We start from the raw sequence: 113,038 nt of genomic DNA on the forward strand, positions 1-113,038 counted from the left end.
GTCTACAGAAAATGCTTTTCATGTTGTGATTTATTTTAAAATACAAAATGGGATGTTTAAGCTGTCAATATTCCTCAAGCAAAAAAAACACAATGTGTGGGAGAAGTTTGGCAAAACAGGTTCTAGTGAGAATATGAAACATGAAATTGATGTCTATTTTTTAAAATAAAGAAACTGCAGGGAGGTTACTGTGTCTGGTATACTATATGTGTTTAGGCATAGCCAGACTAGTGTAGCCTTTAAAATGAATGGAGAGGCAGTATTGTTTTAGTACAAGGCTGTTATGCCTACATTGTTCCTTGTACTGAGGCATAATACCTGTATATAGCACCTTTACATGGTCTAAATATTATGATCTTTCTGTGTTTGAAAGTGAGCTTATGTTTCCTGAAAGGGGAGTTGCAGAAAAACATGGATGCAGAAGTGGGCCATAAGCTTCAGAATATTTCCTGCTGGGGAGGAGATGACTATTTCCATTTCCGAGATACCTCTAAGGTAAGGTCTGTAAGGTAAATATTTGAACTACTTAGCTCAAGTTACAAAGTAATCCAACAGGAAGGTGCCCTTGGATCTCTTTTATTTGCCAGTACAGTGTACTGCCAGATGACATTTATTTTTTACATGTTTTTTATATATTTTAAGGTTTTTGCTGGTAACCTCCTGGTCTGGAGCCCAGCTCTGCAAGTGCATTGGACCCACATGATTGAATGGACAGTGTTATCACTAAGTGTCAATGTCAGCAGGATCCATTGACTTCAATGAGAACACAAATAAAGACTGACGGGTGCCAAAAAACACTATTGGGGTTTATAACATAGCAAGAAGTAATCCAAATTATTGCAATCACTATCATATATCTTCCTACTCAATAATTGCAATATAGGCAAAGTAAAAAGAGGTTCATATTACATAATATTCTATGTGTATTCCATTGGTAAATACCATTATTTTAGTGACCTGACAAAACTTGCCCTAACAATGCAAAGCAGTGCATAATCCCAAAGTCAGCACATCTAATTGTTATTTCTGAAAAGTTAAGGGGAGTGAAGCACATCGATATCACCATTTACTTTTGCCAGTCTTATGTTAATAGACCATTGGGTTTAGCTTGTGAGAAACTTAGCTCATGCACAATAAGATTCATATTTAAATTAAGACAACACTATATATTCCATTCGAGCAGTTCAGTTTTACAGCCTACCAAATCACATAAAAACCATCCAAAAAAACACACCAAAAAAAAATAATTTAATTAACAATAGTACGGCCTTACAGTATATTTGAGTGCACAGGCTAAGCTCAGATACAGGCCTGTGACAACCACAAAAGCATGATACAGAGAGAGTGTCATGCATTGTTTGATGTTATGATAGGAAAATTGCAACAATCATAACAAAACTTGCACCCAAAATCAGTAACCTATACCCTGCCTTAAATAAACTGAATACATATTGGAAAACAAAGGACTTCATGCTTGAGAAAGAGCAGTATTTGTGTGACTTCCTTCTCTGCCCAGGGCAACCCTATCCCAACATGTTTGCAAATCAAATAGTTATTTGAGATGTGTTCATTTATGGAACTCTTTACTGTAATGTCAGTTGATATGAGCGTAGATAATCCTAAACCAAATTTTGTTGTTGTGTTGTTTTATTTGACATCCCCTGACTTTCTACTACAGCTAGAGGTCAGGTTCACGAAAAAAGTATTCTGCACTGACACACCTTAAACACACTGAGACATACACACATGGACAGACATCAGTCAAATAACAGGACATTCAGTCTGACTGGTTTAGTGAGTGTAGTACTTGATGCCACACCTCCAGCTGGGAAGCAAGTCACCCACCCATTCGCCCACACACACACACACACACACACACACACACACATATACACACGTGTGTGCGCGCAAAGAGAGCTCACGCACTAACAGGGTCTATGTCGGTGCTTGGATTTCAGAGTTCATCCAAATAATATATACTATTATATTGTTAATTTGATGGTTGCAGTTATATTATCATCATTATCATGTCTCTATTAATATTTTACATAGCCTAAGAACATAATAAAGGTAAAAAAATAAAAAAAGTTTTACCCTGAAATGCAAAAGTTTTACCCAGACACCCATACTCTGTCAAACCGTCAAACCTTGTTTTCTTGGCCTTGGATACTGTATCACATTTGCAATATAGCGACTGTAGTAACACTTTTCTTTTTCTGTGTTTTTTAATTAGTTTTTTTAAACTGCTACTCCTGATTATTCTTTCATCTCAACCGAATGTTTTAAAAAAAAATACTTTACATGCTATATGCATTATTGTTATCCGTGTTCATTCCTGAGGTCTAAGGTAGCCTAATGGGCGGGGCCTTGTGCTGTGGCTCCTCCTGTCCTCTGCTGGCTGATAGGTTGCTTATACAGCTTTGGTGTGAAAACCTAAAAGTTAATGTTCCAGACCTTACTTTCAGTGTAGCTGGTAAACGAGGGGAAGCTCTGAGTGAACATAGGTCTATCTGTAAACGAGACATAGTCTACACCTGGAGCGTCGGGACGCACATACGTGTGCACACACACACACACACACACACACACACACAGCTGCGGTTCACCTGTCTTCCAAGGATTGTTTTCTTATCGGTAGCCGCTGACAGGTGATCTGTCACCATGTTCAAGAAAAAGAGCAAGTCCACCCCTATAACACAGCCAAAACCAACGTAAGTAGAGTTCATTTTCTTGTATTTATGGCGTTTTCTTGATAGCCTACGTTGTGTTTTGAATCCTACGGAATGGCGCTGGTGTTGACATATTCTTGCCTTCAGTGTGTACTTATAATGTCAATCGCCATTCAGAGTCGTCACTGTAAAGTGACCTTGCTTCGCGCTTAAGTCACATAGCCTACCTATAGTTTGGAACCTGTCGGACGTGTAGATGACTGTCAACGCAGTCCTTTAGTCTTTCTTTAATTCTGGATAAAAATATCAGTAGTAGCAAGTAGCATGCTGTAGCCTAAATAGTGTAAATTAGATAGACCTATCCTAAAATTTGAGAATTTGTTGCAATGGGATTTACTTTATTATAATTTAATAGTTTATAATTGTTGTGGTTTAATAGGCTACAAAAAAAACTGTTATATGTGAAATCATTTTATTTAGTTTTTCCTCTGGACGGAATGGTCTTTAATTTGCACATGCAACACGAGAAAGAGGCGTAGGCTACTCACTCGGGGACACGCTTCATACAAATGACTCAATGTTTATTTTTGTATTATTTTGTTGTTCTTTTTGTTAAGTGAAACTGTAATTTCTGTTGATGACTAAACATGAATGTGTGTACGGATAGAACGTTGTAAATTAGGTTGTACAATGTGTGCTTTAACTAAGTTAGGGTGTGGTTGATAGGCAGTGCAGTAAAGTGCTACAGTAACTGGTTTGATAAGTATTCTGTTCAATGATAGACAATGCACAAGGAATTTGCTTGCAGCCTCTCCCATAGTATTGCTTCACCAAGCCTACTCCTGATCTGTTTTAGTCCTGTTCCCAACCCGAATGTTAAAGTGCATGTATTAATGCTGCAGTTTGGTTGATCACTTTCCTTGCCCTGTTGCAATTTCATTGAATCAAAGCCCGCCCTCTTTAAAACTCTCTAAAGAAGCATTGCCTTTAAAAGTCAGAGCCTAATGCTCCCTGTCACTCACCAGGTATTAGGGGGTTCAGGGGCCTCAATAATAACACTCTTTGGTGTTGAGCACCATAAGATTCTCTAATCTGTTGTTCAAATCACAATCCTTCAGTGTAAGGTGTGGTCTTGCAACTGTCACATATGCCGTCAAGAGAAAAGGAATGCCCTTTCTACCTACATTGAAACTTTACTGTGTGTGCTCTTTGTACTGTGATATGCAATGGAATTCCAATCATTTAAAGGCACTCAGTTGAAGTAGTCAGTATCAAACAATTTATTTTTATTCATTCATGTAACTATTATTGGTTTCTACTCATCAGGTGTTAGTGAGGATGCCTAAGTGAAGATGAGTCTTGAGGATAGGTTTCTCTTTTTCCTGATAAGCACAAACTGACAGTGTTGGAATCCTAATAATGCAGCTCCGCCCTTCATAATCTCTTCTTCATGCTGCTCTCTTTATTCAGGTTTTGGTTTTGCATGTAAAAAAAGAGGGGAGTGTTCAAACTTAGCTGGTATCTGGCATGTTGTCAGTGTGAGCCAGCCTAATGAAAGCTTCAAGTTGAAGCATTTGCCTGCCTTTGTAAACAAAAATATGCATAAGGTGAAATACTGGCTTAGGTTATAGTTACCTTTTATTTCTTTGATTTAGAGTCATACTGATAAGGACTCTTTGAGACTGAGGCCTGATTTTCAAACTGGTTTAAGAGGGTTGAATTTAGCTACTTCTTTCAGCAGAGAGATACTACTTTGTTGTCATATTCACCTAGTCTTGCAATCTTTAGAGACATTGTTTTCTGCATTGTATGTTCTGTTCACTGACAGCATTAGCACTCCACACCCTCTATGACATAGTGCTGAAGTTTTCTGGTTTCAAATTGACTCTCTCCCTATGGAGACATCAGAGTTGTGTTTCTCAAACTTTTGCTCCAGTTGCCAGGTTTTTCCGAGAATCAACATGACCACACACTGATGTAGGGCCAGTGAGCCTCCCTGAAAAAAACTATTGACTACATATTTGTAACAAGAAATACATGACAGCTGGTACATTTAATGTCGCAATATTTTCAGACACTTTAATAATATTAAAAAGGAGCTTTCTAGAAAGTGTCTCTATTTCCATAATACTGCAAATGACAGTTTCTAGTGTATGGTTAATTTCTCATTTAAACGGTCAGTGGGACAGATACAACTCAAAAGACCAAGAAAGAGTTAGTTTTATTGAAATTCAAAAAACCATCTCTGCCTTAGAAAAAAAAATCCTTAACATGTTCTGCAAACACAACTGATTGTATCTGTATAAAACAGGCAAGGAAACAGTATTGGCAACTGGGATTTGTGTTGCTTATAACAACCAGCTCATAATTTATTTGTCGTACATTGAGTCTTATGAAGGCATAATATAAGTGACCAAGAAAATGTGCAGCCTGCAGTATAATGGAATGCTTTGCTATCACAAGGACCTGTGGTGTTGATACACTGTGAAAACAAAAAAGAGATATGTACGTGTTTGGTATCATGAGCCTATGTTCTAACCTGACAGAGGCCCTCAGGATGTTTTTCATAAAGATGGGCCTCAGTCGAAAAAAAAGATTCAAGCTGCTCCTTCCAAACTCTACAGTATATACAAGTTCAAACTTGTTCTGAATGGTTTCATATCGAAATCAGCAGGAGTGTAAGAGTAAAAGTAGTAGCCCATGTGTGTTTAATACATGTTATGTAACCTGTGCTGTATGGGTGTGGTTGTGTGTGTGTTAAGAGGTGGATGGTGGATTTGAATTGACCTGACATGACCTGACTGTTTTTGCTCTGTGTCTATCGCCGACACAGCCCCACCCACAACAAAGACCATGATGAAGTACAGAAGTTCTGAGCGGGACATATTACTGTGTAGAATTAATCTTGTTAATGCTTTTTGTTTCCAAATGGCCTTAAACATATGATTTGAATATCTTATTTGCAATGTATTGTTCCTCATTAGCAGACAGAAAGGAATATGGCATACATCTTAAAAGCTCATTTACAGTTGCCCATGCATATACAGTGTACTTCATCAGTCAGACTGTAGTGCCAGATTTCTATTGTGGTTGGCGGCTTAAGGTTATTTGACAGACGGTTGGTTGCAATGGTCCATGGTTACATGGTACACTCCCTGTTCTGAGTTAAAACCATCCTTAGCGTGAGCACCTGCACATGCACTTTTGCACACATTTCAGTGAGTAGTTACAGCAAGGCCAGAAGTATGGCAGAGCTTTTTTCTTACTTTCACTCAAAAAGTAAGTCTATTGGTTACTAAGGTGGGACAGACTGACAACTTTTTGATTTCACAGACTGTATCCAGATTCAGCTCTCTGTGTTTTCTCACAGGGCACCATACTCAGAGCTTGGCGCTCTGGTTGAAAGGCTGCAGAAGAATGCTGATAAAGTGGAGAACTACATCTCGGATGTTGAACAGAACCTTAACAAGGTACGGGCATAAAACTGTCTTCTAAGAGGTCTCTAAGATCCATTTTATCATTATACAGTTATGCTGATCTATTGCAGTCTCCAAAGAACAAACATATGCTATTTAAATGAAAAGTGATCTCTGAATGACAAATGAAATTAAAATATGAATGATATAAATAAATGAAAAATGACCATCTAAGCTTGTACCTAATTTATAGATAATAATATCATATTCAGAAAATAAGGAAGTTAAATTGCAAATATGTAATAAATTATAGTAAGTATGAATATAGATTTTGATATTCTCATTTGTTTGGTTAGAAGATAATACAGAGAAATACAGTTGGCTTGTTTCTCATCAAATAATGAGGTCGAGGACCTTGTTCAGTGCATCCATTAAACCCTCTTCCCTTAACCCTGATCCAACAACAACACAGTTAGACAGTTGTGTGGAGGCAATCAGTCCTAGATGTTACATCTCAAAAGCTCTAAGTCATAAAATGCTACTACACCATTGTCACTTTTCAAAATCTTGTGCTGAATGAAACATTTTCTTTCTGCTTTAAAGCTCCTGTGAGAAGTTTTATCTGGTTATAAAAGTGACTGAAATTAATACTGATGCCTAGACATTACCTATAGAAGCAAAAAAAAAAGAAGAGATTTATGTAGACAAAAAGGAGGGGGGATTGCAACTTCAGTCAAGAAAAAAGAATCCTAACTGTGTGGGTGTATCGGGCTGCTGTTTTTGATGATTTCTTTAATTTACATAACATTTTTGTTCTGAAGGATGTGAGTAAGATCAATGAGGGAAAGCAGCCGCTGTATCAGGATGACACCAACAAGAGAATCCTCAGTTGTCTGGAGCTGCTCAACAGCCTGGACGAAGAGGCCGTCAAGGCGAAGAGTCTCAAACATCCGCAGTCTGAGATGATAGAAAAAGAGTGAGTATAAATTATATAATACTTTATTGTTTTATGTGATAGAATACAAACAACCAAAGTATAAAATCAAGCAAGTCATGTTTGAAAGAATCAGCAAGCAACACATGACACAAGTTAGCCATTATTTTATTAGTTTTCAAATGTAGATCTTAATGACCATAACACATAACATTTTGCATCATTACCTGAAAATTACACTATATGATCATACGCTGTTCTTTTTTGTTTGAGTTTGCAGAACATAAGAATATTACTTTCACAGGAAGGTGATTTTTATAGCCATATCATTTACATTTTCATTGGAATTCTCGGTCAAAATATTTGTTTTGCTCTTATCCCTGAGTGGAGTAGGTGAAAATAGAAATAAATACCACTGAGATTGAAAAAAAAACATGTAAACCTCAGAATTTACCTTAATTTGGGATAAAAACAGTTTTTATGTTGAAAGAGAATGTGATAGCTCAGGGTGATAGATATGACATGACTCTGTTTTACTGATTCAAACAACACTTTATAATACATAATGCGGAGCTATTACTGAACAAGTTATCCTCCATCCTCCACTTTCACTTTGCCTTTATTGATGAAAGGCATTTTTTTAAGGCTAAGGTTGTTTTGTAGGTGTGAGGGCAAGAATGCCGCCTCAGTTTTAAGATCACAAGTTTTCTCACAAATAGAAGCCAAACACCATTTTTGTACATACAAAACATACCTAATTCTGTCATGTATGTGTGTGTGTGTTTATTTAGCATGAGGCAGCTGCGTGAGAGAGTGATGAAGCTTAAGGAGGATCATTCCCACATCTACCACCTGAGCCGCACTGAGGGGAAACCCAGCATCAACTGGGGGAACATGATGGATGAGAAGCTGGTAAGAAGTATAACTTTTATCATCACATATAATGCCACTTTGGGAGTTCAAATAAAAGTGTATTCTCTGACATGAAGATAACACACAACAGTCTTTGATTCTGGAAAAAAGGTAGAAGATTACTAAGTGAAGAAAAGTCTAAACTGAAAGTAAACACTCTGATGCAATATAAAAATCCTGGTCTTCCACAGTAGATCAGACTACTGTAGATCAGATCTTAAAACAATGGGCTATTCATAAGACGACATTAAACAAATGTGCAGCTGATGTCAGAAATGTATGAGGAAATGAGTACAGGTTAAGTGTAACACTGTAACCTGCTATTTTGTTGTCCTTTTATTTTTCCAAAGACATTTTTTGAGTATGTTATCAAGGCTGGATGTTATATTATTATATTATAATATATTAGAAGTTTTTATTTCAGCTTGTTTTGCTTCCCCCAAGTGGCTTAAACAAATTAATGCAGTTTAAATGAAATTAAAGCTCAATTAGAATATTTAAGTTTCAAGAAAACTGGTTCAATCAGAAGGAAAATTACTTTTTTTGGCAAATCTGATCCATAGGTACTACACCCACGTGTGACAAGTCAAAAATACTTAATCAGAAAATTTAAAAAAATCATATCTGCTTTCAAAAATAAGAAAATGATGTTGAAAGAGTTCAATATTGCCCATCATCCAACAGATCATTGGAATTTGACTCATTGACAGTTAAATACTGTCTTAACTGGAGACTCATTGCTTTTATGTAATGACAAATAATTGCCTTTCTAACTGATAACCATATTGCAGGAATGTAGATAAAGTTGATTGTAAAAAATAAGCAGACCAAGTTTAGACAAAACTGTCAGAATGGAGTGTTGTAAAGCTAATTATTTTTGTCTCCCTACCCAGGAAAACCTGAACAACAAAGGCTTTGGACAAGACCTGCCAAGTGTAGAGAATGAAGTAGAGGAACACAACATCTTCCACAGCGAGGTGGAGGCTCTGGCTCCTCACATTTCAGCCAGTGGAGACAAGGTACACAAAAAATGTGTTATTAATAATTTACATTGGTATCTAATTAGGACAAGTTCTCGAATTGTAAAATACCCACCAGACCATTTTCTGGTTGGTCTTGTTTGTAATTTTTTTCTGTTCTTGTTTCTTTTACAGGAATACGTTAGTGGCCTCCAGATGAAGTACAACAAACTGCTGGTAATAAAACTGTTACATCCACCAATGAAACGACCCTTTGCATCCATTTAGTGCATGCAGCCTGTTACTATTATTATTAAAGTATAAACTGTTAAGAAAAAGTGAACACAGGAAGTCAACATGTAGATGTCATTAGATTTTATCAGGAATGGTTGATTGTTTTACAACATAAATAGGTTATATTATCTTCAACTGAAACGTGGTTGTTGCTTATTTGTAATTACTTTTAGAAATAAGAACTTTTTTATCAAATGTTTACATGAAAATAAATGCAGCTTATTTGCGCAGCTTGCTTTCAGAGAGTCAGTCATGAATTTATTGCTTCGATTATCTCCCTGTTTTAAGTTTTTGCTGTCCACCTGTAGGCCAGTTCAAGCGCTCGTCAGCGCAACCTGCTGAGCTTGCGGGACTATATGCAACGCTGCACCAATGAGCTGTACTGGATGGACCAGCAGGCTGAAGAGAGGATCAACTATGACTGGAGTGACAACAACCTGGACTACCCTGCGCGCCAGAGGCAGTATGAGGTAGCTGAGGGCCAGAAAAACTAGCTGCACATATAAAATGAGCATCAGTGCATACAAGGATCGAATCTCCCAAAAACATGAAATATGATCCAAAAACATCTGTCTTTCTCCAAAAGAACTTCATCAGTAAATGTTTGGAGTCGAAGGAGGCCACTATCACCAAGCTGAATGATGATGGGGAGAAGCTGGTTGCTTCTGATCATCCGGGGAAGAATGTAATTGAGGTACAGACACATACTTAATTTTTCTTGGACAAATCATGAACAATTACCTTTTCTTCAATGCTTTACTGATTCAACTTTAATGACACAAAACTACTGTTTTAATCAGTCATGGCTGGTGTTATATCTTGAGCTGAACTAAATATCATCATTTTATAAATAACTAAGGGTAAGGATGTCTCATCAAGATGTTTCTTATATACCTGTACTAATAGTGTAGACTCTTCATTCATGCAGATCTGCCTTGTGTTGTAGTTAAAGTGTTGAGTGAGTTGGATGCCCCCTGGTCTGCTAGCTCAATAAAGGATACATTCTTTACTGTTGTGGTCTGTTGTCTGTAGACATACACTGTCTTAATATTTGGAACTGCCTGCATAACAGAAAACTTTATATCTAGACTCAGTGGAATTTCTTTTAATTAGACTATTTGCTCCACTTAACCAGTGTGTGTCTGTGTTGTTTATTAGTACACATACTTTTCATTATGTTTTCAGAATTGTAAAGCACTTTGGTTAACTTGTTTAAATTATCTTTTGTTAAATTCACCTCATTTTTTTTCTAATCAAATGTCCACATCAATTCTTGTTTATCAGGCACACATGGAGGCAGTTCATGCTGACTGGAAGGAGTACCTGAACTTGCTCATTTGTGAAGAAAACCACCTCAAGCACATGGATGAGTACCACAAGGTTAGTCTGAGAAGGATCAGCAACCACAGATATTTCACTGGATATCACACACACATACATTACCTTTAAACAAGTTAAGCTCATAAGTGTGTGTGTACAGTACCACAAGGAGGCACGTGACACCCAGGACCTACTGAAGCGGATGGAAACAGATCTCAACCAGAAGTACAATCCAGAGTTCAAAGATATCTACCAGATGGAGGGTCTTATCAGGGACTTGGATGTGAGCATTTCTTTATCTGAACCAGGACATACGTATCTCCCACTGATGACACTTGTAAACATGTTTCATTCTGTATGAATGCCTGTGTGCATGTATAGGACCAGGCCAAAGCCATGGACCACTTTGATGAACGAGTCCAAGCTCTTCAGAAGCGCAGCCTGCAGGTCTTGCCCTTGAAGTATCGCCGGGAAACCCCGCAGAAGTTGCTGCCTGTTGAAGCTCTATGCGAGTTTGATACAGAGGAGGTATGTAGTAAATGTTATGTAGGCATAAAGCCTAAGCTGCAGCATTAAACACCATTCGAATACTACACAACACCATTACTGTATATGCTTTACCAATATCAGCTCAAAACAAATCAGCCAAAATTAAAATGTCAAATTGGTGTTTGAATAAAATGTGAGAGTTATTTTAAGATACAGTGACTGTACTATCTTCTTACCTACTACTGATGTAAGTCTTAAAATAAAAGCTATATTTCCGTATTTACTAATGATTCTATTTAAATGAACTAAGTTTGTGGTCAATCAGGAGATTACAGTTTGTAATTTTTGGACAATTGCAGGGACAGATAGCGCGTGGGGAGAGGTACACTCTGCTCCGGAACAATGGGACCAAATGGGATGTGAAAGACGCTGCTGGGCGTAAACTTACCGCCCCTGCCGTCTGCTTTATGATCCCCCCCACAGACCCAGAGGCAGTTGCCACCTCTGACAAGTGAGTGTGTTGAACATGGACATGCCGATATATCTGTACATAAATTAATTTACTTGGTGACAAACTTAATTGCATATATTCCAGTGTAGCTGTAACAGTTGTTTATATTTTGTGTGCAGCCTGGCCAGTCAGCAAAAAGCTAGCAAGCAAAAGATGGCGGGCAGTAAGGGAGCTCTGCTGAAACGCTTCGATGAGCTGAAGAAGGAGAGTGGGGCTGGGACAGCAACAGGTACAGGAAACATGAAATCAAGCTGTAGTTCACCTGTGGATATATATTAGCTAGGATTTGATACAGTTTATATACTACATTCTATACAATACATAATGGACTGGTAGATTGGTTATAAACAGCTAAATCATATAAAAACAGCCTCATATGTAGTAAAGCCCCAGATTGCCTGTGTGCTAGTAGGTTGTGATATTTTCATCATTTTTTAATTTTCCTTGATACTATAGGAATATGTTCAACTAAAGCACATTGTTGAAACATTATTTCTAAACTATTTGTGTCAAAATGTAGTTTCATTTGAATCGATGGACTTTATTCACTCTTAAGATATGGTTTAAGGTTTTGAGGAAGTTACGAATAGAGAAACAGGCTGGGGTCTTGAATTGGGTTGCATATGATCCAGAATTTGAACCTGCTAGATTGGACGGGGGCTTTAAACAGTGGGTTAGGAGAGGTATCACGTCCTTTTGTTCCCTTACCTCAAACAGAAAATTTCAGACACATTTGGACTGGAAAAGCAGGACTTCCATAGATACCTGCAAGTCAGAGACTATTATAATAAAAAATTACAGGTCAAAGAGGAGAAGGAATACAATTTGATTTCTATATTTCACGATGCATACCAAAAAAAAAGACAATAAAAAGTTGGTCTCAAGAATATACAGAAGTATACAAGCCTCTAAAAATCATTCTATGTTATCCATTAAACAAAAATGGGAGAAGGAGTCAGAAATACAAATATCAGAAGAGATCTGGATGGAAATATGTGAGACACAAGCGACCACTGCAAACTCAAGATCACTGAGAGAGTTTGGCTGGAAGAATGTAGTGAGATTTTTTATAACTCCTAAGATAACAGCAATGCAAACAGGCACACAGAGCCGAGGCTTCTGTTGGAGACAATGCGGAACCTCTATGGCTAATCACTTTCATGTTTTTTGGGCCTGTCCGAAAATCCAGTCATTCTGGAGAGAGGGGGCTACCGAGATCAATAAAATCATTGGGGTGGATTTAGATTTCTCTTTTGTAACTTTATATCTCGGTAAAATACCGGAAACAGTCCTACAGAAGGATAAATACTTATTGAAAATACTCTTGGCAAGTAGTAGGAAAGCTCTAACTAGGAAATGGTTGCAACCAGACCCCCCAACACTGGACTAGTGGCGCAAGATCATTCAAGAAATTTACTGTATGGAGAGACTTACTTTTGTTTTAAGACTTCAGTTGGAGAAATGCATTGAACGCTGAGAAAAATGGATTGTGCATGCTCCTTGAATAGTATGACATTATACCATGATGTGTGTGTAAAAGAATACTTTGATTTTTGCAAGTAAAAAAAAAAAAAAAAAAAAATGAAGTTTTATGACCTCTATTAATTCCTCAGATTTTTTTTCTTATTTAACTATCAAAGATTTGCATATTTGTCAGATCTGAAACACAACTTGTGTTTGCTGGATGTCAGAGCTGCCAATGAAGACTATAGATGAAGTAAAATAATCAAACTCATCATATACTTTGTGCTCGGTTTTTACCACAGACAAGCAAGAGCAGCAGTGCCGCCAGCTGATGGCCGGTCTGGATAATGTCATCAATAATCTAGACAAACAGGAGAAGGCCATTTATACCCGAGTGCGCCCGCCACTTGAGCAGAATAGGCCTCTGCAGGACAGCGCTGACCGCCTGCAGGATATTGGGGTAAGGCCAACCACTTCATTTGGTTGTTGTATTTTTCTCTCGACCTGTGAATCTGTTAGCACAAAAAAACTAATACAGGGTGTATTTATTAATTTCAAAACTCACTTGTTTCTCTTCAGGAAATTGCTTCTGCTGTGAGGAAGATTGAACCAGAGAAGTCCTCTAAAGTACAGGAAGCAAAGAACTTCTTGGTTTCCAACCCAAATTCTGCCAGTGCACCTCAACTCCACGGCAAGGTGGATGAAACCAACAAGAAGTACACCAAGATTGAGGAACTTCTTCAGTGCTCTCAGGACAAGTAAGGGAGTTCTAATGTACATATGGATTTTTCATAATCAGAGGTAGATGTGATTGTTGTGACTGCTGTATTTAAGTGTATGTTATATATTCTCTTCTATCTGCTTTAATTTGGTTCAAATCAGGTGTGTTGAGTGACATGCATTTCTAATCACCTACTAATTGCACTTTATAGACTAAAGAATTCCAACCAGTTGGAGACTTCCCTACAAAATGGAAAGACTTTACTGTCCACCTTTGAGAACAAGCTAGCCAGGGAGGAGGTTGCTCCAGCAGACATCTCATCGCTTGAGAAAACTCAAAGGGAACTTGCTGTAAGATGGCTCTCTTATTCTTTGGCACGCATCACAATACTATCCTTCTCTGAAAAAGTAGTGGATCATCAGACGTACATCTTGCATCAACAACAACATTCAAGAATCATTGTAATTACTTATTGTAACAAACTACCTTTGTCTAGCATGCTTATGCATAAAGCATTCTAGTGAAAGTAGGGGGGTCCCTAACAAGGTTATCCAGAAGTATCCCTTATGTATCAAAATAAAAGGATGGTGACTTTAATGCTAAATATTCAGATTAAGATCAGAGGGATTTTTGTTCACATAGGGTTAGGGTTAGGGTTAATTTTAGCAATTGGATGCATGGAATCAGTTCTAGAAAGGGAGAAAATGTTGTATGGTCTTGTTGTGTCATTGAAATGTCTGTATCATACTTTCATGAAGAACACATTACTGCATATGAACTTGATCCTTCTTGCTCCTCTCGTAGGATATTGGTTCAGACCTGAGGTCCAAAAGGTCAGCTATTGCTGAGACGGAGCAGAACCTGCGTTTAGCTAAAGGCAGCTGCGACAACATGACCACCAAATTTCATGAGCACTGCCCTGACATTGAGAGGCAAGAAGCTGATGTCCAGAAGCTCAATAAACGCTTCAACAACCTCAACAGGCAGATTGACACGAGGTAAGAGGGTCAGGGCGTGTTCATTTTTAAAAAGTGGGTAGCGTACAGCCGAACTCCAGTTCAGATTGTGGCCTCTAGCCACTACATGTCAAATAATCTCCATATGAAACTTAATATATTATCAAAAAGAAAGGTTACTCATCCAACAGAAAAGAGGTTGTTTTGTATAATTGTAATAATAACATTTAAAAAAATGTTATAATATGTTGAAATACAATGCAGCATTTTCACGGGTAGTTATCTGTGACATCCTTCTCAACATATTTTCAATTGACCAAATGATGATGTAATGCTTTCTATGGTGATGATACTACTATGTATCTAAGTGCATAAAATAGATATTGAGTTGATGGTGGCTTCTAATTGTTTCTGAAAACACTGTTTGGAGCTAAAAAGTTACCAGGAGAGTTACGGTTGCGGGCCCCCACCACAACATCTTGTGAGGACAGTTTGTGTATAGAGTTATGAACATATACAACATAATTTGTAAAAATTCACACAAAGCTTCATTATGATTGCTTTTACCATGTGTTGCAGGTCTCAAAGCTTGCAGAGAGCCAAGATGTCATATAAAAACTACCGCAATGATTATGATAATCTGAACAGCTGGTTGTCTCGTGTCCCAAATTACGATCCCCGTGAAACTGATGACACTATACAAGTGGAAACCAAGCTGAAGAATCAGAGGGTGAGACTCATGAACAATGGAATAGTTGTTGTGGAAATGAATATTTTTTCAGAGGCGCTGCAGGACAGGTTAATAAAACACAAATCTAATTCCTACAGAACCTGCTTTCTGATATTGCAAGAAAGGAGTCTGACTTGAACAATGTCTCCAAAAATGCCCAGCTTTACCAACAAGCTGTCAAAGTAAGATATTCTTCACAAGTTTTACCTCATCTTAATTTGCAGAAAGTCAATATGATGAAGGTTTAAATGCGGGTTCTTCTTTGTAGGACTACGAGAATGAAACTGAGAAGTTTAGATCCATCCTTGACATCGAGGATGGACTTGTGCCTCAGACATACAAGAGGAGCAGACTGGAATCACCTGCACTGACAGTCAAAGGAGAGGTGAGACACAACTGTCAAATTTCATACACTATCAATTAGGTCAACAATGTTTACCTTCTGTATGTGTATATGTGAGTAGGGAAATAAGCATGTTGTGGTCTTTGTCCTCCATGAGTTCCAACAGAAGGCTTCATCATTGATTTATTTATGATTAATCAGTGAACCAGTAATAAAACTTGACCTGTTATTCAAATTTGTACAGGAAGCTGCCATTGAGGCTAAGTTTACTGAGGTGAATGCTGTGAACAGGCTAAGGCTGCAGAATCTGGAGTTCACCCAAAGTCTTCTCAACCAGGTGAATTATTTTTACAGGAAGATGATAATAATGATGATAATAATAATAATGATAATAATAATAGTAATAATAATAATGACATTAAAAACAAACACGATTATTTTACTCTCTAGCAACCCGAGACCCCTATGATTCAGTCAACAAATGTCCGATCAGTCAGTTCGTCTGCACCAGGAGAAGAACCTTGGAGAATCAAGAAGCAGTTGGACGACGAAGTCCAAAGGAGAGAGCAGCTTGAGAAAGAAATTGAGATTATCCAGACTGATATCTATGTCCTTGAGGGGCAGAAGCCTCAGGACACTATTGTCAAAAAGGAGCTGATTAAAAAGGTTCCAGACCCGCAACTGGATGAGGAAGTCCATAAGGTACAACAGAAACTCTCAGAGGAGCGCCGCACTACTCATGTCCTGGAAAATGACCTTGAGGTTCTCAAGTTGAAGTTACGTGGACTTGAGACTGAGGCCAAAGAAGGGGCACAGCAATACACAGTGAAGGAGGTCCTGCGTATAGAGAGAGACCGAGGTCAAGAGGAGGAAATGCGCAAGCTTCGGGAGGAGCTGGATGAGCTAAGAAGGCAGAAGTTGAATAGAGACAATGAGATCATTCAGATACAGAAGCAAGTGACACTCCTAGCTGAAGAGAAGAACAAGGAACAGGAGGTGATTACTGAAGAGGAGGTGATCAAAGTCCAAAATGACCCACAGCTTGAAACCGAGTACCGGGTACTCCTCGACAGGAAGCAGAAGGAAATGGATGGCAGGAAGCAGCTGGAGGATGAACTGCAATTTCTTCAGGAAAAGCTCAAAAGGATGGAGAAGGAGAAAGCAATGGCAGAGGAGAAGATTTCCATCAAGGAGGTGCTGAAGGTAGAGAAAGATGTCGCCTTTGAAAGGGAGGTAGAAAATCTCAGGAGGCAGTATGAAGATGAGAGGACCAAACGGAGATCATCACAGCGAGAAAAGGTTGATCTCCAGAGAAAAATTACCAGCCTAGAGGAAGAAAAGTCAAAGGTCGTTATCCAGGAGAAGGTGAGGGAAATAGTTCGCCCTGACCCCAAGGCTGAGAATGAGGTTGCAAATCTCCGACTTGAACTTGTAGAGCACCAGCGGCGCTATAGAGATGCAGAGCTCCAGCTTAGATCACTGCAGGATGAACTCACTATGTTGAGAAACAGAGGACCTCAAGTGGAGGTTAAAGAGATCATTAAAGAAGTTATCAAATACAAGACAGATCCACAGACTGAGAGAGAACTGGAAAGACTGCGCAACGAGATCGTAGATAAAACTCACCAGATTGAGAAATCTGAGATGGAAACTCGCCAACTTCGTGATGAAATTCAAAGATGGATGGACACTAAACCCCAAGTGCAGACTAAAGAGGTGGTCAATGAAGTGTTGCAGTACAGAGAAGACCCTAAGACCAAGGAAGAAATTGAAACTCTCAAAAGGAAACTGGCTGATGAACAGAAAAAACACCTTGATCTGGAGAGAGACCGTTCAGCCCAAGAAGAGAAAATCAGACTCAGGAAAATGGATCTGTCTCAGGTCCGTGAGAAGATTGTTCAGCAAGAGGTGGTCAAGATGGAAGAAGATCCAATCCTCAGGTCAGAGTGTGACACTTTCGTACAAAACATCGGAAGCGAGCAGAGGCAAAAGGAGAGTCTGAAAACAGAGCTCTACCAACTGCAAAGACAAAAGGCTGACTTGGATATGCAACTAGAAGAACTGGAGCGTGAGCGGAGGGCAAGGCGCGATGCAGAACTCGAGATCCAGAGGCTTCGGGTAAGACTTAATGAGCTTGAAATCCATGACAAAGAAAACCGTGAGAAGGTCACTGTCAAACAGAAGGTAGTCCTACAGCAGGATCCTCAACAGGAGAAGGAACACTCCATCCTCAAACTGCAGCTTGATGAAGAGAAGCACAAACGCATTCTGCTCGAGAAAGAGTTAAATGCTCTCGTTCAGCAGCAGATCACCCTGGAGAAGATGGATGTGAAAGAAAGAGTTGTCCGCACTGAGAAAGTCCAAGTTGAGAAGGATCCAGAGGCTGAAATTGAGATTGAAAACCTGAGGAGAACTCTGGAGGAGGAGAAAAGAAGAAAGCGAGACCTGGACCAGGAGTTGTCCACACTCACTTCAAAGCTTTCTGATATGGAGTTCTCCAACACCAAGTCTTCAAAAGAACTGGATTACATTCGTGATGAGAGTAGCAGGCTGCAGCAAGAAAACCAAAGGCTACAGAATGAGATCCGCAAGCTTCGTTCTGAGATTGAGATCACCAGCAAAGAGACTCGTCTCATCACTGAGTCTGCTCCAAGGGAGGATGGGAAGAACCTTGAATTAAGGCTTGATTCTCTACAGAGGGAACTAGGAGAGCTGAGAAGCATCACCACCCAGAAGGATGATGAAATCGAGAAGCTTCAAAAGAACCTGTCAGCTGTGAGAATGAAGCGGGAACAGAGGGAGAGTCACCTCCGTAGGTCTATTGTCATCATTGACCCGGATTCAGGCAAAGAGATGCGTCCAGAGGAGGCCTACAAACTAGGGCTGATCGACTGGAAGATGTTTGTCAACCTGCAGAGCCAAGAGTGTGACTGGGAGGAGATCTCAGTCAAGGGCCCCAGGGGAGAATCCTCTGTTCTTCATGATCGAAAATCAGGGAAAAAGTTCTCCATTGAGGATGCGCTGCGTCTTGGCCACATCACAAATCGTCAGCTTCAGCAGTACACTAACAAAGAAATCTCTATCCAGGAATTTGGTGTTATGGTGTCGGGACAAAAAAAATGAATACAAATATGCTAAAGAACGTACATTGTTCAGTTTAATACTACAATATTTTGTCTGTCTCACTGTTTTTACTGTACCTCCATTCTGACTTTATTACTATGGTGACTCGGTACTTTAACCATGATTCATAAATGCACTATATATTTATTAGCTTATGTATCCTCAAATTATTTTAACTGGCATGATTAAGTGAGATGACATTACTATCTTTCAGCCAACTACATAGCATTTTACGTGGGGGGGGGAAGTTTTCTCAGATCACCTTTTATTTCTTACACTGGTTACTTTGTAAGAGAACATCTCTTTGGTAATATATGTATGATGTTGCCATTCAAATTGGCAAGGGAACTAAATTATGATTTTGCAATTTTGTGGGGGGTTTTCTCAGGTTAACTTGATGTGTGCTATGTACCTTTCAATAAAAGTTGATTAAACAGGGGGAAAAAATGTCATTGGTATAATTTTGTGGTCGTATTTTCTTATATGTAGTTTTTCATATGAGATAAAGCTTTGAATATCCAACTTGAAACTGATTATAACAGCATTACGACTGATTAACAACATCAACAAAAAGAAGAGGAAGAAGAAGGATATTACTAATATTTAATTAACCATCTCATTTTGTAATTTGTAATTTATTTCAAGGATAGCCCCTTGAGATGCATTATCTCATTTTCAAGGGGTCCTCACAAGACATAAATACAATCATCAGTAATATAAAATCATAATGAAAGGTAAATCCAAACACAGAGACACCCACACCACAAATACACACACACAATCATTCACACTTAATGCTCCCCCAAGCCTTGCCACCCACCAACCAGCCAATATTACACAATCAGAAAAAAACTTAATAACTGCAATAACATACATGTAAAGGTAGAGGTAGAACTGTGTACACTTATGCACACATATATACACAATATAAATGCATATACATATATACATACAGATACACAACTATACAGTTCATACCCACATAGTGTACGCAACTTAAGGCATAAGGTACAGTACATACATAGATATTTTCCTAGTGGTAGTTTACTGTAATCACATTTTTTCTTACAAACTGCCTTCCTTTATCAAAGTTGGCCAAAAACATTTTACAATCAGTCAGAAATGGGATCTCAAAATACTCAAAAAAGATACCAAATTAAATCTTAAAGGGGGCTTATGTCTCATCAGAAGCTATGATGTGACACAAGTTTGTAATAATGTATATGGTATCTGTATCTGGACCAAGATGAAATGTCCTTAGAGTTCCTGTAAAACCAATAATGACTCAATATGCAACGCAAACAATAACAAATAACAAAAAGACTGATTACTTCAAAAAGTGTATTTTTAATTACTATGTAATGTATTTAACTAGGCCTACTGCCAAAGGGTCATTAACATAAAGAGTGATTTACAGCTTGCAGACCAGAAGTGCCTTTAAACACATTTTGATGCATACTAATTGGAACATGTGTCAGTTATCAGACAGCAGGGGAAATTCGTGATACAAATGTAAAATGTAAAGCTTTAAGAAATAGTACAAGTGCAGTCTTGATCTCATTATGTATTCTTTGTCAGCCCTGGCCCCTGGGATTGACCAGCGACAGTCCAGTATGGATAATGTATGGTTGGATAGATGGACGGATAAAATAATACTGAGTGGAAAAACGACTTAATTTCTACAAGTAATTGTATTGAAGTAATATGAGAACAACTGAGGTCTGGCCATTTGTCAGGGGCCCAGCGGGACCTTTTGTAAGAGGCATATTCAACTAAACTCTGTTTGATTTCGAACTCAAATGCTAAACTTTTAACAAATCAAAGCTTAAATTGAATAGGGCTACCATTTGCAAAATATTTATGACTTAAACTTAACTTTTTTCTTAATTTTTTTACACTCTTAAAAAAAAAAAATATAGGCCATGGGTTGAAGCCTAAGATGCCTTGTAGCATACATCGCCCAGAACAGAATCTATTTGGTTTAACATTTACCTTTTAAGGCTCTTTGTAGTGTCTGTATAGCCTATATTGTAAATTTCATGTGTTGAAAGAGTACATTTAAACATGGTTGATATTCAGAATAAACTGAGAAGCGGAAGTTGGGGAGGAAGGGTTTGTCCTCACATGTGATTAGTGGGTGTGAGCTGTCTTTTGCTATCATTCAGTGCGACGTTTATTAATGTTGTAAGATGGCGACGGTGCATCTGAGGATCGGAGACCTAGTGTGGTGAGAAAACCTTTAAACATTGTTAAACAACTCTATAATTTATTAATTATCCTGCATTATATCAAGCAGTGTTGTTTACGTTTGTTAAACATGAATGTTTCACGCTGGCGTTATTCAGACTTTCTGAATGTAAGTCACCTAAACAAACTGCTAGCTAAGCTGACTCAGCTAGCAGTCGTCGTTAGCTGCCAGCTAGCGGACAAGCTAAAGACAACATTTAGAATCGAAGATAAATACACAGGTCTGTAATTTGTTCAGTCCAAATTTCTCATACGTATTTATTAATGAAGGTCCAATATGCACGCCCAACTTTACAATGTTTTAGAAATGTTGAGGTGGCGTGTGATGAGCTTTGCTAGCAACGTCGTTGAAGTCGATATCTAACTTGCGTTGGTACGTTAGCTTTGCCTGTGGCTTCCGTGTTATCTTGTGTAGCTATTTTCCTTTATCTTAGGTAGTTTATTATTATATATTATCGTCATACGATTTTTTGTTGCACATATGTACAAGTGCGTTGCGTTTGAGTTTAATAATCCACACATTAAAAATGACCTTAACGTTTTCCTTCAGCAATCGAAGCAGCGATCATGTTTTTTATTGCGACATCGTTGAGTATCCCCATCCGGCTCGAAAGCTTTGAACTACCTTTAATTTCAAATCACATCCGCCGAGTTACATTTAATTCAATGTATAACTTTTGAACAAGTATGAGGTATAGTAGTTTTGCCCCAGACGCTGTTGCATATCCCATACACGTCCTGTTATGTATGAAGAGGACGTATTTATACAGATCATGAGAACACAATAGTGAAACTGTGAAAACTGTTACAACTCTGATAAAAGACACGTAAGAGTAGTTAGTCAAGACATCTGTGAGTTTCAGTTGAAACAAAGCATCATATAGGGTTAGTTACCTCAGAACAGTAATCGTGTTATGCATTGTGAAAAGTGGCGCACTCAGGTTTGAGATTACTTGTAATGAGTAGGACTGGTGTCTATTACTTGCATTTTGGTATCTATTTTGCTAAAGAACAAGTAAACAAGATTTATAATTGCACCCAAACCTATTTAATATACAGCCCTTGCATTTGACATTAAAGCGTTGGCTTCATGGTATGTGTTGCTTTGTTCTGGCAAGACAGACACACATTTGGTAAATACATTGCCTATCTTTTTCAGGGGGAAGCTTGGCCGTTACCCACCATGGCCAGGAAAAGTAAGTACTATCAACAGCTTTAAAGCAGAATAATATTCCCAACATTTGTTTGAAAACAATTTGTTGCTAATGTTTGACTGTTTTTTTGTATCCAGGTAGTGAGCCCCCCCAAGGATCTGAAAAAACCAAGAGGCAAAAAATGCCATTTTGTGAAATTCTTTGGAACTGAAGACCAGTAAGTCTGGAAAGAGAGGTACCTGCCTTGACCAACCTTGATCCGACTTTTCCATCAAATGTGTAAGATCTGTGTTTCTGTGTGCCTGCCTAGTGCCTGGATCAAAGTAGAACAGCTGAAGCCCTACCACGCCCACAAAGAGGAAATGATCAAGATAAATAAAGGAAAACGTTTCCAGCAGGCAGTTGATGCAGTTGAAGACTTTCTAAAGAAAGCAAAGGGGAAAGAGCAGGTGAGGGAGTTCTTTTAAAACATCATTAAATTCATTTAGCACCATGTTAATGAACAAAACTGATGTTACCAAGATAGTATATGGTTTTACAAGCAGTCGGGAGTTCTACAGAGTGATACATCACGCAGAATTCTGTAGGGGATTTCTATAATTTATATCTGTTTGGTCTTTGTTTTTAAGCCAGTAGAAGTATCTTTCTGTACTTCTCAGGGCTTTAGTGTATAGTGATCTTATATGTAACAAAAACTGAATGATCACTAAGGGGATGCCAAATTAAAAGCCACATGTTCAAATAATTGTTTCTTTCTAGAGGAAACTGGCATTTTTTTTTCACATAATATACAACCATGTGATAGAACATGAGTAGTTTATAGAATAGAAGAAAGGAATATAAACTCCTGCCACTTGTCTGTTACCTAAAAATAATAGACTACTCTCACAATATTGCCCAAGTCAATTTCCTCACACATGACCTTTATTACACCATAGACCTTTATAAATGAGGAAATCAAGTACTTATTTGATTGATGTAGGGATTGCTCAATTTGGCAGATTTCTCTTAGAGGTTTTATTAAGTGACAAATGTCCACTGTTGTTCAACAACTCAATGTGAATATTTAAATTTGACTCCTCAAAAATTAAGATTTTGTGTTGTGTTTTTTTTAAGAATTAAAAATAATGGAAGCACAGCTTGGAATGGTGTGCACTGATGAATTATAGATATTTAATTAACACCACACCACAACCAAAACAAATAGCTGTGGGACATGCTGGTTTCCATCAAAGCCCCTGGTCAGATCAAATTAACGATTTATTAAGTGAGTCTTTCCTCACTAATAAGTAGTGAAATACTCCCAGATGTCACATTCAGTTTCTGCAAATGTTTATTCAGGTGGACACATGGTTTCTCTTGAGACCAGCTGCTAGCCAGAGAGAGTGTATGTGACATTTGGTAAATCAGTTGTCCCTGTCACTCAGTAAACAGCTTAGACCGTATCATTATACGTCAAGCTTACATTCACTTTGCTGAGAACTTTCTATACATGCAAAAATAGCATAATTAAGTGATCATGTGTGGGTTTTTTTTACAGAACTCGGATGGCAAAGGAGAATCAAAAGGAAAGAAAACACCAAGCAAGCCACTGAAAATACTTGAGGAGGAGGATGAGGATCTCAGTGCCCTCAAGGACCCATCTGAAAAGGTATTAGGACACTGAAAAGTTTAAAACATATTTGTTGAAGTATCAGTTAAGAATTATTTGAAATATGCAATTCACATGATGGTAAATAATGAAAAAATGGGGACCCGAAAAGTAAAGCAAAAGACACATTGCTATGATACTGTAAAAGGTCTGCAGCATGTTGCTGTTACTATACATATATTCTTTCCTAAATAACGGTGCAAAGTCCTTACTTAACCATAATGGTGACAATTCTTAGTTGGATAATAACATTGGGTTACTGTTTGCAGGTTTGAAGTAAGTTTAACTAAGTCACTAGCTCTGCTAGTCACATAGTGAAATCCATTGCTCTTATTATTTTGTACTGTAATGTACATTATACTTATCCTGAAAATTAAATGCTCCTCCTGAACTTTAGAGTCATCTTACCTTTAGATTGCACAAACTTCAAGAAATGTAACATAAGGAGTAGTCATGATTTTTGCAAACACTAGCAAAGTTCTGGGCAGGCTCACCTAAAAACAGAGAAGTTACCCCACCATCACAGTGAGGCAGAATAACCATGCAATAATCCCAACAGTAGTCACCCGCTCAGGTGAAAATATTTCTCAGTTGCAAGATTTGGACATCTTGTAGATGATGTTGACAATTAGATAGCTAGTTTACAGGCAAACAAGGAAAGAAAAATACTTGGGTTTCACCTTTCAGGTATGGAAGCGATTAGTGATCAAAATTCAAATGCATCAACAGAAATGCTGTTTAATTTTCAGAATATGAGTGTATTATTTGACTCAAAAATAAAATGATGATTAATTTATCTAATTTGAATTTTAGTTTTCAACTTCAAAAATGCACATTCTTTGACTAAATTAAAATGAAGAAAATGACATTTGCTTTATCATTTTCAAAAATGCCCCGCTAAATCTGTATCATAATTCAAATGATAAAGCTAATTTTAAAATCAAAATGCAGTAACAGAAACACGTTTTAATTTTCAGAATATAGGTGCATTATTTGACCTATATTTAAAACCCCGCCACCCATCGTACTGCGCGTTCTGCTCGCTCGCCTCATAGACTGTAAATATTACGTTCACCTGGGAGCTGGAGTCTGACGTCACTTTCCTGCGCCGTCCACTTTGCCATTTCGTTTTCGAGTTGGTTTGAATTATGATCATTTTTTAGCACGGCAAGTTTGAATTATGTCATACAATATGCATACATAGAAAGTAAAAGTATAATGCAAACTGGATGACTGAATATTCATTTTAAATATAGGTCAAATAATGCACCTATATTCTGAAAATTAAAATGTGTTTCTGTTACTGTATTTTCATTTTAAAATGAGCTTTTTCATTTTCTTCCTACAAGTTTGTGCCTCAACCAAGGAATTCAATTATGTATGACATAATCCAAGTTGAGAAAGCAATAATAACAGAAAGAAAGCCTTACTTTTCAAAAAGGCATTTGTTAAATTCAGAATAGGAAATTCATTTTGACAAAGACACACAGGTTCAAAGTAGCAATGGTCCTCCACACAGTCACATTTGCATGTGACACTAAAAAATCCCACTACAGGAGACATTGACCAAAATCAAAAGGGTGAAGAGGTTTATATGTGTCTCTCTCCTCCTTAAGGACTTAACTGACTCTGATCCAGAGCCTTCCACTATTGAGAGGCTTGGGGCTGGACCTGGCTCAGGATTCAAATGGGAAAGCAGTGTAGGTGAACCCCCCTCCCACCAAGCCTGTCTTGCCTTGCTGTTTGTACTTCTACCTGACCTTGACCTTTGCCTTAAAACTCCCAACAACTGAAAACCTTTCCCTTCTGAACTTTTTGTGCTCACTCTTGATTGCCGAAACTGTTAATGTGGCCTGCTCTGTCAGTGTGGTCCCCAACTCTGTATATGAAGGCTCCAAAGGAGGCTTAGGTTTGGGTCAGTCGTCCCAGCTTCCCAGCATCCTTCTGTGAGTGTCTTATAGTAATAAAAGCTAACCTGCTGTGCTGGATCAGGGTTGCTGACCACTCGGAATGTATTCCTTCTTTATCAGTATGATCAATTGGTAGATGAGTGGGTGTGTAAAGAAACGGTGCAACCCCTAATAAACGTTCAGTCATGAAATGTTGGTCTTTACGTCAGTGGAAACGTTTTCACAAATATTAAAATTAATTGTGAAATCAATTGTTTATTCACTATACAGTATACCGGTTTTGAATGAATGGAACTGCATACAAATATTGCAAACCAGAGTGCAAAAGAGATAAATGTACAAAATAAAATGGAGTGTAAACTGTGCATCTCCCTAATTTCTAACCTATTGTAAGTAGTTATTATATTAATACAACAAATTAAAATGGTAAAAATCAATGCAGAATTATCAATCAGGCTTTACTCATTGTGTTATATAAAGTACCTGAGTTTCCACTAACTTGAAGAGAATCAGAAAGTGACTTGTTTCTGGGTTAAGTTGCTCATATTAATAGGCCATCCTCAGCTGTGACACTTATGTTTTTTTCTTTTAAATTGCAAAGTTTGTTTTTTCCTGCTCTTAATTCGTGTAAGTCTTAATAAGGAGCTTAAAGGATTTAAAAAAAAAAATTCACTGAATAGTTTGTGCTTAATTTGAAAACGTACATGGCTTAAATATTTCTCACTTTCTGCTTTGTGTATTTGAGTTGGGGAAAAAATCTAGTAAAACTTGAATAATTTAGGATATTACATTATATTTTAACTGGGCTTATCCTTGATTTTCTATATGGAACATAATAGGACCCTGGTGTGTCGGCATTGTGCTGTGTTGACACTTTATTCTCCACCAGGACAGTACATATTCAATGAGAAGTCTGTCACACTGAACTTTTCTCCTGTTACAGCCCGTGAAGGACGACCCACATTTCCATCACTTCCTACTAAGCCAGTCTGACAAGGTAAGAGGAAACATACGTCTTCATATTCTGGCATATGTGTCTTATTATTTAGACCTCCTTAGTTATAGGCCTTGGTTACAAATTATTAATTGTTTGAGTTTGAATCTGATGAGTGTGGTGCTCTCCTCTTAATATGTCTCCCCTATCTGAACAAATGCAAGCCTCTGCTGTTTGTCACACGAGTGCAATGTCATGATTTTATATGAACAAACAATTGGAGATCGTCTGTACATCCAGTGAATTACTTGTGATACTCCTTGTAGTTGAGGCAAGTATGGCACATTGAGAACATGTTGGATGAGGGGACTGGAACTGTCTATTGTTTTTGTGTTAATTGCTAGTTGCCACAGCATGTATAACAATGTATACAAAATTAACACAATAGTGGAAACAATGTACATGCAACTGAGGCAAGCAGAAAAGACACCATCTTATGCCATTTAAAACTTCTGCCTGGTTTCTAGGGTATATTGTTAGTCCTTATTCTATTGTTTCCCTCTGTCCACAGCCAGCATCATCAATGGAACCTATTAGCAAGCGCCTGAAGATCATTGAAGAGGTAACTAGTCAACGACTGCACTTCTATAGATTTGATTTGTTAACAAAATTAACTTTTGAAAATAACTGCTTTCCATATGGAATTGTAATGCTTTGATATACAAATCTACATATAGTTTTTATATATATATTTAAATAAATCAGGCTGTGGCTTGTTGTTCTTTGCTTCAGTATGAAATTGAAATTGTTGCTTTTGATTTTTCAGGACACAGGGTCAACTTCCATCCAAGCAGCAGACAGCACAGCCATCAATGGAAGCATCACACCAACAGATAAAAGGTATTAACACATCCTCTCAGCAGCAGCACTGCAGAATACCATTATCAAAATGACATATTTTTTAACTCATCTTCGTAAGGGTATTTGGATTTCAGCTTAGAGGATGCTGATAAATGATTATTAGTAATTGTTTGTCTTCTTTTTGGACTTTGTCCACCAGGATAGGGTTCCTGGGTCTGGGACTGATGGGTAGTGGTATTGTTTCCAACCTTTTGAAAATGGGTCATGTTGTCACAGTGTGGAACCGCACAGCAGAAAAGGTACTGATATAGAACACACTAGAATGTCATACAGGCATTATTCTGTTTAAACCATGTTTGATTCATGTGGGCTTTGATATAATAATTTGACATTTACATTCTGTCTCTGCTTAATGTGTCTAGCCATTGAATTACATTTTTTAAAATATTTAATCACTTCCATCTTTTTTCCTCCACAGACCAACTGGCCTCTTATCTAAACAATGTATTCTTAGGGATTAATTACTTCCAGAAACAATACATTATAACATTAAAAGCATGCTGCTGATAGAGGTTGACAAAATGCTCTCTGTGTTTCAGTGTGACCTGTTCATCCAGGAGGGGGCCAGGTTGGGTCGGACTCCTGCAGAGGTTGCTTCCATGTGTGACATCACTTTCTCTTGTGTCTCAGACCCAAAGGCTGCCAGGGATGTAAGTACCATCTCAAAAACTGTAAATGGCTTCTTCCAGAAATGTGAATCATAGCCCTGTGGGTAAAAAAATCCTTCTGAGTACATTTTGTTATTCCCCTCCAGTTGGTAATGGGACCAAGTGGAGTGCTGCAGGGAATCAGGCCAGGCAAATGCTATGTTGAGATGTCCACTGTAGACCCAGAGACCATCACAGAACTCTCACAGGTATACAAACTCACTATCAATTCGTTGACATTATCTGAAGATCGCGCGATAAATACATCCTTAATTAAAACATGCAGAGTCTTTGAGCCTCCTACCATCAGGAATAATCCAGACCCTTTAAACTGAGTATGAGTTGCTTCTATCAACATTAGCTCAGTGTCAAGTCTTTCTGAATTATGTTGTTATTGCATATTTCAATTTCAGGTTATTACGTCGCGGGGTGGTCGTTTCTTGGAGGCTCCAGTTGCTGGAAGCCAGCAACTCTCCAATGACGGGATGCTGGTCATACTGGCAGCTGGTGATAGAACGGTTTATGAGGACTGCAGCAGCTGCTTCCAGGCGATGGGCAAGACCTCCTTCTTCCTCGGTATTAAAAATATTCTAATACAGGTTGCCACGCAGTTTAGTATGACACATGTTCAAGATTTCCTGTTGAATACACTCTCAAAACTTTTTACATCAAGCACATATGTAACTTGTGCCAGTTAGCACTGGGATAATTTAAAGATGATTGAGCATTATTAAAGGAAGAATGTGTAACTTTTTCATCCAGTAGATGTCGCCCTTGAGCACCACCATGAAACCAAAACAAACTGAAGCCTCAACTCTCCTCCAGCGACACACCTCGAATCCCCCTCCCCTCAAGTTTGCACAAAGGAGTTATCAATTAGAATGCAACATTAAGCACAAGCGGCGGACAAAATTGTTCTCGGCTCGAGCTGCAATTGCCTGTGGCCTGCATTGTGTTAGCAGGCTAATGTTCCCAAACTTTGGTTAACTCAGAGGATATACTGTAAAATCCGGAATATAAGTCACACCGGTATGTAAGATGCACCCTGTTTTGAAGGTCTCTTAGAGAGAGAAAAAAAAGTTTGAACTGTCTTCCTGCGTGACGATTTATATTGTGTTCAGTGATGTCTACAATGTGCAGTTTCTGTGCAGCTGTGTCGCTCTTAAAGTCCCGCCTTTTGTTACGTTCAGGAGTTTGCACTCCTACTAGCTACAGTACGGTAGTTGAGCTCTCAGCCTGCAGGGAAAGTTGTGAAGCACAGACTCCTAGCTTGCGACGTTGCGAGTCGTGCTGCCCGACTCCACTGGTCTCTCTTTAACTTAACTATAGGAGTCTTTCAATCAAAAGAGCACTCCACAAGGTTTATTTACGGAACAATATACCACTGTTTTCTGTAAATGCATGATTATGACCTCGTGAGGAAGAAAATGTGGAAAAAGTCGCACAGCCAGCCCAAGACTGTATGTCTGCAGCCTGGTCTGTGTTGCCGTCTTTCCCAGCACAGCGTGCACTCAGCTTTCAATACACAATGAATGGGGATGGGTTTTTAATATAGACTGTAAGGTTTTTAATCACCCCAGGTTGCAGTGATAGGGGCTGCTGACAGCGCGTGTTTCAGTATTTTATACTGGTGTATTGGTCGCACCGGTGTATAAGACGAAAAAATAGGCATTAAAAGTGCGTCTTATACACCGGATTTTACGGTACTTGATTTCTGCTGTATGTATGTGTAAAATGTTGCTCATTCTGCCTTTAAGGCAATTTAAACAAAACTATCAGAACAGAGCAGTTGAATGATTATCAGTAGGTCTGCTGTGTGTTCAGAGATATTTCCAGGGGAGCTAATATGTCTGCCCTCTGAGTCCTGTTAATAGGCAAAAAATTAATTTTATAACCTTTGTAACAAACTAGTTTCAGAGGGATTTTATCTTAGTGTCCCTGAGTGGAAGTGTGTCTTAGGCTGTCAGAAACCACATATTTTCATTCTATTTACATTAAGTTTGATGTCACTTTGACTATCTAGTGCGTCATTCCAAGTTAAAGAATGCGAGAAATGCCCAGATGAATACTAGATTTGCCATGATATATTATATTTCTACACAAAAACATGTGTTTGCGTTTTTATGTTTTTGATTGTGTCCGTTTGTGTGTTTAAGGTGAAGCAGGGAATGCAGCAAGAATGATGCTGATCCTCAACATGGTGCAAGGTAGCTTCATGGCCACCATTGCAGAAGGGCTTACTTTGGCCCAGGCCACCGGGCAATCCCAACAGACCTTCCTAGACATCTTGTGCCAGGGCCAGATGGCGAGCACCTTCGTGGACCAGAAATGCCAAAGTAAGTTAAAATAACATAAGAAGTTTCTTGTCATGCTTTGACTGACTTTTCAGCACTTTACTTTATTCTTTCATGAACTGAATTTTTACATAAATTCATTTTCAAGTGATGTGTGGCCATAAAAACACTTTTTTTGGAAGATGGGCTTATTTAAAACAAGTTTTTTTTTTCTGTGCCTTTCAGATATTTTACAGGGCAACTTTAAGCCGGACTACTATTTGAAACATATCCAGAAGGACCTGAGGCTGGCCATATCCATGGGTGACATGGCCAACCATCCAACCCCAATGGCTGCAGCTGCCAATGAGGTAAACTGTGTTCTAAGAACATACTCAAATAATAGTTTTGATTGACAAGTTTCAATTCCCATTAAGCATTAGTTTTACTGCAAGTGACGCCTGTTTCAAAATAATGGTATGATGATGACCGAGAAGTAAGTTTCTGGTCTGCCCCGCAAGCTCTATAACGTGTGTTTGTGAATGCCTTGTTAAGCGATTGTATCCTGTCAGGTAGTGATAGAGAATAGCCATTATCAGTATTTGACAAATATGAGCAAAACACTAAACAAAACACGATGCATGCTGGCATTGATTGCACAGGCAGGCATTTTCCTCATTAAACAGACAGCTTCAGAAAATGCAATAAAACTTGGCAATTGTAATTTACACATTTAAGACAAATGAAGATGTTGCTTTTTTTCATTCATGCCACACAGAAGTTTCTGAAGAATTGTACATTTTTCTAAGGTTCATATATTTTGTAATCAAGCTAATTTGCCCCCAGTTTTGGGAGTCTTTTTTTAATTTTATTTTACCATAAGCAGAAAATTAATCAGACACTATTTTAAGTGCCTCATTCCTCAGTAGGACCCAGAATATTTATTTTTCATCATTGGCTAAAGTTTTGTCAAGATCAGTTCCCATGAAATTCGCAGACAAATTGTGTGTAATCAGTGCTCACTCCAGACATTTTGACTTATCAAGATACAATTATACCATTTTCACACTAGTAGAAATCTCCTGAAAAACTCAGGTTATTTCATGTAGGAGCTGTATATGTGAACGCAAACAGCCAAATGTTTCGCTCGGACTTCACCCGGAGTTTCTCCGGCCAGACCCCTATAATTTTTCCCGAGTGGGCTGATGTGAGAACGCAGCAGGCTATTCTCCGGAGAATTCAGCTCGAGCCAATGGGAGGGGGAGTGAAGTTTCTATACAGTTACAGCTGCACGGTGCATAGAGTGCATGCGACCACTACGATCTCTGTGCTCTAATTAAACGTCTGCATTCTGTTTTCTGTTCGTCAGTATGTTGTTCTCCTCTCTGTAGTGGATGTTGTCATTCCATTGAACTACACATAGCATTGATATAAAGGCAAATATTCTCATTATAACGTCGTGTAGCGGACTCTGTTGCTACGGCTGCTACTCCTGCGTTGTTTATTTACGTCACGTCTTACCTCAGGAAACCCCAGAGCCCCCTCCCCTCTTACAGGGAAAGTCTCCCGCTGTGAGGAGCATATGTGAACGGCTAGGTCGGGAGAATCTCCGGAGCAGTCCTCCCTTAATTATCTAGATATCATCTGTAGTGCATACAGTATGTGAAAACGGCTTTAGAGTCATTTATTGTTGACAATCCATAAAGGCCTTGACCATCAAATTCCAATAAGCCATGATAGTTTGATAGTAAGAATGCAAATACAGTACCAGAACTCTGAAACCAAAGCAGCTAGGTAGATTTCAGTCATGCTTCTCATATATGTCTAATAGGGCATGGATTGACTTGTTAAGGCCTTCAGAAATTTGTATCAACAGTTTTCTAATAGACTAATGTGGTGTCCAGTAGGTCTTGTTGATTGTAATAATGATGGTTAAGAGCTGCACTCTGTTGGCAACAAGGCAACCTTTTTCTAACAGTTTGTTGATCTGTTAGTTTCATTAGTAATAAAATCACAGCACAACAAGGCACTCGAGACTGGCCTTTATTAGAGTTTGTCTAGCTTAAGTGGAAAATAAAAGCTGGCTGCCTGCCTCTTATACTGTATAAATAGCTCTTCTCTGATTCAAAGGAGTAGGGAGAGATAATATTTGATAGGAGATTTTTAAGCATGGAATAATTATGAATCAACGTATTCCTCTACCTATCTGGTAGAATTATGAGAATACCACACTCTGATTTTTTTTTTTTTTTTTTTTTTTTTCAAACAATAATTTAACAAGTGCAGAAAAAAAAGCCTTTGCAACATAACTGAAATGTGTTTTCTTGTTTACAGGTTTACAAGCGGGCTAAGGCACTGGACCAGTCAGACAATGATATTTCAGCAGTCTACAGAGCATACATTCATTAGAGTGAGCTGTGATCTCTCCTCAGGACCACGCAGTCTTTCATCCCTTATTATTCTCCCTTGTCATGTATCATGTTTTTAATTTTAAATTCTTGGGGGTTTTATTTTCCATTTTCCACAGCGCCAGCCATGTTTCCTGCCCACAAATCATGAGATAGAAATTCCTTTGTTAACAGCAACCTTGAGAAAAGCACTGACTGCTTTGGAGGTAAATAGGCTGTAAGAGTGCTCCATACAAGGTTGTTTATTCTGCATTGCTGCAGTTCACTGTAGGAGAAAGTTTGTGTGGTTTCTGAGAACTTAAAGTTTCTAGTAGTTGTTCAGGGTGTTTGGTCGAGTGCCACTGTGAAGAGTAGGGGGTCTGACTCATTGCTGTCACATTAAGTGGCTGCGTAAAACCCTACAGATTTTTTGTTAATGTGCAGATGATGCGTTTATTTAATTGATTTTGAGCTTTGCTTTCTTTTAAATGTCCAGAATTTTATGGAAAAAAACACCAAGAACCTGTCACTGCATTGCCTTAATATTATAACCCCCTGAGTCTTTCAATAATAGATGTATTTATTTATGTTTCTAGGTCTACTTGGCAACATTTGGCATGGCTTGATTCTGTATTCGATTTGATGATTTATGCTTTTATGTTTGTGTTTATGATCTTTGTTGAACAGGTTAAAGAATGAACAACAGTTTGTTAAGGCCTTAAAATGCAGTAATTATTGGTTTTTGTTTTCAAGACTCGAGATTATGGCATCTACAATCCTTCATTCTTGTGTTTGGAAGAGTTCTCATTCTCAAATTGATCTTTTAAATATTTCTCTGAAATGACATGAATCTACGTGTTGAGTTTTATTTTAAGTTGAGGTCATAATAAGCGCAACATCAACAGTTTCTTTTTTTTGGTAGTCGTAATAAAGACGTTTTGGAGGGGAATTTTAAAACATCCTGGGACACAAATGCAGGCTTTAAAACAAAACTAATGAAACACTTAAGAGAGTTGGTGTTTTGGGAAGATGTCTATTACAAAAATGAAACTTAAAGCTGTAAAATGAAAACATTTGACTTTGTTTTGTAGTTTATAAGTGCAGTATCAGTCAAACCCTTAAATAAACATAACTCACTTAATCTAAACAGGTTATTACATTTCCATACTTAACCCACCAGAGCCCACAACTCAATGTCAACATGGGTTCCATTGTATTATTTATTTATTCTTTACCTGGCCCTAAAAAGATTTTTGTCAAATGAGGAGAGGAGCAGTCGCTGGCTTAACAAGACTTTATTCTGATCTGAAATACGGCAGATAATTTTTCTATTAATTGTTATCAAAGGTGATTATGGAATTTTCATATATTTTTGCTGATATGACCAAGAAATGTCATCAAAAGCTATAGATTTTACAGATGGTTGTTGTTACTAAATATCTTTTTCACACTGCTTATGCTTAGAAACGTGATTAAAAAAATATGCATTTTGTTTAAAAAAAAAAAAACAAGAGCCAGGCTCTACTTGGATCCATGTCATTTGAAATCTAATCGCAGGTCGGAAGGGGTGTGTTTCTGTAACTGCAGTTTCATAGTTAGGCTCCTATCCATCCCACCGATCTGTGTTTTATTTTTGTGTAATGTCTAAGTGAATCGAATGGGACACTTAAAAGTTATTATATAAACATATTGCAGAATAAGCTGTTAAGATGGGTTCTAGTTAATTAGTTTATTTGGGAACTGCAACAATTTGAATCGGGTCTGAAGTCCATACGATTGGTAGAGTCCCTTCAGAAGGAGTTTTCTCTTGAGTTAATCCTTTGATATGGACCCACGAAGATCTCATACATAACCCAATAAGTTTGCTGTTGCAAATGACAATGCCAAAGAAACATGGTACTGATGTACTTAACCTAAGGTGTTATGTACCTTAGAGGATGAAACAGCTGGGTTCTTACATCTGAGACCTGAAAGAAGCACAAATCAGACAAGACTGCTGTGATCTGTTTGTGCTTGTCAGAATGTGTATCATTGCAACACTAAAACTGCCCATCACACACAGTAAAACTAAGGCCTATGGTGTTAGGTCAAGCATACTTGCAGTGTCTGTTTTGTTTGGTTGCAGGTCTCAGTTCCATGTTTCAATATATGTAATCCACAATCTTTTTATAATCTATTTTATTGGATTTCCCCAACTGTTTAACAGCTCCATGGGGCAAGAAAGATGCATGTTTCATAGTTGGGCTCCTATCCATCCCCGCTGATGACAGGAATTACCTGCAGAAATGGATGAATGAAGATGTCCTTGAAGGAGACAATGTTGTTAAATGCCTCAAAAGAACAAGAACAACAAAAGTGGCCCATCTGTCACCCCCTTGGAAATAACTTGGGTAGACTTGGTGTTAGCAACAAAACCTGCTGCTCATCACAGGATGAGTGTTCACCATCAGAAATAATTTTTTTTATTGAAAAAAAATCCCACGGTTTTAGTCAGATTACACTTAAATGAAAACCCATTCATAAAATATATTAATTTTATTGCATGTTAATAATCCATTGTACCATATGGTAAGGTTTTATGTTTGCCAAACCTAGTGCATTTGTTTTTAGATTCCCCTTACACACACTATGTGTAAAGAGAGGTTTATAGATGACAAATGTAAATAGTACATAAGGTCGATTAGGGTTTCTTTTATATCTACAATAACTTGGATTTATGAAAGCAGCAACTTTTGACAGACTAACATCTTTATGTCTTACTACTATAGGTTCAGTTCACGTGTTAATGGTTTATTAATATGTGGCTTATATAATTGGTTTATTATCACATTCAAATGTCAATGAGTTGGATTCTATCAATGGAAGGAGGGTGAAACTTGTTTTGGGGGATATTTATGATTTTGTGTACATGTGGAAATATAAAGACTTTTGTGCTGTTAAATAAATACTCTCCTAATTACTGACGTGTATTCACTGACCAATTATGATCTTGTTATGAAATATTATTTGGACTGTTTGAGAAGATAATAGAATGTTTCAACTTAATACCTCTCAAAACCAACACTGAGGTAATCTCCTTTTCACTACTTTCCAACTTCCAGGACTGCGACTTTTTGCTGTAAATCGTACTCCAATCAAGGTCTTATGCCCCATTCTCATTAACAAATATCCGTGAGCTTATTAGCTATTCATTCATTGAATCATTCACAGTTTTGGCAACATGGGCAGGATCAAACATAACTAACCATGTGGAAACTGATTTATCAATCGATGTTTAAAACATAATATTTACCTTCTGTCAACAAGTGTCTTAGATAAGCTTGACGCATTATTCAAGTTAAAACATATTTTTGTAGCATCCATGTTGTGTCATTACATCTTACATTTCTTGGGAGATCAAGGGACCGTCCAAGGGGAGGGGGTCATGATGTAATTGTAAAGTGACATACGCACCTTTTATTTTATTTTTTTAACAATTTAACAATGCACAAGTTACACATGTCAAACAATAATAAAATAATACATCTGAGCTTTTCAACTCATTAAAAAACTAAGTTGTTTCCCACCTACATGAAGGATGATATAAAATAGAAATTGTAAAATAATTTTAAAACATCAAGATGTACTAAGGAAAAATAATCCATAAATATCACTAAGGTTGTACAAATATAGAATAATTCTAATAATATATGTTATATATCACAATCATACAATCCATTGAACGTCATAGTGTTCACCAAACACAGTTTTGCAGTTTTCTAAAAAGAGGAAAGAGTGGTTTGGAGCCTAAAAAACTTGTGGATATAAATATTTCCCAGTAAAATCAAAAATAACTACATTATTATTTACAGTGTTTGGGACGTTTGGGTATTGGACACACGCACTTCCTCTGTATTTCCATCCTGCTTGTGACGTTGGGCGGAAGTTGTATTGCCAAATGGGAACTCGTAGGCGGGGCCTATTTAATAGTGTATGACAAACCTAATGGTACATTCAGGCGATCCTTGTAAAAACTGAAATACACTATAGTATTATAGCGATTTGGTCGGAATTAACAATAACATAATACACTAATGATATATATAAGAATTTTTAGTAATATAGCATGCATTATGCGCCTGCTTAGATGCCTTTAGAAGGAATATTGGAGAAAATGCACATGCAGCGCAATGAATACTTCAAATTAAAGATAAAAACGAATAAAACTGAAACAAATATTGACTATTCTTGAAACTACCCGCCCATAGTATCATATATTACAACAATTCATTAATATTTAATATATATTGAATATTTGCACTTGTATTTTCCTGTTTTTGGCAGCTCATATGTGCACTCGCGTCATTTCCGACAGCACTTAATAGCAACATCAGATCCTTCACATAGCTAGTGGAGTGAGACACGTCCATCCTACAGAGTGGACAGTGTTTTACTTAGGTGGATAATCAAGGATTTGATTATCTTTGCTGCAAAACATGCTCAACCCGCAGAGATCTTTGTCTGAGCTGCCCAAGATGTCCGCTGCCAGTCAAGTGGAGAGAGCTGTATTGGTAAGTTGTTCTCACATTTTCTCTGCAACACAGGATGCAGTTCTGTTTGCCTTGACCAATTACTGACTGAGTCGTCGGTGAATCTAACATTTCATTATTAAAGCTGTGAATAATATTATTGAATGTTGAGGGACGTGAATAACGTGCTGTTAGCCCAGAGGGACAGCAGCACCCGCGCGCGCGCTACAATGCAGGTGCTGTAAGCAGCGCTCGTGCTGTCACAGTATTCTGAGATGATGTTGACAATGGGCCTTGATTATTGACCGAAGCAAAAGCCACTCATATAACTGAGCCTGCCCATCCTAAAGCCTGCCACGATAAGTGGTATATTAACATAAAGCGTTTTATATGGAAACATCACATTTCACAAATAAACAGACCTTTAAAAAGCTGTTATTATGAAGAAGAACAAACGGAGGATTATGCAATACTTAGTGAAATAATAAGCAGTAAGTCTATATTCATTTCTGCGAGTATTTATTTCATGATGTATTTTTATATTGATGTGTCATTGAAAACTGTGATGCAGGCTTATGTCTCTGACTTGCTTGCAAACAGCTGGGCAGATTTAAAACTTTGATTCATTTGTTAAAGATACATTACTGTTTATTTGACTTGGTGTTATGTAGTCAACCTTATTAACAATTGTCTCAAACAGTGGTCACATAACTGAACATTTGAACTTACTTAATTGTAGGATGGTGAAAGGCTGCATGATTTTATTGAAGTGTAACCCAAATACTGTTTATATAAGAAGTAGACATGGCCACTGTGATACCACCCTTTAGTCTGTGGACTACGGTTGCTTCTTACAGGTCACTGTAACTGAGACTTCCCAATCACTGGAAGTCCCAAAGCATACCATGCATTTCTGTATGCTTTACTTCAAATTGCAACATGGTTCACAAAATCAACTTCTGGCTGTTTTAAAAAGGATTGAATCAAGCAAATGAGTCCATAAACTTATTAAGAAAATGTGTGCCGATTTAATAAATCCAGTGAGAAGGGCCACTTCTACTGGTTGGCCTGCATACTTTTGTTTTGAGTCTCCCCCTTCATTATTAGAAAGACTGCAGGATATAGGTCCTGCGAGGTCCTTGTGAGGTGCAAAGTGGACAAATGACAGTGCAACTCATGTCTGAACGTGCAAGCTGTAAAGCAATGTTTAATCTGCATTGACATAGTACGGCATATGATTATGAAACAGGGAGCATAATATTAATCTATGTAAATGCAGTGTCTGCAGCTGTGAGAAAGGAGTTGTACAGACAAAGGAAGGGACTGCTGTGGTGTGAACTATGAGAACCCCCTCTAAACTGCAATGTCGTTTTTTGGTTTCGTATTGTCCCATACATGTCTGTTTTAAAAAATCATGGAGTGAATACTTTATTTTGTCATTTTGGTAGGAGGAGGAATTCAACTGGCTGCTTAAAGAAGAGGTACATGCTGTGTTAAAGCAGCTCCAGGACGTCCTCAAGGTAAAAGTTAAGCTGACATGTAAATTGATGTATTTAGAGCAGAGTGACGTGAAATCAGTTTATTAAAGGGCTACCCCACCAATTAAACATATGAAGAAATGTTAACATGTTACTGTTAGGACTTCAGAGACTGTGGGGAATGTTTTATAATGCTATCTGCAGGTCCCAAGGAGCTTTGAGAATTAAATACTAATTACATGATGATTTCACCAGGATTATCCTTGCTAGTCTGGAAGACTTCTTGAAGACTTTGAATAAACACCCTGCCTGTTGTGAAAAGATGGCAGTGAATTTAGAAGACATGCTAAACAAAAAACAACAAACATGTTTTAACTACGAACCATCAGAAAACCCTCATCAAACCCTTTATGGATGGAAGGTGCCATCCAAATGTACTTGGATGGATTGATTGTTTGAAGGTTTGAATTGAAATAACAATGAGGTTATAAATCCCAAGTAGTACGGCTGTATGAAAATAACTGTTAAATATTTGAAAGAAAGACATACAAGGCCAAATCTTCTACCACTGTTCTGTTAAACATTTGTTTTCCTTCATGACAGAATGGTGTCTTGCTATAAATACTGCTGGGGCAAAGTACTGTGAGACTTTTTTTTTGTCTTCTTTCTTCTTGGAAAAAAACTTCTTAGCTTTCTTCACCAAAAAATGACTGTTTGTGTGAAGGATATCTCAGCCTTTGTTGAATTGATTTTTAATCCACTTAATGGATAATAAATTATGCCAAGGACGATGAATTAGAACGATAAGAATTATTAATGAAAATGAAAAGTGTAAAATTATTATATAATTTGATTGTAAAATCCCAAAATGATAAAGGTGAATGTCTATAACAGCCACTGCATTAATAACCCAGCTGCCAAGCATTTTCAGTAGGTCTCTGACACTTGTAACAGGGTTATAGACTGGATACAGATTAACGTAGAATCTTTAACCCACACTTTAAATGACATATGTACATTGTCAATAGGATTTGGATAGGATTTTTTATTGATAGCAAGTTCTCTCTGCTCTATCAACAGGAGGCATCGAGACGTTTTTCTATGCTGACACCGGGCCTGGAGAGTCAGCTCAAACAGGAAAACTTCATCCTTGGCAGCTCAACGTATATTTCATATTGATCATATTTCTTTGTTATACTTTTATGGTGGAAAGACAATAGAGCCACAGTAAAAATGTGTATCATTAAATGTCTTCCTCTCAGGGAATTGACAGTCAGGTGTTCAGTCATAAATGGTTTTGAAATATGCTCGGACGCTAAATTAATCTGTTGGTCCTTTTGTTTATGGTGTAATCTTTAGATCAGGTGTCCACATTCACACACTACAAAGCTTTTCCTTTCCTCAATCTCTTCTTCCTATTTTGTAAATAAGTAATGTTGTGTTTTATTTGCAGCATGGATCAAGTGAAGGGAGTGCTGACACTGCAGGGAGAAACTCTGACTCAGGCTGTAAGTTTTTCTCTTTGAGGCTTGTGTTCAAATTAAACATTGATTTTGGTTTATGTGTCTCATGTTAATGTTTTCTTAACAGGATATAAACCTGAAGGTCGCAAAGAGCAGCCAAGTGCTGCACTTTCAGTTCAGGGAGGACAAGCAGTGGAAACTGCAGCAGGTACAATTTGTCAGCGTAATGGAAACAGAACTGAGATAAAAAGAGGAGTTCAAGTTGTTCCATTTTTTTTGGTCTCCCAAGAAGTTCTCTCACTGTTTGTCCACCATATAAACATTTCAGCCACGACAATTTAAAGAGGAAAGGGCATTTAAATAGTTCTTGAAGGATATTATTATAGAATACTAGAGTTATTTTTAAAAATGAGTTACATGTTTGCCAAACTCCATATTACCGGCCTTGCGATATATGTAGATACAAGGTTTAAGGATTCAACAAGTATTTCAACGTTATCAAGAAAAACTGGCTTAGATATAGCATCCGATGCTATGATAATTGTTGGAAAATAAGGCTATGTACTGGGAATTCACAGAGAATATTTGGATTTTGATCATAGAATAAGCACCACTGGATAAATGCACTGTTAATAAAAATGTGATTGATTTGCTTTAAAATGGAATGAAGCTCAGGTAACGATTTTACTTTGCAAGACTCAGAAACATGTGGAATACAAACTTAAGGATTTCACAGAACTGTAGAACTGTTCAAATGACTCATAGTGTGTTACCCTGACATACAGTCTTTCTTTGATCAATATATCTATCAGACTTATGTGATTTGTTGTAGGAATAGTGAAGTCTACTCCACCACACTTTATACTTAATATGCTTAATATGCTTTTATTTAGTATTTTCTTGTTCAGGTAAGGTTGCTGTGGAGAGATGGTAACATGGTTGTTGGCTTAACATGATGGCAGCTGATTTTTGTTAGATAGCATGTTGTTAGCAGATGATGGTACCTTTGTGGCCAGTTGAAGCAGAAACAATGTAGCTATGAGGCCTGACAAAGCTTATTTCATTGCAAAGGCAGTTTGTACATGAGGTAAGGACCTTATAGATTTATTCATAGCCTGATTTCCAATGCAAGCCTTATAATTGGTCAAAACTATAACGTGCATACAGGGCTCCCATGAGAATGCTAGCCCATCATTTATAACTTTTTAACTACCTGACTAATAACAGATGTCGAATGCGTATTTTCTTATATACTTTGTAGAATTATATACAAAATATTACTTCTTTTTTTTATAGGCAAATGATCTTAAAGGTATAGTATGTAGAATTTTATAACAATGTTTACATTCAAGTATATCTAAATTAATAAAAAGTGGACTAAGCCTATGTTATATATATATTTTTTGAGTACTTACATTACCTCAAATATTTCCAACAGTTATCAAAGCCAGAGAAATCCGTAATTTTATAGTTGTAACACACCGTGTCTTCGCAGCAGCCGCCATGATGAGCCGCCATGACAGACAAAACATGTTTATCGTTGCCAAGGAAACACCAGATGTTACGTCAAAGACCGCTGCATAAGGAAGCGTGAGCTGCTACTGAAAGCTGCCATACTGCTGCTGTATGCGCTGCTTTGATAAAAACATCATAGCAGAGAGAACTCCCACGATTCCCTGCTAGCCTTGACGTCATCTTTTGTTATTGTTTTGATTGAGAGCCCCCTGGTGGTGGATTTGACATACTGTGCTTTTAAATCCATCTCTTTCCTGTCTCTGTTTATCCATCAGATTCAGGATGCCAGAAACCATGTGAACCAGGCTCTCCAGCTGCTGAGCAGCCACGATGAGAGCTACCACTTTAAGACAGGGGCTGAGGTTAATAAGGTCTGTCTCTTCATGGCTACCAAGCCTTGTTCCAGTCAGAACAGAGAGGAACATGAGGATATTTCAATTCAATGCTGTTACAGTGACAGCTTCATGTTTCTTTTCTGGCTCTAGCTCATGGATGCAGTGATGCTCCAGCTGACACGAGCAAGAAACCGCCTCACCACCCCAGCCTCCTTGACCCTGCCAGAATTGGCCACCAGTGGTTTGATGGTACAGGACATAAGACAGGACATTATACACACACTACTGTAGTATGACTAGTCTGTTAAGCATTCTGTTTTTCTCCTTCCATCACCAGAAAATGTTTTCTCCTCCCATGCCCGGGGATGTGATGGTGAACTTTTACATCAACTTGAGCAAATTGTGTCTGACAGTCTACCAGCTTCATGTGCTGCCTCCTAACACCACTAAGGTTAGAAACTTGTGACTCTACAACACTACACACAGCATCATGTCATTCATGTTTTCATGGTTTTTTGTCTTTTTACTTGATAGAATTTCAAGCCAGCTGGGAGCTCAGTGCTGCACAACCCAGGAGCAATGTTGTAAGTCAACTTTCTTTTTCTTTCTTTCTTTCTTTCTTTCTGTTTTTGTGTCCAGTTGTATCTTTAAGATCACTTTGAACTCTGTTTTCCTCCACAGCGAGCTCAACAACAACCGGTTTGAGGTGAGCCATGTTCATAAGGTTGAGTGTGTGGTGCCCTGGCTGAACGATACGCTGGTATTCTTCACCATCTCCCTGCAGCTCTGTCAGCAGCTAAAGGACAAGGTGGGTATCTCTCCTGGAAGATTGAACTAAAATATCAAATATAGGAAGACTGTGCAATATTTTACACATAGATATACCAGAAATCAAGTATATCCTATGTAAATGTCACTCTGAGTCATTAGTGTCTACAATGAGTGACAAGCCGAGTCCTGCCAGCTGTACAGTTGCCAGGCCGTGTTTACATCATGTTCCAATTATAACTCCTTCGTGCGACCGCGAGTATAGAGGGGTTGGAGCTGTGCTGCTGGAGGAGAGCGGAGGCTTCAGAATAGTGGAGGTGTCGCCAAATGGCAGTTTGTTTTGGTTTAGAGATGGTGCTCAAGGGCGACATCTACTGGATCAAAAAGTCACAAATTCTTCCTTTAAATACATCAACACTTGATTCATCGTATGGGGACATGACTTCTTAAATCTGACCTTAACTAGAAATTAACTATTTAAACAACCGGGGTTGGGAAGTGGGAAGGGCTGAAGTTTCTCCCCGTGTTTTTCTCAGATTATTTGATACTTTTGAAGTAATCCTATTTGAGGTATCCTCTTTGTTACTGAGCATAAAGAGACTATTTTGAATTATGTCATTTCCAATAGGGTTTTCTGTTATAGGAACAAGTTCTTCTCTCTGCCATTTTAGCATGATCAATGACTTTACAAATTAGAGGTGTAAACCATTGGAGAATTAAAAACCTGAATAAACAAAAGACAGCTTTGTTGTTGGTGAATGAATCAAAAAGTAGTGCATGTATTGCATTAGTAAATCATCAGTGTTTCAAACAAAAGGGTTTATATTTTGATTTAGAGATGTCCCAAGCCAATTAAAAGGGTTATATCAGGGAAGATCCTGGAATTTTTTGAAAGGGCAAGGATTGTAAAAAAAAAAGCTTTAAAAAGCTTACCTTTTCGTAGAAGTAGTGCCCTGTGTTGTTGTGAAAATCTATTTCTTGTCTTCATTTAGCCTTTTGGCCATCACACTAATAAGTAAGCATCATATTATGTGAGTCAAACTCCAGGAGACACTAAAAAGTCTCTGTTATAAGATGGGAAAAAAACTTAAATTGCATAAATAGTAGCATAAATCTGCATCTGCAACTTTAGTTTGATAATATCAGCATATTGAACATTGACGAAAATCCAGTAACATGCATTCCTACTTCCCAAACTTCACTGTATTGGGTGTTCGGCTTGTTCGGCTTCTTTTAGGTGAACACAAAACATAATTGAGCGCAGCTTTACAGTTGTCCACTAGGCATTTAGTAACTGTAAAACTGTGTGTCTATTGTGAAAATAGCCTGCGATTGAGTGACTGATTGGTACTGGCCTGAACAATATTAACATTGCTTCTGTTACTGAGTAAAGTCTAACCAGCTCCTCTGCCTCTGTGTTTTCATCCTCACAGATATCTGTTTTCTCAAGTTTCTGGAACTACAGACCTTTCTAACCCACCTCTTGTCCAACTTCAAGAGACCAGTCAGAACCAAACTAAACCCACAAGTGTAAGGGAAATTCTTGAAAGGTCTATACTTCTATCAATATTTATTATCCATTCATTCAGTTTCAAGTGTTGCATGATTAGCTGAGTGAGCCAATCAAACCCCCAGGGATATCGATGTTTGCCGTTGCAAGTTTTGTTAGCCCTGCTGACTGACACTTCTCTGATGTGTATTGCATCCCAGCACTGACTTGAATTTTCAATATTTGAATGTTGCTGATTAATATATTATTTTGTTACATTTAGGCTACTTAGAATATAAAGAGTATTTAGCTGGTTCTTATCCCAAAGTTTTGGAACACTTAGTTGACTGCTCAGGGTTGGAAGACTTAACAGAGCCTTTTGCACCCCCTCCCCTTTCTTTCCCAGAGGCTTCGATAGGGCGTCAGATTTAGTTGTGTTGGTTAGCACTACTTAAGCCAGTGTATACTATTTCCTGTAGCATAGTGGAGCTTTCCAAAACGAAGGGAAAAAAAAGATTGACGCCACATTAGTGAACTTGGGGTTCTGTAAAACCTTCTATTGTTTTGTTCTGGCCTGTAGCAATGAATTGGTTGCTAAACTTTAAACAAATTCCCCTCTCTTCTTAACATAGAGGTGACGTAATAAACCAAGATGCTTCATTGAAAGTCAGACAGGAATGTTCCCTAAGCTCTTGTTAGATGTGTATCAGTGTGTAACCTCCGTTATATTTGGCTATGTTGAATTGTGCACTTCCGAATTCAAGCTTAAAAATGACAAAAATGTCTGATGATCTGAATGAATTCTCACTAAAGTAACATTGCACAGGAAATTTCTTTGAATTTACACAGTTACTTCTGAAGAATTAAAGACTTTTAATGTTTGAAGAATTAAAGCAGTAGTATCCCATTAAAACACACTGATGTATAGAAAATCTGTGGTAGCAGTTCTCAGGGTTTAAGGGTTTGGTGATAACAGCATAGAGAAAATAGTCCATTGTTTAAATCTTCTCAGCTTTCGTCAAAAAGATTGTATGGTAGGAGTATGTTGTTTTAGTAACTAAAATACTGTGCAATGACAACATAATAGCATATCCATGACAGTGGGGGTTGCTTCATTCAACTTTTTTGTTGTTGTCTGACACCCATTGTATTAGTAAGTGTGATGTCTAATTCATCAAATAAACTGAAGTCTACTTGTACTACTTATTGGAATAAAATAAAATGACTGCTATATGACTTAAACTTGGAATTGAGGTAGTTGAACCGGACCATTGTTTTGTATTTATTTATTTATTTTCTTCCGTTTTGGTTGAAATAAAAGGACAACTCACATTCCCAGTTTATTTTGTAAGACTATGTCTAAATGATAAGCTACTTGCCATGTCTGTTGATGTAATGTTTCATATCAAGTGTTTGTCTGCTCTTTGTTCATATTTATTTAACACAGTTTGCACATATTGATTCCATGTGAACCAAACACTAATCCAATCATGAACAAATGACTTTATCCAGTAAGTGTTAATCTTTTGTGAAAAGCTGTCTATCATGTAAAATGTGGAAATTATTTATCTGATATCTCTGCAATAAATATATTCTTAACAATAACATGGCTTTGTTGAACTCTTCTCTTTTAAACTCTTTTAAATATTGGCTTCTTCTCCTATAAGCAGGAAATATCCCAATCTTTTACAAAAGTAAACATACCACCACCACCACCACTTATCATCAAGGACTGCTGAGTTTCACTGGAGGAGTTAAAGATTAAAGAGTGTTCAACATACAAAGAGCAGTCAGTGTGGACTGAGCCTGTAAACCTGCCAGCTGTCCTCTAAATAACAGAATCAAACCCTTCTCCTGTTTAATGATGGAAGCCTTCACCTGTGTACTTGTTCTCTACAAAGATTATTTTGACTTTTTGCATTGAACATTACCCCATACAAAGACATGACCTCATGAAAAGGAGTACAGTAACGCATAGAAAATATATGTGAAATATTTGTTTTTATGTTTAATTACATGTAAAACATTGAAACATTCTTTCAACAAGCAAAATAGGAGGAACTGAAATTATAACAGAGTTATAAAACAAGGCTGTTTCAGCCTCTCTGGTATCATTGCAATAAAACCTACATTATAGAGTGACAGTCAACAAGATCAACGATTGTATTTCCATTACTTTGTAGCCAAATTACTAAATGGCAAAGAAATTGTTTTCAACCAATCATTGGGTTCACTACTTACTAGTTTAAAACTTGCTGATGGTTAAAATGGCAAATTCTGTTTATTGGCACAGTAGTCAAACTAGGAGGTACTGCTTCTGGCCTTATCAGCCTTCACAAGGTTTGATTAGTGCTGTTCATCTGTCAGGGTTCCAGAGCAACATTCTCTATGCCAACCTTCCGTCTTCGAGGCTGTTGAGAAAGCACAAGGTCATTTTTTTTTTTAAAGGTCCCTGGCTGAGTTTCAGTCTTTTTTCACTTCATGACAAGAACAAAAGCAACATTCAGTTATAAATGGTTTCTCAACTGACTAAATGGCTATGCCCCTAATCTACTAATTTAAGTACACACACATACACAGCATCATAATCTATATTAATTAGATAGTTGCACTCATTATCATCATCTTGCACAGTTGCATAGCTCCTTTTCCCTTTTTGTGCACATTTATTATTTTGTCTTTCTTTCAGTTATCTTTTTTTATATTCCTCTAATAATGGCAGTAAGAGTGCTGTTCAGCACTTTGGATCAACTGTGTTATGTGTAAAGTGCTATTAAGAGTTGAGTTGAGTTGTTAAATAGCTATTAGCTTTTCCTCTTCTTTTTTTACTTCTCTTGTTTTGCACAAAAACATCAAGTCAAATTCCACATGTGTAAGCCTACTTGGCAATATGCCTGATTCTGATTCAATCACACCAAAGTCATATACATTTTTTTTAACTGTATTCAATTCTAGATAATAAATGCATAAGATTGAGCAAGTGCAATAGCAGGCTGATCCATAAAACATGTCCTAATTAATCATACATGTAAGATGGTTGTCTGTTGAGATTTTCCTGAGAATTGTAATTCCCCTAAAGCATGAATCTTTTGAACTAAAAATATTGGATTGTGTCAGAACTACCTTGTCATTGTCACAGCAGCAGCAGCAGCAGCAACAACGGATCAGGACCAGAATGACCAGCAGCAGAACCATACCTGACAACACACACACAGCAAAACATTGACACAGCAGACGCAGGCTTTCCTTTTCAAATATATGTCTACTGTTTGGTAGAGAGGAATGGATGGGTAAAATATGAAAACTGTTACAAAGAGAAGAAAAATCATCATACTAGTGTTTTCTTACCAGTGAGTGTAAAGGTGTGAGTAAAAAGTGGGTAAGAAAGAGCAGGGCTAGACCGGTTAGAAAAAAAAGCTCAGCATTTTGACCCACACCAGCCGACTATAACCAATCTCACACCACCCATTTTTTAAACTCCTTTAATCCTTTCAATGTGTATAAAAGCAGATAAAAATACAATGTTTCAGTTAAACAACATTTGTGGGATGGCTTGTTGAGGCTAATGGGAACTGCACAATTTAATTGGAGTCAAACATTAATAATCATTTACTGTATTTACATGTGAAATTAATGGAATCATAATTACTGCGAAAAGCAGCCTGTTGCTTTTATAACAATATAATACATAGAACATTATGATACAAATAGAACATTAGAAAATGTCTTACATTCCTGAAATTCTACATGAACAACTCTATGCTGTATGTTAACTATTCATAAAGTGATTTGGCAACTGTATAAATTGATTGATGATTGATGGATTTATATCCACCTATAGATACAGAAAGGTTTAAAGTTATATCAAGAGTAATCTCTTTCCTTCTCTTTAACTCACCAATGAAGATGAAGAAGACTGCAAACGAGGCAATGTCCCAGTCAGACTGGAAGAACTCCTTGGACTGTAGTCTCGAAACCACATCCTGGAACTGATCCTCAATCATCTTGTTTTCTGCTTTTAAAAATATGCACAAAACTTACTTTGTTAAAGGACAGTGATTATCAAAGATAATGGTGTAAAAGACACATACAAGCCCCCAGGTTTGCTATAATGATAAAACATGTTAAACAGCATTTAACAAAGTTACTAGCTTATTAGTTATTAGCAGTAACAGCGATATTATGCTGATAAGTCTAATAGTAACATTAGCAAATAGGCTATAAATAAATGGGGAGGACTGATTATGCTAAGTTGAAGTAAAGCAGCTCTGAGATTACATTACAATATAATAATGATCATAAGGCTTATATTAATAGTTGCAGCTCGCAAATTATCAAATGACTAATTGCTTAATTTATTTAATGCTAAATGTGAGTTAAATTATACTTATATATATATAAAACCTTCGCTTTTCCGTTTTAATAATAAAAAAGATTGGTATTATGTTATTTAAATTATAACATTAATAGGCTATCTGACATAAGCAACAACTAATTTGGTTAAAACATTAGAAAACGTTCTTACACAAAGTAGACTACCATAGATCTTTCTTTATCTTACTATTTTACAAATAAAAAATTCCCCCCATTTGGTATTGACAGGTAACTAGGCGGAATCAATATACATAAAAAGCCTACGTGCAACATTGCATTCATACTTCTTTCACTCAAACATTTAGAAATAACATCAAAATAAAAAATGTACACAAGCATATATGTATTGCTCGTTAGCAAGTAGGCTATAAAGTGTATATTTTGACGATTGCTTACCTGTAAACGGAGACGCTTGTAGTCTTCCGGGTATGTGCTTCCTGACAAGACGCACCTGTGAACACCGAGTGTTGTGTGTGTGTGTGTGTGTGTGTGTGTGTGTGTGTGTGTGTGTTGTGATGTGATGTGTGTGTGTCTGTGTGTTGTGATGTGTGTGTGTGTGTGTGTGTGTGTGTGTGTGTGTGTGTGTGTGTGTGTGTGTGTGTGTGTTGTGATGTGATGTGTGTGTGTCTGTGTGTTGTGATGTGTGTGTGTGTGTGTGTGTGTGTGTGTGTGTGTGTGTGTGTGTGTGTGTGTGTCTGTGTCTGTGTGTTGTGTGTGTGTGTTGTGTGTGTGTGTGTGTGTGTGTGTGTGTGTGTGTGTGTGTCTGCTCTGTTTTGATTTGATTGTGTCCCTACATAAAGAGAGCACACGACTCCCACTATAATATAACGATCAAGGAAGTGATTTCTTCCTTTTCATCACTTGTAGGTTGTGACTGTCAGTGGTTTCATATGCAGAACTAAGATCTAACAATGAAAGTCCATTGTTTTCACTTGAAAGGTGATTTGTATATTCCACCAGTGCTGCCTCTATTCCGGATGCGAACTAAATCCTGACTGAAATCCTGACTTCCTTAAATGAGCACTTATCTACTTATGTCAAAAGTGTGTCCATGCAACAGCATTTTAATATAAATTCCTGTAATCTATCAAACCAGTAATGAACAAGCATTTGATAACCAAAAAAACCATGTTTTTTTCCAACAATAAACCCCAGCCAGGAACCAGGGTCATAGTAATCTCCCATATTATCATGTTACTTTGAATTTAATCAAACGGCAAATATACAAAATGTTAATCTTCAAAACAGTTGTGGATCATCATACAATTTGAGGTGTATACTTTGGGATGATCTGATTGGTTCAGTTGCTAGGGTAGGCGTTACCTGGCATGCATGGAAATATTCTCTGACGGACAGCTTTGTTGACCAATAAATGCATCGTACTTAGTTGTCGTCACATATTTGCTTACGTGGAGGCAGGATGTGTACCTCTCCGGACTTCCGGGTTGAGGTTCCTGCTGTAGCCCTGGTTGTTTTCAATGTGCAATGGCTGAGGATCCTTCGCTGGCTCTCCGGGTCTCGGAGATTAAGGACCCGGCGGTTCTCTTCGAGCGCTACAACACCGATGAGATCCGTCGAATCGAACGCAAAGTCCGCGGTGAGATTGAGCAGAAGAAAGAGGAGCTTAGGCAGATGGTGGGAGAACGCTACCGGGAGTTGATGGACGCTGCTGACACCATTGGAGAGATGAGGCAGTGCTCAGAGAGTGTCGTCCAGTCCATTCAAGACATGCACCAGTACTGCCATAGTCTGAAAAGAGGCAAAACCAGTGTGAGCAGCAGCAGACAGGAGGTGAACAGAGTACCTATTATTTTAGCTTGTCATAGCGTCAAACCTCCGAACACCCAATTTGATTTAATGGCAATGCATCTCTTTTGAAGTTATACAAAAATCGCCAATTACAAGTATGGGAAGACTACTGATGCTGAACAGACATGATATGTCCCCCAAACAAAGCAGACATTCTTTAGTGTTCACAGAATGTAAGAGGAGCTGCCCAAGAAGAACATGAATGCAAATAGCTTTTAAAAAGAAAATCTATTGGTTATTTTTTACTAACTTACATACAATCAATTCCCCACACATCTAGTATATCAAATAAAATAAAAAAAAATGTCACACCTTGTCTTCAGTTTGTAAAATGCGTAAATATAAATGCTCTTGTGTTGTAGAGCCAGAGGCAGTGGCAGGATAAATTCTACACCATGGCTGCCCAGATCAAGCTCCTCCTAGAGATTCCAGAGCGCATCTGGAGCGCCATGGAGGCCTCCCAGTACCTTCAGGCCACTCAGCTCTACCTGCTATGCTGCCACCTGCACAGTCTGCTGCAACTGGAGGCTGCTACAGGGGGCCACTACAGCCCTGTCCTGGCCCGCTTCCCAATTCTGGTCCGACAGGTAGCCACCACTGGGCATTTCAGGTATAGGATGTTATCTTACTAGAAAGAAGGCTTTTGATAAACACAAATGAATGGATCCATCATTAATAAGAATTTTTGAAGTATGACAATTAGCTAAGCCAAGTAGAACCTTTGAATAAATGCTAAGTTATAGGTCACAAAGAAGTTGTCCCCTTGCAGGTCCACCATTCTACTGGACAGCAGGTCTCTGCTGCAGGGCCGGGCGGTGTCAGACCAGGCCATTGCTGAGGCCCTGGTGTCCACCATGCTTTTGGAAGGTAGCTCTCCACGTCAAGCACTGGCTGATTTTTTGCTGGCCCGGAAGGCCTCTATTCATCAGCTGCTCAACCAACCACAGCACGGTATTGAACCATTTATATTACCTGCCAAGCCACCAGTTTTTAACCAAGTGCACATTAAAAGTTTTGGATTAAAGGTGTTAACTGTTTGGTTGAAAAGCAAATGTTCTTTACAGTATCATTATTTTATGTCTAAGTGAAGCTAAATGACCCATCAACATGTTTTTATGAAATGCTCATAAACATGTTTTTTGTACAGGTGCAGGGATCAAGGCCCAGGTGTGCAGTCTGGTGGAGCTGCTCGTCACCACTCTGTTCCAGGCCTATGCCGTCTTTTACTTGCCCCCAGAGGGAAGCCCCCGGCCAGGGGAAGGAACCCTGAGCTGTGGCATGCTCTTCTCCATCCTTGAGATTGCTACCTCCAACACTCCTGCAGGTATACAAAAAGATGTCCTGGAAGTCAGGATACGTTTGTTGATGTCTTTTATAGAGAGCTTTTTAAAACAGGCCTGCTTTCATTCTAAAAAACTCTTTACTTTTGCTTGGTTTCTGCATGTTTCAATAACAGGCTTTTCATATTCTATGTCAGTTCTTTTGGAGAAAAAAGCTAGCTTGTGATTCATTTCTGTTTATATTTTTCCCCAAAGTTTTTGTATTTTCACAGATGGAGGAGATTATCAGCTTCTCAGTGCTGTTGTCATAAATTATCTTGAAATTATGGTCAAATTGAAAGTAATTTAGCTGTTAAAGGAGTTTATGATTAAACTACTTGTTTTTGACAAGTTGCTACCAGAGAAAAGTATTTAATATAAAGGTGTATACAAGTAAGAAGTAAGAACATTCATCCCATTTGTCTCCTCAGCTAAAGGCAAGAGGGTGATGCAGGGAGAGACAAGCACAGGCAGCTGGTTCAAGTACCTGCCTCCCTCCATCACTGAGTTCCAGCCCACCCTCCGCACCCTGGCTCAGCCAATCCAGAGAGAGCAACTCCGGGACACTCTGCAGCAGTGGATTGATACGTAAGCTTCAACCAATAAGAAAACTGCTCTTGTTTTTTTTTGTCTTTGGTGTTCATAAAAGTATGAAATAGATGCTTGCAATTCAAATTCCAGACACACAATATTGCAAATATAGTTTTTTCACTTTGATGAACAGTTGTTTAGAAATAGAAGCCTCCCAGTGGTCCAGGCTTAAACCCTCCCTAGTGTGTTATAATGTAGAAAATCTGCAGACAGGTTGATTTCATTGTCAGTGGCTAAACAGCTTAACTAAAATCTCAAATACATTTCAAGAGTTCTTAACATAGGTCTCAAAGTGTGATTCATGCCCTTGGATAAGCACTGATTCAATGCTTTATGCCTTGAGGGAATAAACTATGTTCAGCCTTATCTCTATCTTTTTAAGTCACATATGTTATGTGAGAAACATCTTCTGTAGGTGCCAAAGTCATGTGTGCATTGCCAGGATGATTCCAAACGAAGCAGAGAATTCCATTCTATGTTTTCCAGCTTTCCTGGTCATGTAGAATGGACGGGGGAAGTGGATTTACCATTAAAAATCATTGGAAATCCATTGAAAACATGGAGAATATTCACTTAATCAGTCATCAAAACTGTGCAATAAGTACAAGAAGTGGGAACATTCTGTTTGTTTAAAGGTGTGCACACTTTAAATAATGTTATATTATTAGTGTTTATTTATATTAAACTTTTGAATACAGTTTTTGTGTTCTGGTAGCTGCTCATACATGTTCCTATTCTTTTGAAGTATAGTACCAATAAAGCAGTTTTTTTCTCAATTATCTTAAACACATCATTGGTTAATTTTTCTTTTGCTAACTTATCACTACTTATTGTTTAATTTTATACGCTTAGCTGTAAGGAGGTTATCTGCCATGGAGTTGGTGGCCTTCTGGTCTATGTAAAGAGCCTGAAGGGATTAGCAGCCATAAGGGATGCCGTGTGGGACCTCCTGTCGACAGAGTCCATTAGTCAGCATTGGACCACTGTATGCCAGCGGCTGCTGGAGCGACCACTAGCAGTCTGGGATGACTTCCTGCAGCAACTTTTCCTGCAGCACCTGAAGGTAAGTTCTCTCTCAGCTTTACTATTATAATCACAGTTTACAGTTTCCAACATCTTAACAGGTCTTCCCTATTTTAAATGGATAAGTGCCTCTTTTTGTGTCATGTTGAATCTCAGAATTATCAGAGAACCGCCTACCAATGCTGAGAATACAATTATATTCCAATAATTCCCCCCCCCCCCCCCCCCCCACCCCACCCCACCCCACCCCATCCTCAAGGCTATCACCAAAGAAGAAACCGAAGCCATATCAACTAGCTCTATCCAGCTCCTCACTTCAGCTGTGAGGGATCTCGAGGGCCAGACCATCCATACTTCTTCATGTACCAGCCCCAGCTTCAGCCGAGGGGCCCAGTTTGAGGTAGATGTGGCATCCTTCCTGTGGTCAGAGTCTCCAGGAGACCTGCTAAGTGATGCAGGGTGGGTCAGCGTTAGCCAGCGGGGACAGCAGCACCAGAGGAGTAGCCTTGCCATGAAGACCCAGGCCCTGACACCCTGTGTTCAAAACTTCTGCTCTTCCGTGGATGCTAAGCTAAAGGAAAGGCTGGATGATGTGCAGCACTACCTTCCCTCGCAGGCCACAGGTAAGTGCACATCAAACTAAGCTCCTATGTGCTAGTCTGCTTAAGTAAGTGTAATGTTTAAACAGACATCATCCTTAGGACAGGGAGTGGGGCACCAGTCCCAATCTATTCAAATTCCTGGGCTGTTCAAGTTCCTTTGACCTTGAAATATTCAAGTCCAAACACTAGTTCCTAAAGTGTCAAATATACAACATTTATTTATCTGATACTTATTTAGCCTGGCTCTGCGATAACTTGAGATAATAATAATAATAATAATAATAATAATTGTGTTCTACTGGCACAGAAGAGGCAAAGGTAAAATGTACTAATCTGCAAAAACAACAACAACCTGACCATCACAAGTTAGCCATGGAGTTTGATACAATTTATTGTAATAAAAAATAACTTGACACCTAGATTTTAGAAAATAAACAGAAAGCAAAAACTGCTCTTTGTATTTCTTTTGGATTCAGATTTGAGAATGCATCATAGCCAATTTGCACTTTTGCATTTTGTTAATCTATCACACTTCATATTGTTATAGAAATATTGAACAATGTTATCCTACATCGCACATTTTCCTCATATCATGCACGTCTGGTCCTGCTTTGTAAGTAGTAGTTTGGTAATGTCCCTTTGTAGCAAACATCATTCATGTGTCATTGGAATACAGCTTGTACTGAAGCCCCATGATGTGGTGTCTATTTGCAGGACTTATTGTGAAGCTTGAATGATCTGCTGCTTGAATGTGGTTAACCACACTTGCAGAGCACGGTGTATAAAATCACAGTATTTTAAAAAAGTGTAGCATGGCTATAACAAAAATAAATGCTTGTCAAATTCGGCAAAATTTAACTTTTTGTGTAAGCTTAGAAGTGTATCTGTTCTCAGTAATGTCATTATGCACCCTTGCTAGGTTTACATTTTCAGATTTGAAAAAGGTGGTGGTGGTGGAAGGGGGTCATCAAAATATATCAAGACATGAATATTCTCCACCTTATGTATTGTAACAACTGGCATCCTTCAGAATTTAAGATTAATATGCCAGTTTTGTCCTACACTTTTATTTATGTCAAAAAACCAGCAGAACTAATGACACTCCCATCAGCCTCATCTGTACTTTGTGTTAAGTTCTTATGTAGAGTTGATAATGGGAAACATTATATCAACATCATACCTGTTAAATATCTGAATGTTAAAATTGTCATAATGACCATGCAGTCACACTTTCATTAGTATTTATCTAAAGGAATGCTGGTGCAGCCTAACAGAGCCATTAGCCAACTTGTCAGTGTTCATTAAAGTTAATAAGAGACTTTTTCAAGAGGCAATATCGTTTCCAAACCCTCAATAATCGCTATCTTTCATTTTGTGCTCGGCAGGGGCTGACTCCAATTCGGTCTCGATCACCTCCTCTGTTCCTGCCACTAGCACGTCAGCCTCCTCCTTTAACCGCTACACTGACTCGCCAGCAGTGGAGGAGGCTTTCCGGGAAGGCTGCCTGGCCTGCGTCCACAGCATCCTAACCTCCATTCGCTCTGAACTTGCCACAGCCTCCCCTGAACCCGTCCCGGCCCAACTCAGTTCAATCCTTTTCATGGCCAGGCTGTGCCAGTCCATGGGTGAACTCTGCCCCAACCTCAAGCATTGTATCCTGGGAAAACAGAATGGTTCGGAGGCCACAGCAAAGGGAACACCCAGACAGAGCAAGAAGCTGGGCAAGGCCAGGACCGCCACAGAATTCAGTCCTGCCCAGGCAAAGTGGGCAGGACTAAAGGAGGAGCTTCTCAACTGCAGCATGGAGGCGTACCGTATCTGGAGCTTCACCCTGTCCAAAGTCAGACACTCCCTCCAATTTCTATGTATATGTAAAATGTTCTGTGTTGCTTGTAGTTTTAAGTATGTTTTGTGTAAGAAAGTGTAGAAATAGGGTGCATGAAGGCCCAGCGGTTACGTAGCGCCCAATGTATGGCGTTTATAATCTGGGTTCAAGTCCGACCTGCGGATCCTTTAATGCATTCCCCCTCTCTCTCCCCGATTTCCTACTCTTTCCACTGTCCAATCCCCCCAAAAAGTAGGTAGGGTTGGTAGAGACCCTTTGACACCTCTCAGAAAGAGTAGATAGATAGAAGTACATGAGTACAAATTTAACCGAAGCTAAACTGTTCATACTCTAGCTTTATTGAGTTTTTCGCTGCATCTTAAGGTCAACCTATAAAAGCTACTACACAGACATATAAGCCTGAACCTTTTTTGTTTTAAAATCTAGGGTAAACCTTGTACTGTCAATTTATTGTGCAAACATCGTTTTTTTCTGTTTTGTCAGTAGTTGTTATTACAACAACTAGAATTGCTAGATTTGTTAGTATCACTAACTCAAAGCTGCTGTTAACCTTTGTTTCGGTGTTTCACAATGTTAGAAAATTGTTGATATTTCTTCAAGGCCTGGCGAGTTACACTTCTTGGTGTTGTGACAGGTGCTTCTGGATAAGTTTGGCACAGCGCTGCATGCTGAGTCTGCTGGTGCCATCCTTACAACAGCAACAAACTGGGAAGATCTGGAGATCCAAGAAGAAGCAGAGTCTGGGAGCAGCGTCACCTCCAAAATCCGTCTTCCTGTCCAGGTCAGATGCTCAACATGCACAGTAAACATAAATTGGAAGCACAATGGTTTCTGATTGCATTCACTGATCTATTGTTAACAACCCTTTTCTGTAGCCGTCTTGGTTCGTGCAGTCACTGCTGTTCCAGCTGTGTGTGGAGGTCAACCGGGTGGGAGGCCACGCTCTACCCCGGCCCACCCTGCAGGAGCTGCTGCAGGCCTGTCATGCTCAGGCCCTGGATCACTTCCACAGTCTTACACAGCAAGCCCCCAACAGAGTAAATCTCTCCCACTAATATACACACAATTTCAACACTGTGAGAGATGCTAACTGTTGAACCACTAGCAGAACATTTTAGCACATGAAAAAGGACAGAATCAGTTATCCAGGTCAGGGTTCATAATAAGCTAATAATAGAAATAACAAAAAAAATAAAAAATACAGTATGTTGAAATACTACATAGTATAAAAAAGCTTTACAACAATGAATATATGTAAATATAAGTGAAATACATGTGAGAGGAGAACATTTAACCAGAAGGTTTGGAGAGCCACTGGAGCATCCACAATTTCAATATTGTCTCCCTGGTCTCCCTCCAAATAATCTCTTAAGTGTCTATTCTTTTTCTTCCTGTTTCCTACAGGAGGCTATATTCCCGATGACTCAGAACAGAGCCTTGCAGCTGTTGTTTGACCTTCGTTACCTCAGCACCACACTGGGCTGCAGACTGGAGGAGGGAAAGAGCTCCCGATCCCAACAAGACCCAAGGTAGCATAGTTTTTTTTCTCTTTACAATTATTTGGGGGATTTTTAAGCCTTTATTGTTTAGAGACTGGACAGTGGATAGAGTCAGGAACAGAGGAGAGAGAGTGGGGAACGACTTGGGGGGAAAGAGACACAGGTCTTCAGCCTCTGTACATGGAGCACGGGCAATAACAACTAGACTACCAGTGCCGTTTTGGTACACAAAGTGGTTTATAAAGCAAAACTGGCAGCAGAGATCGTAAACAAACTTGGTACATTGCATGCCATTTTCAGAGTTTGTGGCGTATGTAAAGTTTATCAAGGGAAGGGCAAATCAAATTGAAAATTGCATATTGTAAGAAATAGCTGTCACATGATATTTTCTACATTGCTAAATCTGTATTTAGCTGCTACACTTGCCTCATGTCATAGCTGTGTTTGTAGAAAGCTTCTGTTTCAGGACATATGAGATTTTTCTGTCCCCCAACACACAGGAGCACTCATACACTCACGCAAAGTATACATTTTCCAGAAAAATATTGGCATTCACTCCACAGTATTTTAATCACGTTTGTGGGGTAACTATATACAGTAGATATATATAAGATAAATGATGGTAAAAAATAACCCGATTGAAGAGGATTGAGAATGATAATATCCCCCAGCTTTTATCTATACATTAACTGTTGTTAATCCCTGTTATTGTATATCCTGACAGCTTAAAAAGATCTCTGTTGTGTGTCATCTAGATTCCACGAGATATGTGACTGGCTTGAAAGCTTCATTGACCCATTTGACCTGGACGTGTTCACACCTCCACTGAACTCTAACCTCAATCGTCTTTCCCAGAGGACCTCGGTACACAATATTGTAGTATTATCTTTATGAACTGAGAAGCATTAAATCAAAACGTATTGAACCACTGTTCACATTTGATGTGCTCTTTTAGTGAGCTAATGACGCAAATGTTACAGAATTTTGACCAAATGTTAGTTTTTTTTGTTTTTTTTTTACGGCTGCTGTGTTTTTAGGTGCTGCTGGGACTGCTGACAGGTTCAGAGAAACAGTTTTCCTTACGGAGCAGCAGTGTGAACTCCCAGGAGCCGTACAACATCCTGCCGCTGGCCAGCAGCCAGATCAGGTGAGAGGTCAATGCAAGGTTTCTCTGTGGATCATAGCTGTGAAGCTTCTTTAGATCTAGTTATACGTAGGTCATTTCACTTTGGTACATGGACACCAAAAGAATGTTAAAAAAAAACATGAACCAGTGTATCCAACATATAGACGATACCTGGGCAGGCCGCCAAGTAAATTTATGGCCGCCCAAGTGTATTTCCAACCTATTTTTAATTATTCATAAAATTGCAGCGCTTGCTAAAATCAAGTATATACAGTGTGTACTTTTTGGAGCTAAGAAAAATCCTTGTTGTGAGCTTAATAAATTAGTCTGAAAATTGAGTAAGGTTTTTGTGAAATATTTCAAGTACCGGTAATAGGAGAATTTGTAAATCCATAAATTAACTTAATATTATTTTTCACTAAGTTCTGTAGTTACTTAATGATCCACTACCACATCATATTTAGTCAAAATGTAGTCTAAGTCTTGTTTGTCATATAAATATCAAAGTTTGAAAATGCAGAAACATTATTTCAATTATTCCCTATTTGACTGATCTGTCCTGTGTAGGTTTGGTTTGCTGCCTCTCAGCATGTCTAATGTTCGTAAACCTAAGTCAGCCTCCAGAAGCTCTGAAGCTCCTCACCAACCGGTAAGTAACACATCTGGAATCTGAGGCCTGTATTACAAAGCAAGTTTAACAGAGTAACTGATTTTATTAACCATTACAAAAGCTGTCACACAACATTGGTTACACTTTGGTCAACATTAAATTGGTTTATGTGAGGTCAACCTGAGGTCTCCTTGAATGTGTGCACATGATTCATGGCTGTGTTTATGGCATATGAACAATTCCTTACAGAAACAAGTCTGCTGCCAACAGGAGCACATTTTTAAACTTTGAGAAAAGTATTTAAAACAAATAAAGGAGACAATAGTTTTATAGACAATAATTCAAGCGTGTTAGTCAGGACAGGTCTTCTGAGGAGTTCTGGAGATTCATTAAAGTGGATTGCATTCCTCTGATTTGCGCTCCACAAGCACTGTATTCCTGTATGCAGCAAATAGTCATTGATAAATGGGCTGTCCTTCTAGTATTGTCACCACTCAAAGTGCCTTTAAACTAAATGTCAAATTCATCCATTCAGACACGCATTGATACACTGATGGCAAAGGATGCCACGTACAGTGCCCATCACTTCTTAACCAATTGCTCAAAATCCAGTGGACAATTATACTCTGACCACTAGTTTTAAGATTTGTATTTGTCACATCCTCATACAGATGGACCATGAAATGTAATGACTGTTCAGCAATGCCATGCAATAAAAATACACTCCCCACATTACTCTTAAGATACATGTATACAGTGAAATGTAGAAATATAAAAATTAAAAATAGATAAATATAAATATACAAAAATGTATAAAAGATATTTAAGTGTAAAGTGTCAAGGTGTAAACGTACTATTTGAGTGATATTGAGATGAATTATATCACACAAATGATAAACCATAATGCCACAGTCTTTGAACAGTCTTGGTCTCTTCCCCTTCCCAAGATCGCTATTTGTGATTATCCAATTATTTGGGCAGAAGGAAGTCTGTTGTTTTGGCTGATCTATTGTAAAAAACATAATGTGTCTCGGTGTAGGTCAGGTGCGCAGCATTAGATACCATGGCAGTGAACCCAGGTGAGAAGTGTGCTGTCTTTGCAGCACTGAATAACCCAGGCTTAACAGTGCAGTAACCTCGCCAACAGCATATCCAGCTTCGTGGTACAGGCCTCAGGTCTCCTGAAGCTCCTCTGAGTGTTAGTGTTGTGTCATATTCTGACAACCACTGTATGTTTTCATTTTGTGTTTCCTATTGTGTCTCACATCTTGAGTTAATGTTGTCTGTTAACACCCTCTGCCCTCCCAGCGTTTTTGAGTGCAAGAAATGCAGGCAAGTTCAACAGTATGTGGTAATGTTTTTTTGTGTTTTGGTTGTGTGGTGAATTGTGCCATGGTTTACTGTGGGTGCATTTGCAGTACGGTATGACAGTCAGATGTGTATAAACTAAAAACTGCTGCTCTGTTCTCACTAACACCCCCACGTTCAGCTAGGGCTCATTATATAGCTGAGGAAAAGACTAATAGAGAATTTGCTTGGGAAACAACAGTAAACACATAGGTTGACAAATCCCATTATGCAATTTGCATAGTAAGTCTGTAGGCCTTTTCATACAGAGATCCCCACAAGCTCTTAAGGCCTGCCCTATGTCCAGCCTGGCTTTTTAAACACTAAACCGAACAACAAAGACAATAAAGCTCCCCCGTTCAAGATTTTCTACAGCCCATGCTTTTTGGAAGCAAATGGTTTACATAAAATGCAAAACCGTAGCTATCATTCATGGAAATCTAATGTTTTGATGGCACACATAAAACATACTTAAAATGTCAAACCTGTGTCCCATACCTCTGGCTTAACCCCTTTACAGCAGCTGCTACCTCTGCTGCTAACATAAAGGTTTAACAACATAAACCCCCATTTCCTCTGTCTGCCTTTAGAATTAGATAATAAAGGCGCACAATTCTGGCCTTGAACAGGCTGTGTAAAAAGGGCATATGTTAAAGTAAGACAAAACAAAAAAATAAATGTTTCAGGGCAGCTCAAGTTGAAATCTGTCACATTTCTAGCTATGAGAGAGACATTTTTGTTTGCTGTCTTACTTATTCTCTCCCTGTGCACTGCGCATGAGAAGTTACTCCCCTTGTTTGTGCTAAGCTACCCTTAGCTTTCTGACAATAATTAAAGTAGTCCATAGTTTAAACTGCTTTAGAACTGCTTAAGTCTCCTTAAGTCCTTGTCTTAACATAGTGCTTCAAGTATTCTTTCACTTAGCATTAGCATGCTCCTGTGGTTCCTTTTAATCCCTACCAGAGTTTTCAGTCATATTATTTACCTCTATGTAACATAAATGATCTACTACAGCCACATGCTATTATATAATACAGACGTTTTAGTATGGATCGGCTAACTGTTGTGCTACATATCACAGCCCTCAATTGACTACAGTTGTGTCAGAATGCTAGCGTAGCTGTTTACAATGGTGAAACATTACACTGATTTGAACACCCAAAACAATTGATCTATTATCCCACAGCTAACCAAATTTTCAGAGGAACAAACTGCCTTTTTAATATCAATTACAAGGAGCACCTTTCTGCTAGTCAGAGGCAGAGGAAACTGTATGATCAGGGAACTGTGCTACATCTCTGTGAACATCTCTGGAGTGGCCATAACTTGCTTTACTAACACTAGCCAGTTAACCTTAGTTAATAAGAAATGCTACATTACTGACATGGAGGAAACATGTTCAAGGGATCCTTCAAATTCTCATTCAATGGATGGTCTTAATGATTTCCTTAGTGATTGTTTTTTGGCTGTGTTGTGGTTCTTTGAATCGGGGCCCTGGATTTATCGGGGTCAATAGACGGTGGTGTATGTTTGTATCACTTACGCTTTCAGATGACCAGTTGGAACAATCTACTAAAATCTCAACAAACCTGATGTTTTCCATTTCCCCCAGCAGGAGGACAGCTTCCGGCCAGGCAGCCTGTTCAGACAACTCGTAGATCAGGAAGAAGACACAGCCGCACCTTCATTGTTCAAACTCAGCTGGCTGTCTGGCATGGCCAAGTAACCCTTTTTTGCTCAAGACTTTTCATTTGGCTTTGCAGAATATTTGTAAAAAATTTATAGTAAAAAAAAAAAAAAAGATTTCTCTCTTGAGAAATGCGTCTTGTGTGATTTCTTCTATTGTTCATGATTTTTTCACATTTCACATTTTTTCATAAAACACATGCACAAACGAGCAACAGCAAAGTTAGTGTTCACATATTAGCTTGCAGACTTTACAGTATATGATCCCGTACAGGTAGGAAGAGGATATTTACCAGCAGTGGGCAGATGAGATCCAAGTGTAACAGAAACATCTTCTATGAGAAATACAATTTGACTCTCAGGTTCCTGTCACTTAAATGTCACAGCAGGGAAAGAGACAGATGTCCTATCCTGCATTGGTTTCATTTCCAAATATTCATATTTTTTTTAGCCTTATGGAGTTCAGTGACAGTCTCTCCCTTCACCACTGATTTAGACTGAAATTACTCAACCACGTTTTGATTTGTTGCCATGGCAACGTCCACATTCCACTGAAATCCATAGACTGTAGGTTGTATCCAGAGAGTGAATTGTTCTGCTTGGATGATCCCCTTTCTTCTTCCAGCATTGACAAGAGTGTGACATTTGGATTTTTCCTATTTCCACAAAACTGATCCTTAACTTTAAATTTGCTTCCCGGATTCATGTCCTCTCAGAATTGAACTTTAAAAAAATCCAATATTTTATGAACACCACAACACTTTTTCATTTTTGTGAAACCATGTTTTTCTTATTTGTGTGTGTAACACTAGTTTCAAATTAAATACCTGCAAACTCAATGACATATTTAAGCATGATAATATTTAACTACAATGTTAAAAATTGTTCAAATTTTACCTGATAGACTTCAAAACATTATATTTTATGTGACATAAACACATACACAGGGAAAGTCTGCTTTATTATTAATCTAATTTATTATGAAAGTAACCAGATTAAATCCTGTACAAATTGTCAATAGAGAAATAAATTGTTTTGACTGATTTGACCATTTGGTAACCTATGCAAGAACAACAATACATAAACCTGACTTAACGTCCTCCATAGACATCGTTACATACAGCCACAACCATTTTATTCTAATGCAAACTGCAGCCACACAAATCAGACAATGTAAAGAAAATGTAATTTTACTCTCTTGCCAAACTTCATTGAATGGACTTGTATGCATGTCTAAGAATTGTAAGGTCCATCGAACAAAAAGTGAATAAAGACAAACCACATGCTTATCTTTGGACAAAACAGCTAATTTAATGAATACTGATTTTGTGGCGTTTAGGTATTTAACAGGAGATTTATAAGGTCATTTATTGAAAAAAAAACTTGACAAATCAAATGTCTGAAAATACTGTTTCACTGCATCAACACCTTTGAACCTAATCATCAGAGATGACTTTAAATTAAATACATTTTGATGGACAGATTAGAGACAATGAACCCCTGCTCACAGGCAAGTAAAATCCCCAAAACTGTCGTCCTGCCTTTCTAATGGTCACCAAAAGTCACTTTGTAGTCTCCTTCAATTTGTTTTGAATTATTTTTTGTTGTTTATTTTACACTTGTTTTTTGTTGTGTTCTGTTTCTTTCTGCTAGTATTTCACTTTAAAGACATCTCTTCTTTTTAATGTGTTTGTGGTTGTTCTTTGTCTTTTTGTGACTATCTTTGCTCATATTGTGTTTTTCTCTTGGCTTGATTTACTTTCCAACAACAAATGCTCTGTGCCAGAGCCCACTTGCCAACTTTGGTCCCATGGGTCTTTGCCTACAAGGTTTTATCAACTTAACCTATATCGACATTGAGGTTCTTTTACATTTGATACATTGCTAAAACAGAATCACATTTATTTGCATGTCACTGAGGAGTAAAGCAAATTCTTCTGTACAGTTGAAATACCCTTATCAAGGGCTGGTTCATTTGCATGTCTCATACTGTATATCTCTACTTCTTTCTGTCTATTTTGCTCATCATGGCTTTGACATCGATGGGAGCAGCGGCAGCAGCAGCCTTGGCCTTTTCTTCCTCTTCCTGCTGCCAGAGGAGGATGGGATGGATGCCTAGACTTCGGTTCTGAGCATTTTGGTCCAGCTGAGATTGGCTTGGGTGGAAACAAGAAAGGTGATTAAGTCAGAATCATTTTTGAAGCCTCTTTTCCTTAGGAATTAAAGTATTCTTAGAGTTCTTCAGTCCATTTAGAAACTCCTAGAAGGGATCTGTTAAGGCACTAACCTGAAGTTATGAGCCTCGGGGTTCAGTGCTTTCTTCTGCATTTCTTTGTACACTGGTGACTTGAGGTAACGGAAGAAAGTATCCTGTACCAAAGAAAGCAGAAGACACTGCAGGTTACCAGGTTCCTTTTTTTGATATATAACATCTGGTTAGACTTTTAAAACAAAGTAGAGAAGTAAGCAAATCTATATAATAAATGCACATTAAACATTTCTTGCCACCTTTTTTTTTGTCATTCAACAAAAAATCAACATGAAGTTTACATGGGGAAAAGTTTTCAGTTGGGCTAGGTTTATTTACTAAAAAGATGTGGTAAGGTTTAAGACTAGATCATGGTTTGGATTTGTTTAAGTTCTTAGGTATGTAAAGAATGTAACCAGCATACTTTTGTTTTGTAATAAACCTTTGAACAAAGATTAAAAAAAAAAAAAAACTTTTAATATAAAAAAGAAAGAAAAGTAAAAAAATAAAAATAAACGTTTTATATGTTAAGTGTTGGTAACACAGAATCATACCTAATCACCTTTCTGAAACTCCTGGCGCGGTTTTATGCATACATCGCCATCCTGTCCCAATATTTATTGTCGAAACAGAGATTTACAGATGTTCAAATGATTCGGTCATCACTTAAGGTATGAAGTAACTACTCTTTAAACCCTCGTAAATCTCAGGCTCTATTTGCTCCAGGGCAATAAGTTGACAGACCCACCTTCTTCATGAGCAGGAACACGTGTGTCTGGGCTGCTTCCAGCACGTAGCGGTGCGGGTGGTCCAGGCCTTTAACTGTCAGACCCATTGTCCTGCCATCGATGTTGATCCAGCGGGGGGCACCAGGGGCCAGAAAAGTCCTGATCACACAGACTCTCAAGATCATTATCATTATGTATTGCTTATATTTAGGGCAGGTATTATAAGTTTTCTTCTTCCTGCTCCTGTTTGCTCATGGACAGTGTTTCAGCATTATGAGATAAAAATATTTTTTGTTGTGTATTATGGTGTTGAAACCATACACTGAATTGAGCAAATAAATCAAATATGAAATTAAATGAAATATTTGAAGATATGTTAAGTTGTAGTCTACTGAGCAGAATGGCTGCCATAGTAAACACTCCTTACATAAATAGTTTCTGACACATAGATTAACAGTCCCATTTATGTTTCTTACTTGAAGATGGTCTCAGCTTTTGTTGACATGGAGGATGCAGTACCCCACTTAAGTTCTTCAGCTGCCTCCCAAAAAGCCAAGTTCTCCCCTGGGACACACAAATACACACACATTTGTTTACATTTGGACACTAATATATAACCTGTCATTTCCCAGATTAGGCACCAGAAGACTGAGTCGTTTTATTAGTTTGAGGTAGAGTGTGTTCTTCCTTTGCTTTCTAAAACCATTTTGTGTGTTGCAGTAAGTACTTACAAGGAAAACTTTCAAAATGGCAGCAGTATTTAGTCTTGATGTGCATGTTCATATCAGATTGTTTAGATTGTGTGTGTCATATCAAACAACATTGTTCTTTATCAGTTTACAGAAAAACTCTACATACATCATGTTCATTGTGTTTCATAAAGGAACTGAAAAATGTATCTGAAATCTGAAATAAGAAGAGCAAGAGTATTTCAATAAAGAATCTGTATTGTTAGCTCAGTATTTTTCCTAGCTCAACCCCATGTTATTTGGTGCCCTCACATTTGGCTATTTCATTTTGGCCATAGCAACTTTTATGTCATTCAGCATTGATATACCCTGTTGTCCAACATTGTAGACATATTTTGTGCCATCTAGTGTTAGCAAAAGCACAGTGCACACATGAAATGAAAATATAAGATGGCAGCCGTCCCTGCCAAATTCAAGTGCCAAGCGAGCTCTGGTAATGCAGAATTAAGCAACACTAAAGAACCAATGGCACTCAACGACATACCACTGAACTCCTTCTTGAGGAAGACCTTGAAGTCATCTCGGCCTCTCAGGTCGCTCAGGAGCTCAAAAAAGCTAAAGGACCAGCGCTCCACTCGCATCTTAGTGGGGGCATCAACTCTGGATACAAAAAAAGAGGCAGAATTTGTCACAATGCAAATTGTCCACAATGCACTGTTATGGACAGACACATTTGAACGAAGCAACAAAAAAAATGTAATCTTTGGAATGGTTCATCTTTTTGAAGTTTTAATATCTAAGGTCATCAATCCTTTCTTTGTTTGTATGGGCCTCGATAACTGTTCCCTCACAGCTAATCAGAAAATGCTACAAATCCCTTCAACTATGTGTAGCTTCACTAGAAGTTACAATAATAGAGAAAAAGCCCTGCTAGAGAGGTTGTGAGGAACTAAGCTCAGGAGGAGATTAATAAATGGTAAGAGCTCACACTTACCCATTCACACACATAGCACATCTTGCGGAAGCAAATTGGGGTTCAGTGTCTTGCCCAATAAGGACACTTTGACATGTGACTACAGGAGCTGGGGACTGAGCTCCAACCTTATGGTTTAAAGACAACCAACTTTACCACTGAGCCACAGCCCCAAAGACAGAAAACAGCCATCCAAACCATTCCCACTAATCTACTACCATCTTATTCTAAGCTACTTGTTATTATAGGAGGTGAACCTGTTCATTGTCTGCTAGATAAAGGATCTATGGTTACCGTTTATTTTGTTTGTTTTGTTGCCATGCATTTTTACGTAACCCTATGTTCTGTCCACAGTTTCATCTGCAGGCTGCTGACAGGATAGAAATGATTGAAGTGGGCTATGTAGAGTTGTATGAGGAAGTGTTGAGCAGGGTAGTAACACAGTGGGGTGTCAGTAGCCTAGTGGTTCATGTGCACGTTCTATGTACATTCTTCTAAAGCAGGCACGGCCCAGGTTGGAATGCAACCTGTGACTCCTTTCCTCTAGTTTGCCATAAAAAGTTATTTAAAAGAGGCCAAGATCTGTTGTCATTGAAATGATACATTTTCCTCTAGAATAAAAAGCCATAGACAAAAAGTTAATTCTTCAGGCCTCACCTTCTCATATTGAGGTTCCAGTATGTGTCGTTGTCTGATAGCCAGGGGTTGCTGGGTAAACAGGGTGCCAGGAATGGGTCGTGGTTTTTGTAAGTTGTGATGTACTTGACCAGTCTGTAGAAATAGAATTATAATGAGAATAGAAAAGAATCATTTGAACCCCGCTGTCAACGTTTCCAAACTTATCTAGCCAATACAATTAAAAATAATCACTAATAACTTATCCTGTTTTTTGTTATTTCAAGATCTTTTATCATACAGTATATGGTAATACAGATATAGATTTGAATGTTACCATTTAATTACAGCATGATGAATCTGAATTTCACGAAAATGCCAATAAACAATTTGGAATCCCGAGGAAGATACCCAAATAGATAAGAAATTAGAGGAACTTACGCTCCAAGGGACACACTGGATTTGACCTTTGACCTCATGATGGCTTGTTGAAAGAATATGTTCTAAAGAAAAAAAGAAAAACAAAGGTAATTTTGCAGAAGTCTTGTCAAAATGACTAATGTCATAAGGCCAAAATTGCTGCTCACTGCTGATGTTTTCAATGTCAGAAACATTTAAAGCTTCAACAATCAGCAATGAAAATAAGCAAGTGTGTAGATGTTGGGTCTGCCGTGATCAAATCAGAAAACAGGGTGGGTATTCTTAGATTCAATTATTTAATAAATAAATACAGTGGCTTACCATGCGTCTGTACTGGTCAAAGCTGATTTTCTGAGAGACAAGAAAAAAGAGCTGTGAAAAAAATCTGCTTGCAGAGGAGGATGAAGCACTTGAGGCACTGAGGCTACTGTATACTTGGTGTCACACCTATTGAAAACCACTATGAAAGTCACAACTGAAGCACACATAGTCAGGTGGGGCATAACAGGGTAAACAGTCCCTCCAAGATAAAATGAAGGTAGAGTCTTATTTTCATAAAATCTAATCGATACGATTCATTTTATCCATAAATCAATACATCTGCATTGGCTCCTCAGAAAAAAAGAATCGAAATTTCATAGATCCTGACGATCTCTTTAATGAGTGATTTTATTCATTTATTCAGGTTAAGCTTTTGATTGTGGCCACTTTAGTACAGAATGATTGCTTGAATAGAGTTCAAGTTTGAGTTATGATTCAGTTTGTGTCTAGTTGATTCAATATCACTTATAACAAACACTAACTCTATTTTCCTTGAAGAGACTGACTAAAGACTACGTGTAACCCATATTTATATGAGAGCAGTTTACATACAAGTATTAGAAGCTGGGTAAACTACTGTACTTTATGTCATTTTTTAACACACAGTGTTCTCATATCTTCATCAGTGTGTGGAGATCTGTTGGAGAATACAAAAAAGACAGAACAAGAAAATACAAGCAATGAAAATTCAGAACTCGAAAATACAAGTTCAAATCGAGCCTGTTCTCAAAAACTCAGTGGTCATGATTGTGTTAGATCCCTTACAGCTCTTGTGCTCCCACAGTTCAGCAATTTTACAGTATAAGCAGAAAAGTAAGGTAGGGTTGCATTTACATATCAACAGAATTTTTTTGTCTTGATCTATGGCTTTTTGAGACATTATGTGCAGTAAGAGAGCAGAAGATATTTCATTTAAGTGAAACTGAGAAAACTACGATATTAAAATACAACATTAAAAGCTACAAGAATGATATGGAGTGACTTTAAATCCATTTTGACATGTTTGAGATTGTATGTTTGAAATTATATATTTTCATGTACTATACTGTACTTATAGCCTATTTAACCATATTGTACTGCAATGTATTATCATTTATATTACTGCTATTATTATCATACAGTATACTCAATGTACACTTCTCTCTATATACATATTCATATTATACAATACACACTGTACCATGGCAATACCATCTTACTATGAATATTGTGTCTCAACTGCTGTGCTATATTCTATTATTATTGATTACCATTGATATCATGTCACCATTTGATTTCAACAAGCATTACCAACACAGCACAGAATTTAAAACTTAAATTAGAAAAGCTAACTTGCGTTATTATTAGTTTGAGGCCTGGTTACATGTGTGATGTCAAAAGGAATGCAAAGAACTAAAAGCAAAAGCAAGAAAAGGAAAGGACAAGCACTGGAAGGCATATGTGAGAGAGACTGAGAGTGTCAGGGAGATTCATTCTCTTAGTAGACATGTTTACAGAGTTCAGTTCAGCAGAACTACACTAACTTGTATTGCTTCGCTTCAGTAAATTCTGTGTTTGTCTATGCATGTATGTTGGTGCATGTGTGATCGAGTCTGTTTGTGTGTGTGTGTGTGTATACTGACCTGTTACCTCATCTGTGTTGGGATCAATAAGACGCTCTGGGCCAACATCCATGGCACTGTGAGTGCGACGCTGGACAAATATACAGGGAAATGTGTATAAGTATATAGAACAAGGTATTACGGACTTCCTGATATGTGTGCTTATGCATGTGTGTGTATACATTTGAGTACATATTATATATTGGAGGAGTATATTAAAGTATATTACATAAAAGTTCCTGCAGCAGTATACAGCAGAGTCACACACTCACCGGTGGCCTGTTTACTATCCAGTAAGCCCTCTCCTGGCAGTCAAACACCACACGATCTGGCTTCTTTCTCTCCTTACCAGCCCTAACACGCACATAAACACGCACATGTGCAGATAAACAGAAAGAATGGTAAGAATGACAGAATTTAAAAACGTAACTAGATGAAGATAGTCTCAAAATGCTAGTTTTGTTGATAGATTGCTTAGATAAACTAATTAAATGTACAGTTAACTTCCTGTATATACTAACACGCAGCCTGTTTGCCAAATTAAAGGGAAACCACAGAGTATCTTCTAAAGGTTTATATTCACCATTTTTTAAAAGCACCAGTGCCTTGGCATCAATTATAGAAGACTCCTAAAATAACTGGAGGGAAGAACAACATATTTCTAAAAAATATTTCCAAATGACTTATTCCAGATAAGAGCCCAACTGGTTTAAGGTCGGATTACTGTTAATGCCAATGAAAAAAAGCTTTGATACTCATCAAACGCTCATGCTTTAGACGGGGGCATTTTTTTCCCCAGAGATACCACTCTCACCAACAAAGAAATGTTTTATCATGAGATTAATGTGACCCCTTAAGAGGGAAATTACCTTTCCCCCTAATGGGACAGGTTGACCCAATGGGAAAGGGAAAATAGAGCTTTTAGATCTATAGAGGTCAGACAGTCAGGTGTTTTGTTTTAATATGTCAGCTTTATGTAGTACATTTGGCCTACACAATTTTATTTCAATTTTGGTTCCAACCTTTGACATTTTTTAATTTTTAAAACTAAAGCTCTTATAATGTTACACCTGTTTCACCTACTTGTACTGCTCTGTTGCCTGCATCACAATGAAATCCCACTTGTGGTTCAGCAATTCATGGAGGTGGTTGTAATGTGCCTATAACAGAATACAGCATCAAGCAGAAAATTGATATTGATGGCACACACAAAGAGATTTGATTTAAGTGAGGGACTAGTTTCATGTAGTCTTGTCGTGTAGTGAACTGAATTACATATGTGAAGCTGAAGTAGCTGCATTTATTGCAACACACATGGGGGGGTTTATGTGCACAAACCTGTTCATAGGGTTCCAGCATGCCTTTCTTGCGGATGTTCCTCTTTGCCAGGTAAATAGCTACATTTAGAACAAAAAAAAACAAAAATTAACCAAAGACATTACTAAAAGGAAAAGAAATAAAGCAAACTGAAAACTTGACAAACCTTCTTAATTGCAATTTTAGCTACATTTTTTTATATAGCTCTACATATTTCTATTGCTATGTTCCCTCATAGCACGTTGAACTGATCAGGTGAGAGTACAATGCAGTCATGCTCCTCATGCAGAAATGTCAAGCATTTTGGGATTTGCATTCAAAAGAAAGATCCTCCTCTTATCAAAATGCAAGTTGTTCTTAACCATGTCACTCAAAGTACCAAAAAAATAATTGTATTCACAGATAGTCATGTTCTCATGAACCCTCCACACCATACGACATACGATACCCACCATAGTCACTGTCCTCTGCAACCCATTTCTGTGCAGGCCAGAAGTATGGGGTCTGAAAAAGCGTAGGCAGTTTTAGTGATCCAAAGTGCAGAAAGAATACAGGTCTATAAATAATAGCTGCAGCATCAGAATAGCCTCTTGATGAAACTTGATGAAAATACTTCATTCATCATTTGCTTGACTAACAGGTTTTGGCTGCCATCTGCTGTGTGTAAAGTTTCAGGTCCAGGTAAGGCTTTGGTTGCTTGTTACCTGTTACTATTGCTTAAAAAACATACTTAACATTATATTGTTAGCTTTATATTTGATGACTTTTCCTGTCTTTATGAGAAAACTAATTTTGGGGATTCTGGTTTGGTTAAAAAGCAGTTAAATTGCATTGTCCCTATTTAATAAATTAAATTCAATACATTCCTCATCGCAGGTTCAACTCTCTATCTCGACACATGGCGACCACCACCACCACCCCCAATAAATTATCATAATTTTGAGAGGAATTTTTCAGAATTCTGCTATAGATAATGTCCCTTCACTTCAGTTTTGGCTTTCAGAGAGCCAAGCTATAAATGTGAGACTAAACTCTGAAGCTATAACTGAAAATCAGCTCCCCGTGGCTCGATGAGCAGTAGAGCCAACAGGGGATGATAAAATGAAATCAAGGCATCTTTTTTTTTTCAACTGCAATCAAAGTCAAAATAATTTAGGAAAAAAACTGTACTTGGAAATAATTCAAAGTAGTAAATGCAATTCATCATGATTGCATCAGCAAATAACATATCCATCAATCATGATAATATTTTCTTCCTGATCCCACCTTGTACCCAAGTGATCAGAGAGGCACCAGGTGAGCCTGAAGAAAAGTGTTTTCACACTTAACTCCAAGTTGTTCCCCCGCTGTTGATTTCATGATTGTAAAGTCAATAGTCTCAGGTCTTGGGTCTGGTTTGTGTTTAAGACTTTGCAGTACCAGGGCACTGAGACGTACCACAATCTGAGTGCATAATGATAAAAGCAAAATCTCACTACAATGAAACCAAAACATCATCATCAAGCTATGGGACTAGTGATAGTGCTGTTTATGTCTCAACACATCCTTGGTTAATGAAATTCCTCTCAAAATTCAGTTTCCCTGTGATGTTACAGTAAAGTGCACCATATATTCCAATCATGGCAGGAGGAGGAAGAAAGTTTTACCTGGAAACGGTAAAGGCTTGCATCATTGCACATGACCAGCTTCTTATGATTCTGCAGGGGGTAGATGTAGCCATAGGCCACTAACATGGTGCCAAAGACTAGAGCCTCTGAATCAAAGACAGGAAGAGAGAATGGATGAGGACATAGACAACATGGAGCTAAATCTTCTTCTGAAAATGACATACATAAAATACAATTACATGATTTAGTTCACTTTAAATCATTTAAATTGATAGTACCTTCTGCAGTGCTCTTCATCTTGTTGGCAATCCATGCAATGACATCCTTACCTGTGTGAAGCACAGATAAGAGCTGAAAGTCTGCAAAGACTTCACACTAATTTGATCAAACTCAGGATCAGTTTTTACTGTGCATCAGTTTTATTGCAGTTAAAAGTGCTTTTATATTAAGACGATAAGGTCTAGAGACACTCGGGAGCAATTTATTATTTTAAAAGCAAGGGCTTAAATCTTTATTTATGTCTGAGTTTTCCAAAATACCGGCATTACAAATCTAAATTGTATCTTTAAAAATCATTGTTATATTACAGTAATGTTTAAAGTATTAGAAAAGATTGAGCCTGGAGTGTGTCACAGAACTTTTCTTTAAGAAAACGCATGTATGTGTGCTTGTGTGAGCCTTTGCTCCAGCTCTGGTTGCTCAACTTCAGTTTTTTTTCCTTCATCAGTCTGCAATTTGAATCTCTCTTGTTAGAGAGATGACAAATGACAAATGACACAAATGACACAACCGGATACATGAAACCCCACATCATTATTTTCTCAAAGCTTTAAAAAAGATGACTCAAAATCAGAAGCAGTACTAAGAGCACATAGCTTGCCCGAATACGAGGAAGTGATTGCCGCCAGTCATATTTCTGTCGAGTGCATTGTTGATGAACTGAGTTTTAAATAACTATTCATCTAGAGCCTAATTGTTGGCTGTCTCCTCCTCTCTAAAAATTGACCCTACATAATTACTGAAAGAAACGCAGAATACATAATAAACTTTATTTAATAATAATAAAGATGTTATTCATAATAAATCAGTGTCTCTATGATGCTTAGGTGGACACAGCATGTCTCTACAAGGTGCCCACCCTTTTAGAGGTTGAATGATCAGTTGAGGTCCCATTCACTCCAAAACAGATGACCTGGAAAGGACCTAGAAACTAAGACTTAGACACTGTATAAAACCTATGTCTATGTATCTATGTTCATAACCAACCATTGAAGCTCTGCAGTAGGGCTCTAAGGGCTGGATCTTCCCCTAAATTTAGCTTGACTTGTTTCTCTTATAAGTTCAGGTTCAGTCACTGTTTTCAGAGTTAGATACTCTCTTTAAAAACAACATTGACCTGACTTGAGAGAAAAAGTAATCACCTGTTGTTTTTTTCTGTCTGACTGTTTCTCCATCACCTAGCAATTAAGGAAAACGCTTATAAAGATGCATGTTGCAGGTAAAACATGAGACTAGGTAGGCTGATACAGGAGCCTGGTGTTCACTTAACTTTTCAAAAGAAGAAGTAGTTCAATCTTTGTTTTGAATACTCGTCTGATTTGTCTTTCAAAATTCAGCATCAAGAATTGAGAAGAGTAAAAGTTCAACAATGTTTTTTCAACTGGTTTTCATTAAAAGCACAGAAACCATCATGACATCTAGTTAAAAAACGGAGAGGATGATGGAGAGATTTAGTAATCTGGCATCATCAACCAGTAGACATGACAACAGCAGTGAGTAACTATAGGTAACAATCATTCCACATGAATCACACAGCTTGGCCAGTGCTTCACCTTATCATTTGAACGGTTTCTCCTGCAGAAGGTGCTTAGACTGACAGCATCTCTGTTCACATGGGAGGTTTGTCCCCAGTATGCTGACCTTTCCCTCACTGGACTAAGACTGGATTAAAAAACCACTTTGGTTCCTAAAGTACCGCCCAGATCTCATCCAATTGTGGGCTGCTTTATTTATCCTGCGTTAGCGGCTTAGACAGTGAGGCAGCCAGTCTGTGTGTTCACTTTGTACCACTGTTAGTCAATAAGGCACCGAAGGTATAAAGGTTAAATGTTACCTGAGTTATTTTTATTTTTACATGAATGTTATGTTACTGGATCAAATTCATTCTTCAGTATGGTTATTCTCTACCTTTATGTGTTGGATTTATTTTTTATTCTGCAAACATGTTGAAAAAAATAGATCTGCTGTTAAAAAGGATTTTCAGTGGTTCTCAAAGTGGGGGTCGGGACCCCCTGGGGGGTTGCGACCACCAAAAGATGGGTCTCTGGATTCCTTCCAATAAAAATAATAAAAACTGAAAATCATGAAATACCCATTATTGTAAAAATAATTTTAAAAAGTATTACAGTTTCAATGCGCTGTGTGTGTGATGGTGTGTGTGTGTGTGTGTGTGTGTGTGTGTGTGTGTGTGTGTGTGTGTGTGTGTGTGTGTGTTTCAGTCTCACCAGAGATGACATGTGGGATGGTTGAGACGTTGAGTTTCTGCTCTGAGCCTTTGACACCACTTTTTTGGTCCTGCATCTCCACCACAATGGCCTCCAGCTGAAAGACGAAAGACAATTTATTCATTTGAACCTACACCTACGTATAATATGAATATTTAGACACACTAGAAACAGTTGCATCAGATTTCTATGATAGAAGGTATTCATCTCAATTTTTCATCAGCTTCTTTGGTGAAGAAATATTTAAAAAAGTTTTCCAATAGAATTTCAATAAGAACATGACTTAAAAAATACTATACTATTTTTCTTTATTGTGAATGGAAATGATAAACAATAAAACAAATTAATCTAAAAAATAAACACATTTTTTAGTCATCAAGGTTACATGTAAAACAGAGGCCATTTCATTATAAAAAACAGTCTATCTTGCCTGTGGGTGATCATGTTTTAAATGGATTGTGTATGGAACTCCTCAACTCTCTCAAATGGTCAATGTTAAACTAATCTAAATTACAATTGTGACATAAACATTTCAAATAAAATGAGATTGCAATATGAATAAACTCTGACAGATGTTTTGGTTCATGCTAAATAATTCAATTATTTTGTCAGATGTCTGTTTTTTATTATAGAATATTTTTCTAAATGTTTCATTTAAAACTTAAATCATACCACGTTTGATAAAGACACGTTTCATTTCATGATGTCAATTTTCATGACAGTAGTGTTGTCAATGGTCTCTTCACCTTTCAGCCCGTTTTATACACTTTACCTTCTTAATCTGATGGGATCAACAACTGCATGATTTAGCCACTAACCTCTAGTTTGTTGTTAAGATATGCGTTACATCAAAACAATCAATTACACGCTGCGCCAGAGGTAGAAATGGTTTACACTTCCTTCCTTCCTTCCTACAATTCCCTTTAGTCTCTGATGTAATCTCAGTTCTGGAGTTCAGTGCTTGTTGGAAAGACAGCGACAGGTCTTTAACAAAGTAATTTCCTCTCGATCCAGCTGACAAAGATAACCATTTTAGTCTCACAATATTCACTTTGGGGACTATGGAGCAAAAGTATTGGCCATAAAATTCAAGGAACAATATGAAAATTAACAAATTAAAATATTATAAAAAGTTATACTTGAACACTTTATTCAGATGTTTGCAGTTGTAAACATCTGATTAAAGTTAACTTTACAATTGGGTTCTTGCACATCAATATTTGAAATGTTGTGCAACATCATACCAGTGTCCCAGTAGGACTTTACTCCACCACATTTTTGACAGCAATACTAGCCTCTTATTTTGTTATACTTTATTTTCCAAATGTGAAGCACCAATATGACAAATAGCAAAGTAAAACCACTTGTAAAAAGGCATATATAAAGCATGCTATATAAAAAAAACAAAAAAACAATTAACAAGTAACAAGTAACAACAAACAAACAAACAAACAAACAAACAAACAAACAGATAAACAGACAAACAGACAAAACAAAACAAAAACACTGCTACCCATACTTTGACTCCAGGTTCCACAACTGGGACCAATAGCATGAGATTAAGTTCAAGTAAATACAGTAGGAAGCAAGGAAGTAAGAGTTCATGTTTGGTAAACAGTCAAATTAGATTTCTTAGACATAATACATGATTCATTGAGAAAGCAGATTTAGAAATACAAGACATTCTACCAATAAAAAGTAACTGATAGCCAGCAGTTTACAAAACATAGCAAAGACAGTGACATAGAAATGAATAAATAAAAATCGCACAAAGAGTAAGGAAATTTGTGTTTGGTAGATTATTTCTTTGTTGTAACAATGCTTCTGGGCAATAAATCTTGTACCGTTGGAAAGTCTGTTTATTTCCTTTTTAAATGGTGCCACATTTTTCAGGAACATGCATTAGTGGGATGAGCAGCAGAGCTGAGTATTTGGGTTGCACTCATGAAAAACTTACCAAATCTTCTCTGCCAATGCCAATCAGCTTATTCTACTGTCGCCATTGACTCTTGTTTTTTTAGCTTCTGATACCCCAGGTGTGCGCATGGGCCCTGCTATAGTGGTCAGTTGCTGTCTGCTCCAAGCGTGCCATGGTTGACTGATCTTGATAGGGCCCATGACATAGGGCTACTTCAAGCTGGTGTTCTGCACAGCCAAGTTGCAGCATTATTTGGAATGAGCCCTAGTACCATCTCCAAACTGAAGGACAAGTTCCATATAATGGGGGATGTCAGGGACAGGCCGAGAAGTTGGCGTCCCAAGAAGACTACACCCCAAGAAGACAGTTTCCTAACCTTGTCAGCACTTAGGTAGGTAGTCTTCTACAGATTTGCAGTCAAGGTTTGCAGGACGATATGGCCAACGGCTCTCTACCTGCCACGACTGCCCTTCACCATCAGGCCCATTTGCACTTGTGTCGGCAACACGTGCACTGGAACCTGAATATGTGGAATAGTGGTGTGAAAAATGACAAAATTGCTAAATGTTTACATGTTGGGCCAAAAAACATTTAAACGTTAAAACGTTTTTTGTTTTTATTGAACTTAATTTATTCATAAAATGATGCAGGCAGGCTCCTGTTTGTTAAATGAATACATTTTTAAATTGCCAATATGTCTTGTTTTTTCAGACTTCAATCATCCAATCAACTACACAACACTAAGCAAGAGTCAAGAGCAAAAAATGCTGTTTGGAATTGGCAGAGGAGATTTGGCAAGTTTTTCATGGGAGCAACCCAAATACTCAGCTCTGCTGCTCATCCTACAAATGCATGTTCCTTACAAATGTGGCACCATTTAAAAGGGAAATAAACAGGCTTTCCAACAGTACAAGATTTGTTGCCAAGAAGCATTGTTACAACAAAGAAATAATCTACCAAACACAAATTTCCTTACTTTTTGTGCAATGTTTTATACATAAAAAGTGTACTTCCTGTGTTTGGTTGTTGACTACTCTTGATATCTATGAGTAAACAATCTATTTGCTGTGCATACGTTAATCAAGACTATACTTTCTTTTCTGTTTTTATTAAGCTGTGGTGCATCATCTTTATGGCTATCCTCCCCTACTTTCTACATAGCATCTTTGATCCATGACAAGAGGCTTATTTCATGAAGTCCTCTGATTTTATACATTAACTGCTCCATCACATTCACTTTTTCAGTAAGTTCCTTCCATTCTTTACACTCGGGCTAACTTTCTGAAGCCAATTTTTTGTTTTCTAATACAGGACAGGACCAGAAGATATGGATACATTCAGCACGGTGTTCTCCGCAGTCTCTCCAGCATTTTGGCATTAGGGTAATGTTGGAATTTAGCTTGTTGAACCGGAGTTATAAAATATCTCATCTGGAATTTCCATGCATATTATCGCTAAAACTGAGAAGCCTTTGTCTTATGTGATGATAGGCTTATATGTTTCCAATCCGTCTTCGAAACATTTACATGAAGTTTCCCATGCCATTGCACTTTTTCTCTCAATTCTTGTGATTTCTTATTACTTTCTTAAATGTTATACAGTACTGAGATTTGATGCTTGACCTTCTCACATTTATAGTTTTATAGTATTTTTTTTATTTTTTTTTAGTAAAAACAGAATCAGGGAATTAAAATCTGTAATTGTTTTCTTTTTTGTATGCCAGTTTTCTCAATAGTTTCTGACTTGTAAATATCTAAAAATATGAGAATGTGGCAAACTAAATTCTTTTTTTAGGGATTCAAAGTGAATAACTCCTTTGTCATCTAAAAACTGTCCAAATATAATAAATATAATATTAGCCTCGTATTAGATCATATTTCACATAAAAACATATAACCAGCTCCTAAAATATGAGGCAATGCTTTCTCTTTAGTAAGAGCAGTATAGAAAAAGAAAAATAGTGTTATTTCCTTGGTCAAATCCAGTGAAAACACTGAACTGTAGGACCTTTTTTGGACAATAATTTACATGTAGAGATACATGTGATAAGCTTACTTTCACTCTCCCAGACATTATAATGCATCCTTACAGAGAGATGCTTCTCACTCAACGTTATGTGTACGCCCACCTTAATTGATTAAATCAACCTCTTTGATTATACCTTAATTATATTTAAAATCTTTGCAATACAATTAAGATGATGCCTGGCCAGCTAAAGGCAGAGGCGATTTTGGCAGTTGCTAATTGTATATGTTCTAGGGGGCGCTTGCTTTAGCCTTTAAATGTGGCCCTGAGTATAATGATAAATAGAAGTGTACTGCCAGAATGACAACTTCACTGCTTTCTGCTCCACTTGTATTACCACTGTTTCTCTCTCTCTCTCTCTCTCTCTCTCTCTCATTTCTTTATCCACTAACTTGCAATGCAACAGCCGCAATGCAACAGCAACAAGAGAGAAGGGAAGTTCAGAGTGTGATTAATATGACGTAACTTCTCGCCCTTCTAAAGATGGAAAGGCAAGAAGTTAGCCTCAGTTAGCTTTTGTAGTAACTTCTCAGTAATTCTGTAATGATGATTTGTCTTCATCACAAGTAGGTGCTTTTGTTTAACTACTGAGCCTTACTCATTTGGTCCTATTTTTGTGTGACACAGACAGATAAACAGTGGTGACATGATGACAAAGAGGGAGTATGATGGGGCCAATAAATTTTGACCTGTCTCAGGCATCAAAAAGGTTCTACCCTGCTCCGACCATTATTTATTGTGTGGTTAATATTTTAATTATTTAGAGAATTAATAAAGTTGGCAATTCAACCTTGTTACACTATACAAATTACAACATTTAAAGATAAATAGTCACACTATGCAACACATTTTTAGGTTATTGTATAAGAGTTGTTGTATAATGACATTTGGAATGTATCTCACTTATCTGCTTCATTTCCATTGCTATTGTATAAACTATATATTTGAGTGTCAATTTTCTATACCACAAATCTGTCTGTTGCATTATTGATTCAGTGATATCAAAGTTAACATCATCATCTAAGGACAGAACCAGCTGAGGGCAGGGTTATGCTACTTAACTGACCCTCACCCTGCAGTAACACCTGGCAGCAGAGCAGTAAAGCAGCAAAGCTAATTGGCTTTAAAGTAGAAGTAGAGATTATCTCTAACAAGCCCCTGCTCTCCTGAAAGCAAACAAATCATGTGCAAATCTCTACATACAGGTACTCAATGAGATCTCTAGTTCTAAAAGGAAACAATAATGAATGTATTTCTAAAATCACAGAGAAAGGGATAATTTACAGCTGAGCATCTTACTGTACAAGGAAGGCAATAAAAGCAAATGTCTGTAATCGAAATAAATTGAGTTGAATTTAGCTTTAAAAGTATTATGAGCAATTGATATGTCTGTAATCATTTAGACATGTCTGATCCAAATACAGCAAAACATAAACATCAATAATGATGATGATATCCACTCACCTTTTTGAAGCAGTGCATACGGGGCCGAAAATGTTGACCCCGGTCCTGACGGGCTGTTCTTATTGTCATATTTGCAGGTGAGTAAAGACCAAATCAAATGGAAAATAAAATGTTTTTTAAAAACAAAAATCCAGTTATAATTTCAGTAGTTTCTGACAGAAGAGTTTTTGCCTGCAGTGGTACTGAACAAACAACTCCTCTGTGGGGATTTTAAGACAGGATAGGAAGGATAGATTTATCCACCAATCAGCTGTTAGAATCCTCTGCTCTCATCTCTACGTACTTTGTAGCCTTTCTCTGTGACTCTTACATTGGCTTCTGTGGTCAAGCAAGATCAAGCGACAAATCTTGAACAATTTGTTTAGGGTTGCAGAGGGAGTGTTTCACAATCATACATTACTTCATGAATTCATTTATATGTTTAAATTAAATTAATTAAATAACTGTTATTATGTACGGACGCCAGTAGCGTAACACTTTTATTTTCTCAAAATCTGTATTTGTTAATCTCATAATCTAAGGTTAACAATGGTGGTTTTTGTGTGATGATGACTTTATTTCAGCCATTTTCTCAAGATCTTGATAAATTAGCTTGTTACCACAGGAAAACCAATGTTGCTACAATATAAAAAAAATAGAGAGCTCGAGAAAACATCAAAAATGTACAATATCACAGGGAAAAAAGAGTCAAATAAAATATGTACATTCACTTAGGGTTTCCATAGTTTTGAATAAAAAAGATCTAACACATAAGTTGTATGTTGTTGTACAAATTTGTGAAATTGTTGCTGCAATATTACACTTGGATTTTTGATGGATTGATTCCTGTTCTACACCCCTTATGAAATAACCCAGATGTTTTTTTGTTTTTTTTAACTTTGGTACTTTTGAAACCATGGATCATTAAAATAAAAGGGATTGTATCCTTTATAAAAGGTATCAGAAATTTTGAGGGCCATTTGAAAGCTTTAAGAGGTCATTTACTGCACCTCCTCTTCCCCGATTATGCCGAGGAAGGTCTGCAACTCGGCGGTCGTCTATGGCACAGTGCTTCATGCTAACATTTTCTCAAATAAATTCTACAATAGCCTTGAAAGTATTCTTCGCGAAATCGACTGGATATTTAAACATTTATGTGTTTGTCCTTTATAACTGCTGTCGCACGGGAAGGGACGATTCTTTCGACTATTCAATTCAATTCAAAAAACTTTATTTGTCCCTGCAATTCAAAGGCACACAGAGCAGTAAATTAACAACAGTGCAAGTAGACAAAACATTTTAACCTAAATATAAAGTGTCAATTTAAATACAACTTAAAGCTTAAACTTAACTTAAAATACAAAATATAAAGGAGTAGATATAAGTGGACAGTGATCGGACTGACAGATGTAAACAGATATAACCATAACTATGTGCAGTAGTGACCAGATGTAAACAGAACTATGTGCAGTAAACGAGAAATAAATATATATATACAGAGCTATGTGCAAGTAGGCAAATACTAAATGATAAGTTACTAAGGTGCATGGTGAATAATGGAACGAATCAACGGACTGCAGTGTTTCTAGCCCAATTTTTTTAGGGTCGGATCAGTATGCTTGTCATCCCAACAGAAGGGTAGCAAAAAGTAGGACGTATGGACCAGTAATTTTAGGACAACTTTTGACAGTGGAAATGCCACAAAACGCGCGCCGTACCGTGATGAACCGAACTGAACCGCTTGGTGGAAATGGGGCTAGAGCGAGAGGTGTGGTTAGCAGGGTTGGTTGAGCATGCGGTGGAGGGGCCCAATGGGATATCTTTTCATTGAGCCCAGAAATCCTGAACGCCTCTGTGTAAAACTACAGCAAGCAAAATAGCGTAACCTTAAGACTGTAAACAAATGAAAAGAATAAGAAAACTCAAGCCTTCACACATAACCAGAGAAAGAAAGCCAATTCATTCATTTCAATTCTTCCTTTTTTTAAGTTCCTCTTTATGGGCCTGAAGTTCCTCTGTGTCAAGTGGTTGATCACGTTTTTGAGTTATTTTTCTTAAACCCCTAGAACAAGCCAAGAGTCAGATGATAGTTTGTAGGTTACATTTATAGCTACTATAGCCTGTATATATTTTTCAGTAATCAGTTCGTTTGGTATCAGTCCTAAAATGTAATCTATGTATTTATTTACCTACACACAGAAGTGTTTATATCTGTCCAACTGAGTCACTCACAACTAAGAGAGATGTAGCTACAGGAATCTGTGTGACCCGCCCAAAAATCGAAGCGTGGGCGCGCTCATGTACTTTATTATGCGCGTGCCCCGCCCTGAACTGTATCTCTCACTTGTGCTGCGTTCATGGGGATCGGAAATGAGGGTATTTTATTAAGAGAACATAAGCCTACAATAGGTCCCACAGCCCTGGGTGTCATCAACAAAAGATGCTGTTTGTACGTCATTCAATTCAAGTTTTTTTCTGACATCGTTGATATAAGACTCCACATTAAAAAAAAAAACACACACATTTTTAAATCAAGAAAGAGACAGACTGACATCTCAATCTGTTTGGTTAGCCTATATGTGGGTGAAGACACTTTGCTATTTAACGTGCTATTTGTGTGTCTTAATACAAGTTTCCCGCACACTATTTGCACATAATTAACATTGTTTTTGAAACAATACATAGGTATACGCTAAAAATTGTTCAGCCTCAGTTCAGAATTAAAACTTTTACAGTAAGTGATCATACTAAACTTATCAGGCACATCTTAACGTACATACTAATGTGATGCAGAACACCAGCTATGCAATAAATTATGTCCTGACAAATATGGTAAAATACAAAGTCCTTTAAAATGTCAGTATCTAAATACTCACCGAAGAAGCATTGAACATTTACATTTATAAGATAAGAATATAAACAAAAACAAAAATACAGCACACTATAAGGGGTTAAATTGAACAACATATATATGTATGCAATTGTATCTTGCTGTGGTGTGTAACTGGATGCAATTACCTATAAGGTATTCATAATAGTTTTATCGTCTCATTTAGACCCATAATAGTAGCACAATGTTAGAAGCACCTTGTATTTTTAAAGCACAACATCACCACTATCACCCATCTGGAGCTCAATAATAAAAATAAAGTAGTATTTTCTAACTTAGTACGAGTTAAAACAAATATTCGACCCCATTAAATTGTTAGTAGCCTACTGTACCCAATGAAATAACCGGTGTGTGTAGCCTACATCTTCGATCCCCCCTTCGATTTTAAATGGGCGAAATTCTTGGTAAAAGCCACGTTAATTTCTACGACACTTGAACGCAACAGTGGACTGGGGTGAGCTCAGACCTCCTCGCTGTCTGTATCGATGAAGTTGTTTCAAAGATGGCGGATTTCCTGCCGTCCCGCTCCGTCTTATCTGTATGTTTCCCCAACTGTCTCCTCACAAGCGGCGAGGCAGAACAGTTGCGGATATCTAAAGAAATAGATAAGTGTATTAATCGAAACAAGACTTATGTAAAAAGGCTAGTAAAGATCTTATTGCTTGGAGCAGGCGAGAGCGGAAAGTCCACTTTCCTCAAGCAGATGCGCATTATCCATGGGCAGGACTTCGATCAGAAGGCAAAAGAAGAATTCAAAGCCACGATTTTTAGTAATGTTATAAAAGGTAAGACCTCACTGAGTATCATTTGTATCCAATTCGTTGACGCTGGCTTGTGTATTGGTCAGTTACATTAGGGTGGAAAGAGGGTTGAGTGGGAAGTTGGTAGCCATGCTAGCTTCAGCTGAACCGATTGGGCACTTTTTCTGTGTTCGACAATGCTAGTGTGGTAAGCTGGTTAGTGACCAAGAAACGCCCGTGTTGTTTGTGTTTGTCTAAACAGTGGGTCTGAAGGGGGCGGTGTAGCGTGCATTGGGGGTATTTGTATTAATTTGGAGCCTCATGGATGTTCCAGATGTTGCTATTTCGATATGTCAAGTTCCATATAACGTGAAATGAACAATGGTTTGATATTGTCCCGCTTTCCCCGTGGCTGCTTGCACGTAAACATACCACTCTGTCTCGTATGAAGAGAATATGACCCCCAAGTCTGTTAAAAACGTGCCTGTTGACAGTAAACCTGCCCATGATCAAACAGCAGCACCAGTAATCACAAACTGAACTACAACATGATTTAACCTTTCATGAGAACATTCAAGTATTGTGCGATTTTTAGCACCCCCTGTCAGTCTGGTAATAAATTGATTGGAAAAGCCAATAATTTTCTTTTAATTTTATGATGATGGTACGCAATGTATCCGTGCTTGTAGATGTACAGAGTTGAAATGTGAAATGCCATAGCCTGTCTTGTCTCCAGTTAAAATCATCTGCAAGTTCATGACAGGTGGGGAAATCGGTGATCACAATATAACAGTAATTTCTTATGCTGTCATGTAAGAGATATAGATTGACTACACTAAAGCCTAGCCACAACTTTTCAAACAACACCAGAGTACTGTAATACTTCAGTGTGTTGTCTTATACAGTATGCAAAAAAAGAAAAACGTCACTGAAGCACTTATGAAGGTGTGCATTTCTTTTGAGATGTAGGCTACTATCAAAAACTCACATGTTGCATTATGGAACAGTTGATTAACAGTATTTACTCAGATCACTCATTAGGGTAGGAACATACAGACACTTAAAATATTGCATTACAGTGAGTCAGAATAGCCAGAGCACATCTAAGTAAACCTCCTTTGTTAATCAGATAGATTCTACTAGATTTTTCAGATCACGTGTGCTGGTGAATATGTTAAGTCATTGTGCTGAGGAAATGTAGTGATCTTGTATCTGATTTTGCAGCCTGTTCAAGAATGTTTTTAACTGATCTTCACGGAAATGGCTATGTTAGGCATGGGTAGTACTGTATCTATTTTTAGATTCTCTTGATGACTTTTTAATGGGCTTTAAGGTATATGTGTTATGTGTGTCAACAAATGAACAAAACAAAACCTAAAACCTGAGCTGCTGGTATTACAATTATTTGTATGACAATGTCAAGCTTACAGTGCTATTGCTAAGTGCCTAACATGTTGTAAGCTTACTAAGGGTGCACTCACTCCAGGCAAAGTTGTCCTGTACTCCCCGGCTGGCCTGCACTCACACTGCTCCAGGACTAACCGGACCTGAGCATGGTTACCTCTTGTACATAATGTCGTAATACAACACATGCATGGCTTTACGTGGTCATGAAGAGTCTTAGTTTAATATACAGGCGGACTTTAAAATAAATGAATAAATAAAAACAATAAAAGGGATGACCGGTCAAGTCCGGGTCCTCACATCGGAGAACAACGGAGAGAACATGACAGCTACTTTACTGACTTTGTGGCTTATTTTGAATCATTTTAGTCAGATACAGCCAGAAAACTTTTTTCAATAACGAAGGCTGTCCACGTTATGTACTCTAGCTTGTGCTTGTGCTCGTGCATGAACTGTACCGTGCTGAAGCACACCTTCCAAGCATGCTAGGGCCAAGGAAGTGTACCATGCTTGAGCACCGATCTGAGCACTCACACTAGTCAAACAAACTGGACTTTAGGGGTGAACCTTGCTTGGGCAAGGTACGGGTTGCCTAAACCCTTTTCACACATACGGAAATCTCCTGAAAAACTCCGGGGATTTGGCTACCCGGAGGTTCTTTAGGCTATGTGTGAATGCAAACAGCCGCATTTTTCGCGCAGACTTTACCCGGAGTTTCTCCGGCCAGACCCCTAGTATTTTATCTGCAGAAAGTCAGAGTGAGCTGATGTCTGAACGCGGCAGCACTCTGGAGATTTCAATTTGAGCAAATGGAAAGAGAATGATGTTTATATAGTGACCGGCTAAAGTGTCTGCACGCGACCTCTACGATCTCTGTGCTCTAATTAAACGGCTGCATTATGTTTTCTGTTTGTCAGTATGTTGTTCTCCTCTCTGTAGTGGATGTTGTCATTCCATTGGATTACACATAGCATTGATATAAAGGCAAATATTCTCATTATAACGTCGTGTAGAGGACTCTGTTGCTTCGGCTGCTACTTCCGCGTTGTTTATTTATGTCACGTCTTACCTTAGGAAATCCCCTGACCCCCCTCCCCTCTGACAGGGAAAGTCCCCCGCTGTGAGGAGCATATGTGAACGGCTAGTTCGGGAGAATCTCCGGAGAAGTCCTCCTGTAAATATCTAGATATTATCCAGAGTTCAATATGTGAAAACGGCTCTAGTGTGAGTACACTCTTAGACTTGGCCAATAGTATTATTACAATAAGAAACAAGATCCCTGTTCCACAAGCCCCGTTTACATAGCCTTTATTTGGGACTGTTTGTCCCTGTTATACTGTTTTGTGTCAAATGTATGGAGGTGAAATGTAGGTAGTTACAGAGTCAATAAATCAATCTTCATCTATATAGCGCTAATTCATGACAAATGTTATCTAAAGACTCTTTACAAAAAGAGCAGGTCTGGACAGTACTCTGTTTGATTTTACATTATATTATTATTTACTTAGACCCAACATTAATCCACCATTAGCACAGCACTTAGCAACATTTAGCAAAATTACAGTGGCAGAAACCTAGAGATCTTGAGCCGAACCAGACTCATGTTGAACAGCGATCTGCTGCGTTGTTGTAGTTGGAAAGTGGGATAGAGGGAGCTGCAGAAAGAGAGACATGGATGGATAGAGAAAAACAGAGCAACAACAACAGGGAATGAGATGGATTTATAGCTATAATGTCAGTAATAATGGTAAAAGTATGTGTATTTTTAGCAGTAACAGCAAAGTATGATAATAGATCAACCAGTCCAATATTAACTTTAGCAACTTCAATGATAATAACAGGGAAGACTGATTATGTTAATTATAGAGGTGTGTGTGAGTATGGGGAGCATGTGTAGTTACTCTTTTTAAGATGTCAGGGAAATTGTATCTTGATTGACAAATATCCTCTAAATTGTGTGCATTTTGACATTTAGGGTTTTTTATGGGAAGTGAGTCTCTTATTTCATATACTTGTTTTTGGGTGACATTTTAAAATGAAACAAACTCTGTGTATTTTGCATTTGTTGGTATAAAAATGTTCTGAAGTGTTCAAGAAAGAAAACAGTTTCAAAATGATATTTTCTACCCAAAGAGCAACAGAAGCCGTTTTCACATATGCACTCTGGATAATATCTAGATTAAAGGAGGACTTCTCCGGAGATTCTCCCGAACTAGCCGTTCACATATGCTCCTCACAGCGGGGGACTTTTCCTGTCAGAGGGGAGGGGGGTCGGGGGATTTCCTGAGGTAAGACGTGGTGTAAATAAACAACGCGGAAGTAGCTGACTAAGCAACAGAGTCCGCTACACGACGTTATAATGAGAATATTTGTCTTTATATCAATGCTATGTGTAATCCAATGGAATGACAACATCCACTACAGAGAGGAGAACAACATACTGACGAACAGAAAACAGAATGCAGACGTTTAATTAGAGCACAGAGATCGTAGAGGTCGCGTGCAGACACTTTAGCCGGTCACTATATAAACGTCATTCTCTTTCCATTGGCTCGAATTGAAAATCTCCGGAGTATATGCTGCTGCGTTCAGACATCAACTCACTCTGACTTTCTGCAGAAAAAATACTAGGGGTCTGACAGGATAAACTCTGGGTAAAGTCTGCGCGAAAAATGGGGCTGTTTGCGTTCACACATAGCCTAAAGAACCTCCGGGTAGCCAAATCTCCGGAGTTTTTCAGGAGATTTCCGTATGTGTGAAAAGTTGGGGTCGAGCAACCTAGACAGTAAGTGAATAGAGCGAGCAGTGTAAATTAAAAACAAAGAGTAGTAAATCAGAAAAATAAATGCCCTTTCTGATAATTTCACAGTGGTTTTGCTCATTTTGAAAAAGGTATATATTTGTTGTTATAATCAGGTTATTAAAGTTAGAAAGTCTGGCAATCCTTATATTGACAGTCCACTAATGTATGATAATCCACAACAGAAACTGTGAAGCACGTACTTTTAAGTTGCAGCCATCAGCAGAAAGTTTACAGATAGGTTCAAGTGCAGCAGTTGTGAAAATGCACGTGTTTGGTGTTTTCTGTACTGGGTGATCAAAACAGTTCAATGTATGTCAAATCTCATGGTTCAGATCAGATTGCTGACTTTTGTCACAGATCTTTTCTCGAATCAGCCAAAAATAAAAACAGAGATTTATATGCATCTCCAATGAATCTTAATAATGTATCCTCAATTTTCTTCCCAGTACATATTGTTACAATTCTTATAATAACAATGTTGATCTAAAAAAAAATATTTTATTAAGAAAGTACTTTTGAAAATCTCAGTACATCAGACTGTTAGGGTGTATTCACACCTACCTTGTGTAGTTCGCTTGAAACGAACTTAAACTCTGGTGCGGATATTTTGGGCAGGTGTGAACACAAACCATCGAACTCGGTTGCGCACCAAACAGCTGAACCGAGACCCAGCAGAAGAGGTGGTCTCAGGTCGCATCCAAACAAACCCTAGTACAGTTCGTTTGAGATGAGAAAGCGACCTGACCTCAGTCCAGTCCAGTTCGAAAAATCATACGCCTTTTTAGACGTTGCCATGTGCATTATGGGAAATAATTGTTTATTTAGCAGCACAGTGTTGTTGTATGAGCATTAGAGCTTTCCTTCACAGCCTTCTTGCAGCACGTCTTCGTCGTTGCAAAATGATAAGCATTGCATCAAAACAGACGTTGTATCAAACACTCTTGCTGCTGAAAATGTTCTGCAAACGTTTGTAACTGTATGAACCAAATCAATACCAGGACAACAAGTGCAGCACGCACGATTGCCATGATTGTTTACTTTCAGTACATTCAATAACAGTAGGCGCACTTATTAATCCGCAACAGGAACATCAACTCTACAAACAAACAATGTATATCTTTCTGTGAATAACCAGTTAGCTTTGGTCTACAAGAAAAAAATTTCTTCAGCTTTGACAATGTGGAACATGTAACATCAACACACTCCATTTAGGGGATGTGTGTGTCTGTGCACTGGCTGCTTTTGCAGCACGTGTTGTGTGAATTACACAAAACAGCAAATGAGACATGTCCCTTTTTTAAACTATATCTTAAGATTTTGCTCAGAGCACAGCGTTCTGTAACAGAGTATTTTGCTGAGTTTACAGCTACAGACTACAACAGGCTGCAACGTTCCTAATGTTAAGTTCTGGATTGATTGTTATTCACAGACACTAGCTGATACCTGCAGGATAAATTCAGATGATGAGATGAGATGGAGGGAAGTCGAACAAATAGTCTTTGTATTTGTATAGTGGATCTCCAAATGTTGACTTCTTTTCACAGAGACTGTGCACAGGGACATAGCGGCAGCACATTTATTGAACACCACAATGAGACATTTTATTTGGATCTATGGTTCATCTGAGGTAGGGGATGATAAACTGGAACACAATGATAGGTTAAAAAACATATTTGGACATATTTACTTGTTACAGATAGATTCCCTTGGAAGGTTACACAGGTCTAATCTGTAGTACACACACACACACTTTACACTGCTAAGCATGGTTTTAGCTGCCTGTAAGGAAAGTGTATAGTCTTTTATTCATGTGAAAAAGGTGAATGAGGGGCATGCAAGCCATGTTCAAGGTGAACTCTTTTTGAAGTTTGTAACATGACTTTAATTGTGTGGTAGCTTATGCCAGCTCAGCTAGAAGCCATCTACAATAAAGTTTGTGAAAATGTTTAAAAAACTTCACTGGATTTCGTGTGTCTGCAGAATAGCATTGGAATTTTTTTTTTAAATCTCTGCACACCTGAATGTCAGAGGAGGGTAAAACTTAGAGACAATCAGAAAGGCTCTTGCACACTATCTAATTTTATACTGACATATTTATTAGATCGTACAAAGTTTCGGTCTAACCAACTTTTTATACCTAACAAAGAGTGAAATGTTGTAAGATCTAATACATATGTAAGCATGAAGGGAGACTGAAATTAATCTGAAATGGCTTTATACTGTTTTTCCTGTAAACAAAAAAAATCTAGGATCTATTTTTTTGGGAATAGGAGAAGAATTCAAGTAACAATTCTGCTCTTTTTAAAAACCTGTGACTGGTGAACATTGAAGGAATCCTTACTTAAACAAACAAGACGAGCTCCTGTAGACAAGCTGAGCTAATGTAAGATTCAAGAAGTCTGATCTATTTTTGTCACAGACTACTTGTAGGTAAATGGACTTGGCTTGTATAGCACTTTTCTAGTCTTCTGACTACCAAAGCTCTTTTACACCACAGGTCACACCTACCCATTCACACACTTATGGCAGAGACTGATGTAAAGTGTCCATCAGTCTTAACTAATCCCATTCATACACATTTGTAAGCTGCTGACAAAGCAGCAGGAGCAACTTGGGGTTCGGTGTCTTGCCAAAAGACACATTGGACATGTGGCTGCAGGAGCCTTCCGGTTGAGAGACAGCCTACTCTATTACTGAGTCACAGTAGTAGACCACTGTGTCTTTGGTCAATTGTAAGGATCTCTGTTGTTTTACTCCTGTTTTATTGTTTCCCCGACTGAAGGCAGCTATATTTCAGGGGAACAGGGAAGTAAGATGTGTTAGGCTGGAAACACTTACTTCAGCTTTAGTCAGAGGGAAGTGACTGACGCATGACGTGGTTAATCTGAAAAGGAAACTGTTGGTACCAGTGTCATTTCAGTACAGTGGTTGAATCACTCAAGTTTGAGGGGCTTTTTTAACATATAGAGGAAGTAGCTAGAATCCCCCCTGTGACGCACCAGTGACATGATGGTTACTGTGACGCACCATCAACAGACTGGCTTACAAATGTGTAATTTTAGTGGAGGAGATAAAAACAGACTATTGTAACATGAAACCTCTTGCTCTTCTCTCTCCAGCCACTGTAGAGCCGTTTTCACATATGCACTCCGGATAATATCTAGATATTTACAGGAGGACTTCTCCGGAGATTCTCCCGAACTAGCCGTTCACATATGCTCCTCACAGCGGGGGACTTTCCCTGTCAGAGGGGAGGGGGGTCAGGGGATTTCCTGAGGTAAGACGTGGTGTAAATAAACAACGCGGAAGTAGCAGCCGAAACAACAGAGTCCTCTACACGACGTTATAATGAGAATATTTGTCTTTATATCAATGCTATGTGTAATCCAATGGAATGACAACATCCACTACAGAGAGGAGAACAACATACTGACGAACAGAAAACAGAATGCAGACGTTTAATTAGAGCACAGAGATCGTAGAGGTCGCGTGCAGACACTTTAGCCGGTCACTATATAAACATCATTCTCTTTCTATTGGCTCAAATTGAAATCTCCAGAGTGCTGCCGTGTTCAGACATCAGCTCACTTGGATTTTCTGCAGATAAAATACTAGGGGTCTGACAGGATAAACTCCAGGTAAAGTCTGCGCGAAAAATGCAGCTGTTTGCGTTCACACATAGCCTAAAGAACCTCCGGGTAGCCAAATCCCCGGAGTTTTTCAGGAGATTTCCGTATGTGTGAAAAGGGTTTGTATGTTGGCACTTCAACACATCTAACTACAGCTATAAGCGGTCTTCTGATAATACGGCAAACAGCAAAAAAGCGTGATGATTAACTTGACAATTTTGATAGGGATGTGCACTGTTAGCTAACATAATTATTTACCATGGTGTCCCTTGCTTGTCAGCACCAGAATAACTAGTCGGTTTAACTAATTATCAAATGCAATTTAACCAAGGTGGGGGTGTAGCTCTGGTGGGGCCTAGCCTCCAGCTCTGCTTTCTTCTGCTACTAAAACAATTTACTCACCAGTCAAATAGAGTTTAATTTGAGTTCCTTTGTGTTACACTGGCAGTTCTTATACAAGCAGAGTGTGCTATATGGATTACAACAAGCAAGTGGTGATACTGTATATGCGCATATACTTTCCAGTTGAATGACCACATTGTCTTCATTATACAGTGTGTGTATAATATACAAGTGTTTGATAACTGCATTTGAGGGATCAACGCAATTAATGTTTGTATATCTATGCCTATCTATCTGTAGATCTAAGAAAGATATTAGGGCTGGAAATCTTTGTGTTTCTGATGATTTGATATCTATTCCTGGGTTAAAGAGCTAGCCTTAGCACTTAGCATGGAGTGAATGGCTGATTAGCCCCCCCAAAAAAGAAGGATTTTTGGAAGTTATGAATCTATTTAAACATCAATGATTAACTTGTTCTACAGCCATTATCGGACAGGGTTTAGTGTTCATTTAAAAAAAATTGAACTGCAAGTTGCTCTTAAATTCCAGTGTAAGGTCTACAAAGGTAAATTTAATTCAATGTAAATGATGTCACAACAATATATAATGAAGATATCTCGTCGTAAATTGTTGTACTGTTCATGTTGTTACATTTCATTAGCATTGAATTCACTGCAAAGTAGTTTGGCTTTTACTGTCAACTTTCACGCTCCCTAGTTATTTCTTTAACAAATGATTTGCCGCTGCCATTGCCAGTGCTTTCTACTCCATTTTCTCCTTGCAGGAGAAATTCAATGTCTTTAAAAGGCTTTCTCCGCTTCAATGCAACAAATGTGTGTGTATGTATTTATACACACGTGTGTCTATGTATAATAGAAAACATACATACATCCTAAAGAAGGACAAACTGTACCATTGGCGTGCGTGCGTGCGTGCGTGCGTGCGTGCGTGCGTGCGTGCGTGCGTGCGTGCGTGTGTGTGTGTGGATGGACTCTTGGCATAGTAGCCTCTTACATATGTGCGGAAATGTTTGTGAGAGAGGGAGAAAGTAACAAAATGCTTTGATTGGTAAGGACTAGAAAAGCAATATCTAACTGCATTCCATTTATGATGTACCATTAATCTGGATACAGTCAAGGGAAAATGACCCATAAACATCAAAACAGTTTGCTGAATGAAAACAAGAGGGTGGAGAAAATAACTTTATATTGTATTCACATGAATTGGGTAAGCCAGCAGTCAAATACTGTGATTGGAGGACGTTACTTTAAGTGGGGTACTGAATTCATTTTACCTTCATTTGTATTTAGCTTTAAATCCTGTATCTTTATATGTATTTTTTCTGCTGTTTCATTTGCCTTCCCTTTATTTCTCTGTATATTTTATGAAGCACTTTGTAACCATGTTAAGAAAAGTGCTTTATAAATAAGGCTTATTATTATTTAGTGGTGTAATTTATTATTATATTACTTTCACAGTAAGAGTAGTTTTATTACTACCACTCCTGAAATAGCCTACATTTAAGCACAGAAGAGCTACAGATATAACCTATCAAATAAATAGAAGCCTTATCCTTCAAAGACCGAGTCTCTCACTGCTTTGTTTGGTCAGGCTATCGTTAGCTCGTTGTCGCGATGGCTCCTCATCTCTCTGTTGCTCCTATTCACTGACGCACACATAGACACACACATAGAGACAGAGACACACACATAGACACAAACAGACACACACATAGAGACAGAGACACACACATAGACACACACACATAGACACAAACAGACACACACATAGAGACAGAGACACACACATAGACACACACAGAGACACACACATAGACACAAACAGACACACAAACAGACACACACATAGACACAAACAGACACACACATAGACACACACATAGACACAAACAGACACACACATAGAGACAGAGACACACACATAGACACACACAGAGACACACACATAGACACAAACAGACACACAAACAGACACACACATAGACACAAACAGACACACACATAGACACAGACAGACACACACAGAGACACACACATAGACACAAACAGACACACACATAGAGACAGAGACACACACATAGACACAAACAGACACACACATAGACACAGACACACACAGAGACACAAACAGACACACAAATAGACACACACAGAGACACAAACAGACACACAAACAGACACACACATAGACACACACAGAGACACACACATAGAGACACAGACACACACATAGACACAGACAGACACACACAGAGACACACACATAGACACAAACAGACACACACATAGAGACAGAGACACACACAGAGACACAAACAGAGACACAGACACACACATAGACACAGACACAAACAGACACACACAGAGACACAGACACACACATAGACACAGACACAAACAGACACACACAGAGACACAGACACACACATAGACACAAACAGACACACACATAGACACAGACACACACAGAGACACAGACACACACATAGACACAGACACAAACAGACACACACAGAGACACAGACACACACATAGACACAGACACAAACAGACACACACAGAGACACAGACACACACATAGACACAAACAGACACACACATAGACACAGACACAAACAGACACACACAGAGACACACACACACACAGAGACACAGACACACACATAGACACAGACACACACATAGACACAAACAGACACACACATAGACACAGACACAAACAGACACACACAGAGACACAGACACACACATAGACACACACATAGACACAAACAGACACACACAGACACAAACAGACACACACACATAGACACACAGTTGCTCCTTCTGTTCCGGCTGCTGTACTCACACATCTCTTCTTGCTCCTGCTCGTATTTTGACGGACTCACAGTGGTTGATATCATGGATTTTGAATGTTCAACAGCACACCATTACCGTTTAAATAGCATCTAGTCTCGTAACCTAAAAAAAACCAAATGTTTCGTCAGAGTTTTTATATTCCATTATCTATTTTTAGCTTGCCATCGTATTGCTTTGTCAGAAAAAATGGTAGTTGATTAACATGTCTCCTCACATTATTTATAGTTAATCATTGAATTATAAACATCATTGTAATACATGAAATTAAAGTTTATTCAATCAGCACATGACCACAGATTAACTGTTAACTGTAATTATTGATTGATATCAATTTAATCCATTTTTACAGCCCTACCGTCCACCCCTGTTATGCCTGTGTTACTACCTCAAATGCTGGCAGCTGAACAACATTGTCCCACCATTCTGGCTCTGTGGCATTTACATTGATGGCAAGGTGTGAAAGGGGCAATAAAATCCCATAACCATAAAATGTTTAACCTGTGTAGAAATTGTGGAAACGTTTTTATGTCTGATTGTGGTCACATTTTTTTCAGTTGTGTGCTGTTTGATAATCGTTAATAAAAAGTGGAGTGTAATAGATGATATAAAATTATATTTTATTATTTTCATTAGTTAAAAGAGTTAAGGAGGGTTGTGTTCAACTGCAATGAATTGCCTACTTTAAATTATGGTTATATTTTAGCCCTAAAAACTATACTTTAACCAGTGACCACCAACATTTACGGTCTTCTCTGATTGCCAATCTCAGAGGTCCTCTAATGGAAGTTCTGTGCAAACCTTTATTTTCCATGCAGTTCTTTAAGTAGTAAAATCAAGTCTTCTGTTTTTTTTTTTTTTTTACAAAATGCAAGTCGAAACTTGGGCTGCAATCGGAAATCGAGTTTGCAATTCTGAAATGTGTTCTCTGTCTTTTAGGTATTAGAGTTTTGGTGGATGCCCGAGAAAAGCTACACATCCCATGGGGCAACTCATCCAACCAGCGGCATGGGGACACCATGATGGCGTTCGACACCCGGTCAGCAATGGCTCACGGCCATGGCATGGTGGAGCAAAAAGTTTTCCAGCATTACCTGCCATCCATTCGGGCCCTGTGGGCTGACGAAGGCATCCAGAATGCCTATGACCGCCGCAGAGAGTTCCAGTTGGTGAGTCTGTGTTTATTTAGTCCATGCAAGCAGATTGGAAATCCAAATGTCATCAATTAATATATGATACCTTTGATGCTTTATGTTTAAAGGGACTGTGTCCTGTGTGTCGGTGTATCAAAAGACAAGTCAAGCATAGAATATTGTTCTGCGTTAGGAATGTGCAAGTAGGAAAGCAATATGATCCTGATATGTCACTTTTTGACCTGAACAATATTGAGCTTTTTAATATAGTTTATACATTTTCTATCATTATTTATAGATATTAACTTGTAAACCAATGATTATAGTTTTTGCTAAATCAGCTCAGTAAAAAAGTGCCCCTATACCATAAATACTTTATTTACTTCCTCTGCAGAAGGTACTAGGCCTTTATATGAAGCAGATTTGTATTAGAGGCAGGCCTTTATTTAAAAAATTCTCCCTGTCTGAGATGTTTAATTTTTTGTATTTTTGTAAAGAGAAAATATTTTTGATACCCTTTGTCCTATTAGAGATATGGAAGATATACAATAACTGCTGTCATCTGCTGTTACTCATAGTTTTCGAAATCCATTTTATAATAAAAACACTAAACACATATTCAAAATAAAAAAAAAACATCTGCTTCTCTCTCTCTTTCCCTCTTATGTATTTTAGTGAGATAAATGAGCTTCAGCTCTACCTGTTGAGAATAAAAATCTTACTGACACAGGAATCGCCTTTCACAATTTCAACTCAAAGGATTTTTATGTTGACCCAAATTCAAAGCAACTTTAAGGGAACATTGGTAGCACGTTGTTGATCAGTGAATGTGTCAGGGTTCTGGTGGAGTGATTATATCGGGCTCTTAGTTTATTTATTTTCTGTGTCCAAAGATCAGATATGAGTTTATATGAATGCTCAAAATGCGTGTGACACCATCCACAAAACGTGGATTAATTGGATCCAGTGAACTATGTTTTGTTTTTTTCAGGTTAGTGAATGTGCTTGTAGCAAACCACTAGTGAGGTTAACATGTTAAGCTGTCAGGGATAACTGCGGTTAGCTCGAAATCAGCAGTGCATAAATAGTAAAGAGGGGCTGTGGCTCAGTTGGTAGAGTGGGTCATCGCTCAACCCGAAGGTTGGGGGTTTGATCCTCAGTTACCGAAGCCACATGTCCTATGTGTCCTTTGGCACTTAACCCCAACTTGCTCTGTGACATATGAATGTGTATGAATGGGATTAGTTACTTCTGATGGTCACTTTAGCCATCAGAGCCTCTGCAATCAGTTTCCAGTATCATATCAATAGAATTGGTGCTATACAAATAAAGATTGATCGATGGCGCTTTTCTAGTCTTCTAACTACTCAATGCGCTTTCACACAGCAGGTCACACTTACCCATTCACACCACACTCACATACTGATGGCAGAGACTGTTATGTTAATTGTCCATCAGTAAAAACTAATCCCATTTATACACATTCACATGCTGCTGACGAAGTAGGGGGGGCCAATTGGGGTTAAATGAATTGCCAAGGAAACATTCACATGTGGTTGCAGGAGGAGGGGATAACACCCCGACCTTTCAGTTGAGAGATGACAGACTCTACAACAGGGGTGTCCAAAGTGCGGCCCGAGGGCCATTTGCGGCCCTTGAGGGGATTTTTTGCGGCCCGTGACTTCAAATGAAGAATCAGAAGATTTTGAGGTCTTGATTAAGATCGGCACATTATCTTATTTTTCTTTTTCATGTTAACAAGGGCTGAACAATATTCCTAAAATAGAAAATGTTCAGTAACATGTATGTTGTTGTTTTTTTTTTTAAATCTACAGCTTTTACTATTTTCCACATTATTTTGTAGACTATGAAAAAAAACGTATGTAAAGTTTTTGCAAACAAGCGGACTGTTGTTTAACCATTTAATGACCTGAGCTAAATGCAGAAAGCTTTTCCAAAAACATGAACCACCAGGCTTGATTCTGAGAACAAAACAAATAAAGTAGAACGAAGAAATCTAAATATTTGATTTATTTTATTAAAGGGTTTCTTTAGTGAGCCTTTTGATTCTGATCTACAAAGCCTTACTATTTTTAAAACTATATTTTAAAAAACAAAACCTGTGGCCCGCGAGCGATTCTAACACGACAATTTTGGCCCGCAAGAAAAAAAGTTTGGACACCCCTGCTCTACAACATAGCAGCAGCTTCTGGGTACACACCGCACCCAGCATCTCTTTCAGAGTGATTGTTATGTGTTAATATATTTACAATAGAAATCACAATAATCTAAACCATGGAATTGCTGTACATGATGTATCACAATACCTAAGAATAGCAATACAAATAGAATCAGCACCCAAGAATCCTGATCAAATTTAATTGGGTTAAAAGTATCCCGCCAGCCCTATCTAACATAGGCGGCTGTGGCTCAGTTGGTAGAGTCGTCTTCCCTCAATCGGAGAGGAGAAAAGCACTATACAAGCTCAAGTTCATTTACCATTTAACATCATGTACATGTACTGATTAATGTAGTTTAAAATACAAAGATCTTTAAAGTAATGCAGATGTGACTTGCACTGTTAAAATAGTAGGACATGTCAATGTCATCTAAAAACCGAAGTTGAACTGACTGTAGTCATGTATTGTTCCCCTGTGTGACAGGCTGTTAGATCTATCTTTAAAGTGTTAGGATCCTTTATTGAGACCGTCTTATCAACCTATGTTGTGGCAGATTACCATTTTCCTCCAACATTCTTAAGATTTCCCATCAACCTGTATTTAATGTCTGCCCTGTTTAGCTTAGTTTGAAATCTGTGATGCTAACTTTAGTTTTACCATTTTTTCATGTGACTGTTGAATGTCCAGTGAGTAGCTCGAGTAGGCTTAGAGTGTACAGAGAGGAGCATTGACTTTAACAAATAAAGGCTCCTCCTCACAGCTGATGAAGCTGAGATGCAGCTGCTGAATGCACACAGACGGATACAGACGAGCTAATGTTGGCCTGCTTTCTTTTTGCTTTCTGTTCATCTGCCTCCCAACACCCGCCCATCCTACATCTCTCACTCACTGTTCTCAACAAGTTTAGATTCCACAGTGTCTTGTTCATAGGAAAATATGAAGTAATATTAACTGTCTTATAAATCTGCCTTTATTGTTTAGCTATTAGGCATATAGTTAATGTCCGTAAGCCTTTTCTTTCACAGTGCACTGACACAGCATAGCTTTTAATGTTATTCGTGTGAATGCAGTGAGCATTCACAACCTATGTTCCTTTACAAACATTTTTTTGAAACTTTCCCTACTTTCTTTCCATGTTATTTATGTATGCTGCCTTTATTAGAAAGGACAGTGGATTGTGACAGTACATACAGGGAAGAGAGAGGGCTGTGACATGCAGCAAAGGGCAGAGAGCAAAAGTTGGTCTTGGCTAGGATTCTGCCTCTGAACATGTGGTCTGCACCTCAGGCTTCTTAAATCTACTGTGATTCATACACTTTGTCCTACTGTAACTGTGCCTTTTTTTTACCTGGCATTACAATAAATATAATTTAACACTTGTTATAAATGTTATATATTCCCTGAGTTGAAAATGTATATTTATAGATATATATATATATATATATATATATATATATATATACTCTCACAGAATTGTCACAAAAAAAAAACTAGTTGGAGGTTGAAAGGAGGTTGCTTTACAGCGGGATCTAATCTGAAACTGTGAAGAAGATTAGGGCTTCTGAGTAGGTGACCATGTTGATCTATTTAGATTTTTTTAGAGAACCGGCGGTGGGACAAGAGGTGCATTAAATCACAAAACTTACAGTTCTGCTTGTTTCAGGTGTTGAGTCAAAAAGATCATTTTTAGGATCACACAACAATTACAAACTCATTAACTTCATGCCCAGGTTCTGTCCAGGTTCAATATGTATGTTTTGAAGGGTAGTATTGAGTAATGCTGGATGCTGTGATTGCAGAGAAAAACAAACACATTGCTACATTTATCTTGGGTTCTGTGTTGATTCAACCCAGGAGTAACAAAACAACCTTGGCTCGGTTAGCATCAGAGTGTGAGTGTTTGTGTAAATAAGCCGGGGAGAGAGCTTCTGCGAAGAGCTTTGTCTGTTAATGTAGAAAAATCCCACATATGTGCCGATCATTATCTTTCTGTCTGTCTATTTCACTCTCTTCTTCTCTCTTTCTCAGGGGGAGTCGGTCAAGTATTTCCTGGACAATTTGGAAAAGCTTGGACTATCGGTAAGTCCCACCCACCCTGTAGAGGCTCTACCAGTCACAGATCCCCAGCAGACATGATTGCAGAAGGGTGTGATAACCTTCAGCCAGTTTATTCAAAAGAAGAAATGAAACTGTTGTCTTCCTGTCCTATTTCATGTCTCCACTCTGGTTTGTTTCTGTGTACATATTTTATGTAGAGCACTAAGCTCAGCAAAACTTTCCTTGCTCTCTGTGCCCCATCTCGATTCCTTCTGTGCTATCTATGCCTTTTGTAACAAACAAACCTTTTTCACCAGTTTCAAACAAAATATTGACTGTATAGAACAAAGAGTGTGGTCTAGACCTGCTCTTTTTGTAAAGTGTCTTGAGATAATATTTATGATGAATTGGCAAATAAAGATAACAAGCAAAGATTGATTGATATGTTGGAGATATCACTCGAAGAGTCATGGGGAATACAGAAAGATCCTATGTGCCATATTATGTAAACAAAGCCTGCTGGAGAGGGAAAAATTGTCTCAACAATTTGGAGCCCAGGGCTAAAGGCTTACAGTTTGTCACTTGGGATGTCTCTGCCTTAGAGGTGATTGTCTCCTTATTGCTGATCAGATCAGCAGTTGGATCCCTATCTCCATTTGTCATGACACTTGACCCCAAATTTAGGAAATTATACCAATCTGTGTGTTTGTGTGTGAGCAGGCTCACAGCAGCATGTTATAACTCAGGGACTCAGAGATGACTCATCACCCCAGGAATGTTATGATTTTGGATCTGGTGTAGCCTGAACATAATACATGTAGTCAAAAAATGATTGAAACAGCGTTGCATCAAATTCAGTCCAGAAAGGGTTAAAAATGCACTTCGCTTTTTGTCTTGGCTTGATTTGTTAAGCCTAATCATTATTAAATGGAACCAACCAAATGCTTTTCCTCACTAAACACACACAACCTCTCTCGTCTAAAGCCCCCCTTTTGTTTAGGCTCTGTGGTATTTCAGGAATGCAAGCGGGTTCAGCAGGGATGTCCCCTAAGCAGCATGAGAAGTGTTTGTACTGTTTTGATATGTGGTACACAAAGATCTGCATTTCTTACCTAACTCTCTTATTTTTCCTCATTGCTTGTGTTTTATGAGTTCAATTGGCTTCATACTTTTCATGGCAGTTTGCAGCAATCTGTAAAAACCTTTAAAATCATAATTTAAAGGATAATCTTCTTGCAGGACTACCTCCCCAGCCAACAGGACATCCTCCTGGCCAGAAAGCCCACAAAAGGCATTCATGAGTATGACTTTGAGATCAAGAACGTTCCCTTTAAGATGGTGGACGTTGGCGGTCAGCGCTCTGAGAGGCGGCGTTGGTTCGAATGCTTCGACTCAGTAACTTCCATCCTCTTTCTCGTGTCCTCCTCTGAATATGACCAGGTGGGTTGGCTGTGGTGAGGCCACGCAAACATTTGGTGTCACATCACTTCTTTGATATCACAGATTTAGAACAATTTCATCATAATCTCAACTCTTGTTGTATAGGATTAGCTGCAGTTTAATAACTTGATTCCCTGCTTATATTTGCATGTGAAAATGTTCTTCTAATGATAACCTGGTGTTCCATGAAATACAAGATAAGGCCTTTCCAGGTATTTAGAATATTTTATTTTGGCCCAGGTTTAAAAGTGTTTCACCTTTGTTTGTTTTTTTGGATCTTAATGCCTTGACTGTAGCGATAGGACAGTGGAGAGAGTTGGAAATCTGGGATAGAGAGGGCTTCAAGCTTCAAGGACTACAGCCTCTGTACGATAGGCTCATGAACTAACCACTGGTCTACTGGTGCCCCATCACCTTGATTATTGAGATTTTTTCCCCTCTGTCAGGGGTGTCAAGATAAGTCTTGAAACAACTTGTGTTTGGCATGCTTGCAACATAGTGTTTACATAATGTTACTTAAGAGGTCACGTTTTAAACACATTGTAGAAGAAAGGAAGGAGCCCCTGAACACAATCAGTACCAAGGTGATCTCCTTACTGCTGTCTCTTTAAGGACAGGCTCACATGTTTTCAAGTTGGCTTTGCAACCATGATCAGGTTCCCGATTAACATGAAACATGATTTTCCGGTTGTATTACTAAGTTTGTTTATACTGGCTATTCAAATATCACCTCTTTTCCCGTTTAAGTCATTTGGGGAAAAAGCCAAAGTCCTAAATCTGCTTTGAAATACATTTGAGTTTATGTAAGTGTGTTACTATGAGGCTTTAGTCAATTTAACAAATCAATCAGATATCAAAGACAGTTATAGTCTCCAGCCTGTACACACACTAACCCTAACACACCATGAAGTCATAGCAGAACCTAAACTCTGAAGACTTTGAAAGGTTGTCTAAAGGTAAAGCTACTGAGTTGGTATAATTGCTCCTGGAGAAGTTGCTGCAGAGTTGAAGGGCTGTAGGCATCTTTGTTGAATTTGAAGAATTTTCCAGCTCATACCAGACACACTCTGTCACAATCACCATTAACCTCAGTACACATATTTGTATTGTAACACCTTCAGGTGCTGATGGAGGACCGGCTGACCAACCGGCTTAGCGAGTCCCTCAACATCTTCGAGACTATTGTCAACAACCGGGTGTTCAGCAACGTCTCCATCATCCTTTTCCTGAACAAAACAGACCTGCTGGAGGAGAAGGTGAAGCAGGTATCCATCAAAGACTACTTCCCAGAGTTCTCAGGAGACCCAAGGAGCCTGACAGACGTCCAGCGCTTCCTGGTGGAATGCTTTCGCAAAAAGCGCCGCGAGCAGCAGCAGAAGCCGCTGTATCACCACTTCACCACAGCCATCAACACTGAGAACATCCGGCTGGTGTTCCGCGATGTCAAGGACACCATCCTGCACGATAACCTCAAGCAGCTGATGCTACAGTGAGGGGACCTACACGGAGGAGGAGGTGTGGTGGGTGGAGGAGAAGTGGGTGTCATGGTGCCTTTCTTAACACACAAACACCCCAGCCTGTAGGAGGAACGCACCCAACCATCTTCCTTCCCTTTTGACTTTTACTCGCTCCTTATTTTTGAACTTTGACAATGTATTGAACCCACCACTACTACCGCCATTCCCCACACACCTGCTCTCTGCCTTACTGAGCTTGTTCATTGTGACTTATGACAGGGGCCTTCGGCACAGACCCCAAACCATCCTTTGAAACCACTGTAAATGACTTCTAACCCCCTCTCTCTCCCCCCTGTCCACACGCTACAGATGACCCCCTCAAACTTCTTTAATTATATTTACCCCGTCTGTGTTGTTCTAAATCAAACCCACACACCTTTTTGTCTTTGCTGCTCTGACCACTGTTGAGGAGAGGGGGAGGGGCTTGTGTTATTGTTGTTAAGTCGTTACTGTGTAGCCTTCAAGGCCGCCTGCAGATGCCGGTGACACCAGCGACTGTTGCCAGGTATTGCCTTTTTTTATTCTTGCTTCTTTTGTTTTGTCTCTAGTTTCTGCCCTCGACTGACGCCTGGTGATGACATCACTGGGCTGGGGTGGAGATTTCCTCTAGAGGCAGTGGAACAGGAAAGAACAGTGCTAACACACATACACACTCACAAATAGGAATTCCTGTTCCCAAGTCCACTTAATTCTAGTTTTCTAATAATTTTGTTCCTTTTTCTAATATATGAATATACTGTACGTACCTATGCATTTTTCTTTAACTTATATTTTATAGGGGTTTACACTTTGAGGATTTGTGACTAGTGATTAACTCAGTTAATTACAGGTGGTGGGGTAAGAGACCACAGACACAAACACATGAAATGAAACTCCATGTTATAAGGCCAGCTAGTGCAGTTAGTTACTTTCTCAGGCACATCGTGAACCACTGTGTGCCAACTAGAACTCACGTGCCTCAGCCCTTCCTCATGAATCAAAAGTCAGACTGTACAGTGGCCTGTGTTCCTGCATTTCAGTGATACATAGAACTTTGGAGGGAATTGTGGAAATGGATTTAAAAAAGGAATCAACTTAAGAAGAACGGTGGAATTCATCACTAGCAGTTACATTTCAAGCAGAGCAATATCTGAAAGTCTATTTGGAGTCAGGAGAAGAAAAAGGATGGAATGTGAAGGTTTACAGCTATTGAACGTTTTTTTAAAAACAAGTGCAATTTTGAATTAAACCAAATTCATTAATATTTCTTAAATTTTAATACTTTCTTATTGAATTGTGCGAATGAAATCCCCTCTTTAGACCACCTTGTTTCATAAAAATCAGAATTAAGAAAAATAATTACATTTATATTAAAGGCTTTATATGCAATTTTTCACACTTAAATATAATATAAATCAAGTCTATCCTCTGAAAATAACTCTGTGAGTAATGACTGTCTACAATGGGTGTAACACCTGAGTCCCACTGTCTGTGATGTTTTCAGAGTTTTTTTTCAGTTTGTTGACATAGCCGGCCCGACGGCTGACTCCTCCCCTCACATAAAAGTTGTTTAATTGAGGGACTAGAGAAAAGAAGAATAACATACTGTACTCACTGCTTAACTGTGTTTCTAGATCATGCTCATTTCAGGTAAATTTACATGCAGTGTGAAGATACGAGCATAATAAAGATCGCTAGCATTAGCATGCTAACACAACAATGCAGCGCGAGTTGTTTTGGTTTCATGCTGGTGCTCAAGGGCGACATCTGCTGGATCAAAAAATCACATATAAAGCCTTTAAGGGACACAAATGCAAAATGCCTCAAGCTTCTTTTTCCACCTGCTATTCAAATCTCATCTTTTTCTAAAGAACTATCCGGAAGATACTCTCAGAATTTTAAAGTGATATGTATTAGACAAGTTATATCAAATTCCATGCTCAAACCATGGTTAGATTTCAATATGTATACAAGGGTCAAAGCATCCAGCTGACTGAATACACCCTTCTGAACTGAGTAACAGCTTCTAGGTGCCATGTCCAACCATCAGATCCACCACTGTAGGTGCTTTAGTCCCCGACTCTCCACAGAGCAAAAATGATGTTTTTCCATAACAAAAAGCATACCTGCTGCCAATCTTTTTGAGAAATTCACGCTTTATTTTTCCGTATACATATACACAGTCTAGATACACACCACGTCTTTGGTAAGCTTTAATTGAACATCCTTTTATGTCGCTTGCTGTGCAACATCTATTAACATAGGCGACAAAAATGAAGCCAAAAATCAAAACAGTAATCTTGTTTTGGGAAAGAAGAGTAGCAATGAAAAGTAGCTATATCCCTCAACATTTTGGTAGCTGGCTTTTTCATGCCCACTTTTTCAGTATCGAGAACAGTCATTAAAAGCAGTGTGGTCACAGAAAACCCCCGAACTTTGGATATGTTAACATATATCCAAAGTTACACACTAGGGTAATCAATTTCTCTTTAAAATATGTGAGGTCAATATATTAAAAAAACAACAATAGAGGTTTCAGGTGAAATTTTAAAGGTACTGCGAGGATGTAGCCTGTAAAATGTGTCTTTGGTTGTAAAAATCCCTCCAGTAAAATCGTCTTGTTGGAAATGTTCTGATGGTTGTACAAAGTGAATGTTATCCAATTCAAAATGAAGCCCTGTGAATTCTCACATTCAAAACCCCCTGGATTCAACTCCACATCGCAGACGTAGAAAGCGGGAATACTGTTTTTCTTTTTCTTTGAATCATGCTTATTTTCTAAATGGTACCACTGAATGCTTTCCATCTCTCCCTTCTATTCGTTCTAATTGAAAAAAGGGATAAAGCTAACCTGTATGTCACAGTTACATCTTTTGAGTTTTGTCTACTGGCCACCCTTATTGATACTTTCACGTTTTGTACAGATGTGTGTCCCCTTAACTCCTTCTCAGTTGTCTGATATGTATCAGTATGTATCTCTCACACCAAGCCTTCTCTAGTTTCTAACAGCTGATATAACCTCCCATGCACATTTGTATATATGACCATGAGTGTTATATTTTATTTTACTTCATTTTTTTTTTCTTTAGATGGTGTTTATTTAAGCAAAAGCAGCCGTCTGCGGGCCTGCCCCTGTCCCATTCCTCAGCCTTCTGATTTGCTGAACATGTGCCACAGTAGACAAGAGGCCCCAACGGTCCTTGCTAATCATTTCAGCAAAAGTCGATGTTGAAGGCAATAATTAAATGTCAAAAACAAGTTAAAAAGATTGGTAGTTGGTCTTTGATTGAGCTGCTGAATATCCTTGATATTTAGCAAAATGAATAGAAAAAGATTCACTGACATCTACTTACAGCAGGGACAAGGACGCTCCGTTTTTTTATGTTTTTTTTTTCTTCTTACAATTTGTATATATGGTTTTTATTGTCAATTCAGCTTGTCACTCTAAGACTGAATGGCTTCAATATGCCCTAGTTACTACTGACCAAGCAATTTATTTTCCCAAAGCATAGCACCATGGTGTACTAAGTTGTCAGAGATACTGTAGGACTACAATTATATATGAGCTGAAACATTGTCAATATTTTGTACAGCAAACTTAAAAAGTGGACCTGTCATATAGAACAGCCCCAACCCCCTCACATGATTAGTTGCTCCTTTTTTTTTAGTTGCATAAATCATATGTCTTGTATCTTCCTGTTTTGTTCAGAATCAGCTTCCGACCAGAAATAACTGCTTTTGACGTTAGTTTGAAATGACTGTGAACAACGTCTTGATAGACAAAGACATTTTTTTCTTTTCTGTCCATGTAGCTGCATGAGTGTAGTGCTTCCTGTCCCCTAAACCAACAAAGATCTTATTTTCACTCGTAATGAATCTAAGCATGCAGCGGTTAACTGATTTTAGTTGAAATGTTCCCAACTGTAAAAGAGGAAGTTGACGAATAGGGCTGTCTACCAAAAGCTCTCTCTCTGTGTGTGTGTGTGTGTGTGTGTGTGTGTGTGTGTGTGTGTGTGTGTGTGTGTGTGTGTGTGTGTGTGTGTGTGTGTGTGTGTGTGTGTGTGTGTGTGTGTGTGTGTGTGTGTGTGTGTGTGTGTGTGTGTGTGTGTGTGTGTGTGTGTGTGTGTGTGTGTGTGTGTGTGTGTGTGTGTGTGTGTGTGTGTGTGTGTGTGTGTGTGTGTGTGTGTGTGTGTGTGTGTGTGTGTGTGTGTGTGTGTGTGTGTGTGTGTGTGTGTGTGTGTGTGTGTGTGTGTGTGTGTGTGTGTGTGTGTGTGATACGTGTGTGTGTGTGATACACAGTGTCTTCTCTGCTCGGCGAGCCTGACGTGAAAGCAAGCAGAAGCCTCTTTGTCTAAAATCTCACAGTTGTCATGTCTTCTCTTTGGCCTGTACACGCACTAACCCTAACACACCATGAAGTCATAGCAGAGCCTAAACTCTGAAATACTCTTTGTCCACACTAAACAAACTTGCCTTGCCTTGAACAGACAATAAATTGTAATTTATTGAGCATCAGCAGATGAGTGAACAATGGAGTCCAACATACTGATATACTCTGTGAGCGCTTAATGGAACGTCCATACCATAACCATATTATCTCAACAGGGTGCTACATGAAAAGAATAAACTCAAATTCTTCTTTTTGGTTTAAAGAAAGGAAATCATTTTCATCATTAGAGACCTGAACTAATGTCTTATTCCAAGTCAGACCTCCAATCTTAACACAAATGTAGGATGTGCGGTTATAATCTAAAAATTCTCTTGTCAATGTAAGCAAAAATATCTTCTGAAGCTTATGGTGCGCTAGTTCTCCATTATGTTTGTGCACTAAAAAGATTAGAGCCTGACCCATTAATCGGGCTGCCGACAACTGTGTTTGACAGATGTTAGATCAAAGATAGAACCAAGAAAGGTATCGGCCAATGTATCAGTATACGATTATTTAAATCCCTAATATCAACATCGGTCCCAAGAAATGTCATATCGGTCGGTCCCTTAAAAGGTTATGAAATGTTTTAAACAAGGGAGGCGTTCTTAATTAATTTCTTTATTTAAGATCTCATACTCAAATTTTCACCATATTGCTTACGTTGTCATGGACACAAGCAGTGACAATCCTTCTCCTTTTCTTAATAAATTGTTATTAATCCACCTTGTTTTACATTTTAACATTACACAGATTTAATTCCAAATCTCTTTAGTTGACTTCTTTTTTTTTTTTTAATTGACGACTTATCCTTGCCGATGGTCATTCTGCCTCTCACGTCAGAATCAATATACTGCAAGTTTACATTTATTAGATTTAACAATAATTGAACAAATAATGGTGTCCGAAGCTGATTCTTGAGAACTCATACTCGCCCTTAGTTTGTACACAGCCCTGTGTCCTCTTGATAGAAAATAAACAAAGGGCTCAGACCAAGCCACACCACTGATCTGACAAACAGGAACAGTGAGCATTCATGCACTGTACTCTAACCTCTGTCTCTGCAACTCTCCCTCTTTTACATCATCACTCAAAAGAATGGGGTTACACCATGATAGGGATTAAAATTACTTCCAGTATTAAGGTCAATTTACCCTCAGGCTATGACGTGTCAATCAGGAGAGACTTCATGAGTGAAAAATTATTTATTTAGCTCGTGCATAATGAGCATGAGAAATGGCCAAGTGATTGACGATTAGACCCTGTCAAAGTGTCTCTGTGTTTGAGGGGGTTATGAGGCTGAGAGCAAGATGGGATACATCCTGAGTGGGTCTGGTGGAGGAATGAGGTAGCATGTGATGTGGAGCTCAAACTGGATCACAGAAATTAGAGGTGAATTGGATGGAGGAGTGTCATAACATTTACACTGAGATCACAACCGAGAGCAGCAGAGAAGAAAACAGATTTCATGTTCGACAGCCGCAGAGTGATTAGCTACACAATTTGGTTGATCAATGCTGTAGGAGTAAACACCCATGATCTGCTGATTGAAGAAATACATTTCTTTAAAGAGGGATGGAGAGTGGTTTGGTACGAGGCATGAAGAGTCTTCCTGCTTGAACTGATGCTGAGCTTCAGTATGGAATATTGACTCCTCAACTAGGACCCTTCTGTAAGACCTAAAATAAAATGTGATGTTTTCAATGTGTTTATGAAACATCTCTGTGTGATACTAGAAATCCTGAATGCCATCCTAAACTGACATAAAGTAGTGTTTTTGATAAGGAAGCTTCTGTAATAACACCCCAGGACTTAACAGTCATTCTTTCAGTCCAGTTGGAGTCCACAAAACATTCACACCCACATTTTTCCAAAGCACTTGTTTTCTGGTATTTTCCCTTACATCATGAATGCAGAGTTTTTTTAGGTGGTTATGTCGGGAATTAGGAAGAAATCAATTCTGTGATTTATCAAAAATACTGAACTATTTTCACCGCGCCTGTTTTAAAACCCTCTGAATTGTATGTGCAAATACAATGATTAAACATATGCCTACCAGTATTTTGGCTTTCTCAGCTACATGTCCACAGTCTAATTGGGGAATCCACCCTGTTGCAAAATAACTGAAAATGCCCCAATCACAGATGAAGTCCTTATAAGAAGTTTAGTAGTCCGAACCTCAGACTTAGAGAAATCACATCTCTTACTTCATTTTTTATGTGACCCTATAAAGGACTATACTCTTCTGCTTTACATACTTTTAAGCCTGAAGTATGCCTTAGAAAACAAGTTTGCACCATTTGTAAAGAGACAGGATATTTCATATTGGAATGCAAAAGGGGGTAAATCTGTCTCTGTAGACCTTTGCAGTATTCACACCTTCTCCATCAATCCCAACATAACAATTTGAAAATGACTTTTTACAGAGGCGATTTGACTGACTTGCATATTGAGATTCCATACCAGACCAAAGCTTTGATCTTGACATACAGGACACATTTTACAAAATGACGCTAGTTTCTTTGTGATGAGTGACTGTTACTGTTTTATGAGTCAGTGTTGTCAAATCTGCGTCCCAACTCCTACACATATTTGTCACTAGTTCACAAGGGGGAACCCAAGATACAGAGTTCTTGTGACAGGTCCCATGTGATGAGCCATCAGTCCTTTTGATCTGGGAATAAGAAAGGATTGGCCTTGTTTGGTTTTCTACCCTCAAAGCTCCATGTCAAGCAGTGTTTTTCTCATGATAAACTACATTCTCATTTTTTCTGAGACTCTGCCTTAGATAAGCCTTCTAACATCTCTGTGATACAGGTTTTGTACACTGCTATTGTGTCTGTTCTGTGAATCTGTCATGACTGTAACAGTGTGTATCCAATACTGGCATTATGTTTTCCTTGGTAAGAATTGGAAGTATTTCTAAAGTGAATATTTGTCCAAGGAAACCAGTGTAACCTTATGTTGTTGAAACTATGCAACAGCATTGTCCACAGCCATCACTTTGTCTAATGTTGTGTTTAAAATAATCATGATTGACTGAATGATGATTCTCTTAACACCAATGTCTTATTGAAATGATACTTTCTTCAAATCAGGAAAAAAACTGCAGCTACTGCAAAGATGTTCTGATGTTTAGTGCCTCTTATTCTATGCTCTAAACTCTACTTTCCAGCAAGTTTTATACTGTGTTGTGGGTTTTTGGAAATGATGCCACATACAGAATTTGATGTCATCATATAAATTAATTTTCTTTTACATTTTGTTTTTCAGACATTCAAGCTTTCAATGTACAGTCTAACTTATGCTGTTTGTCCTCTAATCTCATAAAAACAAATACAGTTGGAAAAAAGGTGTCTTGTTTTATTTATATTTACTCACAAAATACAGGAGTTAAAAAAGTAGATACATTATCTAGATCGCATAGGAAAAGGGTCGAACCATTTCTTACCCCTGCTAACAAATTTACTAAAAAAGAAAAAAGTCTGTCACAAACCTTTATCTCACAGCAGACAACATGCTTCAAGTGTCTATATTTAATATTTTCTTTTGTGTTTTACAATCCTGGCTTGGAGATGGATCAATTAGCTTAATGGATTGCTGACAGTGTCATTTGTTGCAACTGCTGACACTTTTTCTATTGATTTTTATACTTAATGGGGTCATGCAGAGTAGCAGTAAAATCTACATCAACATGTCAAATACCGAAGAACATTCTGAACAGCGGTATCCATGTTGGTGATTTTTCTAATGCTAGTTATATGACAGACCAAGAAAAGCTAACCAAATGTTAAATAATGTAGTCAGCCATCGTTATTGTCAGATGAGGGGCATGTTCATCACACAAAAAAGAATGGTTAACTCTGATGAAATCATCCATCTTTCAGCCATTCATCCTACATTTTTGGTGTCAATATGTACACAGAAACCATTTTTCGAAAAGGCCATAGGTCAGAGACAATACTGATGTTCAGCCAGCAGAGTTCACTGTCTTAGAACTTCTAAAAGCGTTGAAAGAAAGGAAGTGAGTCGCCCAGTGCAGCTCTCTAACAGATGCTAAGAGGAATTCTTCTATAAGGTATAAAACCAAAATCCGCTGTCAAGGACAATGTTTTTTATTTTCTCAAGTTCTTAAAGTTTAAATGACTTGAGTCCCCTGATTTTCCGTTATAAGCTTTTTTCACTTTTGACCCCAAAATAAATTTGACTTCAAATCATGATTTCACATGCAGTTCATGTCAATACATATTTAAGTCCTGCTATAAAGAAATGCAATTATATATAGTACATTTATGTTGTAACATTTAAGGAGCCATACGTGTGAAGAAGTAGGCTTCAACTGTTCATAAGGTAAGGTCTGAGACAGATTGTGGAGTTGGCTTAGTTATACAGGATGCAGCTGAACACGCTTCAGCAAGCTCAGTGACAATGTGACGGTTACAGTTGTGGTAATTGTCCTATTGATTTACACAAGCTTGTTGTCAAACGTCACACCCAGGGTCCGAAATTAACTTTTTGACTCACTGGCCAAGGTGGCAGGTAGATGAAAAAATTCACCGGCCAAACATATTTTTTTACCTGCCAAAATAACAAATTTAAGTCACAGATTTGATCACGTCATCAGATCAGGAAATTGAGAAATTGTAAAAAAATATATATGCTGGCCTTTATTTTTTTCTTAATGTATTATTTGTAGGCAGTAGTTCCCAGCCCCCCCCCCCCCCCCCCCCCCCCGACTGCTCCCCTCTGAACCGCCCCTGCATTACAACATTACAGACTAAAAACTAAAATCCATCAGAGAAAAATAAATTATTAATCCTCGAAACAAGTTTTCTCCTGATTTAGCTTTGACAATATTAGAAACTTAATATAATCTGCTC

General features: G+C 38.2%; 7 protein-coding genes and 1 long non-coding RNA gene across 12 annotated transcripts; 6 read left to right on the forward strand and 2 right to left on the reverse strand.

Annotated features, from left to right (window-relative positions):
* Positions 1 to 2,450: 2,450 nt before the first annotated feature.
* Positions 2,451 to 19,288, forward strand: ppl (periplakin). Its single transcript, XM_061065291.1, has 22 exons — positions 2,451 to 2,711; positions 6,040 to 6,139; positions 6,907 to 7,061; positions 7,811 to 7,931; positions 8,825 to 8,950; positions 9,086 to 9,127; positions 9,493 to 9,654; positions 9,771 to 9,878; positions 10,469 to 10,564; positions 10,665 to 10,787; positions 10,886 to 11,032; positions 11,353 to 11,504; positions 11,624 to 11,733; positions 13,271 to 13,428; positions 13,548 to 13,726; positions 13,901 to 14,039; positions 14,494 to 14,687; positions 15,225 to 15,375; positions 15,474 to 15,557; positions 15,644 to 15,760; positions 15,963 to 16,055; positions 16,169 to 19,288. Exons 1-22 carry the CDS (start codon positions 2,662 to 2,664, stop codon positions 18,839 to 18,841), a joined length of 5,280 nt encoding a protein of 1,759 aa, XP_060921274.1. The 5' UTR covers positions 2,451 to 2,661; the 3' UTR covers positions 18,842 to 19,288.
* Positions 19,289 to 20,953: 1,665 nt separating this feature from the next.
* glyr1 (glyoxylate reductase 1 homolog (Arabidopsis)) lies at positions 20,954 to 34,112 on the forward strand. Of its 2 annotated transcripts, XM_061065759.1 has the most exons (16): positions 20,954 to 21,068; positions 22,248 to 22,284; positions 22,380 to 22,459; positions 22,553 to 22,691; positions 23,783 to 23,893; positions 25,510 to 25,593; positions 26,747 to 26,800; positions 27,309 to 27,359; positions 27,564 to 27,637; positions 27,798 to 27,897; positions 28,198 to 28,308; positions 28,413 to 28,514; positions 28,719 to 28,881; positions 30,462 to 30,641; positions 30,825 to 30,949; positions 32,913 to 34,112. In XM_061065759.1, the coding sequence occupies exons 1-16, from the start codon at positions 21,031 to 21,033 to the stop codon at positions 32,985 to 32,987; spliced, it is 1,524 nt and encodes a 507-aa protein (XP_060921742.1). In that variant the 5' UTR covers positions 20,954 to 21,030; the 3' UTR covers positions 32,988 to 34,112. The 2 variants fall into 2 exon arrangements, with proteins under 2 accessions (XP_060921742.1, XP_060921744.1); XM_061065761.1 differs by lacking the exon at positions 25,510 to 25,593.
* Positions 34,113 to 37,312: 3,200 nt separating this feature from the next.
* Positions 37,313 to 45,718, forward strand: rogdi (rogdi atypical leucine zipper). Its single transcript, XM_061065762.1, has 11 exons — positions 37,313 to 37,515; positions 38,922 to 38,993; positions 40,032 to 40,114; positions 40,405 to 40,459; positions 40,542 to 40,622; positions 42,205 to 42,300; positions 42,415 to 42,513; positions 42,602 to 42,715; positions 42,799 to 42,848; positions 42,946 to 43,072; positions 44,466 to 45,718. The coding sequence occupies exons 1-11, from the start codon at positions 37,441 to 37,443 to the stop codon at positions 44,505 to 44,507; spliced, it is 894 nt and encodes a 297-aa protein (XP_060921745.1). The 5' UTR covers positions 37,313 to 37,440; the 3' UTR covers positions 44,508 to 45,718.
* A 787-nt stretch (positions 45,719 to 46,505) lies between these two features.
* On the reverse strand, positions 46,506 to 49,374 carry smim22 (small integral membrane protein 22). Its single transcript, XM_061065763.1, has 4 exons — positions 49,292 to 49,374; positions 48,420 to 48,533; positions 47,645 to 47,718; positions 46,506 to 46,932 (listed from the first exon to the last, which is right to left on the reverse strand). Exons 2-4 carry the CDS (start codon positions 48,523 to 48,525, stop codon positions 46,885 to 46,887), a joined length of 228 nt encoding a protein of 75 aa, XP_060921746.1. The 5' UTR covers positions 48,526 to 48,533; positions 49,292 to 49,374; the 3' UTR covers positions 46,506 to 46,884.
* A 948-nt stretch (positions 49,375 to 50,322) lies between these two features.
* On the forward strand, positions 50,323 to 62,486 carry cog1 (component of oligomeric golgi complex 1). 4 transcript variants are annotated; one of them, XM_061065758.1, is made up of 16 exons: positions 50,323 to 50,686; positions 51,067 to 51,314; positions 51,474 to 51,655; positions 51,852 to 52,028; positions 52,455 to 52,611; positions 53,467 to 53,677; positions 53,897 to 54,260; positions 55,625 to 56,079; positions 56,720 to 56,866; positions 56,961 to 57,122; positions 57,490 to 57,614; positions 58,340 to 58,448; positions 58,622 to 58,731; positions 59,278 to 59,359; positions 60,629 to 60,652; positions 62,280 to 62,486. In XM_061065758.1, the coding sequence occupies exons 1-15, from the start codon at positions 50,381 to 50,383 to the stop codon at positions 60,635 to 60,637; spliced, it is 2,844 nt and encodes a 947-aa protein (XP_060921741.1). In that variant the 5' UTR covers positions 50,323 to 50,380; the 3' UTR covers positions 60,638 to 60,652; positions 62,280 to 62,486. The 4 variants fall into 4 exon arrangements, with proteins under 4 accessions (XP_060921741.1, XP_060921740.1, XP_060921738.1 ...); XM_061065757.1 differs by having other exon boundaries at positions 62,283 to 62,486; XM_061065755.1 differs by lacking the exon at positions 60,629 to 60,652.
* An 825-nt stretch (positions 62,487 to 63,311) lies between these two features.
* Positions 63,312 to 81,019, reverse strand: rgs9a (regulator of G protein signaling 9a). Its single transcript, XM_061026570.1, has 17 exons — positions 80,784 to 81,019; positions 75,377 to 75,473; positions 73,151 to 73,201; positions 72,912 to 73,018; positions 71,718 to 71,769; positions 71,287 to 71,345; positions 71,032 to 71,108; positions 70,221 to 70,302; positions 69,977 to 70,039; positions 68,348 to 68,377; positions 68,048 to 68,109; positions 67,649 to 67,762; positions 66,563 to 66,678; positions 65,806 to 65,893; positions 65,350 to 65,488; positions 64,641 to 64,723; positions 63,312 to 64,509 (listed from the first exon to the last, which is right to left on the reverse strand). The coding sequence occupies exons 1-17, from the start codon at positions 80,850 to 80,852 to the stop codon at positions 64,353 to 64,355; spliced, it is 1,446 nt and encodes a 481-aa protein (XP_060882553.1). The 5' UTR covers positions 80,853 to 81,019; the 3' UTR covers positions 63,312 to 64,352.
* Positions 81,020 to 82,013: 994 nt separating this feature from the next.
* LOC132995278 (uncharacterized) lies at positions 82,014 to 82,254 on the forward strand. Its single transcript, XR_009677004.1, has 2 exons — positions 82,014 to 82,171; positions 82,205 to 82,254. It is a non-coding gene; the product is annotated as an uncharacterized LOC132995278 (long non-coding RNA).
* Positions 82,255 to 84,116: 1,862 nt separating this feature from the next.
* On the forward strand, positions 84,117 to 107,000 carry gna13b (guanine nucleotide binding protein (G protein), alpha 13b). The gene is made up of 5 exons (XM_061065510.1): positions 84,117 to 84,437; positions 96,386 to 96,615; positions 100,788 to 100,838; positions 102,036 to 102,236; positions 103,358 to 107,000. The coding sequence occupies exons 1-5, from the start codon at positions 84,155 to 84,157 to the stop codon at positions 103,727 to 103,729; spliced, it is 1,137 nt and encodes a 378-aa protein (XP_060921493.1). The 5' UTR covers positions 84,117 to 84,154; the 3' UTR covers positions 103,730 to 107,000.
* The last annotated feature ends 6,038 nt before the right edge of the window (positions 107,001 to 113,038 follow it).

This window comes from Labrus mixtus, chromosome 20 (assembly GCF_963584025.1).
Source record: "Labrus mixtus chromosome 20, fLabMix1.1, whole genome shotgun sequence".
In the NCBI taxonomy this organism is placed as follows: Eukaryota; Metazoa; Chordata; class Actinopteri; order Labriformes; family Labridae; genus Labrus; species Labrus mixtus.

Excerpts from the sequence above, each read along its gene's own strand:
- rogdi (XM_061065762.1), top strand. The coding sequence starts at position 37,441 with ATGCTCAACCCGCAGAGATCTTTGTCTGAGCTGCCCAAGATGTCCGCT. Across the intron at positions 37,516-38,921 it reads AAGTGGAGAGAGCTGTATTG|GAGGAGGAATTCAACTGGCT; the intron begins GTAAGTTGTTCT and ends TCATTTTGGTAG. Across the intron at positions 42,514-42,601 it reads TGGCCACCAGTGGTTTGATG|AAAATGTTTTCTCCTCCCAT; the intron begins GTACAGGACATA and ends TTCCATCACCAG.
- glyr1 (XM_061065759.1), top strand. The coding sequence starts at position 21,031 with ATGGCGACGGTGCATCTGAGGATCGGAGACCTAGTGTG. Across the intron at positions 22,692-23,782 it reads AAGCAAAGGGGAAAGAGCAG|AACTCGGATGGCAAAGGAGA; the intron begins GTGAGGGAGTTC and ends TTTTTTTTACAG. Across the intron at positions 30,950-32,912 it reads TGGCTGCAGCTGCCAATGAG|GTTTACAAGCGGGCTAAGGC; the intron begins GTAAACTGTGTT and ends TCTTGTTTACAG.
- ppl (XM_061065291.1), top strand. The coding sequence starts at position 2,662 with ATGTTCAAGAAAAAGAGCAAGTCCACCCCTATAACACAGCCAAAACCA. Across the intron at positions 8,951-9,085 it reads TTTCAGCCAGTGGAGACAAG|GAATACGTTAGTGGCCTCCA; the intron begins GTACACAAAAAA and ends TTTCTTTTACAG. Across the intron at positions 14,688-15,224 it reads AACAGGCAGATTGACACGAG|GTCTCAAAGCTTGCAGAGAG; the intron begins GTAAGAGGGTCA and ends CATGTGTTGCAG.
- gna13b (XM_061065510.1), top strand. The coding sequence starts at position 84,155 with ATGGCGGATTTCCTGCCGTCCCGCTCCGTCTTATCTGTATGTTTCCCC. Across the intron at positions 84,438-96,385 it reads TTTTAGTAATGTTATAAAAG|GTATTAGAGTTTTGGTGGAT; the intron begins GTAAGACCTCAC and ends TCTGTCTTTTAG. Across the intron at positions 96,616-100,787 it reads GCCGCAGAGAGTTCCAGTTG|GGGGAGTCGGTCAAGTATTT; the intron begins GTGAGTCTGTGT and ends TCTCTTTCTCAG.
- cog1 (XM_061065755.1), top strand. The coding sequence starts at position 50,381 with ATGGCTGAGGATCCTTCGCTGGCTCTCCGGGTCTCGGAGATTAAGGAC. Across the intron at positions 52,029-52,454 it reads TACCTCCAACACTCCTGCAG|CTAAAGGCAAGAGGGTGATG; the intron begins GTATACAAAAAG and ends TTGTCTCCTCAG. Across the intron at positions 59,360-62,279 it reads CTGAAGCTCCTCACCAACCG|CAGGAGGACAGCTTCCGGCC; the intron begins GTAAGTAACACA and ends CATTTCCCCCAG.
- smim22 (XM_061065763.1), bottom strand. The coding sequence starts at position 48,525 with ATGATTGAGGATCAGTTCCAGGATGTGGTTTCGAGACTACAGTCCAAG. Across the intron at positions 47,719-48,419 it reads AGTCTTCTTCATCTTCATTG|GTATGGTTCTGCTGCTGGTC; the intron begins GTGAGTTAAAGA and ends GTGTGTTGTCAG. Across the intron at positions 46,933-47,644 it reads GCTGCTGTGACAATGACAAG|CCTCGAAGACGGAAGGTTGG; the intron begins GTAGTTCTGACA and ends CTTTCTCAACAG.
- rgs9a (XM_061026570.1), bottom strand. The coding sequence starts at position 80,852 with ATGACAATAAGAACAGCCCGTCAGGACCGGGGTCAACATTTTCGGCCC. Across the intron at positions 73,202-75,376 it reads CATCCCACATGTCATCTCTG|GTAAGGATGTCATTGCATGG; the intron begins GTGAGACTGAAA and ends TGCTTCACACAG. Across the intron at positions 66,679-67,648 it reads TGGAACCTCAATATGAGAAG|AGTTGATGCCCCCACTAAGA; the intron begins GTGAGGCCTGAA and ends TTTTGTATCCAG.